Raw genomic sequence first — 106,527 nt, 5'->3', positions numbered from 1 at the left:
ATTTTTATGGATTAGGTTCTTAAAAGTGAAAATTTAATTACCCATTGAGCAGACTCTATGTCTCTATTTTTGTATTTCTTGGGAAAATTCGTGCTCAATATCTCTACCGGTACCAATTAATTATCAGTAATTGGATTTTAATATCGCTTACAAGATTAGCTTAGCTATGTAAAAAAATGCGAGTAGATTAATATATTTGGCTAGGTATTACTGAAGAACGATGCAAGCAATATATTTTGAAGCCATTTCCAATCCTGGAAGTACTAAATGGATGGATTACCCTCCCGATAACATATAGGTTTCACATTAATCCTTCGCTGAAAAAAGCGTAATCGCTAACAGCGCGATTGCTTTTTAATCAGTGGACCATTGATATTCAGGGTGGGCGTCCTAAATCGTCAAGTGGGGCTTAAATTCGGTCGCACGTGATTAATGCGAGCTCGTCCGATTTAGGGTGAAACACACGGAGTGTTACTCGCACGCATGTAAACTAAAGTTAAGCCAACGTTCATCTATGGCCTAGGTTGGCAATACAAATAAACACGAGGGGATGGTGCGAAACGGTAAACGTACCGTGAGTTAGCCGCTGACTCAATGGACTACAAATGCAATTAGGCTTTGATAGAGCCAATCAAAAGGTCAGAACAAAAGGCCTCTACAAGATGCCGTCTTAATTTGCTATCGATTTCAATTCGAAACATTACTTACCTACACTACTTACTACTTTGTAACTTTAAAAGGAGCCCGAATTAAGGAGCACAATCTTACAATTGATTAGTGGCATTTAAAAGTAATTCCTACTACGATAACAAACATCCATATTTGTTGCTGTTTCACCGCAAAGCCGAGGGCATAGCTGACGTAACATGTTTTCCAAATCGTCGCGGGTACTTGCGAAAATCACATCGTGGGTTTACCCTTACAGTCCAGCTCGGTCCAAATTACCCGTCGATTGTACCCCTTAAATTAACGAGCCCAGAATTAGCGGGCGGTCCACTAGTTTTTGTACAATTTGGTCAAAAATCACCGCTAATTGGAAAGGTGCTTAATTGATTTTCGCTAATTAAGCCCGTGATTACATTGGGTCTGGATATGTCAGCTGTTTTTAGATTTAATGACGTTGGTTGATGCTGAACAAGAGATTTTATGTCGGTCTCTACATAGTAGGTATAGTACAAGACATATGCCGACGAGGAAATAAGTAATGAATTTATTATTTTATTGTGATTCCTGCTTAATTTATATCTTATGTCTTATAGTTAATCGTACTTTATTTTTTAATAACTATACTTAGATTTAGACTAAAGTTTAGATATTTAAATAGAGTCTATTCCAATATTTACACCTGTAGATTGAAATAAAACAGAATTATTAGAACTAGGTACAATAATTAAGGCCATGTCGTAAAATGTAAATGTGATTTTCCCGACTTATTGAAAGTCTGGCTCGGGGGATTTTTCATAATAAAAATGGAATTTAATAGAAGGTTATGAACTTGAAGATCCATCGTCAAGTTGACCTTAATAAAGCACCGAAATGTCATTTCGTTGTATTCGTATAAGTTAGTATGAGTACGTACTAAATACAAAGGCTTTATCAATATTCAGATGTTATCATTTGAGTTGAATACCGCATAATTTTATTGTTTATAAATGTAAATAATATTAAAGACAAAATGAATATAATTTAAGCCTATTTTGTCTTTTTGATTTATTCATTAACTTGTCTTTGCAGACGAACGACGACGTTTGACGAACTTAATCGTTTTTAAATAAAAAATATTTAAATGTCAGCTATTAACTCAAAGCTTTTACTAGTTTTACTTTCGAGTGAAATCGCAAAAATTTCACTGCAGTTTTATGGACAGGTGTTGAATATATATTGAGTCATTAAAGCCCGTAGAGCAATGAATTGGAGTCGTTAAGCGAAATGAGCCAAAAACTCTGGCGCAATCTTCCCAAAACTAAATTATCACCGCAGAAAGAGTTTAACGATAATTTCATGAACGAGGCGGGCGCTTGATGTTCCTTTCATGACTTAAACGGCCAATCAAGACTTTTAATTAAATCTGCGTAATGCAAGGAGGATATTCAAAAAATATATTTGAACCTTTTGAAACCCCAGCAGGCTCGTTCGTAAGATTAAAAGGTGAATTTCGGACACTACCCCGCTTGTAATAGGCGTTTCCGGGGCTTAAGTCTCAAAACGACCTTTTATTGTTAATTATAGGCTAACTTTGTAACGAAGGGCTGGGACTTTTTATGTTATTTTTACAATGCAACGCGAGTTAGCATTAAAATTAAGCCATTTCAGTGTAATTATGTTTTAATGTTGGCAACACGTGATACATTGTGAGCGTAACAGTGGGCAACACATTGTAAAATTATAAAGGGTTTATTCTCAAACGAATTTAAACAAACGCTTAACCCTTTTAATAAACAAAATCATCTGTTAAATTATAAAATGGATCTAATGTAATGTAAAATTAATCTCTCAAAGGATTATGGCACATAAAGAGAAATTTTCACGAATCCCTCTTTTTGCCTGCCCAGTCGCATTATGTAGGACTCATGGAATACCAAACGTTCTTTATACGAGGACTTATGCTCTACATTTAGATTTTTTTCGATTCTGGCCTTTGTGGCTTAAGTGTTAAGAGATATTAAACGTATGTTATAGGTTCGGGGGTAGGATTCAGTGGGCAGCCTTTTGGATGGAAGGTATTTTAAGGTCCACTAACCGCTATTGTTATGTTCAATAGTTGGAAGTTCTTTCTATGTGGCTCCCTGCATTCGATTAGATGATAGTAGAGTATCTAGATCTACTGGATGAAATAATCAAATGTACATAGGGTCAGTTAATGTGTCGTTTTTCCGTCTATTTTCAGGGCTAATGTATTGTGTCTACTGCCGCTTTAACAACAAAATATAGTAACAACTATTATCACAAGATAAGCTAAGATGGAAAGACAGAGTCACAAACAAATTAAAAAGTAAAACTTGTTACAGAATTACTAATTTCTTACCATTGGTTTAAAATAAAATATAAGTACAGGTAATAGTATAGGTAGGTTGTGTCAATTGCAACAAAAATGACAATAGAGTATAACTATTTACACCAACTTACAATCGGTGTTATATAGTTAAGTAAGTAAACAGTACCTTAGTATTAAGTTTACTTTATTTGCCATCGAAGTAAGAAACTTCCCGGAAACTTCCATTGGTGAATTGTGTGTACCTTGCATGCGGGCTATATTGGGTGAGGCTATTTCACTAGCTAGAGGTTAAATTATTTTTTTATTTTCAAGCGTGATCTTAGCTATTTATCAAATCATGATGCATTGTTGGCACCAGACTATTATTTGTTGCAAAGGATCATATTATAAGGCCGTTACATGTCATTGTTCACCTTCGTATTAAGTTGCCTTTCCTATTCTATACTAGATTCTCTCATTTTTCTGGAGCCCCTAAAGTTTTATAAGAAGCTATGACTTTAGCGGCATTGGAAACTACGTTTAATAAAACGCTAAGAATCTGTTGAAACTGCGAAGTGGAAGCAGAGAGCCAAGAAAGATATTATAAAGAAAATACGCTGACAGGCCACCCCGAACGTTCGTTTTATGCTCTGCAGCACCCGTGGTTATGTCTGCTCTCTTTGGCACCATGGCTAATGCAAAACGAATGATAGACGATCCGTTTGCAGTGAAATAATAATTCAATTCCAAACTTTTACGATCGTCGAAGATCTGTGACATAATATTATCATGAATTGCCTGAAAACCAAAAATATAATCTAATAAGTGTGTAGGAATGTTTAAACAGCATTTCTGCTATTTTTCCTACATCACATAAATCTTACTAATATTATATTGAGAGGAGTAAATTACAATTATGTAAGTCTGAGTTGCACCAACTTACTTTAACCGTAATGTAATAATAACTAGTGCTTTTTGTATGGAGTTTGACAGATTTTTGACTTTTGCCAAAGTTAAAGTAAGATGGTGCAACTCAGCCTAAGTACCTAATTACTAGTTACATAATCAAGTAGATTTACTTTTGCTTTTTATTCTAGTTTATTTACTAAAATTAGTAGATCGTTTCAGTTAAATTCCTCAGCGAAACATCTCAAAACTAATTTCGTAATCATCTTACTCCGTGAACTTACACCACCGAACATCGAACCGATGCTAGTTGTGCCAAGTTTGCCAGACTGCGGCATTAAGCACCTGCGGCGAGTGCAGCGAGTTTCCTTTGCTAATCAAACAAATTATACAACTTGAACCGAAGCTGGTTCTGAAGCACATAATCTTACTTAGTATGAGTATGGAGTTTCTTAAATAAATCAAAGGCAAATGTGGGCAGCTGGAGATAACCGCTTTCCCGTTAGGTCTGCTTACACAAATGTTTGAGCATGAAAATATTACTGTTGTAAAGTTCTGAAGTAAAGCAAACCTATAAATACTTGCTCAGTAGCTACTAAGTGGTGATACAGCGCACGCTGTTGAATCCAGTAAATATTATAAAAGTTTAGGAGGAAATGTTTGATGAATAGGTATAATAGACACCGTAGCATGATGGAATTTTATTCTCTCTATATTTTTTCTTGCCTGATCTTATAAATCGGTTTAGTTAAATTATTGACGTATAAATCGGCAATCAAGACTTGTGATTGTTTTTATCACGATACACAAGATAGGGGAGAGTTCGGTATATTGTACCGCCGGGTAAATTGTACCACCCTCATATTTCGTAAAGTATTTATTGAATGTCTGTAATTGCAACACTCAGCGATACACAACTAAAATCAATTAATATCGGCCATGTGGTTTTTGAAGTGACAACAAACACGTGTGTTTTATTTTGAAAAGTATTTTTTCATTGTTTTCAAGTAACTTTTGACAATACATGATTAGTTTGTAATTTTGTTAAATTTAATCACAAGGTGTTTCTAATATATTATTTAGAAACATTTTTCGGTATTTATAAGCTATATTTTATACCGATTTTTTAAAAGCACTATCACCTAGTCGGCTAAATTGTACCACGTCAAGTTGTATAGAACTTTACCAAAGAATTTTGAATTTTTTTTTAGTAAATCATATTTTGAAGTATAACTGCATAGTTATGTTTGACTAACAATAAATGAAAGCAAAAGACTGGCAAAGTAGATTAGGTACAAGTGTGCGTTACGATAATTGGAATTACAAAACTTGTACTCAAAATCGTGATAACGTGTAAAACAATATCGATTTTCTATGTTATTAACTACTGTTCCTTTTCGTTTCCTAATTTGTTAAGAATGTATCGTATAATATTTTGCCATAGTTTTTTTATAGGATTGAAATTTATTGAAATCCAATTTAGTAACCCTGTGGTACAAATTATCGAACCGGTTGGCTAAATTGGACCGAAGCTCTGAACTCGTACTTTGTTGATTTGTACTAAATATACAACAATCATGTTAATTAATACTTATGAAATAGTAAGTTGAACAATGTATCTTTTATTATGTACCATAGACATTAGCAAAAACAAAAGAAAACTAGGTGTAAAATGGGATTGAAAAAAACTGGTCCAAATTAGCGGACTCTCCCTTAAATATTTTAATTAAGTAAAAGCTTTTTTCCCAAATCTTCAGACCTAGATACCAACCTAATAAAACAAGCATTAAATGTAATAAAAAAAAATACATATACCTAGATGATACAGACTAAATAAAGTGTGAAACAAACAAGATAGACAGAAATAAGAAATTGCGCAAGGGTAACACTCTAATAACGCCTTACAGAAGACATGTTTCATAACGTAACGCGACCTGCTGTGCGGATTCAGATTATTATAAAAGGTTCCTGGAAACGGTCGTGATCACAGCCAGGTGACGCACTCAAATTAAATTTACCCGGCCAAAAATGAACGCTTGTGTATTAAACAAAGTTACATCAGCTTACAGGGAATTGTGCAGAGATTTAATCACATTTCGGGGAACGTCGTGTTTATGAATAAAAGTTCATCTTTTGACAAAAAGTTTGTTTTTGTAGTTGTCGATAAAAAAGTTCACAGTAAATTAGAGCTATGAATAGACCTTCTTGTGAAGTATGGGAACTTTCTCACGGCCATTGTTCCTGAAATTGATGTAGAGACTGAACAAAGCCGAGATCATGTGACCTACTTTCCTTATCAACTTCCAACTTGTCTTCATTTAGGACTTCTATTCATAAATACCTTTGCATGACAATAGTTGGTGCCATCGTGCTAAATAATAAATTCTTCGGTATTAACACCCACCGCCTATAAATTCTTCACGCTGGAAATGGGTTTGCAATGTCAAAGGTTAAGGTCAATCTCACCCATTTATATTGTCTTAGAAGTTAGCTCCGATTCTTAAATAATCCATTTCAGGTCTGCGATGTTCGTATCCAGGTCAGAACCATTCGTAAAGAATGAAAGAAGGTATAATATGGATCAAAATATTATTACTTACACGTAGGATAGATAGATAGGTCGTTTTATTAGCCATCACCACTTTCTTTTTGTGCGTGGATTTTGTACCTCATATAATGGTATCTCTGTGTATGTAATACACAGATATAAATGAAACACACGCGCTATAACATTGTTAATTAATTTGGAACGTGATACCTAATGTTTATTCTGACAGGTAAATAATGTGCATCCACACGAGACCATTTCCCAGATAAACCATTACTCGAATGCATTTTAACTGCTTGTGAAGCATGAGTTTTTAATTTATTATCCTTATTACTACAGTAGTGCTGTTCGGCTGAAAATGCTGATATTAGCATACAAAGTTGAACATTTATGCGAAAACGTAACAATTTTCTATTTAGGTTAGTTTAGTTTACAATGTTAGCTCGTAGTACAAGCATATACCTACTCTAAAATTGGTAGGATGTATAGAGGTAAGGCGGTCTTTTGTAAGTTAAAGGTTGATTTGTTCACTATGTGTAACAAATTCTGCTAATCGTGTGTCAAGAACTGTGGTTTTAATCTTTAAGGTTATTCTACGAACCGTTAGGATTTTTCCACCAAGGCGGAGCAGATTTCATTATTTCCACATCTCTTCTCCGCTCCGCACCACGCTGCCGCCGCTGTCCGCCCGACTCCGCTCTTCTCCGTTCCGCTCCGCCTTGGTGAACCGGGCCTAAATGGTAACTTTTTAAATAACACAACTAAAATAATCAAAAGATTTGTGATAGGTAGGTAGGTACCTACTTACTCCCGTATTCACAAACATTACTATAAGGGTCTCACAGTGCGCGTGGACGCACTGGGTGACACAGGAACCAATCACAGAGCTCTATTCAACGCTGTGCGTTCGTTTTGCTACTTCACTTAAGCAATCATCGTTTCTGAATCGCCCGTATTAGTCATCAGTAGTTGCTTACATAATTTACCTACATATCACTCAGAAATTATCTATAGCTATAATAGGTATACCTACAATAAGTTACAACAACAATAGTTTCAAGAAAAAATGATTTGTCCACAACTGTACGAACTTCAATGCCTTCGGGAATAAGTTCAACGGAAATGAAGCGTCGGCGGCTCAATGTACTCTTTTATAAACCTTTCTCGGCCTCACATCGTTTCTTGAAAATCTCGAGGGCGAAATAGTCGGGAACACTTTTAAACTTTTTTAATCTGTGACGAAACTCCGTTGTCAGTAGGAGCTCAGAATTTTCAGAATTGGATTTGCGAAGTTCAATTTTTAACTTTTGAAATTGAAATAGAAGTTCTGTAGCAAGCGACTGGCTCATCTAGTTATCTGCTTTAAGTAGGTTGCAACTTGCACTGGAGTCGCCTATACTAATGCGAATCAAACGGAACGAGTTTAATTGGATAAAAGTTTGCGCGTCGGTTTTTCAGTTTGTTCGACGTTCATTGCTACTGCAGTAACTAATCTTAACTTTGAGATAGTTATTGGATGTGCTTTTAATGTAGGTATAGAGATACAAAAAAAATGACTGAAACTATACTTTACTACTGCTACTTACGTGTATAATATGTCACTTACGCTAGTTAAATTATAAGCTGAATTGCACCACCTAACTTTGACCGTAACTATATCGATAACCGGTGTTTTTTGTATGAAGTTTGACAGATTTTTGATGTTTGTCAAGGTTAAAGTAAGATAGTGCAACTCAGACTTAAATATCTGTTTTACATAATAATATTAGGGTGGGCCCAAAAATTTTACAAACAGCAAATACCGATTCCTGAAAAAACCTTTGTTAAAAATTACACAAAAAGCACAATGTGGTTTCGTGAAGCACTCCATCATGTCTAAAATTGCATGAAGCTAAGTATGCATTGCTACCCGCCTCCCATGCGTTCCACCCTCGAACGGTTTCCGAGAAATTAAGTTATATTTGGAAAAAGTTTTGCCCCATCCTATTTATTACTATCACTACTCATAGTATAAAACAAAGTAACTTTCCGCTGTCTGTCCTTATTTTATTTATTTATTTATTTATACTTCAATGCCAAAAATATTAACATTATTAAAATATTAACCTTATGTATGCTTAGATCTTTAAAACTACGCAACGGATTTTGCTAAGGTTTTTTTAATACGTAGATAGAGTGATTCAAGAAGAATGTTTATACATGTGTACCTATACTTAGCAACCATGCGAAGCCGGGGAGTGTCGCTAGTGGAAAATAAAAGCTAATGATTTCTACTAAATCTTCATGTTACAAGAAACGAAACAAAGTACTGTCGCATCCAAGAATTTCCGAGAATTTAAGGATATTTTGAGCCGACATCTTTTAGAATAAATACAAGGCGACCAATTAGCGCAAAACTGAACTTTATAGTGGTTCACCGGCTAATTAAAATGTTTCAGAGGTCTGCGGTTGGCTGCAGCGTCCGTAGTGGGGACGCGGACGGTTGATAAGAAGTCGACGTTCATCGGAACGTTTCCTTTGATTTTAAGGCTATTCATTTTAGTTCATTACAACTTTGAGAGGCTTATAAAATCAAAGACAGCTAAATCCAGGTCTGTCAATTATTCAGTAAGCTAAAAAAATCGATAACTTTGTTGAGGTACCTACGAAATTCTATATTTTAAAACAGATTAATTATAAAGAATGATAATATTACTAATAATCTAAATTTTAAATGATACAACTCCCTCTGCATTTCAGTACAGAGTGAAAATAAAATTGCATTTAGCTGTATTTGATTCTAACTAAAGGACATTGCTGTATTTGATTCTAATTATCTGGATTTAACTGAGTTTGATCATGACAGCCGCCATTTGCGTTCTGGGGATTAGTGATGTTCTTGTACGTTCGATAAATAAAAACAATAACAGCTATATTATTTTAAAATTTTTAATCAATTTTCAATTAAATGAAATAGTTGCACTTATTGTTTTCTCCTTATTATATTCTTAAGACTGGTGATTCTTCTGCTATCTCTTCACAAAAACTTTCTTCTACATCTTGATTTCCTTCAACAACAGGCCCTCTAATAATACTTAAGTAAAATTGTAAGTCTTCTCTTTCTTGCCATTCTAATCCAAAATGTTTTGTCAACAATTTTTCCACATCAGTTATTTTTGCCTGCGACACAGGCACTCCCTTTGGAATGGTGGTAGGTTGGAGCATACATATTTTTTTGCCAGATTTGCAGACATTAACGGCTTTAGTTGTATCTGAATTATAAAACTGTTCACCGCGGATAAGTGTGTTTCCTGAGATCTTCGATCTTTTTATAATGAATCTTTTGCATTGGGTTATTTTGAATGGCCATTTCGCTGTCGGTTTAAAGACCTCTTGAGTGGCTGTTTTAAAGTCTAACATAATAATATCCCTTAGATTCGTGATCGTCGCATTACTTGAAATGATGTCGCAATATTCTTCTGGTTGGATGATTGCTTCTCGTTTCTTTAGAACCTTTTCTACATTGCCGAAGACTCTGTCCGGGGGCATAAAACTATGCCCTGTTACGGGAAATATTATCTCAATGCGTTTGACAGAGACATTTTCTAATAACCATTTAGATAACATACTTAGCATTATGCTATTTTTGTTTTGCCCACCACATCCGTCGGCAAACAAGCGTATGATGGAGATACCTGATAAATTCGTTTTATTTAATCGATCATAGACGGCTGATGCTATTTGATTAGCCGTTTTACCAAATTCGTTTTCTGTCCAGGTGTATGCAAAGGTTGTGTTCTTATTAAGCTTGTCTTTAGAGGTTCCTTGCACAATAGTGAAATTATATAAGTAAAATTGGCGACTGTAGTAAGCACTTTGGTCTGGAATTCGAGGAAGTGGGTTGTTTTTTTGGCTGTCAAAGGAAAATGTTATCATATCGTCTTTTTGCTCCTGCAGCATTTTGAAGAACGCTTTTGCTCGTAATTTATGCACTCTCAGTGAAGTCATTAACTCATTTTTCTTGATTCGATCGTTTTCTTTTTTGATTCTCTCATTTATTTCTATACAAGTTGAGCAGACGTCAGTGTTAGGGGTACCGAAACCTAAATTAAATTCTCTGTTAAAAATATGGCAAAAGTATGACTGTTTTACAGGAGATTGAGGATTTTCGTTTTTAAACATTTTGTATAACTTGTTTATACTCAAGTCACTAGATAAGTATTTGCGTTCTTGAGAAGATGATCGACAATAATGCGATTCGATACATTTTAGTTTCATAATATATTGTCGAATGGACTCCTTCTGATCTTTAAATTTATTTATTTTACGATTACCCCCTCTTCGTTCCCTGGGAATCTGCCCCGTATAAAATAAATGTTTCAAAGCATACTCTACACGATATTTTGTTATGCCAAGTATATTCAGGAACGCTTTTTGGCAAACAGGAACACAATCATTGCGAGCTCTGAAAACGCTATACTTTATATTAAAATCTCTACCAAATCTTGTGTTTTTGGTAGGACGTCTTCTTTTTACCTTCTGCGTTTTACAGCACTTCAGTATCAAAGCATCTTGTTCACTCCGTTTATTTGAGGAATAAAACGAAGTGTGAAAATTCATAATATCAGTCATCGTCAAACTTGAACATTTTAGACGTTTATTTTTATGTGAACAGATTATTCGTTCTGGTGCTTTCTTTGGCATGTACCTGTAAAATATAAAAAATATGTAGTTTAAGAGAGCATCATGTCTTTGCAACGTTTTAATTTTCTAGTGGCCAACCTCGGCGACGAAGACAGTGATTTCAAATGTTGGGCGTACATCAGCCTAGTCTTGTGAAAGGCTTGTTATCGACTTACTACCTCTATCTATACTATAATATTTTATATGAGAAAGTAACTCTGTCTGTCTGTCTGTCTTGCTTACACACCTAAACCACTGAACCGATTTTGATTAAATTCGGCATAGAGATAGATTTTATCCCGGTTTTTAAAATAGGGACGCACACTATAAAGTTTTTCTGTGAAATACAAAATTACACGCGGGCGCAGCCGCGGGCGGAAAGCTAGTAGTGAATAACACTTTCTGCGCCCAGTCTGTTTATCAGATTTAATAAATGAATGCACGAGAAGTCCCTACGGCTAAAAAACACTAAGACTTGACTTGACTCAGTCGCGCAATATTATTAGCAAATAATCAAGTGTAATTTGTATGTACATTGTATTTATTTAATTGCAATATTAACATAACACTATATTAATAGTTGGTATTTGGAACTAAATAACGTGAAGGTACATCACTAACCTTTTTTTCTTGGCAATATTAGCTTTCCAATTCTCGGGGTTTCTTGTTCTTTTACGAGCCTTGCCCGCACTTGCTTTTGTTACATGGACCTCCATGGCTATCCAAATTCGAAGATTTGCAATGGAATTAACACGTAATTCAATATAAACACAAGATTATTGTTAAAAACTGGACGACACATTCGCATGAATTGTAAGGCAACGGCCATGTTATTTTTCTGAAATCCTGCTCTCTGATTGGTTGGCGTAACTTGTAGTTCTCACTGGTTGGCATGTAGCTGTCTTTGATACTGGTATCCATTTTTGACATGAATTTGATAGGGATTTAGCTGCATTTGTTAGTAAAATAAATACGCTAAAGCGTGTGCAACTGATTAAACTAGATGGCGCCATAGCTAACTCATTTTATGACATTATGGCGTTTAGCTGCCTTTGATTTTATAGGCCTCGTATGATCTTTAAATTCTAGACCCCGGTTATTAATCCTTTATTGAACATAGCAAGTTAAAAGATTCAAGTGTTTTTGGACCNTATGTCGGTTACTTTGGTTCTCCTACGGATCTCCTCATTTCTGTCTTCAAAATACTCATACTAAATCAAAATCGAACGATGTAAACGCCATTCCCAAGGAATACGAAGAAATACGGCGCAGACGTTTGCAATATCGCAAAACGGGGCGATTGCATATTGATTGTCGTGAATTATAGTTTTTGTCGCGTGCTCTTGCGACTAGCTTCGAAGGCTTTGCTTTTTGGTGCCAGAATGGTTAATGTACAACAACCGTTTGTTGTTTCGATACGTCATAATACCGGCAAGTGTGAGTTGGACTCGAGCACTAATAGAATCAAATACAATTATTTTAACAATCAAGCATTTCTAGCGTCAATCTAAATAGACCTATACATGTATTGTACAAATTATGTTAAAATGATGGTATTTTAAAGGATAAACAAATGAATGATTAAATTACAATAATCTAAATGTCCATGACTCCGACAAATAAACTCTTGTGCTTTTCTTTTGCTCCTAGTGAGATTCGAATCTGCAACTGTAGTCCGCGTTGTTCAATACGCTAATGCCCGTTTTCATCATCAATCCCTAATTTTTAAGTGACCCGTATGGTAGCACATAACAGGAATTTTGTTTTCACAGGGCTCACTTAAGAATTAGGGATTGATGGTGAAAACGGGCATAAGTCACATCAAGTAGTCATCGCTTTGCATTATGCAAACTTGGCTTAGTGATATAACTACGAGTATTTCTAATTCTTGAAGTTGAAAACATAGTCATTATTTTTTGTGTCTCTGATCTCTTTTTTGACTATGGACTATGTAATTATTTCAAGCTAGTTTTTTCCTAAAGTAGGTATAAGAATTTAGGCTTTTAGCATCAATTTCATGGTTGCGTAAGTTCCTTCGCCTTTTTCAATTGCTACTTAACGTAATAACTTACTAAAAACTAGTATTATGTTAGCTGTGCTAGCATTAATTCGGGATTAAACAATAATTTCTTAATGGTTTGTGAGAAACACGAATTTTGTTCATAGAGTAACCATAGTTTTTTGTCTATGTTCATAACCGTAACTAATTTTGAGTTCAACGTTCGTCGTAATTTTGTACGGTGTCATCGCATTTGATTGACTTAAAGCTGAAATTATCTTATAGTTTTGTTTTTGTTTCAGTTTAATGCACTATTTTAAATGCTATCACCGTTTCATGCCTTCGTTTTACGTATGTCTGGCAGGCAAGAGTGCATTTTCTCGAACTCTTGAGTGTAAATAGAAATATGTAATTGGTATTAAATAATTTGGTCCACGGCCCCTTGAAACTGCTTTTTTATCCACAACGAGGAAGCTCTTGGCCTGCAATCACCCAGATGAATAGTGATGATCAGGTCGAAGATGGAAGCGAACTTCACCCGGAATTCTCAACAACGGAGGAACTGACTATACCTCTAACCGACGCCGGAACACAAATAATGTGTTAACATTTTCTTATGGTGCCAGGCTTAGTTAAGCCACAGAATTAAAAGAACTAAGGTAAATGTACAAAAATGTTGTTTCTGGGGTTTAAATCTCAATTGCAATGCAATTTATAACATTCTTTCTTAAAAAAATTACAAAAAGCTCCCCTCAAACTTTTCAACCGAATGTAGATCACGAAATCACGAATCACTTTCTCCACAACCTGTGTTTAACCCTCAGAAAAAACTTACAACAGCTTTACACCACCTGAGATCAACAAAGGGATGTTTAGACCTTTTTTATCGAATTGTCAGTTAACCCTTCCATGGGGAAGTCTTCAAACACCTGCGTAGAAAGTGAATCTATTTGGGGTTAAGTTTGTACAATGCAATCTGTGTCGGGATGATTTGTGTGGGACTTTTTCTTACCTTTGAAATTGATAGGCAGACCCTTTCAAGACGTTTATTAAAGGGTTAAAAAGTAGAGAACGAACTTTTTATGGTTATGGCAGTTATTGTTATATCATCGGTCGATTCTATTGTCTAAATAAAAGTGTCTTAAAAAGACTTATCCTAATGCAAATTTTTAAAGCCTGCCTTATCATTAGATTTGCAGATTAAAATCTGCAACGGACAAAACCTAACATCAGAATAAAGAGAACCTCCTCCTTTTGTTGAAGTCGGTTAAAAAGACAAAAACCATCAAGATTGCATCTAAATACGTGCATTAAATTGAATAAGCTACGATCGCTCGGCATTGACGCATTAAATTGCAACACAATTAACTATGCAACGCAAAAATGGGACCATTAGCAAAATATGCGCTATTTAAAAAACTTTCTTAGCGCAACCCAGTAAAAAATATTCACACGCATATTAAATAGAATACTTTCGAAGCCCGTTGCCAACAATAATGAGAATCCGTTTTTTATTGTGGCCATTGTGACACACGCTCATCAGAACACCTGAGTATTACAATGCAGCATTGTGAGGCTACATGATTTATATTTGCATACGGCTTTGTATGAGTTCGTTAGCATCGTAGGGTTCGATTGAATCGAGAAGGTTGAATCGAAGATCGATTGAATTCGCATGGGTCTCATCGGCCGCCGCTCGCAGCGGAGGGTTTGAAATATATTAATTTTAATTTGGAATACTTGTCGAGAATTTGCTGGTGGACTAGTTGAAAAGACGTCTGAGAGTTGTCGAACCATTCAGAATTTTGGCTTTGTGAAAATAAACAGTACAAGTTACGAGTAATTCATAGTTTATTCTAATTTTAGGAAATACCTAATAAAGATAATAAAATTAAGTCAAGAACTTTTTTTTTATGTATAACAAACAAAGCAGGTATTTGACATTGAGATATAATGTACTACGTAGTAATATTACTTCAATGGTATTTGACCACAATCGCACCTGGTGTTAAGTGGGATGTAGTCTAGGATGACGATTTTCAAACTGAATTCCTAGAATTCAAGTGAACATAAAAAGCAACGACTTCTTAAGCTATACTATTTTAATTTTGCAGACAATTTATGACACTCAATTAGTTTGCAAATTTAAAAAAGTAATAAATTGTAAAAAACCGACTTCTTACAGTGATTATCTTACCCACGCAAAGGAATCGAAGTGTAGATACAAAGCATTTCGATTTACTAATAATGGCTAGACAATTCAATATTCGCTTTCGATTTCGCTATTTTTTACCAAAGTATTTTTTTTAAATAAAACACCCTGTATATTGTAACCCTTAAAACATCCAGGTACGAGGAGTACAATAGTTCATTCCATAATGCGCCGAAACTCAATATGCAAATTCGTTCTTTTGGCATGCTAATGTGTTTTTTACCGCTTTTTACGAATGTTCGCTGCTGCATCGATCCAATCAATACGGCTATTGATTTTTCGAGTGATTTATTGGCTTATACTCTGGTTAGAACGGGTTTGACAAATGTTTATTTTGTTAGCTTAGTAAATTGGGCTTGAAGGAAATGTGACTTATTAAAAAAAAACTTTATAGGTTACAAAAATATAGTTCAAAAGTATACATGGCAAACCAGTTATTGTGACACAAATGTAATTTTATGAATTTTTCTTCGCGACGAGTAAGTATTATTATTTTACCAAAACAGAAAACAAAATCTATTCATTTTATCAAAAACAAAATTTTCATTAAACTAAGCGGGTTAAGCAAAGCTACTTAAGAACTCGTTTCTAACTACAACTACCTACTTATTCACAAAATAGCAAAATACATCGAAATTACATTACCAACCCCAACAAAACTTTTTTTTACCCCAAAACCCCGCTCAAAACATCCCCATTCCAACCGTTTACTCCAATATCAGAAAAAAACTACTTGACCGCCCCTTTTTATTTGCCGCTGCTACCCAAAATTTGGTTCATCCCACATCCTTTGTACTGGACCCTCTATCGTGGGGGTGATTTTTTTGTCTCTCCGTACGCACCGTTTTTATGGCAGGAAAACGTTTGCTTAGGTGTATTTAGTTTTATGCTAGTTTTATTTATAGTTTGGTTATGTTGAAAAAGAAAGTGTGGATGCATAAGTTTTCATATAAGTTATATGATATGAATTTATAAAACGTGTTTTTTTCGATTGCATGAAAATGTGACACAAAGATAAGTGTGATAAAAAACGTCTTAAAAACGTAGCGAAAACAAACGAAATCATTATAGAACTATTCCTAAAGAGAAGTTACATTCGTATTAAAACCGAATCATATTTTTTTAACCCATATCATCCCAAGCATACATAGACTTTATCGATTTTAACGAAAATTTTATCATAGCACCTTATTATGTATGTGAACATAAATCAATACTAAAAATTTTTTTTTTTTTAATTACTTTTGAAGTTTTGAAACCGATCGACTAATCGATCAGTAGGAATATATATGCATGTAATGTTCTATTGTGTAGGTTGGGTGATTGAGAAATTAGAAGCGGTTTTTATTTATATTTTTATTAATTTTAAAACAAAATATATACTTTTAAACATTTAGAATTATTAGTAACAAGAAAATATTTAGTACTTTTACAAAANCACTTCATGAAACATCCGCATATCTACCCATATTCAATTTACATTCATTGTGACATAGTACAACATTGATACACACACTATAATAAGTATGAAATAATAACAATACATGAATAATAAAATAATGTGATAAAAATACTTACATTTTACGAGACATTTTTTTGGTTAAAAATTTCCGCAATTACACTCGAACTACACTGAAATTGGCGCTAATTGTTAAACGTCAAAATTATATTTTGACAGCTATTGGCATCAAGTTTACCAACATATAAAAAATAAAAATCAATGCGTTCCGTTTTACTCAGAAAAAAATAAAAAGTGAACCGATCAACTAATCGATCACTAGGAAGATATGGGTTAATAAGATAGGAAATAAAGCGTTAGTAAATATAAATTACGAATAATACCGTTAACCCCTCATGGTAAGCTTACCTAATATGCTAAGGAATATTAGTAAAAACAAGAAAGCGCAGCATGCTCACGTTAAAAAACTTTAAAAATATAATATTTTGTAACCATTACATTTTTACAAATGTAACTGTCGAGTGTTTCGTTTCCAATATTATGATTATTCCATTTTTCTGTTTGTTCCGATAAATAGCATAAATGGATAAACATTCCTATCATTCAAATATTGGGACATGAAAATATTCTCCGAGTTTCAGGAATTAACAACGGCCTGAACTAACAACGGAAAATAAATACTGATGGTTTTCTGTGTGTTTTTGTAATTGATTTCTGTTTGAATATAAGTGTTTACTAAGAACGAATGTTGCGCGGCACGAGCACTAAAAGTAAATATAAGTGTAATGCTTTCAGGATAAATAAAATATAGATTAAAAATGGAAATAATACAGATAAATATTCACAATTACAGCCATCAAGTTCTAACAGCAAAACTTTCTCACAAATGTTGACAAATACGTGGTATGACCTCAACCGGGGAACTCCCTAAAAATCCTAAGGAAAATAAACTTATAAATTACGAGATCCAAGTAAACAGGCAATAATGGCAAAAAGCGAGGGAGGCCATCAGTTTACGTAACTTCGGTATTCACCCTCAAAAACAATCCCATTAGTTTTTCATTAGCCATGTTTATTTTGTAGTGTAATTTATTTGTTTGTATTTGTTTCTATCATGTATGGTTACAACCACTGTAATTTTTTGATTGTGTTTACACATATTATTAAAAGCACACACTGATGCGCCAATCTGCATCTGAAAACTTAGTAACTAAATATTCGTTTTAAGATTTCTGGTCTAATAAATGATTGATTAATTTACTAATCTTATGATCTAACTATTTTGCGATTAAAAGTTAACATAACCAATCTCATCTACATATATTATCTAAACTGAAATTCATCAAAATTAGTTCACCGGTTTAGATTATGCGGGTCCTGTATAGCATCACAAAGTACCTACTATATCGCACCAATACTGCACCTTGCACCATTCCACTCCGCCTTATATTATTTTTATCAATGCAACTTTCTTATCCAACATTTACATTCATATTACTTATAATTTATTCAAAAGATCAAAATGCAAATTCTCTACTAGATATCTTTTAAGAAATTTATGCGCCCACTTAGTTTTATATTACGCCAGCCACTCGTCTATGTTGGTAAGACACGCTATGTCAAGAATCCAATATTGAACCTATTCTATATATTAAAATTCCAGATTCATATATCTTGCGATTAACCGATATAAGATTAAAGCTTGAGACATTTTTGATACTGTGTAGGTATTTCTTGAGTTATTACATCGTTGTTAGTGTTTGAATTAGGTTTAGAATTTTTTTATTGCCAGAAGTTGACTATTAACCTGTGAAATTACAATATAGCAAAGGTTTATTTTAGTTTATCACGAACAAAATTTAACTACAGAAACAATCTTATTAGATGAGAATAATTCATGAAAATGTGTCTGTTCTCTGAACTTCAATTTACTAAAAATAATTCACGCACAAACCTTAAAAAGGTCAAATAAATTCGTCTCCTCCCACGGCTATAGGAAAATGTTTCTATTACGGTAAAAGAGAAACAGGTACCTACTAATGGCGTTATGTGTGATATTGGGAAATTTTCATTTAGCGTTCCCGTCCATTGAAGCATTACGTGGAAGGGCTTTATTGTTCGCGTTGCCTGCCCCTTGACGAATAGGGACGGCTGATGTGATCGTCAAATATTGAATAAGGATATGTAGCCAGACGCCTAACTACCGGGCCAGATGTATTTGACATCGAACCGGGCGGATTTTTTCTCTTTTTGCGATGTGGTGATTTCAATTCAGTGTTGAGGAATCAGAGCGTAATTTTGGTTGAATTTTGATTATTTTCCTTTTTGGTGCTATGACGTTTAAAGCTAGTCACATCAAGCTTTTACAAGGATCTTTGATTTTAATTCGGTAAAAGGTATCTTTAATTTTAGTATTGTTTGAATAATTTTAGAAGAAAAATTAGACAAAAACCGCAAAGTTTGGCCCAGCCAGTTAAATTATCAAGTTGATAAATTACATATCTTTCTTAATTTAACTCAGCATTTTAAAATTTATGCTTCACTTAACAAGACCCTGGCTAATGAGCGTATCTATAACATGATTGAACTAAATATTTTTATTGCCTCTTCTAAATTGAAAGTCTCAAAAAAGCCTTTATCAAATTAAAGTAAGCATTTTTCTAGTTTCTTAAATTAAAAAAAAATATACGAGTAATATCGAATGGATTTCCAATTTGGCTTGAAGAGTTGGGAGACTGGAATACTGGAATATAACGAAATTTGCATGAATGGCGGAGTGGAATATCGGTTTTAAGTAAATGTTATTTGAATAAACTTATCGAAAAGATATAAAAATTGCTATCCGAACTTAAAATAAACTCGCCCACTTTCCTTTATGTTAGTCTTGGTTCAATTAAACCAGTGAAGCAAAATAAACTATAAAAAAGACCTACACTGATAATTTTATTCAAAAAATCTAAAAATAAAAATAAGATAGGTAAGATACCTACTGCACTTTGCAAACTAAAAATTACAAGAAATAAAATAAATGTACATGTATGTACTACGAGTACAAAGGCGGTAACATTACCTTAATTTTTAATTACTTAACTCATTTCATCAATATCTCCCGTTTTCAGTAATAATTAAGCAGCGCCCAGATCTCATTGCTGAGAATTGATGCGAAGCCACGCCGCCTCCGCACCGCAATTAGTCTATTCTTCCTAATTGTGCTAATATTTCTCCTACGCCAGTCAATAAAACAATGGGAGCTAACCATTTGTATAGGCTTTTAAGACCTAAGGTAAACATTTTAATATTTTGATACAAGTTCTTTTTCAGAAAAAAAACATATTCCTCCTTTTCAAAGTCGGTTAAAAATATAATTTGTTAATGAACATGTTGAACAGGACAATTGGGAAATCGTTGCGGATATTGCAGCCTGAAAGGCCTTTCGTTAGTATCGGCTGGAAATTTCAACACGTGCATTCTAACAATGGAGCCGAATACTCCATCACTTACACCGAACCGAATTCGTCTGAAAAAGACATGGACTGGACACAGGGCTCGTTCAAAAGCGGAGTGTTCATCCGTGGACCAGATATTGCTGGACGCTATTCATTGTAGCCAGCGGAGCGCGAAATGCCACCGATAGCGAAACACTCGCGCAATGTATGTAACAGGATAGGTATAAGATAGTGTATGACGGACTCCCGAAAACAATAAATATTTTATTTCAAAATGGCTTGTTTGGGACCTTAAATTTGAGGAAACAGTAGAGTTCTATTGTCTAATAAATAAAATAACATAGGTAGCATTAGCAGAAGGGATTCTCCAAACAGTAACTTATGCAACTAAAGGTCCAGTTTGTTGTTATTTTAACTGCCTCTTTCAGCAATTGAAATTGATCAGAATTAATGTTGAATTTTTAGATTCTAGTAATTAATTGATTGTACAAAGATGAAACCAGAAACCCTGTTTAAATTAAATTAGATCCTATGATTGGATTGATGAATATTAAAGTTCACCCTAATATTGGGGTTAATCTATGGTTAAGTTCGAATCGAGTAGGAAAATTCTATGATTCTACATTATCCTGCTTTCGCCTCCGAGATTTATTTTACCATGTAGTACCCCTGTACGACAACCCAATCCGCACACAATATTCAGCGTAGTAGTAGTAAAAAACAAAAGAGCGGGCAACCCCACNCAAAAAAATGTTATTTTGTGTGGAATACAACAGTACATTTCTGGTGCAAGGCCACATTGCACTTAGAACATTTCATGAATGTATTTTTGTGGCATAATCCACATCGGGTTGATTTGGTTTGTGTAATAATGTGATGACCTGTACCATCTAGCCTTATCGTATTAGGAACCCGTTTAATCACAGCTAATGATGATCTGGGTACCGATACGTTAGCATTGCTGTTGTTGCTAGAGGCCTCTTTTATTAGAAAATACGTACTTACTATGTACCTAGTAAATGACAAAAGATCATGACTGTTGCCGTTCTTCGATGCTGGAGATAATTTATATAATTGGAAGGCATTGTTTACGCAGGCATTGAGTGGAAACATCAACAATTGCCAGTACCACCTCTTCAGTCTTATCGATACTCGGTAGCACCCGACATTTTGGTCAAGTCGGTCGACGCCCCCCATATATTTGTTGTAATTTATAAAACATCTTGGTTGGTCAACATCTTTTTTTTGCTTGTCGCTATAGCGCTTGACCTTTCCTATTGGTTGTACGCCACACTGCGTAGACGCAACCGTAACAATATTGTTGTCATTGTACCGGACTAAAGTAATTTCAGACAACACATCCGTACATTGATCATATGAACCTCTTTGGGTCTTCTTCATCTGTTTTAGATCTTTCAAAGGCGCATTGTCAACTCTGTTCGCCTTTATAGTACCAGTAGCATCATGCCCTAACTTCTTCAGTTCATCCAACAGTGCCAGTGAGGTGAAAAAGTTGTCCATATAAAGACTATAACTGCCAGACGGTAGTTTTTTTATAAGGTCTAGTACTACAGACGCACCCACACCAAGTTCTGGGTGAGTATTCCCAGTGCTAGCCCCTTGGTACAACTCACCATAAATNTTTTGAAGTTTTGAAACCGATCGACTAATCGATCAGTAGGAATATATATGCATGTAATGTTCTATTGTGTAGGTTGGGTGATTGAGAAATTAGAAGCGGTTTTTATTTATATTTTTATTAATTTTAAAACAAAATATATACTTTTAAACATTTAGAATTATTAGTAACAAGAAAATATTTAGTACTTTTACCATATTGACCAATTTTTGTACCCAAACCTAATGGGTTTGCCATGTATGTGCTGCTTCGCTCCATGTTTGCCGTAATAAGGAATCATCGATTCATCGATGCTCAAGTTTTTTTCGCCAGGATAATATTTCAGCCATCTGTAATGAGGGCTATCGTTTTAGCGCTCACCAGTTAGCGCCACTGTAGAGTAAGGTCCTGTCACTTGGTAGTAGCGAAGACAGTGGCACCAACTGGTGAGCGCTAAAGTGGTAGGAGGACTATCGCATTTGCACTCATCAAGAAGGCGCCACTGTAGAGTAAGGTCCTGTCAATCGCCAGGGGTGCCAACTGTTAAGTATAAAAACGATAGCCCTAATTGAGAAGGTTCCAAAGTGGACGAACTTTACCGAACTTATCGTTTGGTGGTAAATTATTATCATCAGCGACATGAAAGTAACGAAGTAAGTCTTCAAATCTGTTTCTTGACATGAGCGATGCCACGGCTTGAAAGCTTCAATCAACTTGCTGTTCCCAATACATACGGTACCTTAGCACGCTGTTATACCCTGACAATAACAGTATTCCGATAAAATGTTTCATTTCAGTCAGCGACACCCTAAAACCATGCTTGCCTTTCTGAATTGCGTTTTTTTCTGTTTCTGAACGCAATAACTCAAACACCTCGTCATCAAAAAACAATTCGAAGAACTGTATTGGCGTTTCAAAATCTTCTAAAAAACTAGGTAAATTAGTATATTTTTCCTGTTTTTCTGTAATATCAATAGCCCTCCAAGCAACGTCTAGATGCAGGAGCGCGCCTTTTTTTCGTCGGCGGTGGGTTTACTGACGAGGTGCTGGGTACGGGTTCGAGAGGTTGATGGTCAAATAAACTGTCTTCAATATAAATACCGGTATTTGAAGCAACGGTAGCCCGAATTTCAGCTTCTGCCAACAGTTGGTGCCTTGACAAATTATTTATATGGGCCGACTCCTCATCACCACTGTCTTCGTCACTTTTATCATAATTTTCTGGTGGGGTGATAAAAATATCTGCCGCTAAAACGTCCGTTTCATCCTCCAGGTGCGAAATAATTTCATTTGCAGACAAACTGTAACAAAATAAATAATATATCTAAATAAAAGCAAAATCGTAATGCATAACCGTACACGGGCATATTATCCTACTGATCGAAAAATCGATCATTTCATAAAACATCCGCATATCTACCCATATTCAATTTACATTCATTGTGACATATTACAACATTGATACACACACTATAATAAGTATGAAATAATAACAATACATGAATAATAAAATAATGTGATAAAAATACTTACATTTTACGACGAGACATTTTTTTGGTTAAAAATTGCCGCAATTACACTCGAACTACACTGAAATTGGCGCCAATTGTTAAACGTCAAAAATATATTTTGACAGCTATTGGCATCAAGTTTACCAACATATAAAAAATAAAAATCAATTCGTTCCGTTTTACTCAGAAAAAAATAAAAAGTGAACCGATCAACTAATCGATCACTAGGATGATATGGGTTAAGGAAGATATTTACACTTATTTTTTGAAACAGAAAAGCGCGCGTTATACTTAGGTTGGGTTACACCATCTTACTTTAACTTTGACAAACGTCAAAATTCTGTCATAATCCATACAAAAAACACCGGTTATCGTTAAAGTTACGGCCAAAGTTAAGTGGTTCATTTCAGATTTAGTTTTTCTGTGACTGACAAAATTAAAATACGCGGACAAAACTGGTATTATTATAATCATTTTCATTGCATTCAATAAGATTGCTAAAGACTAAAAAACCAAGTGTTAGCAGATTAACTTGAACTAGTACTTCACCAATGGGTCTTAATTTATGACTTCTAAATAAGGTTAATTTGACTTTTAAATAAAGATAATTTCTAAAAATGGAAAGAGTGAGGTTTGCATAAGAAATGTCCACCATTAATTGAATAAGTTTTTATTACCTTTTAGTTTTAAAATAGGCTTTAATCAGAAGTGGACAGTATTGCCTTAAACACTTTTGAAGCCATAAAAGAGAAAACTACGAGCAGAAGGAATTCAGATAAGAAATAAATAGGAAGAAGCAATTGAAAGAAAACTTCGTATTTTATTTTATTTGTCTATTTTAGAAATTAAAACTTAAAGTTCCACGATCTCGTTTGTTAGCCCATTCCAATCCTATTCAGGTATTTCTCCTTTTAACCGACTTTAAAAAAGGAGGAGGTTTTAAATTCGACTGTATATTTTTTTTCCTTTGGCTTTATGTCGTTTACACATTACAGCCAGTGTCAAGTAAAAAAAATCATTAGTATATTTTTGTGACAACTAAAAGATATTATTATGTTACACTGTTTTATTTCATTTACTCTCAAACACATTCACGAAATTAATAATGAAGTAATAATCCACTATTAAAACACTTTTTTATTCGGTTTTACAACAAAACCACAGATTAGTAATAAGTTACTTCGACAAAACTGCTGAACATGACGTTTCACTTTCCCGCCAAGAAGTATATTTTTCTTTGCAATTCAAAATGGTGACCGTTAGATGACGTCAGAACATATGTAAATAGCATGTCACCCATCGCTTGTAATTACGTCGGGCCCGCCTGAACGATGTTGGGCCTACGTGGGTCCACGTATTAATATTTATTAACGTTTTTATTTGTGTTTTAGATGTTTAAGAATCTTTGGAGGCATTGTTTTAAGTATTAACCTTCGTATGACGTAATGTAATGTAAAAGTCATTTGTTTTTGCGATTAGTATTTTTGCATGTCTTCGTCTTTAAATCATAGAGATATAGAAGTTGATATTGCTGTAATTAATAAATAATAACATCAAAATCAAACAAAATATCATAATTAAAATTTCAAAAACACATGTTCAAATTAAACACAAAGAAATTAATAAATAATTCACAGCACGACCACTTTAAATACACACAAAAAACACACACCTATCAATAAAAACTGACCACAAACGTCCAGTGTAACAAACCGTGTAATTTCCTAAATTACTTTTAAAAATTGAAAAAATACCACCAGCTTATTACAGCGCACCCCATAATTTGATGGTGGTTGAACCCAAAAATTGACCCCCACCACGGGTACCGCCCCTTAGCAGGGTGGCCTCCCCTCGATAGTTCCCATTGATGGATCGACTCCTGTTGGATTTTAAATCCTGTTAGATTTTAAAACTTATTGGAATTTTTTGAAGACGGATTTTAGGCGAACACTAAAACTGTTAAGAAAAGGTGAAGTCCACTTCCTTTACTAAAGAGTATTATATTATTATCTGTGCTAAAGATATTTAAGATGACCCCATTTGATTTTAAGATAAAATAATTATGTTCTCTACAATTAAAAAATCCTGTTAATCTATTTGTCTCCTTTAAAGTTTCTAAACATTTAATTCTTAATTGATTAATTAATTAATTTTAAATCAGAATTAATCAGCCACCTAATCAAAAGCATTACTTCAACCCTGCTTATAAAAACAATGCTTTTAATATAAAATTCTTATAGGAGAACTTGTCTTGTTTCAGGTTCTCTCGACGTACAGCGCCATCTATTGACAACGCGTGAGTATACTACGTACGAAACCACCCCAACCCTGTTTCGACTTGTTCAACGTTCGTGGCGCCATCTTTTTTATTTTTCTGACACTGATCACGCTATTTGCAGGTTTTTTTTTTGTTTTAGGATTGGGACCAGCTGAAATATTTTAGTAGTCTATTAAGACTATTTAAAAAGCAATATTCTTATGGTAATAACAATAAATGCGCGTGTTATTGTACCAATGACGCCATTTTAATTACTGTTTAATGTAACAAACTAGGCGAGCCCTAATAATAGTTTAAGTTAATCTACAATTTATTATTAACCGTCCATAAAAAGGAGTTAATCCGCCATAAAAACATTCAATAACGAACCTCACTATTGCATTAATTTAATAGTAATTACTTGTGCAATTTTGCACATTTTCTCAATTAAATATTTGCATCATCGTTTAATATGCAGATGTTTGCTTATTCTGTTAGCCACTTCAATTTTCTTTAACAACAGAACTGTCAATCTTAAGACTAACTAAATTGACTATAAAAATGATTGCAAAATCGACTATAAAACAAAGTGAATCAACAACGAGTTAATTAATCTTCTTTGTCATAATTTAAACGTGCAATTAAAGCCTTATACGTAATCTAGAAGCAACAATTTGAATGGCATGTTTGCATTAGTATCTGTCTAGCCTAGCCAGTTTTTAGAAAAGACTGGAGAATTCCGCAGAATCTAGTCCAGTCACGGCAGCTAATGTAAACAATTATGCGCCTATTGTTTTCCTGTTCACGTATAAATCTATCGAAGGCGTTCGACCAGGTTGCTCTCGATACATTGTCGCTTTACCAACGACTGCATTAGTACTAGTGTTGCTGATCGATACTTTAATAAATTGATGCCCTATCGATAGTGTCAATAGCATCGTTACTACCGATTGGTAGAACAAAACTTTTGGCGGACTGCACTATCGTAACTATTGATATCATCAGATGTAACAATTATTTTAACCAAAAGATGTTCATTGCTGGACAAAGGCCTCCCCCAAGGATTTCCACGACGACCGACGCTGCTCTTAACCAGGCTTCCACCTTCACTAGATTGTCAGTTCACCGAGTCGGTGGCCTACCTATAGGTACAACTTCTTCCAATCCGTGGAAGTCACTTCAATACTTTTTTGTCCCAACGGTCATCAACTCTTGCTGCGTATAAATTAAATTTTAATGTTATCGATAGTTCAACAAAGAAGTTTGGCAACACTATTAGGAACTCACGTCGCAATTCACTCGGCACGTGTAGAACTTGTACCATTTTATACTGCACTAGTATCCGAATACGGCTACGCTCGTAAATCTGTCTTTATTGCACTATAACAAACACTTGATGTTTTACCAAAAGCATACGTAAGTTTTCAAATCGACGATCGAAAGTTTAAATGAGTAACCCAAAGTCTTAAACTTTGGGTTCCTCATTTAAACTTTCGTATTCTATTTCAAGCCCACTAAAAACTACTTTTACAAAAAAAAAACGTAGATTTTCTTGGGCCTTTAGATCTCTTTTCCCTAATGAAAATATTATTAAAGGTTTAGGCGTGAAAGTATAGGAGACAATCACATAGACGGACATACAATTATTTTGTCATTGTTATCATTAGTATGACATATCAACTTAAGTGATTATACCACAGAGAACTCGATCCGTAAGAGGCGTTCCGCAAGGAGCTGTTATGGGACCACATTTTTATAACCTCTTTGAATTTAAATGCAGCTAATTGCAGTAATTAACGGTGCTTTAATTTGAATTGAAAGTGACAATAAAAATATTGATAACGCTGACTTTTTGCAGCTGAAAATTGGTGAAGAAATGATAGTTTAAGTTATGCATTTCTATTAGCATACATAATAAAAATTAATTAAAGGAACATAAAATGTAGCGCCGTTTTACATATAAATTGACATTATTTTCTTAATTGGTCCTTTAAGGTTAGTTAACGATTATGCGTTCGTTGTCTTTATAACTAGGTTAATTTTCTTTCACACTTAACAAAAAAATATTATAACTACAAATTGCCTGTTACTTTAATATTGTCTTTGTAAAACTGGAAGCAATTATTTACAATTATTACACAACCAACATAATTGCTATACTTACCTAACATTTAATAAAAAAAGTTTCAAATTAACATGTTCTTTTTCAATTGTACCTACTTAATTACCTACTTATTGATAAAAAAAACTAAAAAAGCAATTTGATCTTTATTGTTCACTCTATTTACACAACAACAACTATTAAATTAAAATACTTAAGTCATTTACTTCAAGACTAAACTTACATGAAGTATTTCTGTAGGCTTTGTTTATTAATATTTACCCTATTTCTGTTTCATATTAACTCACATTGTTTTGCCTTTTAAAAAATGCTTTTTTACATCTGAAGTTACAAATCCAACATATTTATGTCATGTAGTTAAACAAAAAGAACATTCATATTCAGTAGCAGAAATTAAATTATGTACCTATGTTCTTCTAAAAATTTATGATTAACACGATTTATATCTCTTGAAATACATAATCGATATATCTCTTGAAGTAAATTTAAATTAATTTTGCGATTACATTGTAATTTAAATTAATTTCACAATTACATTGTAATTTTGCGGTGTGAAACCGCTCGATTTCAATACCATGATACGGCAAATATTAATTTGAGATCCAATGCAGCTCTTGCAACTTATTAACGAGATAATGTGTAATGTGCAGGATTCCCGACTGTACAGCAGTGTATAGTTGGCAGCATTTTTTACTCAAAATCAAAAATCTAAATCAAAAATATTTTATTTAATTTTCACCACTAGTGGCACTTATGAACGTAAAAAAAACAGTAAAAAAATGAAAGATAGCCCTTAAGGTGCACTTTACATGTCTCCTTATCTTTTGGGCCCTACCAGCGCTTCGAGACAAACATTAACTCGTTATTAACTCGTTAGCTTTATATCACACCGTAGTGGTTTTTAAAGCTAAATAAATTTAATTGTCCCAAAATCAAGGTCTGTATTTTACTTGTTAAATAAATTAAAAAATATATGGCAAGTGCTTTGAAGTTAATTTTACAATAATTATGTAACATTTTACTAATTGTGAAGGTAACATTGTTTGTCTGATTCGATTTCACATGAAGCCACTAAGTATTTTTTACGAATTTTAGTGGAAAGATAGACTTTGGTGGAAAAACAAATAAATCTTAGGGATTCAAGAGCTTTTATTGTCAAATTAAGTAGTGAAAATAAATCTGTTACGAAAATGATGAAACTTTGTAAAACCTCAACCGCAGATATTGTCCCTATTTTGTCCCCATTTTAAAGTGCAGGAAATAGCTGCCAATAGATACACCTTATAATCGGCAATTTTACTTACTGAAGGTAAATAGAGGAAGAAAAGAAAAGGAGAAAACAAAGAAAGATATTAGTATCTTTCTTATTTTCTTTTTCTCAGCTAAAAGATGTCCAATGCTGGACAAAATAAATGACTACCCCAAGGATTCCCACAATGAGTAAGTTACATAATTTTGTATCTTCATGTATGCAATTAATTTATTACTATTTTCTATGTGTGACGTTACAAGAAATCATCATCAAGGATGATTATCAGAAAAGCAGTTACTGGGCTGTATTCATTGTGCGTAAGGGTTGCCAGTTGCAAGTTCATTTAATTTTGAAACAAATTTTCACCCGTTATAATGCTGGTCAGTTGTAACGTTGTGAGGCTGTTTTCTCCCTTAAACGAATCTAAATATGGACTTGGTTCTAATTATTTTTTTATAACTTGACTCTGTTGTAGAGGTCAACGCAAGTTTGGTCATTAACAGTGGCAGCCCTGGTACCTAGGCATACCTGTGAAATTAGTAGACCCTTTGATTCTAGATTCAAAATCAAATATCAAATCAAAATCAAAAACATTTTATTCAATTTAGACCACAAGTGGTACTAATGAACGATTTGTATCGTACTCTTAAGTTGGTAGCACAATTTCACTCAGAGATGCCTATTTCTATGGTCAATTATAAGCTGCAGCCTTTTAATTTTTCAAAATAATTGGATACTTAGTTGATTTGCATGGTTATTCGGCAGTGGTAGCCCTGCCTTTGTCCCTGATTGCCCCTTCTGGAGGCGAGATCAATCCTTTATCAGGCGCATCGCGGACGCCCAGATCTCATTATAATTTAAACGCACCGAGATGCGTTTCTGTCGAATCACGGCTACAATGTGCACGCTGTTATGAGCACAGTCGGTTGCGAAAACTATTTAGTTATTTTGAAGAAGTTTGAAGAAGTAGCGAAACTGGTAGTTACGACAAATAAAGGCTGTAGGCGCTGATTTTCTGATTGTAAACGTCTTTCTGTTTGTAAAGTGACTAAGATTATTGTATTCAATCAATTTTTTTTTTAATATATCACCTGAATCGCTCATTAAAAATTAAATCATCATCATCATTTCAGCCACAATACGTCCACTGCTGAACATAGACCTCCCCCAATGACTCCACATCGCACGGTTGGTAGCGGCCTGCATTCAGATCCTTCCTGCTACTTTTATCAGGTCGTCGGTCCACCTTGTGGAAAAAATTCAATGAAATCTGGATATTAATAAGTATGTAGGTATGTACCTATTACGAAAAATATAGCTTACTCAATATCTTCTTTTTATTTTAATTGTGTGCGCAAAACCTTACTTAGCTCAAATTCAATAGGTAACTTGTTGTGGTTAAGCTAGGACAATCAAAATTAAGAAATATCTATAATCCTACTAATATCCTACTATAATATTATAAATGCGAAAGTTTGGATGTCTGGATGTCTGGATGTTTGTTACTCTTTCACGCAAAAACTACTGAACGGATTTTGATGAAACTTTACTGTATTATTGTTTATAACCTAGAACAACATATAGGCTATAATTTATGACAAATGAAACTTCACGCGGGTGAAACCGCTGGCAAAAGCTAGCTAGTATTAAATAAATTAATTGTTTGTAGATTCAATATTAGGTATAAATACTCACAAGTACAATTAATTAATTTTAATCCTAAGTACTTACAAGCGCTCAATTTTAATAAAAGCATTATAAAGATAATAAATGTAGTTAATTATTTTTAATTACTCATTGTATTGTTGGATAGACATGTTACTAAACGATGTATCTGTTGATACTTCACTAATTATTTTAATGAAAAGCTAAGTGATTATTTTTAATTATGAAATTCGCGACCTGACTCGTGCTAATATTATGAAATCATCTTAACGTTAGTAGGTAATTGATGGTAATGAACTGTGGATGATTTATTACTTTATTATCATTAGATATTAAATCCTTCCTCTAAGGTTCAATAAGTGTGCCATTAAAAGGGGCTTATTTGCAGTTATGGTACATAGTACAAAAAAGGGTTATGTTATCTTTTATAAACGCTTTTCTAAAATAATCAGTCTGGCCATTCAGCGCGGAAATGCAGCCAGGATTTTGGGCTCAATGTTGCGTTGTTTGGACAGCAATTTGGTACATATTTTTACTAGCTTTTCGTCCGCGGCTTCGCCCGCGTGGAATTTCGTCTGTCACAGAAAACTTTTTCCCTGTTTCAAAAACCGGGATAAAAACTATCTTATGTCCTTTCTCGGGACTCAAACTATCTCTATGCCAAATTTCATCAAAATCGGTTCAGTAGTTTAAGCGTGAAAGCAAGACAGACAGACAGACAGAGTTACTTTCGCATTTTTAATGAGTTCTTTATAATTATGATATGACGTAATTGATTCGTACCTGTAAGTCATTGTACATCAGTACATTCCAGCGCAACTAATTGATGTTTTACCATCTTTAGTATTCAGGGTCTTCCACCACCGTTACCATTCCTGCATGGTCGTAACGCACCCTAGACCCGCCTGGACTGCTAAGAGCCGTCATTGTGATTTTAGAAGCACTGTGATTCTTATTCAAACAATATCTTTATTAACAACGGCCTGCATGAGGAGAATGCGTAATGCGGTAGTTGATGGAAGACGGTAGGTTTGTACAGAGATGTTAATGAATAAAGGTTGTACTTTAATACCTTGCTTCCATTGTCATGACTGTCACAACACGAGTGATTTCTGTCAGTTGTCACGCACTGCGTCAGATGTCAAGTCGTATAACATGGCTCTATTGACTGCTAAAGGTTCCTCCCTCAAGCAAAACATAATTTTTCTTCTCCGAGAATCAGGTTGATTCAAGCCATTTTTAGTCAAAACAGCGTCTACTAAAACTATGACGGTGTCCTTCAAAGTTTATTAGGACGCAACTGTGAGTTACTGCCCAAGTGTCCAAGCTATTGCAGCAAAAATGTTCTCAAGTAAATACCACTCACCTGAAGACGTAATGAAGGCAGGCCTTCCCACTCGGTGAACTGACTACCTGATGAAGCTCTCGGGAAGTATCTGGAATCTGGATGCGGGCAGCGCAGTACCTACTGATCGTTGTTTAAATATTTGAGGGAATACTTTGTCCAATACTGGATGTCTTTCAGCTAAGAGTAGGAGGTGGATATCATCATCATCATCATCATCTCAGCCATAGGACGTCCATTGCTAAACATAGGCCTCCCCAATGCTTTCCATGTTGCCCAGTTGGTAGCGGCCTGCGTCCAGCGCTTTCCTGCTACCTTTATGATGTCGTCGGTCCACCTTGTGGGTAGACGTTCCACGCTGCGTTTTCCGGTACGCGGCCTCCACTCCAGATATACATATGGAGGAGGATATATGGATACTATTTATACAATACCACACCGCATTACTGATTTTCATCGCATCGCGTAACCGCAATATCCCATTCATCATTCACGACCAGACATTTGTGACTTACAATAGTGCTATTCCAGTATATGGTATTTATCAAGCCTATTCATAAATTAAGCCCTAAAATGACGGGGCTTATATCAGGAATTCGCGTTCATTTGTTGGGCCGACAGCTTATTAGCATTGTAACAACCGCGTGCCTAACTTGGGCATCGAATCTAAGATTGCTGTTAGCTCACCACCAATCAAGGCTGGTATCCATTGTGAGAGCAATTTCTGGGATAGTCGGTCTCGAAAATCCTGCTCACATATCTAATAGAGCATTTTTGGTAACAAATTTTTCGTGTAAAGGGACGTTATGTAGGGAAAGCTTAATTGTGTCTTATTATGACTCCTGATGGATTTATTTGAGTTAAAATATTTAATAATAACAAATAATTTAATGTGTTATTATGAGAGAAAATTAAGAATAATACAAATAATTAACCTACATGGACTAAATATTTACAAATATTTACAAATAAAAAATCGCTGTCCAAACAACGCGACATGGTGCCCAGAATGCTGGCTGCATTTCCGCGCTGAATGGCCAAACTGATTCGTTGGCCAAGAAATACGCCAGCTCTTCTATCACCTGTACAGTCAATCAGCCGCTTGGCTAATTCCCTGTACAGGCGATGAGCACTTGTTCCCCACGGACCTAGCGTCTCGACCCCAAATGGCTCAAACATGTAGGTACTACTAAGAGTAAGACCTACATATTTGCGCCGCTTGAGGGATGTGTTATTGATTGATAAGGAAAGAAATAGCCCAAAAAAATGTTGAAAAAACAATACAGGCTTCTGAGTAGGTAGTACCAGATTTAGAGGATGGTAGTAGAGGGCAAGTCTACGTTTCGTACTGAGTAAAAGAACTCATCAAGTTCAGTTCAGGCATTTGGCGTGATGAGTCTCTTCTTCCTCTCTCCTTAAATCCGATTGATGAAAAATGGAAATTAAGATTTTATTTCATATTTTAATGTTTTATGGTTCAAATGTAAGCTACTAATGCCCGTTTTCCCCATCAATCCTTAATTTTTAAGTGACCTCTATGTCAACAAAATTCCTATTATTTGTCACCATAGGTGTCACTTAAAAATTAGGGATTGATGGTGAAAACGGGCATAAATCAATTATTTAAATACTTACATTGCCCTGAGGCGTATGATCCTACCACAGTTCTTGCTGTCTTCTTACTGTCTGTTTTATTACAGTTGACTGTACCAACAATAGCAAGCGAAATCATGTAGCCGTAAAATGAACGTTGTTTGATATCGGAATGAGAATTGGTTTTAGATGCCAACTTGATTAAGGATGGACTAAAACTATAAATCGTGGATCCATAGGCACCTTAGTATACCTAAGTTTGAATCTTAGAAGTCGGTGGTAGACGGTTCCTGGTAGCTGTTAATTGTATCGTGGCTTCTGTAAATTTAATAAACCTGAAAGTGTGATTATGTTATTCTACAGTCAAAAACTGAACTTTGACCATAGATACNCACAATACATACAGTTTTTGCCACAAGGCAATATTTAAGCCAGTCTGCCTTTGTTTACAATAAAATTAATAAATTACTGAATATTTACCCAATGATAACTCATACTTGCAAGGAAACCTTAACTAAATGGTTATATTCACTTAATTATGAGGAGGTGGAAAACCTACTAGTACGAATTATTTAAACAAATTTCAACACAAAAACCTGACTGTAAAACTCACCATCACGATCCCTGTATGCAGTACATACATTTATACTGATCCCAAGGAACCCACTCCGTAGGGCATACAAGACAGACTCGTGACAAGACACATAGTATTTGAACATGCTCATATTATTCATGCTTTAACGAATACATATACTCCACATTCACACCTTCACACTCACATTTACACTTACACACTCACACTAACACTCCTACACACAACCACACATAACGAGCATTATCCTATTCTTTTCTTTTTTAATATTATTATACTATCATTAAGAGCCATTTCACAAANCACACCTTCACACTCACATTTACATATTCACACTTACACACTCACACTCACACTCCTACACACAACCACACATAACGAGCATTATCCTATTCTTTTCTTATTTTAATATACTATCATTAAGCGTAAATCTTTCTATGTCAATGAAAGAGAGTCAGTAATCAACCATAACTTATTACAATATACTGCTGTAATTTTCTTACATACCAAAGTAAATGCTTACTTAGTGAACTAATACTCCTAGAATTAATTAGAGATATCCTAATGGGAAGTAGCGAGTTATTCCCAATACAAGTGTCTCTGACTACTTACCGGGAAGACTCGGTAATAACTATGTATACAAGTATTTTGGATATAAATGAATTTTTATTTATATATTATAGATACTAACTACATTACTCCTACCCCGTGGAAACCTAAGCGGCCTAATGAGACCGCGGTTACAGTTTCTATTGGGTCTTGATTCGCTGGTACTTGATGGGAAAACTAATATTAGGAACTAGTAATCTAAAATGGTGGTCTGCTGGAAAAAGGTTTTTCTCAAGGATTTCCACAACGAAAAGTCCCGAGCTGCCCACATCCAGTTGCTTCCCGCGACCTTCAACATTTTCGCTCTATCACTCCACTTTAAGTGCCCCATAGTAATTGCTTCAAACTCTCCATTCAACTGAACAATTCTATTTAATCTCGCTCAATTTAACTTACCAAAAGATCCTTGATTACAACAAAACGACAGCAGCCACTCCTGCGGAGGTAGTCCACAATTGCGCTGAAATTCAATCTGATTCCTATCAGAAAACTGTCAGCAGTGAGTGGGCAGTCCGGCCAGGGAGCCGCGACCTCCCGATGTAGGAACAGATAATATCATACTGGACGAGAGGACAGTAAGAACAGCCAGTGTCAAGGACAGGATTAGAAAACAAAAAATAAAGATGTCACTTTCGAATGCAATACGGTTTTTCATTTTTGCTCTCTTCATATTATTACAAAATTGTGAAGAGAATCAGCCAGGCAATTTGATTGACTGACTGTAACAACTGGAAGGTAGCTTATTCAGAAACACTTCTTTTAAACAAAAACAATTTCCTTTAAAACAACTTTTAGGTTTTTGATGGCTCACACAGTAGCATGATTCTCGTAACTACAAGGCCTATATTTGAATGCAAGTAAGTTCATTATCCATGGATCTAATATATTTTCTAATTAGATCAAAACAAGTCGATAATATTTTTAATGGATTGAAATGATTCGTAATAGTAGATGTCAGAAGGATGAATCACATTTAATTTTGACTGAATTCAAAATTTTTCTATTTGATAATAAATAAATAATACCTATTTGTGTTTGTTTCCGTCAAAAAATCTACATCAGAATGTTTTTCTCCCACACATTGCAGTTACGATTTAATATCACGACCATTGTGTTAATCATAACATGCCATTAATAGCTCAACTGACGAAGCAGGGGATCCTAGTTATTTCCGAACTACACATGCTAATTTAATATTCCCAGCTTATTGCTAAAATAGAGTTTCGTCAAATGAACTGTCTTTTCTGCCTTCGCTATGTCAGTACCACGGCAGAGGGGTCACCGCCAACTGGTCGCCGTAACAGATTTGCTGTCAACTTTAATCAAGTTATTTGTGCCAACCGTTACAACACAGGCCCTTTCGCGGATTCGACTCCTGATTTGGTCAAAACGGAATGCTCTTAAGTTACAGATAAAACTATTTAAATGGGAATGTTTGAGATAGCCTTCTGCATGAACGGCTAAATAAAATGTGGCTAATCTTGCAGGCATATCTTTGAGTAATGGTTTGTCTTTAATTTCGCAATTTGTTGAAAATAATTAGCTCATTAATTATTGAAAATAAACATAAATTATTGCAGCTCATCTCGACCGACAAGGCTGATTCAACTACTTAAACAAATAAACATAAATCTACTTACTGAAATAGATACTAATTATAATATAGTAAACTAATATACAATTTTAAACTTTCGCGTTCCATTTCAACTAAACGACGATTATTCGCGTTTTAAGACCCGTGTCGTACTATTATAGTAAACTAATGTTCACAAAAGCTACAAATGCCTTAGATATGTAATTTGGGCTTTTTAGAAGGGAAAGGAATAAATATTACCTAGTAACTATTCAAGAATAATGTAGCAGTAACCATGGATGGGTTTTCATAGTGCCAAAAGATAAGGAGACATGAAAAGTGCCCCATAAGGGCTACCTTTTCTTTTTTTATTATTTACATTTTGACGTTATGAACGTCAAAGTGCCACTTGTGGTCTAAACTGAATAAATATTTTATGATTTTGATTTTGCTGTATCTCCATGATTTGATGTTTATGATTCCACCATCTAACACCACGTTTAGATGTGATTTAGGAGTCAATACAAAAAACAATGGATTTTAAAACTGACAATTTAATGCAGACTCTGCTAATAGGCCACCATATAGCTTATCAATATTATTATAATCTATAGCACATCACAACAAATCATTGCAAGTCCATAATGCAGTCGGAGGCACGTCGAGCGTGTCACTCCCACTCGCAACCTACAATAGACCCTAAGGACCTTGGGAAACCTCACTAACCTAAAACTAAGTAAACGCAGGGCTTGTCAACTCTGAAGTTAATGGGCCGCATTTTAAAATGACAAAGCTGACGAAATGTAGAGTTCGTTCATTTCAGCCAAATGACGTCGACTGCTGGAAAAAGGCCTCCTCCAAGGATCTCCACAACGATCGGTTCTGTGCTGCCCGCAACCAGACACCTCCGGTGACCTTCACTAGGTCGTCGGTCCATCTTGTACGCCACGTCTACCACGTCGCCATTTCAGAACTTTTCTGCCCGAGCGGCCATCATCTCTGACGGCTGCGGGAATGTAGAGGTTCTTGAATTGAGATCACATCTTGGCAAAAGTAGTTTTTTCACAGCAGCACTGTCGATCTGAGACCTCACTGTAGGTTCAACTCGATACCTCCACGCGTTCCCGAGATAAAATGTCTTGATAGACAGATAGACGGACAATGAAGACGTGATCCTATCCTTGACTGATGGATCTCAAAAAGGTAGCTAGAAGGTAGCTACCTTTTTCACTCACTTTTTTACTTGCTGCATCTGAAAGAAAAAAAAGTGGGTGATTTAAGACCTCCCCTTATTAAAAGCATGCATCCAGAAGTGGACTTTTAATGACTGAAATGTTGGTGAATTTAATGAAAGCATTTTTTTGTAATTTCTTAGAGGTCCGTCAGGTCATTCAGTCTCCATTATAGGAGGAAGAACTTCTCTAATTTACCAGAGGCAAAATGAATTTGGCCTACACTTACTACGTTGGTCAAAAAGGTTGAGGAGGCCTAATGTGGTTTAATCGTCCAAACTGATGGTATAAATTAAACCTAACAATTTACTAACAGCATGCAGCCCACAATTGACCGTCCCTGTCCTCAGATCAAATGTGGGTGGTTAATAATAATTCTTACGACCACAATTATTTAAGATTGGCAGATATTTCAAAAGCGCCGCTCGTGTGGGTCTCTACTTATTTATTTAATTATGCCACGAACTTGCAGTTATACTAATTGTGCACTAAACATTGCAATGTATTATCCTTTACACTAATCTAGCTAGTAGAGTAGAACGTATGGAAGTTTAATCACAGAATAATAATAAGTACTACGTACAGAAGTTATACTTCGCGAAGGTATTTAAAAAAAAGGGATGCTCAATGTCATTAGCAATATGGTGTAATTTAGCCTGTCTCAAGAGTCAAGCACCATTTTGTTGGCAACGTCAGTGATCGGCACTGCACCGAAGCTATAGGGCTGACTTCGGTAAAATGATGTGACGTGAGGTGCCACACTGCGTAAAATGGCGGAGGAAATACCTACATGATTTAGAATGAATTATCATGAATAATATTAACTACTTATTTACCTCTCAGTGTCTTGAGGCAACTTAAAAAAGTACATTCTGTGTTTTTATTATTTTTTAGGCAGTTAAATACTGCACAGTAGTATTTAGTATACCATTTTCTTTATTTTCTTCCATCATACACAAGAATACGCGTGCGTGAGTCAATGTTCGCTCGTATGTGAGGCCTTGTCGAATAGTATCCTGTAGGTGGGCCATCGTGCGTGTTTTGTTTTCGATGTTCAGTAGAGAGATCAAGCTACGCCTAAATATTTTCATCACTTATGGAAAGACTAGCGGTCGCCCGCGACTTCGTACGCGTGGATCCCGTTTTACCCCCTTGGGGGTGGAGTTTCGTAAAATCCTTTCTTAGGGGATGCCTACGTCATAGCATCTACCTGCATGCCAAATTTTAGCCCGATCCGTCTAGTGGTTTGGGCTGTGCGTTGATAGATCACTATGTCAGTCAGTCAGTCAGTCAGTCGAGATAGTGTTCCCCAATGTTGGTTTGACGGAGCACACCAAGCTAAACAATGCAAGATCTTATATACCTACTTAGTTGTAATAGCTACAGGTTTGCAACAAAAAATATACTCTAATGTGATGACTGTAACTATGGACTTCGAGATTTTTATCCATCCATCATCTATCAAAGCAAACATTTTCTCTTCTTGATCTTAAGCTGCGTGCTTCACAAGGTAAATGAAGGCTGGCCTACACAAAAATTGTGTACGTTATGGTCTTAACTCATTATTAAGTACCTACTAACGGCCGCCCTTTTACCCCCTTAGGGGTTGAATTTTGCAAAATCCTGTTTTAGTGAGCATCTACGTTCTAAAAGGAATCCCCATGCAAAATTTTAGACTCCCAGCACTTGTACTTAAAGCATCGATACTTTTACACAGGGTTTCAGTGATCAATATGTCTGAATAAAGGATGAGAAAAGAAGTATACAGTATACAGTCATCTCATATTTATTTTATTTATCTCATCTACTCATAAAAATATTCACAAATAAACAAAGCAATACGAATCCTTGACAAGGCATCAGCGAGTCACGCCAATAAAGCCAATATTAAGGCTGGGTTGCATCATCTTACTTTAACTTTGACAAACGTCAAAAATCTGTCAAACTCCATACAAAAAGCACCGGTTATTGTTAAAGTTCCCGTCAAAGTATGTTGGTGCAACTCAGCCTAAGACACGGGTCTTAACGTGACGTTTATTAATGAGTTACATTATGTACTCACGGCTTGACATAAAATGTAAAAGACCCGTGTCTCACTATTTTAGTTGAAATGGAACGCGAAAGTTTAAAATCTATCATCATAGTTACCGTTAAATTTAGATGGTGCAACTCACCTTAAATGCGATATGCCACTAAAAGAGTTAAAAGTATTCCTCGTATGGCTAATGGCGGTGTTCCTCGATGGTCGGCGATTAATAGTGCTTAATCAGAGTTTAAACGGCGATAATTCGCGGCGTATGCAGCCAATGCAGCGGTAATGCCTCGATCACGAACGGTGATTTGGGGGTTTTACACAATGCGGTCTTTTATAATTAACTTTAAACCTGAAAAGCTTAGGCTGAGTTGCACAAGCTTACTTTAACTTTGACAAACGTCAAAATCTGTCAAATTCCATACAAAAAACACCGGTTTTCATATTAGTTACGGTTAAAGTTAGATTGACTCCTCTGTTGATATTTTCTATTTGAAAGACTACATTAAAATACATTATACCACCATTCGATTATCTTATTAATTCTAAGTAATTTCAGCTTTTATTATCCTAATTTTATTGGTCTTAACCAATAAGAGTAACCAATACTTGGATTTAGTTTAAAGAAGTTGTCAACTGTCTTTGATTTCTTTTCGATCTTTTTGATTTCTTACAGAAAATCGTTCCGTGTAAAGGCCACATTTTAACTTCGCAAATCATTTGTAATTACAAAACCGGTGCTCACTAAAATCCAGACCCTTTTCCGATACCGTAAGATTTATAATCGATCGCATTCTTATTACAATCTTGTAATCACTCTGGCTTAAATGACATTCCAATAGTGTTGACGGGAATTCGCTGCGATCAAGGCTGTTAAAGAACTGAGCTAGCATTTAATAGAAAGAACAGCTTGTTTCATTCATCGTTTTTGCTAGATAAATAAATATTTTGGGACTTTTTGCATTGTGCCAAACTGAATTTAACGACCTAATTATTACCTACTAGTTAACAGATATCGTTCGTTTTAACTAATGCCGGTATTCACAGACATTACTATGTGGTCTCACAGTGCGCGTGGACGCACAGGGTCACACACGAACCAATTTATTTATTTATTTTAAGCTGATATGCACATAGAACGGTGTACATAAGGCGGACTTAATGCCTTTCGGCATTTTCCTCCAGTCAACCTTAGGGCCAAATCAATCACAAAGCTCTATTCAACGCTGTGCGTTCGATTTGCTGCTTCACTTAAGCAAGCATGGTTTGGGAATACGGGAGTTAATGTCGTCCACTGCTCGACAAGCTTGACCTTCGCTGGTTAGGTTTTTATTGGCGGTCAAGCTGTAAATCCTGGCTACACAGGAGTTGCAGCGGTGGGAACGAGAGGTGGGAATAGTCCTGTGCTGGCTTTCCCTTTGGATTTCCACAATGACCGACAGTTTCGCAATACCCTCATCCAGGTGCTTCCCGTGACCTTCACGAGAACGACGGACCACCGAGTGGCTACTCTGTCCATGGTCAAAATCTAGGTAGGTGTATTTTGAAAGAAAAATTATCCGAATTTTCAAAATGTTGCAAGCAGCCTGTTGTGACTACTAAAAGCTTAAAAAACCAGTCAGAGATCAGGCGGTGACTTATTAGGAATCTGTGGTTCAGGTTTATTTATTAGGAAACGAATGACAAATTATAAGACTGTGATTAATTTCTTGAAAATGATTTAATGATTCAATACCTTTCATAGCCTTCGTCCCACATCTCCATTTATTGACAGTGATGACTTGTAGTCTTCCAAGAAACATCATCTTTTTATATAAATCACTTATTATTATAGATAGACAATTAAATTCTACTTATATTACTCACCCGTTAACAGATTTCTGTACAATTGTCAGCTCTTCAGGTTTTAAGTGTTCGTTTAAAAATAACACCTATTTTAACCACATAGGACGTCGTATTGTGAGTATGTGTATCTTCATATGTTGTCGTCTGTACAACAGTTACTTTGTCATCATCACTCATGACTCACGTTACCTACTGCACTCGTGGAAAATTAATTTGTCCTTGACAACATTACAGGACAGATGATTCCATAATCCGGTAGTTTGGGTGAACTCTCTCCTCTTAGAGGTTCAATTCAAGTTCAAATTCTTCATTAGTATAAGGCCCGTTTATGGGCACTTGAACACGATCTAAATATACCTTATCTTATCAAAAGTTTGGGACAAGACATCAGCTAGTGCTAAGAAGAAGTGGCGGAAGAATTTATTATACAAAAATTTACCCCCTTATGAATGACGATGATTCAAAATTCAACATTGGATTCAAAATTTTAGCGAGAAAAGTCGCAGGCAAAAGCTAGTTCGAAATAAGCATCATAATTTTCCAAAATGCTACCCATAAGGGGATGAAACGGTGTTCCAAAGTAATAGCGAGCGAAACCGTGGGCACAAACTAGTTAGTTTATAATAAGCATAGTAATTGTCTAGTGCCGACCTCGTAACTATTCTTCAGTGTTCCTCATTAGTTATGGTATTATTCTGATGGTCCATTACAATTGAGTTGAGCTGACAATGCGCCGGAGTGGGCTGAAGTTAGTGTTATTATTCATTGAGATGTTTCGACTTCGTGTGCACATGCACATAATAATGCGGGCTTGAATTTTATTATTAAAGGTGCTCCATCATCTGGAGCGTTCGACTGTAATGTAATTATGTAACATTTCAGATTCGATTTTTATCATTACATTACAATATGGGCTTAGGCAGTCTTGCCCTGACTTTAGAAGTATTTGCTGCTGTCTTTCCCGAACACTATAATCCGACCTCTTCAAGTTAAAAAAAACCTCGATATCATTTTTGAAGACCTATCCATAGATACCCCACACGTATGTGTTTGACGAAAAAAAATTTTTGAGTTTCAGTTCTAAGTATGGGGAGCCCCCAATGTTTATTATTATTTTTTTATTTTTGCATCAAAATCTTAATGCGGTTCACAGAATACATCTACTTACCAAGTTTCAACATTATAGCTCTTATAGTTTCGGAATAAAATGGCTGTGACATACGGACGGACAGACGGACAGACGGACGGACAGACAGACAGACATGACGAATCTATATGGGTTCCGTTTTTTGCCATTTGGCTACGGAACCCTAAAAACGAATAACCATTTAGTAGGCAGCTCATCTCACTTAACATCAAACGTGATTATTCAGCCTAAAATTGCCTGTAATGTAACATTTTAGATTGAATTGTCACAGGTTGTGTCGAAATAGTATGTAAATACATTGTAAGTTATGCACTCTCTTCCCTGACCACAATGTAAGCTAATCTGTAACATTACAACAGGTTATGCACGCACTGTGATGCTCAGTTCGCTTCTGATGTGTTGCTCGACTTTGTAATGTCTAGTGGTAAGTGGTAACCGCCTCTGTGGTCTAGTGGTAAGATCACCTGCTTCAGACGCAGAGGTCCCGGGTTCGATTCCCAGTGAGGGCAGATTTTTCTGTTCGGTTTGGTTGGTGGTAGGGCTTGTTCTAAGTCCGCCTGGCTAGCTACCACTATCTTACCTAAGTCTGTCGCTATAACAACAATGTTAACTGCATTGTTGTGTTCCGGCAGTTAGAGGTAAGATAGCCAGTTCCTCCGTGGTTGAGGATGCCAAGAGCTTCCTCGTTGTGGATAAAAAAAAATGTTACGTTACAGGCAAACGCTCCAGATGTGAGAGCACCTTAATAAGTACGATGGCGGCTTCCATTACTACCCACGTCGGGACATCTCCATTGTCTGTGATGACTCACGATGTTGATGCTGATTCCTATATGGTTATTAAGAACATAAATCTATTTTATTCTAGCAGTTTTATAATGAATTGCAAGCTAGGTGCGCCAGTAAAGATCAAGCACGTAGGATCATTTTGTAGAATAGTTTCCTTGTTCATCGCAATTTATAGATATTTGTATGTACTTCATGCTGGGACAGAAAATTCTCGAGTGGCAACCAAGGGGCCGGAAGACGTAGTGTGGGCCTGCTTCCTTGGTGGACCAACGATCTGGTGAAGGTCGCGGGAAGTACCTGGATGCGGGCAACGCAAGACAGGTCATTGTGAATCCATGCGGGGAATTTGTCCAGCAGTGGACGTCATTAAGCTGAAACGAACGAACGATGTACTTCATAATTGATACCAATTAATGAAGACCCCTGGGATTCATGGGTCTACGAAGAAGAGGGGTCAGAATTAAATTAATCTGAAAGTAGTGGCGGAACAAACTCAACCAGTTTAGTCTATACTGTCAATTATTACTAGGTGATGTGTTTAATATTTACTACCTATGTATTGTGATTTTACACGTAGACCTCTGAGAGTCGAACTTTCTATCCACTAAACCACGGAGACATTCCAAAAACTAAGACTGGGTAGTACCATCTTACTTTGACAAACTTCAAAAATCTGTCAAAATCCATACAAAAAACGCCGGTTATCGATAGTTACGGTCAAAGTAACGAGGTGCAACTCAGTCTAAGTCTACATAACCAAATACAAACTATACGACTTGTTAAAACAAACACAGAACTGGCCCTAATCCTCGGTTTATATTTAGCAGGTCTCAATTAACTTGACCTCAATCAGCATTAACTACTTTAACCACTCGAGCTGCTAATGCGATGGTGATATGACCCAAATTAGCGAATTAGGCACGGAGAAGTGATGAGCAGATGCAGTTAGCAACGAACTATGCAGCAGGGTTTTGTGGTTTGAACGAGTTTCAGAAACGGTTTTATTTGAATTTTAAATTTTAAAAAAGTAAAGATTGTAAATTATTAATTTCTCTGAAATAAACAAAATGTTAGTAAGGTAAAGTGCATCATTGCAAAGAGGTAATTTTTTTTTTATGTGATAGGAGGCAAACGAAACAATTAATGTAAAAAAAACTTTTGTTTGCAAATCGAAGAAAAAGTTAACACTATGAGTTTAATGTCATAATTATATTAGCAATAATTTACATAAGAGTAATATTATTATTAATGTTAAAACTTTTTACTTAAATCTACTGCGATTTGATAAAAAAGTACCTACTTAAATTTTATGACATATATATCAAGAATTTTGCAGTAGGAATGGTATCTGCAACGCTGTGCTAAATTTTGATCATCAATGACATCTTTTATCGCAACAAATTAAATCAAAACAAATCTCAATGTGAATTCAAAAAAAAATACCATTAAGTCATCTATGGTCACAAACGTCATAGACAAAAACAATCAGCAACAAGTTCATTACCTTATCAACGTTTACCCTTTCAACATCATCACGTACGTGAGTGAATCCAACTAGTTAGTTTAAGTTCCGAAGCAAGTACAGTCAGCTTCAAATAGTTCGTGACACCTGAAGTGGTCAAAAAGTTGACAACACAACCTTATTCCAATGGAGAAGTTTCCAATTTTATTCTTTTAATAACACTTGAAAATATAAGTAAAACTAATAATAATTGTAAAAGAATCATTATCTACAAATAAAGGAGTTACAGGGCCAAAATAGTTAAGACTAACAAATATTTCGCGCATTTGATCGGTGACGTCACGGCACTCATTCGGAGTACAAACAGTGAATCACCCCTGGTCCAGTGCTGTTGACTGATCCAAGCCAGGGTCACTCAAGATTCTTTCTTATTAAAAATTTGTAACCTTTTTTTTTTAAATATCCCATACCTGACCAGATACAAAAAGAAGAAGAAGACTTTGACATTGTGTCATTCTCGACGACGTGTCATGTCAAACATTGCGCGCGAAAATAAGTAGGTAATTTAAATAATTAATTTCTCAGCCATTTCTTGATCGATTAAAAAAACACTTCACCGGCTTTTTAGTTTTGGTCTGTATTTTAATCCCATTCAGTGAAATATAATGTTAATGAAATACAAAGATGTGTTGCAAACTTTTGGGTACTATAGATAGGTGTCACGAACTACATATTTAACGCTGACTCTACAATTAGCATAAAGTGTCCACTTTGAGTTCGTTCGTTCCTTTTTTTATGTGACAGGAGGCAAACGAGCAGACGGATCACCTGATGGTAAGTGATTACCGTCGCCCATAGACACCCGCAGTCCCGGGGGCGTTAAAGGTGCGTTGTCGGCCTTTAAGGTGAAGATACGCTCTCTTCTTGAAAGCTCGCAGGAGAAGAAGTTTGAACGTTCGTTAGTTTCAGCCGAAAGACGTCCACTGTTGGACAAAGGCCTCCCGCAAGGATTTCCACAAAGACCGGTCCTGCGCCGCTCGCATCCAGGCACCTCCCGCGACCCTCACCAGATTGTCGGTCCACCTAGTGGGAGGCCTGCCCACGCTACGTCTTCCGGTTTGAGTGTCATTATCTATTTGACGCTGACTGTACAAGTACAGTCCAACTAGTTAGGTTACAGCCGCGCCCTAATTACCGATGTCGTTACAAGATAAAGGGTCATTCTGGGTACGTGTCGCTATGGGCTTGTGGCTACTTGATGGACACAGATCAGGGTAGAACAGCCAGTTCAAGAAGACATAGACGAAAACTACTGTGGCTAATTGATGGAGACAGGTCGAGGTATAACAGCCAGTTCAAGGCAGATAGCTAAAACCTACGAATATTTTAAAGGATCATTCGGGCTACGTGTCGCTATGGGCTGGCTACTTGATGGACACAGGTCGTGGTAGAACAGCCAATTCAATATAGCCAGCTAAAACATAACCCTCCTTCTGGTACAGTCAGGTAAAATCTACGAGTATTTCAGAGGTTCATTCGGGCTACGTGTCGCTATGGACTCGTGGCTACTTGATGGAGCCACAGATCGAGATAGAACAGCCACTTCAAGATGATACTTATTGACGAAAACTACAAGTATAATATGAGTATAAAATGTGAAAATTAAAAGAAATACAATAATTAAAAATTTTAAAGTTCAAAATAACTATTTGAAAAAAACAAAACTTTATCTTAAGTTTACATAGATATTTTATGTAGGAAGTAGGTGTAGGAAGTAGGTAAGGTCACCCGGGGCGAAAGCATAAAAAGCAATGATTGCTCTATGCTTCAAAAGATGACACTTTGTTGAAAATCCATCAAATTAAGAATAAAACCAATTATTCACTTTAGCCTCATATTTGCTTTCGCCCCGGGTGACCTTACCTAATCTTTTCAGTCAATGATGTTAACAATGTGGACGGAATTTACCCTTTAGGCGAGTAGGCTGTTTGTTCTTAAAGGACTACATGGTTGTGCTACGTCTTTTTGACGGGCTATGTTTAAATGCAGAAACAAAACGTCCGATCACGAAAAAAGCGAAATAATTATAATGAACAAAAATAAGTTATTTTGTGACAATAAAGTTTCATAGTAATTTTCTTACTTATAAGGACTGCAATCAAAGGTAATAACTTCTTGCATCTTGTTTTTGATGATAAAAGTAGTTGGTGGCCATGTTTTTGTTTATAATCTTGTTTTTGTTGACTCTAGATTTATTTTTAAACGAATACTGACCTTTACTTGCCAAAAACACATCCTTTATAATCATTTTCAATCAAATTGACGCCCGTATTCACAAACATCACAACCCAAGGGGTTATTCCGTATTCGACCCATGACAACTCAACCCATTTCTTCACTCATCCCAAATTAGTATTCCTAGCTCAACCCATTACATAATTTCGTTATTCTACCCAAATGCATTCCTTACTCAACCCAAAGTAAATATACCAAAAATAAGTATGGATAGCAAAACAACGTTTACTGTTTTTTCAGAAATTTAATAATTATAAATACATACTAGTATGTACATTGCTTTATAATTAAATAAAAAAAAATAACATCACCTACCTGAAAAAATTGATAGATATGAATGAATATGTTGATCAACTAAAACATATCAAATATTTTATTTTATTTTAAGGTACCTAAATACATAAACAGATTAAGAGGCTGAAAACTTCTACCGCGGGATTAGCTGTCCACATGAGTCATGACTTTCATTATTTTTCTTTTGTCATCTCATACCGCTTGAAAAAAAAAGATGAAATACATTGTATTATTTGAAATATTTGTACATTCATGAACAAGTGTCTAGGGAAAAAAATTATACGCCATCGCATCGGCATCGCTTGGTTATACTGATTTAATAAAAATGACAGTCGTTTGATTTATAGTAGATTTATAGTGGATTTATAGTAGATTCTAATTAGTCATTATTTGATTTGTGTCCTTTTGTGAAAAACGTTATTGTTGTATCTATTATTTGTTATTTATTGTATCAGAATTCCTGCAGTTTTATTTAATAGAACGATCTTAACACAAAAGTTAACCGAGCTTAAAGGGTTATGCCCACTTAGTATGGGACCTTTGGCCTGAGGTAGACAGACATTACAGCATGTAATTTGTTATTTATTAAATAGTCTATACCAGTAAGAAACAGAATATAAATATCATTTTGTATCCAAGTCCTTAAAAAAATTTTTTTTTGCTTAAGACTAGAAAGGTTAGAAGCAAAATAAAACACCATTTTTTTTTTATTATTATTATTTTAATCTGACTCATGGGTCAATAAAATATTGTCTAGGAACTAGGCAGGTGGAAATACATGTTCCTGATACCTTGCCCAGCTCAAAAACCACAAAATTGTCATAACATGAGCACAGCAACCTACTGTTATATGGCCAATATCAGGGCAAATGAATCCTCGTCCCATTATGTGTTTGTTGGGGCTCCACAGCATGTGTAGCAGCTCGATCAGCTCACTGCCACTTAAGAATTACATATTTGGTCAGATCCCCGCAGCTGAAACAAAGAAATTAATTATGGTATCATCCAAAATTCATTCTTTAAGATATCAAGATGTGATGTCAATTATTATCTATCAGTAAGAAGTATTTGTATAGAAAAAAATATACACTTTGTTCAAAGATATCAAGCCAATGTCTTTAATAAAATATAAAAAATAATTATAAAAAAACTTACTTGACGAGGTGAAATCTGTTCCATTATTACATTATTTTCGAATATGTGATTCTCTTTCAGTGTTAATATGCAGTCTATGGAACGTATTTGTAATAAAGACAATCCACGTTAACTGTGACCAGTGCTAGTGGTTGCTTCTTTATTTGAAATATTATTTGTCCTTGATTGGTGCAGAGCCACCCACACCGTGGCCACGGTCCAACATGAGTGACAACATACACTGCTGTTATCAATCTAAAAAAAAAGTTTTATTAGGATTATGGTAATCTACGGTAAAGGTAGTTGATCAAATACATTGTAAAAGGTATTCAACAAGTCCACACGCTCATTCAATAACTTACCAGCTGAGGAGTCATCCACTGACATTATAACCAACTGAACTTAATAAGCTCTAGGCTATGTCGCCTCCTCTGCATCATGTCAGCTATACAATTGATACATATCATAGGTTCCTCATGACATTGAGGAATTGCTAGTTGCATTATCCAAAATCGGGCTGGGGTTAACATTGGGGCTCGGGTCGGAGTCCATACGTAAGCCGTGGTCGCCGTTTAGGCAAGGTTCGATGTCCGAAAGTGAGCCATTGGTCATTGGTTGAGTGAGATTCGTAGTTCGAGAGTATGCCAGGGTCATCGGGAAAGGAAGCATCGAGGACCATGGTCAAAAAAATAAAGACGTCAAAAGGGAAACTTATACAACACTCTTCTGCTTTTATTTTGGCAAAGACTTGGTTTTGAGAACTAAACAACACTCACGATGAAAAATTCAAAACAAAGCGAATGACAGATAACAGCTGTGACAATATTTTCAGTGTTGCCATGCTAATAATGTGGTGATGAATAAAAATAATCGATATAAAAATCGATTATTTTTTGATGACTCGAAATAAGGTGTATAATAAGGTGTGTGTGAAATAAGGTTTCATTTAGTTATAAATATTTTTAGTAGTGTTATTAGAATATTAAAAAGGTTTTATAAATGTCATTTTAATGAATACGTATTTAAAAAAATAATAATTGTCATAGTCGAACAACAATCGATATGAATCGATTCTTACCGATAAGATTCATTTTGGCAACACTGAAATGAGTGTTAAAGACAGGAAGTTGTAATTATCACATAAAGTACTATTTAAATTGGATTTTTATAAAGGCACATTGATACAAAGTTACACTAAGTGAATACTTTAAAAATTAATTAAAAATTTTTGGCAAATTCATATTTTCATTAGCAGCTTGTCCACGCCAGGCCAGAAATGAACATTGTCCTTTCTAAAACATATATTTTTATTCTGACCGTACATAAAAATCTTATATTTTTTAAGTGGTTTAAAAATGGGTTGAGCTAGGTATGTTTTTGGGGTGAATAAGGAACATAAAATTAAAAATTTGTTGTGGGTAGAGTAAGGAACAAAATTGGGTTGAGTAAGGAAAAATAATGAGTGGGTTGAGTTATCGTGGGTCGAATACGGAATAACCCACTATGAGGTCTCACAGTGCGCGTGGACGCACAGGGTGACATATGAACCAATCACAGAGCTTCAATCAACGCTGTGCGTATGATTTGCTATGCAACCATCGTTTGTAAATACGGGCGTGGGTTAATTTCATAACTTAATTTGAGTCTTTCATCTATCTGGGATTCGAACCCGCGTCTAGTGAGGTAGCCGTAGTAATGGCAACAATACTAGTAGAAGTCTAACTAGTAACCATTGCCACTGTTTTTCTAGTCGGCCTACACTGAAGTGGGCAACTTTTTTTAAAGAAATAAAAAGGATGAAGCGCTACTGTCACACATAGTGATGTACGGTTACTGTTGGACTAAAGTACGGATATTATTTTGTTGGAAATGCATAGGTAAAATCTCTTTTTATGCATAGCAATTTTGATAACAATAGAGTTAGTTTTTAGCTTATATGGCGCTAAAAAACTTAGACTTACCATTAACAAACAATTTTCTTGTTTTTCCTAATGATGACAACTTATTTATGCTTAAGGTCAGGGATTTATTAATTTAGTTACAAAAATACAGGAATAAAGAATGTTGAAGTCGAAACATCAATTTTATTGAATGAAGCTTCGGGAATACGCATGGGTATGTTTATATGAAAACCAAAGTTTTTTTTACATGTATTACACGTAGCATCCTTACCTTTGGAAAAAGTATTTGCAATTTTTTACAGTAGTACCACATAATAATATAAGTACAAGCGGACTCGCTAGTAGCTTGCCCATCCCTACATAGCTATCTACATTAAAATTTGTTCTAAGTAACAAAGTTTCCGAGATTTGCTGGACAGAATCCGGACAGGCATGCGGCCGGTCGACCACTGCCGGACGGTCGGCAGAAAAACTCCCACTTTTTGAGTCTACGACTTCTGGTAACACTTTGAATGTTAAACAGATAGTTTGCCTAAAAGAAGGGAAGAACAGGAGATAGTTTTTGTTAGAGGACGCTTCTGGGTACGTACTATCTGGGTACAAAAAGGTGGATGGCATTAAAAAGGTTTAATTCTTGATTCCTTAACTTTCTAAGCTTATATTGAACATAAGTTGAATGAACACCATTGATAACATTACATAAAATACTAATAACACTTGTTTAAAAGTCCTAAGTTTCATGTTTTGTTTAAAAAATATTAACAGTTAAAAACTTATAAGTAATAATAAATGTAACCATTTATGAGCTTTTCTAAAAACTAAGATTTCAGAATTTGCATTTTTGTTATCAAATTAAATACAAATTGAGATTATTATGTAGTTTATTTTGCCGAACAGGAGCTGCTTTGGCATTATAAAAGTCATGTAAGAACTTGATTTCCTTTTGGCTAAATAATTGTTATAGTCATTCTAAACCTGCAAGTAAGTAATAATTGTAAATGAATCCATGGACCCAGGCTAGGGGCCACAAGGTCCGTCTTTGACGAAAATTTCTTTTTCAGACAGTAAATTTTCCTTCGGGACTATTCCCACCTCTTGTTCCCACCACTTCTACTCCTGTGTAGCCAGGATCTACAGCTTGACCGCCATAAAAACCCAACCAAGGTCAAGTTTGTCCCGGGGGAAAGTTAAACTGTCATTGGACCCGCAACGAAATTAATCAGAAGAACATAGAAGGAGTTCGAAATTTAAAGTTCGACAGTCAATTTCTACCAAAATCAATTCTGCCAACGGTCCAAAGCAACGCAATCAAGATCCGAGCCCCAATTGAGTTACGATGACTCGCGCGGTGCGCCGGCGCAGCGCGGCTGATTATTTGATTTATACAAATTGGAACTACATTGGGTAAACGAATGCCAATCGGATCAGGAACTAGTAGTTCGTACTTATCTAAAGGATTTGTTTCAATCTAAGTATGATAATGCGCATTCTAAAACAAAGTAGCCTGCCCTGTAAGTTATTGTCCTCAAGGGTGTCGAGACTCTAATAAATAGAGTCAAGTTCCGTGCGTAATAATAAGTATCGACAAAAGTAAGATCTAACGTGCGAGTCTCACGGTGCGCGTGGACGCACAGGGTGACACACGAACCAATCACAGAGCTCTATTCTGTGTGTTCGATTTGCTGCTTCACTTGAGCAAGCATTGTTTGTGAATACGGGCGTAAGTCTGCCGCCATAACAACAATGTTAACAGCATTGTTGTGTTCCGGCAGTTAGAGTAAGATAGCCAAGTATCTCTGTGGTTGAGGATTCCGGTCCGGGTGAAGCTCGCTTCCACCTTCGGCCTGATCATCACTTTTCATCAGGTAATGTGCAGGCCTATACCACCCCCAGATGATGGCTGGCAGGGGCTAAAAAAAGCAAGAGATCAATACCTTTCAATACCTTTGACTTTAGATTATGACTTACTACGTCCAACGGTGGTATGCAATCAACTGAAATAATGAAAGTGTCTAAGAATTAGGCCTGAAAAATTTTACATATTTTATTTCTCATTGTAGTAAGATAATTTATTTAAACTGTTTTTTCTTTTGTTTTAGATTTTGGATTCTGCCGCTCTACCAGTCACCTGAGATGCAATCTTCTTACGACAGGTAGGTACTGCTGTAAGTACCAGCTTCATAATTTGGTAAGTGATTTTTAATCATTTTTTTACATAAACTCCAGCCCAGTTACAAAAAAATGTATTAATCATTTCTATCGTCTCTACATTCTGACTTAAAACAACGATGACTACAAAACCAAGCCTGATTTAAAATGTTAAATTATATGACTTAAGCATAAAAAATATATGTTCCAAAGAAATCTTTATTAAACCATACTATGGGAACCCTAAACCGGTCGGCAAAGCACGGCATGACTCAATACGCCAAGACAATCGGATCTGGCCAAGACCGGTAGCTGTCCTTCATTCGCGTTCATAAACAAATAGCCAAGCTGTAGATGAAAGTGGATATAAACGTTTGAAGGAATTTGGAATTTGCGAATAAATTCGATTTCAAAGTAGTTTAATATTGAAGTTTATTGAATGCTAATTGATTTTTAAAGACCGCTAATAAGTCATTTTTATTATGTATTCATCTAGAAAATTATTGTGCCTTGAAGTCATTGGTAAATGCGTCAAAAACCTACCAATAAAAATAAATAAATAAAATATCCTTGGACATTTTACACTGCGCTTCTAGTCCAAACTAAGCAAAGCTTTTACTATGGGTACTAGACAACGGATATAAACATACTTTTTTTTTTAAATACATATTATACATTAGAAAACACCCAGTCCATCCAATACAAACAAATATGTTCATGCACACAAATGTTTGTACTGTGCGAGAATCGAACCCGCTACCTCCGGAATAGTAGTCCGTTTCGAACCACTACACCAAACGGCCGACTAAAAATGCAAGTAGAGTGAATTGTTTCTTTTAAGACCTACACCTTTTATGATCAAGAAGTCCCGTGGATCTTCTTGCATATGTAGCTTAAGTTTTGAAAGCTCTCTATCGAAATTAAATTAATAATGATAAGCTAAAATTTAAAAATTTTAATAATCCTCACTAAAATGCTTGTAGGTAATAATTCGCATTATAAATTATCTGAATCGCTAATCTATGTTTATGAATAACCATCATAAAATCATCCATAAAATATCTTAATGTGTTTAATACCTACTTACTAAATATTTTATTATTATACCAATGGTAGAGTCGGTAAATTAGAAAAATAACCAAATGTCAGAATGCATGATATTAAAAATACAGACGACTACATTTTATGGCAGTACTTATGGGGTTTATGTGGTCTAGAGAAAATATAAACCCACAGTAAGCAGGTGCAAGAGCTTAAAAAAGCTCGTTGCCGTATTTCACCACGTGACGAATCGAACTATTACTGTCTCCGCTAACGACGGTGTTTTCTTCACTACACTCATTAAGTCAGCTCTGTCGCAATTTTTCTTCGGATCCAGCCACTAATCCACTCGCCGCAGGCCCGGCCCGCGCCCCCTGCTGGCACAACGACGAAACGACCAAATAAAATGCTAATTCAACACAAATCCGTTTTTATTAAATTGTAAATAGACACGAAACATTTTTTCCTGCCAAAGCCGGTCCTGTAATTGAAACCTCTGTCGCATTAATAAACGATTTCATTAATAAAACACGCAACAGCCCAGTACCAATTAATTTTAGTGTGGTTCGAACATGAGGCAGCGCTAGCGTCGCGCGGCGAAACGCGGAACTACCACGATTTCAAAAACCACCCCTTTCACTCAGTGCTGCCACGGCGACAGGGAAAGTTTTCTCGCACACCCCACGACGCTAAAAGTTACGCTACTCCCCGCCAGATGGCGCTGTACCAACGCATCCCGAAGCATTCGCTCCCCACTTTGCATGTGTGAGTGTGAGAGAGAGACCGCACGACAAAAATAAAAAAGGAGTAAAATAGACAGCAATATGTGTGTATACCAAGGCGTGGTTACGTGCATGCAAGCGATTTTTTTATCGCAAAAATGGCCGGAACTTTACACGTCCCGCGTTAGAACGTAAAGTCGCAACTGCGATAGGCGCGTCGAGTGTGACTTTTAACGCGCGCTAATAAGGTTGAAAATTGAAATGTGTTTTGTATAAGTTGCGTTTCGACGTCGATGTATGGCGAAATAATTGGCGTCACTGGCGTCGCGGCGTCATTAGAAAGAGAGGGTGAAACTATTTCGCTTCTATGTCGGAACGAGCTTCGCCAACGACCGTTAGACGGAGGGGGATGGCGCATTGGCGTTCGCGCCCGTTAGAACGGGACGTGTGTAAAAAATGCCCGAAAAAAGCAGTTTTTCAAAAGGTGCGATAGAAATTACAGAAACATGGGCGCGGTTTAAAAAATGTCTGGAGCGCATGCGCCCTGTTCGGAAAGCCGGCTCGGAAGTAAAGGGGGAAAGAGAGGTTGTTGGTAGTTTATTGTGTCGAGGTGCAGTGCAGGCCGCGGCGCGTCGCGATCGGCCGCCCGACAAAAACAATAACTGCTAATTATTTCGACTAATAACCTCGTCTGAGGGCTGAAGCGAAAAATTTTCGAGATGTGTGTGTTCGAGTATTCGGGATGGAAAATCGAGAAGTTCGCTATCATCTGTGGTGCGGTGTTTGTTCGATACGCTGCAGTGGCGATGACTCCGCGGTTTCCCGCTAAATTTCATTTGGTCCGAATCGTGGTGTGTTCCAAAATTGTGATGCGAAATGCAAGAAACAGTGTGCGATGAAGTCGAAAATGTAAAAAAATACAAAAAGAAGAAATGGAATAGTTAATAGGTATGTAACATCATCTGAAAAAATATTAGGAGCCAAGTTGACACAAGTGTAGAGACAGCAAGAATTTGATCAATAATAAAAAAATAGAAGTTTTTCATCCTGCAAAAAGCGAAAACTATGTAACTCTACCACTGTAAGTTCTCTCACTAGTAAAATTGTTAAAACTCTACTTTGCAATAACAGTGGTGGAAGTAAAACAAATTTTCTGCACTAGCAATAAATTGATTTGGAGTCAAAATGTAGAGCCAATGAAAAAATAATACACCGTCAAATCGTGTTACATACTACATATTACGTAAATCATAGAAGAAAGTCATTATCAGTTGTCTTTGGAATAAAAATAAAATATTTATCACGAATGTCAGTTTGTACGTGTATCTCTACGATAAAATTGATAGCAGCGACAGGTGAGAGATAGTCGTTATCATTTTAAGAACACGGGCAAGGTTAAAATTTGTAGAGTTACATAAAATTGTCGCATTGTTGAAATTTTCAAGGACAAAGTCCTACAAATACAACTTATGGTAAAACATGGTTGTGACGTTGTGACTTACTATTTGTCTGTTCTGGAAAGACGTCATTGAGGTTATTAAAACTACGTCAGAAATGATCTAAAATACTCTGAAATTCAAACTTTAGCTCCTAATATCTGTATCCGAATGCGAACTAAATTCAGTATGTCGTCACCACGAAAAGTGTTTTTCAATTAACTTGTGCTATATTGTCATTGAAATGAACTCTGTTAAAGAATAAAATATTGTCGAAATTAACATGTAGAGCTCGGAAAAATATAAAAAAGATACTACGTAGAGTCAAAGTAGGAATTATTTAAAAATATGAACATGATGACGAATTTGTTTTTAAACTGTCATTGACGCTACTGCTGTCATTGGAATTAATAAACTTCCAACTGGCTAAAAAGGTAGAGAAACAACAAGTCGCAAAACCAGTTTTAATCCCAATAAAATTTATCACATTTTAAATGTTTGTCTTGCAAAACAAAATGTTCAACTGGAGGATATTGAAGTAGAATCGAAGGATCGTCCAATGGCATGTCATCACGTGCAGAGTTAAGGTAAAAAGCAATATTAACTCGATAATTTCCTGTTCGCCTAACATGGCGTGTGTTAGTTATATATCATTTGAGATATTAATATTTATAAATCAAAGGCACGAGTGCGGAGTGGCAAACAAGCTGGCACTTCTAGATAAAGAGACTCTACATTGTCGCATTTTTCTCTTATTAATTGACTATTGTGTGCCATTCAAATTGCTGGCTCAATAATCAATTTGTGACCACACTGTTGTAAAAACACGTTGTTAGTAAAAAGTTTCCAGTGATACTTTCTAAGAATAGAGCTATAGATATAGAAATTATGACTGTAGAGATAAAATTGTGAGAGTTCACTTTATGTTTTCTGAAAATTGGGTTAACTGTAAGATTTTTCTTCGACAATTAACCCTGAAATTCAATTATTTGCAGAGCTTTGTTTCAATGGTGCGTCATTTAATTCTGTATCTTCACCTCCCATAAATTGTATTGTAACACGTATATGGTCTCACCATAGAGATTTCCAATCATTCTCATTTCTGAATTCACAATAATAATATCTCTATATTATGCAACGTTAAGAATTTTTTGTAAATACCTAACTGATAAAAGATACCATTTTAGAGGTCTCAGAGAGCGATTAACTTGATGACGAATTGGTAGTCTTGACTCTACAATTATACCTTTTCCAATGTAAAGTTCTCCACAAATTGAGCATATAAATCAAAACGTTAACGTTTATTACCAACTGTTGAACCCACTCAAAACACGAGCGAGTTTAAAGAACTCGTCTGATCAACTTTCCAAAAACTCTCATCTACAACTAATTAAGTAAACGTATAAACGTGAGTCCCATCGCGGTTAAATAAATCAAAAATCTACAAATTGGCTGAAACAACACCTGTGCCAGTCGAATACTGGCCATCAAGCTTTTAAAACGACATCTAAAATTGCAGGCTTGACAGAAACGCGACAGATAAAAACTGGTCAGAAAAGTATTTAAGTTTTAAAATTTGAATTTCGAATCGAGCGCGAAGTGGGTGTGGGTACGCACATTACCAACTGTGCAAACGATCTGTACGTAGCGGGCGCACGGTCGTACGCCGCGTCATCGCTACACGAAAAAGGTCTTTACACTCCACACCTCAAAAACAAACTTGGAGGCCGCTCGCCCGCTCCGAGTCAACATTCGCGTGCCTCTAACTCGTCTCTTACTACATTTTCGTCCTCATTAAATCGTTAATTCAATACGACTTCGCTAATAATCGCTGTAGATGCTAAGCAAATTTCGGTAAAATTTATTTGCCGTTGACTCATTGTGGGTTTAGCATATTCTTGCTTATGAAATCCTCAAAAAGAGGCGTCGCCCGACTCTAAAATTCCAAATTAGAAACTCGCTTGAGCAAAGACACGTTCCGCCGAGAGGCCGTTTATGTTAACGACTTCCCAAGTTATCTGTCACAGGCCAGCAGCTTGTTTGTCAGATGTTAATTAAACATTTACAGAACGTTCACATCGATTCAGGTGGAGATGGCCACGTCAAGTAGATTAACAGTTACGTCCGATGGTCCGTGACGTTGAATATGGTTTAATTAATAATTTTGATTAACAGTAATGGGCCGAGTGTACGCCACATGTTGCGTTCTGAAGTAGCCCATTAGGCCAGAGCTGAACAGTGGCTCTTTGAGTCGAAGGCGCTACATCTCATGTACGCGCACTTACAATGTCTGACACTACGGCATTATTGCATCAAAAGAATACACATGCGTTACGCGGGCGAGGTGTAGGGCTGCGTCTCTTTCTATTTCGCAGCATAGTGTTGCGGTCTCGTTCTCCACGCACGACGTCGGTCGCGGTCGGCTCGTCACATCCCTCGGTTCGTATACCTAGCGCATAGGAGCTAGATTGGCGCGCCGCGTATTCAAAATAGGAACGTTAGTAATGGATGGGAGCTGTGCGGTGGGGTGGATGTGTGCGTGCGAGAGAGCCAGCGACCCTCCCCCGCCCGCCCCCGCGACGCCGCGGCAGCCGCGCGCGTTCACACAACCCGTTGGCCCGGACGGCGCGTCGCCCGCGTCGCGTGCGGGCCTTGTCGCGGCTGACATCGACGCGCGAACACGTATCGCTCATTGTTTTTTTATCATCTTGAAACACTTCGCGCTCTCAACCGTACGAGACTTCTTATAAGACTACGTCTACACATTTTTTTTTCGAAGTTCTTTTTCGAAGTTTTGAGATAGTGCAACATGGATAGTGAACTTCGAATTTAGAATGAAGATTTTTTTTTTTTCGAAATGAAATCACTTGTAACTTATACGAAAGCAAGGGAGCAAAGCGAATGCTAGTGGCGTAAGGTTGTACGATTATTTTTGTCGATAGTCAACTGGCTCTACATTTCTGAATGATCAACTCAAACATTTAAAATAAAAACAAAAAAATAATTAATCAAATGGAAGTGAAATATTCCAACTTCGAAATAAGTGAAGGAAGTGCCATCTAGTGTCGGGAAATGAAAAAAAATACAGAGGCGCTGAAAATAGTGTCAAGGAAAATTGAAAATAAAAAGAAAAGAGAATATGAGAAATGTTCATCATGAAGTTTTACTACTGAACTGTGAGGTGAGTACAATAAATAATTTATGGAACATTTTAACAAGGAGACGAGAAAAAATACATACGATACTGATGTAGAGCCGTCGGAATATTATTGATAACATTAACCATTTTGTTTTCATTTGTTTTTTCGGTATCAAAAAAGCCTAAGGATCCCTCTTATTAGATGCTTATAATAGTCACATCAATTACCAACAAAAAATGGCGCAAAAAAGCTATCACTTTAATCGTTGCGGCACGCAGGTTGTTTTTGTAAATAGATTTTTGGGTTGAAACGCGGCAAAAAACGTGAGTTTTTGTGGACAAAAATGTCATCGGTCGAAAAAAATGTGGCAAAAAAATTCAGAGTGAGTTGTAGGTTGAAGGGAATGATAGCTTTAAATACTTTTATAAACTCGATAAACATTTTAATATTATAAAGGGAAATGCTTCAGAAAGAAAAAATAAAGCAATAATAGCACCGTGAAATTCTTCAACTCAACATTAGTTTCAATTTAGAGATTAAAAAATACTCGTTCGTACCTACGACCCGGTTAGCAACAGCAACTTTGTGATAAAACAGTCACATGTTTTTATCTTGTTGCCATTTAACACACGGCCCTTATCACACTGAACAAACAGTCAAGGAATTTTAAATTTATTTAATTGTTTTTTCAAACATCGTAACTCACTTTTCACTGGTAGGAAAAGTTAAACCACAATTAAAAACAAAAAGAAAAAAAAAATTAAAAAGAAGCGTGTTTAAAGTTTAAAAGATTCCAAATTTAAAATTCGGAACTCTGTATCTTGCTTTATGTAACCGCTGTGCCCTCAGCTATCAGTTTCACCTTTAACTTATCACGTTGTTTTCGCTAAAAGGTGATTTTCGTACACCATTTCTGTATACTGTAGTCTTTATGTGGTTGATAATAAATGCTTATTTTACCTACCACACGTCAGCAGACACAACAACAGTGTTTTGTTAGTTGTAAGTGAGCACTATCGTGCCTTATCTCGGTTGCTATGGAATAGATGTACAGACACCCAGAAAAAAACGTGAAATAAGTAAACATATTTAACAAGCGAATATAGAAATTTCCTTTCGTACTGTAATGGCTTTGGATCGGTACTAATAAATATTGGCTTGAACTTACATTATATTCAAAATGCTGAACTTCAAAAATTTAGAGTTCCTTAACATTTGTGGATTTCTAACAAAATGGCACCAAATTTACTACAGTTACCACATGTAACCATGTACCAAAGTATCTACTAATAGTAAGTACGTATTACTATATAAATAAATAAGAATGTAGAGTCCTATAATTTTAAAACATTAACTTGCGTCTTTAAAACATTTTTTCGTTATTTTAGAGTAGGTACAAAACTAATACATAATTAATCAGGTACTAACTGAAATTTTACAAATATTTAATTCCACTCCATGTAAAAGTTTGTTCTAATAAATACGTAGTAATTATTTCCTCAATAAATCCTCTCTCAGCGCAAATAAAATACGGGCCTACCTACATATTTTCCAAATTATAAGTGGTTTGAGAATTTATTACTGTTGACAGACCGATGAAATCCACTACTTATCTGAGAATAATCTTTATTGGCTTTGAAACATCACCGATCATTAAATTAGTTCAGAAAAAAATATTAATGCTTTCAATTAAAAAAGTCTTAACGGCATCAACACATTCTCGATATAACTGGACGTCGAGAAAGACGTAAACACCTGATTGATCGAGTACTCGAAACTCGAAATTGGAATCGAATTACATTCCGTTAAAATTAAAGTCGTTCTTTTTTAAAAAAACAACATCGCGTTTGTACCCGCCAGTACTCAAGAGATATGAAATCGAACGCCCACATGCACACTTTTATCTTGAAATAATTTGGGTGTGTTACACGAAAAATAGTTTGTTATAAGAGTTTAAACGCGGAATTATTAATTTAATTTGGCCCTGGGGAACTTTTTATTTTTATACGGCCTTAAGCTTATCGTGACTTGACGTTTGTACTTATCTTCATGTTCTTTGACCAACCACAGAATTTGTGGTTCTTTTGTTTTCGTTGGAGCGATGATTAAATTATTAAATGTCGTCGCTGAATCATCGTGCAACAAAAGCTTTGCATTGACTTCACAAATGTCATTGTAATAAACCATTCCTCTTTTGGGAGGTGTGCATCGAACCAAGTTTTTGTCGGTCTCAGCTAATTAGACAATCAATCTTAGGCCCGACGTAATTTGGAGCCAGAATAGGACTCTACTTTAATATACTCGAAAATATGAAGATATAAATCAGAAGGTTGTTCAATGTTATTAATTTCAGTGCGCCTTAGGCGACAGGCAGGATCGTTAGTCTCAGAGTGCGGCCCAGGTTCGATTCCCGGTCACTAATTATTATTTATGGCCACCTCTTATCTCTAGCCCGCGGCTGTAGGAAGTATTACAAAATATCGGACTCGCCCGTATTGAGGTTTGAAGCGAGATGTTAATTGCCCGGGCTTCAAAGAGTAATTACTATAAATTGAAAACAAAAAACGGAACAAAAAAAGTTACGAGAATATTGTGCGTCGATTCATTCTTGTTCGAACGAGTTCTTTCATTTGTTATTTAGGAGGCATTCCGTTACTCGAATAACTTTTTATATAATTAGATACTACGTCCCCAATTTACTTACAATTTAATTTAATAAACCACTAATTTAGACACATGTGTACAACAATGAAAAAGCAATTAACACGTTAATCGCAAAATGGCATTTAATTTCTTTGTTTGAAATTCTAACCTAAGACCTTTTGATGCATTTAAGAATTGGATCCAGTAATTAACGCCTGTAAAGTTTTCATCACGGTGTCAGATGCAAAAATAAACTCGATGCAACAGCCAACTACAATGTAACATTTATAAATGAACCGTACGTATAAATCTAAGAAACAATATTCGACTTCACAGTATTAGTAACGGTCATTAATTCCACTAATACCTATATGGATGTTTTTTGTTTAACAAAATCAGGTTTTGCTTATTGTCGAATAACTGTTCCTGTCAGTTCTGTTTTTACTTCAGCATTGCTGCCAAATCGAGAAGACCACTTAAGTGTGTCAGTCTTGTTTACGCCAGTTTCGCCTGACCCGGCGTCGTTAACTTTAAATTTCTCTCAAAATAATTATCTGTACAATTAAACATACAGAAAAAAAAATTCACATTCGAACCTGCTTTTACTCCGTTTGTGGGATGTCACGATCTGTCACTTCATAAATCTCAGGCTATTCACAACTCAACGCGATAATTTACCCTTTTGAAAAGTTCATTAACCCTAAGTAATTTGGATTGACGCCATTTTTTACGTGTAATTACAACATGTAAAGTCGTAACATTAATTTTTACTTTTATAGCTACACTACAATATAAATGAAAGTTAGACATAGACGCTTCAACACGGAAACCAACTTTAACCAATTTTACTGGTAACATTTATATTTTCCGGAAGACTTTCAAAATAGTGTTAATTATTGTGCTGTTCTGTTAATTACATCGTCCATATTTTTCGCTAATGCTTCCTAATGCTGCTTAATTGAGTTAACACTTTTAGTGTTTTCTTTGTCTAACATACGTAAATGCTGCTTCTTATAATGTGCTTCTAAAGCGTTGGTATGAATTAAAATGTCGTCCAAATATAGCATTTACATTTCTATAGACCTATAGGTTATAGTATCGATCGCTAAAATGTGTGTACGGGCGCTCCACGTGGCCTGACGACCGAGCGACACAATCTCTAGCCTTGGGAATTATTTTAGAACGGGCTCGGAATATCTTGTTATAATGTATTCTTAAAATGCAAACTGCAGTGATGCAGACTTTGATACTTGCGCTGATCAAAATAAAAAACCAATCGATTGGACATCGATATGTTTTGCACAAGATAAAAATAGTACAAAAAGAGTTTTATGTGCGATATTTTAAACGTTTACATAGTATCTCCTTATACAGTGTGTCCGGGCATGTAGTGATCAAACTTTAAAGGCGTAATCTATGAACAATTTTATCGATGAAAATACTTCAAATTTGGGGCTTGACCCATTTCTCGAAAAATTACATCGATTTAAGTTTTTAATTTTTAGTTTACACCTCTTCTTTAAAAAACAAGTGAAAGCGTGGGTAGCTTAACATTAATAGGCAAATATTTTATATCATACGATAGCCAATAAAATTATCTATTAGTAGAAGAAGAAAACAGAAACAAATTTCATACATTTTATGGGAGTAAGAATGGATTGAATTAGAAAAATACATTACTTTTTTCACTTCTTTTTCAGCTATTTTCCAACACAAGAAAAACCAGGTCGTTAAGGTATGTTTTATTTGCATTGTATTATGAGTATTTGAGTTATTCTACAAAACGAATGTAAATTTATTAGTCTACGTCTATTAGTTTCGACGTAATTGTTGAACAAAGATACCCCTTCCCAGCGGTTTCCATAGCGCACGCGACATGCGAAAATGCACAACAATCACACAACCTATTCCGATTACTATGGAAACCGTTGGGAAGGGGTATCTTTGTTCAACAATTACGTCGAAACTAATAGACGTAGACTAATTAATTTACATTCGTTTTGTAGAATAGCTCAAATACTAAAAATAAAATGCAAATAAAACATACCTTAACGACCTGGTTTTTCTTGTGTTGGAAAATAACTGAAAAAGAAGTGAAAAAAGTAATGTACATATTTTTCTAATTTAATCCATTCTTACTCCCATAAAATGAATGAAACTTGTATTTGCTTTCTTCTTCTACTAATAGATAATTTTATTGGCTATCGCATGATATAAAATATTTGCCTATTAATGTTAAGCTACCCACGCTTTCACTTGTTTTTTAAAGAAGAGGTGTAAACTAAAAATTAAAAACTTAAATCGATGTAATTTTTCGAGAAATGGGTCAGGCCCCAAATTTGAAGTATTTTTATCGATAAAATTGTCCCTAGATTTTGCCCTTAAAGTTTGATCACTACAAGCCCGGACACACTGTATTTACAACTTATGTATTAGCGCATACCTGAGCTCGGTCTCTAGTTTTGTTTATTTTTAATTGTCAACTCTTATGTTTTTTTAAAATTCCTCTGAAATAAAACCGTTGACATTTTAAACTGTGACTATTATTAAAAGCCGAATTCCATCGCCATATAAACATTGGACTAGTTTGTCATAATGAACGGTTCATAGTAATTTGTGGTTACTGGTAAGGGAACAACAAGTGACCATAATATTTTTTCAAGAATAAAACGCAGCTCAGATGTAATGATAGCATTTGTGGATGCAGAAAATTGTATCGTGTGTTGAAATAAAAATAATAAAAGACGTTAAAGACTCGAAGCGTGCAGCAAAGGGAACAATTTTGTAAATTTTATCCCTTTGTCCTAAAAAAATCAGTTTGTATTTTGATTTTAACAAACACATGACTTTGCATATCAATGCTCATGTATGTATCTTAGGCTTAATAATTTCCTACGTTTTAATTATTCACCGAAAAAAAAAACTTTGGAGCTAACAGCTGTTAATGGGACAAAAGAAAATCAATAGACAATAGATATTTTATAGACCTTTCAAGGTTATGTTCGTTGGAGTAATCCTGTCACAATTTCAATTTAGATAGAAACAGACTTACTTAAGAACTGGACAGTCCGACAAACCATAACCAAAGTTAAGTCTCTAGTCTATCATTATTTTAATTAACGTAAACGCCAAAGAACGAGGTTCAACCGCTGTTAGCCATCATTAAAACGCACACAAAATACTTCAACTGTCAATTACTGACAGTGGAATCTTTAAATTGATATATTTTCTATGAAACCACAATTCTGAGAAGCAGTATTCATCTTGTGCAACAGTAATTTTGAGATGACTAGAAAATGGGCGTACGATGAAGTCTAAACTTTATTTACTACAAATGAATTAGAATTAATAGGCCTTTAAACTAAACTGATTATAATAATGTGATTTGAAGAAATGATCCTGGAAAAAAAAAAATTGAGTCAATAGAAATTCCGAACTTTAAGACTTACATATAGGGCACAATCCAAACTTAAAGTTATGTTCTTTGAGTGGTGAAGTCGTAAATCAGCAGCCCTCTCGCAATAGCGGTGAACAACGTCAAATGACCACAAAATATTGGCCTCCGACGACCAATAACGTCATAATAGTGCGCCGGGCCGGCATTACGGCCAGGTGGTCATTACGGCTACTGAGTACGGTCATTTCTGCACTTACGACATTCAGCTCTGAGTGTTCTAAGAACTTGTAGAGTAGATCTACAAGTTCTGTCCGATACCGTGGGTAAATACTGCAAAGGTTTTTTCGCTTCGCATGTTTCATTCGCCTCTCTCAAGTCTCGATCGACAGAGATTAAGAATACCTAAATTGTTAATTTCTTGTAAGACATGAACGGTAATTATATTAATTGAATCGACAAGATCTGTTACAGATTAAATTTTTACCACTTAATTTGAACAAGTACCATTAAATAACAGGAAATCGATCTAGTCTTTAAGCAGGCGGTTAATAATTCTAATTAAAGGCTATTAAGCTTGGATTTGCTCGAATTAAGAAAGTTATCTCATTGATTAATATTCCGAAACTGGCTGTACTCGTTTTTGAATTCACTATGTTTATAAAAAGGATAGGTAGGTATCTTGTCAGTGCTGTAATCAGCAGCGATTTGGACGATGATAATCATGTTATTAGTTTTAATGATACAAATAATTATATGAATGAAGTAGACCCGGTACTAAAGGCATGCGGTAACGAACACGGTGTCAGTAATGAGATATTAGCGCCGTAGAATATGACCGGGCTACACTTAATGATATCACTTGGCCCTACGGGCACGGTCAGTTTAATATTACTTAATTCTAGGCTATTACTCACATCTCACTGCTTATTTATACTATTCTTGACGGGCAATAAACACAATTTTAAAGGAATGTCGACGTATAAAAGAATACCTATAAAATAGAAATTATCTACACTTTCTCCAACACGTGTTTCCACTTAAACTTAGGAGCTTATCAAAATAGTCAGCACCCGAAATGCGATATTTTGTAAGATGTCGATTCTAATTCGATTGATACCGTCAACTGTCAAACCCCTATCAAACGTCAAATTCTCAACGTCAAGTCAGAATATCTGTCTTCGTAATGAGATTCTAATGAATTATTTATTTTAGCTTTGGTTGTACTTCCCTTGGGTATTCGTAATGTTTGTATATTACTTTAAGCAGTTTGACATACAGGGTGTCTCAAAAACAATGGATAACCTTGTATCTATCGATATTATTATGGTCTCTCTAACATAAAATTTTGACCAGGTAAAAGTATCATGATGAAATTTTTAAGTTTTTTAGAAAATTGCAACCTGATCTTGCTTGCTCTTGATCATAAGGAGGCCTATCGATGGTTGCAGGGTTATCCATTGTTTATGGGACACCATGTATATTTGGTGAATTAATGGCAAAGGTTGGCGCTTCGCAAATGGCCAACGTTTGTTCAATAAGCGATACCAAGTAAGCAAACATGTTTGTTGCGAGTGTCACGTGAGTCACAGTTGGTCACAGCCGAGAATAGAATAGATAGACGGTAACACAGCTAGTTTAAACGTTGAACAATAAGCATGTAGGTTTTATTAATCTATCGCGTTACTATATTCCATGACATTGTTTCCTTTTAAATAGCGCTACTGTGTTAAAATTATCTTTAATTTAATTTATTACTAAGGCCCGATTCGACCAAACTTACTTTATCCGAGAATAACTCCTGGTATAACTGGCACATTGACAGTTTCAGTATGGGAAATAATCAAAACTGACGATTTATTCCGAGATTATTATTTACTTTTGTTTGGTCGAATCTACTCTAAGACAGTAATTTACTGACTTTAGAACACTTTAGAAGAGTCTACAAAATGCCAATAATTGAAATTCAAGATCTACTTCAAAATCTGTATTTTTGAGAGAGAGCGGGGTATCCCTTTATCAATGATTTTACTCGGTAGAAATCCCTAGTCCAAAGACAGCAAGTTTCATACACATCTTCGCACATCATAAACAGAACATTTTGTGCTTAACATTTAAGATGTCAAACAATCTGAGACAATATTATTATCACAAATACCAGTCCAGTAAGTTGTACCAATGATAAACATATAAAATGCCAAAGTCTTTATTACACAAAGGAGCCATAACTTCGTTTTATGTTGCAGGAATAGATATTTAAACTTTGTTGTTTTCTCAGAATAGTCAACAGCACATCAGACTCTAAATTTTTATTGAAAAATAGATCTTATTGCAAGTACATAAGAGTTACAGTGTTTACGTTGATGTGCTGTCATTTTCGTTGCATAATCCGTGTCAATAGCTTGTGAATGCATCCTCAGGATTTTGTGTACACATTAGTTTAGCTATTATTTGTGTGTTTGATGTAGGTAAAATGCTTTATGAATATTACTATTCTACCATGTGTTTGTTAAGAACTGTTAATAATTTATTGTTTTATAGATTATATGAAAGCAATACCTAGTAAGCTGAATGTGAAATACTGCCCAAAAAATATTTAAAAAATGTTTTTTGAGTCTACTCTAGACATTGGTCATTCGTTTTAGAATCGACTTCGTGATCTATTCGCTACAAAATAGAACATGACACTTCATGAAATCATTTGATAAACAAAAGTTTCCTCAGTCATACAAATCGATTGGCATTGATATTTTGTCGTCGTCAAACTTCTCACATTCAGAACCGAAAGCGCCAAAACAATCCCGCGTCATCGCCAAAAATCCCAAGTGGAATTTGGAGTATAGTAAAGTTACTGTCGTCACAACACATCCCTAGTTTGTTTTTGTTGTGATTCACTCCGTTAGTGACGTGAGTGAGCAACAAGTTTTTCTATTGTCTCTCGATGACACGGTTACACATTGTTGTGACCGCCACTTTTCAGTCCGAAGCAACCGACCGCTTCTTCGCCCCGCCTCAAGCAAGGTGATAATTAAAATTTAATGACTACAAACAAAGACTGTCGCCAAGCGTCGTTACCGCTCTATGAAACAGTTTATAATTGGCTAATTAACAATAAAAGATTTTTTACAAATGATTAATGCCATCAATTATCGTAAATCATGCAACAATATGTTAATTCACAAAGACGCTCGCAGTTCAATTGGGTTAAGTGAAAAAATAAAAGGTTAGATATCAAAATTTTTGACAGGTAATTAAACAAAACACCCAACTTCGCCAGTGCATTGTCGGATAGACATAAATTATTATTTATTACAGCGAGAGTCTAACACGAATTCAAGGGCGTTGCATGACACTTACAAATGATTTTTAGATGTTTTTTGACCTTTTTATTTTTTTTAATACGCGATTGTTCTGTCTTTTACCGATCGTTGCAACACTGGCTGGTTAGATCACAAATTTCAAAGGTCGAAGGGACTGTTTTTTTGGATTACGTCATCGGAATTTGAATCAACCTTGCAACAGCCAAACTTACGTAGGCTGTTAAACAATGATTTTTAAATACAATTAAAGCATTACATGTATGATGTAGTGGTACTTTAAACAAATAAACGCCTTTAATTCATATGCGTTGTGTTGGCTGTCAAAACATGTTTGACATCATAAAGTAACAAGCAATTCATTACTGTCTACGTCACAAAAGAATAGAAATCTATAGAGCACCGTCTTTCAATGGGGCACAATCGAATAAAGTGCTTTGTACTTTTATTACTATTACAGCAAACTTGTAAACTATTGTGATTTAATTTCCCGCTCTTAAATTGAGTCTTCGAGTGTATTTTAGAATGTTGCGGTTCTTTTTTTGAATAATGGGGATGTTGCCTGGGTCAAAAAGCAAGAGTTTTAATTAGTCCGTCAGTTAACTTATCAAAAAATACTCTACACGTATTTTTCACTTTTTCAAACTAATGAAAATTTAAAGAGATAAAGCGCCCCAAAGTTCATAAGAAGAGGCCCGTGACGTCAACGCTTGCTTAAAAATGCCGCACGTTGTGACGTCGTGCGCAACTTCAACGCACCATAACTATGTAATTATTTGTTAGATTGACAAATAAAAATATATGTGTCCAATATTTTTTGATATTAAACATTACGGACTAAAAAAAATTTTTTAGGCAACTAGCCTATTGGCGCGTATTTTGACGTTCGATTCGGCCGCACCTATTTTCCTTTTGATTTTAAATTGGCGTACCGTCACTCGAATTCGATTAACATGCCAACAGTGTTTCAATCGATTAATTTAAGTGATTGCAGTATATTGATTGGCTTCTACATTAATTAACGTGGGTAATGCTGAATTTGTTAACATATCGGCTTACATGTTGTTGCTAGTTTTTTTAGCTTCACCGTGATCCGTTATACTCGGGCTTAGGAATTTGATACTTTCAAAGTTACAATGTTGCACTTGTAAGTTGAACTGAAACCATGCCTGGTGGTTTTATGTGTTAATCTCTTTCAATACATTGAACAAAAACTGCTGTCGTATTTAAGGTAACAAAATAGTAAAATACCCAAAATAAATAATTTTCTTAAGTATCCCGTTGAAATAGCTTACTTTAATCTACAAAATAAGAATAAAGTAAGATCCTAGAATAATGCTCATGATAAACCGTACGGTATAAGTAAATGCTGATAAGTTGCACAAACCGGTATTCTTATATCAGATAGTCTGTTTACGCTTGCCCTACGATTACACACCCTACGCCGTTAACCCTTAAAAGTCCATGCAAATTTTGCATACATAAATTATGTATGTTGACACCCAGATACCTCCGATAAGCCGGCAGACAAAGACGAATGGTTTTAAGTAAGAACCGTTGACACCTCGGAGTGATAACATTTTTGATAAATCGCACCTCGTTCGGATTTGTCGTGCCGGCTCATGACTAATATGAATTAATTTCAACCACGATTTACTCGGTTCAGTTACCTAATAAGTGGTATAACCACTGTATTTATGAATCTTTTTATTGCTTTGCAAATGGTTATATCGACTGCCATAGTCCAACGCTAATTGGCGAGTTGTCAAGTTTAATTCTTTTTTATTAAAGCAAGTAGGTAATTTAACTTACGCGTGCAGTCAGTTTTGTTATACATTTAAATTCCTGCTTTCCTTTCTTATAATCATGTATTATTACGTTTGCTTCGCTTTGTGATTTTATTAAAGCAATAAAAGTTTATGTCTTGAAAGACACCCGTCTTGTACTAAATATATCTACCTAACATTGGATACCGAAACGTTCTGTTTTTAAATTTTATTTTAAAACTCGTGCACGTTATAGCGGTTACTGGCCATAATAAAAAATATTAACACGGTAACCGCTGTGTTAGTAAAAAAGAAGAAAGGAGTAAAATAATTCTAAATTTAAATATTCAAAAACGGTTAAAGTGTGGGCAAATAGAACAGCTCGCTTAAGATTCCCATCGGGTCTAGCAGGACCCGTTGTCCCTTGCCCCAGGGAACTAGTTAGCAATAAAGTTACCGTTAAATTATTCAATTTCTTCGCTCAGTAATTGTTCGAAGACATACTCGTGGAGCGTCAAATGAAAATAAAATCGTAAGGGAATGCGTTCTTTATTTAAATCGTTCGACGTTTAGACAGTTATGAAAGCTAGTTAAATCGTTTATTTCATTTAAGACACTTAAATGCTGACTCATTTAAATATGTTTTAATATTTAAAATAAGAATGTAGTATTTTATTTGTTTTCGTTCAATTTTATGCAACTTCTAAACTTAACGATTTAATTAAATGTAATTCAATTTTTTATGCATAAAACTTCAACAATGTACCTAATTGTGCCTTCAAACCTCATTGCTACATTTCTAATAATATAATGTATTGTTTCAGATATTGGATTGAATCGCTGCACTGTCATGAGGTAAATTATTTAAATCCTATTTATATTTAGACAGTTGACGAGGAAACTCGTTATCAACATGAACTGTGTATTCAAATAACTGGCGTGTCACATATTTTGTGACTAAAATAATTATAAATTTGTTAGTTCGGTAGATGCTAGAGTTTGATACCTATAAGTTATTTAAATATTAAAACAATATCTGAAGAATATTCACGAAAAATTGGCTATAAAAAAATTTAAAAATAACTCATTTAACACTTTGCACGCCACGTTGCACATAGTAACAAACAATGTTTTTTTTATCTAGTTTTCTGTCCCTTCAAAAAATAGTCAACGAAAAAAATATTACATGAAAAATATGTATAATTCAACCTGACGCGTATTTTCGGCGATTCTCGAACGCACTTCGTGGCGCGTTAAGTCCGCCGTAAGAATCGACTCTCAACGAACGCCAGTTCGAGCCCCGACTCCTGCGCATTTTGGGCCTTTATCGAAGCTAACATTATTTCTGTAAATATGCTAGTCAAAACAAGGCCAAGACGAAATGCCCCTATACGGTCGCGGTCTAGACAACGTGTCTCTAACGTATCACCAATGGGGCATACAATTTTTATTTTATTACTGAAAATAAGTGCTATTTTATAATTTGAAATGTATGGAAAAAAATGTTTTGATCCACTCATTTTGAATGCTTCAATTTTGGTATTTTTTAATAAAAAAAAGCACAAAAATTATTGTAAAACAAAAAGGCCCCAAGTAGAGTCACTAATCTGATTACAACGTGAAATTATTATTCAACATAATGCGAAAATAGCGTGTTGTAGATAACGTCATTTTAGGATAGGTATCCCATTCATTTCATTGGTGGAAATATCACATTACTTAAAAGTATTGCTCGCTCATCGAAAAAATCCAAAACTTTATCGTTTGCAGATTGCATTATCTTTAACCTTCGAGAGAAAGTTAGATAAACATTATGATTGATGGAACAACTTAACCCTTATCGTGCCGATTAGATAATTATGTATTGTTGTGGATTTGTTGTCAGCTGAGCTGAAAGTGACCCTCGATTACGTAATCGTGCTCTGAGAGAAATCAATCTAAGCTTTTTTTTTTTAATTATTTTTTTTTTTCATTTATTATCATTTTACAAAGGAAGTTCTTAAACATATTACAATTAAATGCATTGGCATAAACCACTGAGGTTTGTTTGCAATGCTTGATGGTTACAATTACAACGTTGATAATAAATACATTGTGTATTTAAGACCTTTTTTAAAGATCAGCTACATTTAAAAAAGTTTAAAAAAAAGTCTTCATTTGTACAAAAAATGCTAAGCAGCATTTCGTAGGTAAGTTTTAAACTATTTTCGATCGTCTTTAGTCGATTGACTGCTCACTTTGCATGTCCTTTCGAAGGTTAAAATGTTCTGAAGTGGCAATTTGTTATTTTGGTTAGCAAAAAATGGCTTGTTTCACATAAATACAGTGCATTTATCATGTTTGGTAACCTTTAGATGCATTCGAATCGAAGTTTTTGCTTCACTCGCGTGTTTTGTGACTGACATTGGCATTAATCTTAGATCCTATATTGTTTTTATATTAAAAATTCTTTTGTTGCATTTTTCATATTCCGCTTTGTTGCTAACTTATTACGAGTACTTTGGCATGAATACCAAACTCCCCTAAGTAGGTATTGTCACAAAACTTATTGTTTTCTTGAGACCATCGGCCGCAGAACGCAATAATTCATTTATTAATGCAATGTTTCTTCTATTATTCCCATTTCTTTGTACACCACCCGGTTCCAACTACCCCAACCCTTCCTCGCCATACGGTGTCTTTAATGCCCCGACTTTCACATCCTTCCTGTTTTAAATGTATTCATAACACGACAAAAAACCTAATGCGTATCATTTGACGGTTTCTAGACAAAAGGTCGATGTCTATTGTGGGGTTAAAAGGATTTTTTTGGGCTTCGAAGATGCAACGGATAGTTTGCTTAGCTTCGAACGTAATTCGATGATGGTTTACTCTCGGTTTTGTTTGGGCTTTTGTTTTTTTGATGGTCCTCAACTAATAATGTTCTTGTTTTTAGAGATTTCGTCATTGAAAAAAGAAAAAAGGCTCTTTAATGACAGTCTGTCTGCTACATAGAAGTACTCGTACTTGATCGGTTCATGCTCTAATTACAACACAATTATTTTTTCAATTTAGAATAAATTTTCTTAATTATAAAATACGTTAAGCAAGAGGCTATTAATAATAGCTAAATGAATGTAGAGTAATTGTTATTGAGTATCGTATTATAAATACATATCAGCATAATAAACGACGACAAGCCAAATCAACTCCTAACTGATAAATTTCAACAAACTTAATAATTTACACAGATAATTAAAAATCTTAATTCGAATAATTTGTTTTGATATCACGAAATATGAGCTCTGAAAAGTAATATTTTTAACGATACACCAGCCAGCGATACATTAAAGCGAATGAAAAATGATATTGCATTGGCAAGATAACAATGTCGTACATCGTCATAAGTAATCGGCTCGTTAACTTCGGACTACTTGAGCCCTTTCATCGGCGTCTTACAAACCGCCGCACAAAGTGCGTCTTTGTCGTTCCCTATCTCTGTAGTCTGTACAATGGCTACCGCGCATTAAAGAATCTAACCCATTTGAATAACGCATCCCATTGTCAATATTATAAATATTATGCTAATGCGATAAAAGATATTTTTGACTCCGGTCGCTTAGACCAGGTGTAGCCAGAAAGGGTTCATGAGATTCAAATGTCTAACCCTCCTGTTCGTGCAATCATTTATTAAGATTTGCCCTTTTGTTTAGCATATGATTCCCATACATGCGTGCATGTGCATCGTAATTTATGTGAGAGCATGATATTTTTTGAAATTCGTTCACAGTTCTTAGATTTTGAATGGTGTTTGAAGACGGTCGTAAATTCGTGGATTAGTTTTATAGTAGTTGGAATAGCATGATGTGGCATTTTGATGTAAGATAAAAATGTTAAAAAAATATGTTTTATGGACGTAGATTTTACGAGTATATTTAAATAGTTAGTTTAATCTTGCTCATGTTAAGGATTATTCATTAGTGTAACAATTTTATAGCTTGCATTTTGAATAAAACATTTTAATTTAACGTTGGCTTCGACTATAAAATTATATATTCGTTAAACAAGTCTCTCTTTAGGATTTCGTTTCTCTTATTTAGATGGTTTAATGTGGAAATTTGAGTTTAATTATATTCATGCCTTAAACGATTTTAGATTTTATTGATCTGTCAATTCTGTAATTCTAACACAAAACCACTACGGTTCCAAAATGTAGACTAAAAGTTTTCCTACTTTATTAATTTGTATTTTTTATGACTTCGAATGTCAGCAATTTAATTAGGCTGACAATTACAATATTTCATGTTATTAAACCTTGTACCTGCTGACTTATCATACGATCAGACATAAAACGTAATGGTTTTGACTGTTGTAAGTATTATTTTTACTTCTGTCTTTACGACAAAAATTTAATAGTTGCTGCACACTGCACATGTATCTGTCTTAAAAAGAATGACTAATTATTAACTCCGCAGGGCGCCCAACATACCTTTATCCAGAAAACACAATTAAAACAAACTAATAGTATCACGCACTGTTAACGCCATCTGTCACTGCACAATTACAGAAATGTATTTTATTTGTTTTCTTACCTTACCTTGTTTCAACATGTCGATTTGTAATTGGAACCAATTTCTCGAGGTTCATTGTATGCCCGGGGCCTAATTATGCAATTATTGCAAACGAAAAACATCGGCCTTTTATCGGTGGTTACGACAATTTAACACTTATCCCGGTCTTCGAGACCGTGCGGCGTTTAAACGGTTAACACACTTTTCATCTATGCGTTTATTAACTGGCGTACTTCGTGAAGCTAAAAAATAAATTGAGAAAAAGATCGTTACATTTTTTGAGCGTTAATCTAAGATTAATAAATTTTTGCTCATAAAACATGGTGTTTATCGCACCTATAATTTGTTGATAAAAATAACTGTTAATAACAGTGTATTATGGTATTACATTCGTTTTTTGTTTTATAAGCCGGCTGCAATTTCCGGTTGTCATTAAGAGAAGGGTTCAGTAGAGCTTGTGACTTTTCAAAGTCAAAGTCAAAGTCAAAATTTCTTTATTTGTTTAGACTAATAAATAGTTCTTACAAATCGTCATATGCTCTTAAGGAGCCTCTACATGTCTCATAATCTTTTTACCCTACCAGCGCTTCGAGACCAACATTTGGCAAGTGCTGAGAAGAAGCGCCGCAACAAACTCAGTCACCACTGTCTGCCGGTTAATATAAATAAATAGAAATAGTAGTAGTAGGTACATTCGATTCAGGAGCAGTTCACTGAATTTACTGAATTTATTATTATTTATTATTTTCTATTAAGTCTTCTTTTATTTTTTTGACCTTAATATTAAGAGATGAAATCGAATCAATAACGGATTTCCTTTGCATAGATACTGAAACAGCAAGCTTCATAGCGTTAATGGATGACTCGACTGCGGACGTAGAGTCGTTATTATTAATAACGCCCATAATTCAATCTCATATCAACGTGCACTTAATTAACTGGCGTCGAAAACAATAGGCCTGTACACGTTTAGTTGAAAAAAAAACTAAAAATATACAGTTAAAAACATTAAAAGTTTTGGTGCACGTCGAAAATGTTATTGCTTAATTAAGACGGTGTTAAATTAAATAAAGTACGTAAATATTATAATAAAATGTTCTAACATCATTGTAAAATCATTGAAGTGTGTCCTTTTGGCTCGTGAATTCCGTAGTCGTGTCTAAAAAACGTTCTGAGTACAGTCACCCAAAGTAGCCAAAAATTCGTAACACGTCTTTGTTGGTCTTGGAGTAAGGTTTTGTTCTCAACTTTTTGACCTTTTTGGGTGTTACGAACTATTTGGCTGACTGTACTTAGATGTACAAAACGTATGGTAATAAGAAGCAGCACAGATGGCTAGTCAGCACAGCTGTTCCTCGACTATTCTTATGCAAAGCAGAATTTCATTGTGCGTTATACAGTCGCCCGTTGTACTTACCACGTACTAGCGATTCCTCGATGTAAAAGAGTTTACGGATATTTTATAAGAAGAAGAACCTTCGTGGTATTCTATTTAGATTTTTAAATTAAAAAAGAACACTTCTTTTTTCGTTGTACATTCCTGTGTTAAGTGAAACTATAATTCTTAATTTAAAATTTGAACTGCGCTTCGGAATAAGTATACCTAGTTTTTAAAATTCGAATAAGGAACTCTTTTTTTTTTGTTAAAAGTCTTGATGAAATGAAATTGGATATCATTACTTTTTAATTAAAGCAACTGGCCAGTGTAAGTGAAAATATTAACACAGAGGTACACACATTTTTATTAAGATTAAAATTTAAGATTAAAATAAACTTTTTGGTCTATATTTTTTAATGAAAATATTGCATTGTCTTAACTTTCACTGTATAATGTCATTGTTATACCTATATAACTTTTCACTTGTAATAAAATTGGTTATTTATTGTTTAATTCAAATAATGATTAATATTCTACAATCAGAAGAAAGTCTACTCTATCCAGAAACTTGTGTGAGCCATTATTATTTTTTAATGAAATCATACAAATTCTAACAAATCTTATCATCTTATCGCGTAAAGATAAGGATAGGTAAATAGAAGTTAATCCAGTCAAACTTGACAATGGAAGTAAATCGTCCCTGTTTTCGCTAAACAACGATCGCGAACATTCGTCACGGTAGGATTCGTGCGAATTCCGCTGTCACACGTCAGAAATATTTGACGCACATCGTTTCCAACGCTAAACCGTTTATCTTTTTTTAATTAGATCGATCGACTATTGTAACAATATAAATTATTTTAATCGTAACATATCTGTGCAAAGATTTATAGACAAACATGCGCTATTATTTATAGCCCGATGAACGAATAATTGCTTTTTTAATATCTTCTGCGAGTTGATAATGTATAGTTTTAAATTTATTTCAATAGAGAAAAGAAAACGTGTCATGCTATAACTGAGAATTTATTGTATTTTCTATGACTAATAAGGCGGGGCACAGTAAAATAGAGATGGCACGCCCGGACGGCACTTAACTGCTAACCAACTCGTATCCTTTATTCCTATTACCATAAGATTCACGTTAGCCCGTATATTATTTAATGATGCAATCATGAACAAACGCTTGGTTAAGAATGTGTCGTTTTATAGGCGTTGTAAATAATTTACGATCGTTACGAAAACAAACCGTGGACGATCCGATTTGGTGTGGAGACAACCGAGTAGACTACGTGATAGTTGCTGTAATAAACATGAAATATCTCGGAAATTACCTACCATCTTTCAGTAAAATTTAACCACGTACTTAAGTAATTTTTTGGCAGGTTTGACATTTTGATGTAGTTCGCTAAAGAATCGAAAGACGCGTCGTTTCGTCCCATCTCCTGAAAAATTGCTAAAAATTACTTACGTGGTGACAGAACAGACAAATCGTCGTGTCTTTATCCAAACCAAAATGATAGTTCAAACGATTACTTACTTTATTTAATAACGTACGTAGAGCCCATTTTTCCTTAGCTACACTCTCGCAAGCCATAGGAATACAGAACCTTATTTAAATGATTGGAATTCCAAAAAACGTATTTGAATTTTATTAAGCCAATTTTATTGAAACAGATTAATTATTCATAGCATAAACAAATGAAAAAGATGAAAAAAATAAGCTGATAGATTGAACAAAATTTAAAAAAATGAAATCAATCATTAAAATCGAACACTGGCCATTTTCTACTAAATAACTCAGCTAAATAAAAAAAGAATTATGAAAAATAAAATTAAATATCGAACACAGTTCCACGACCAATTTGTAACGTGCAAGATTAAAAACGTCTTAAAGTCACATTTATTCGCAATGAAATAAATATAAATACATAGGTAAGAACACGAATTTGGCATTTCTACACCAATAAGTATTTGTTGTAGCATAAATTTTCAAGTAGTACGTTAATTGGTTTCAAGAATTATTGTGATCTGGCACGATCGAAGTTGCAATTACGTACGCGAGTTTTTGCGCGCGATTCGCGATGTAATGTGACACAAGGAACAAAAATACAGAAGGGAAATGTTGACTTTGTTTTGTAAACATACCTATTAGGGTTTTGATTCTGTAACTTTTAGCAATATGATTTAATAAATATCCCAAAACACCCTTAATCCATATCCACAGAATTATATTAGGTTTTGTTGAAGTAGTTGTAGGGTTAAAATAAAATTGTTACCTACCTTGAAATTTAATGCAGTCTGCATGGTAGAGTTCGAAGATTCCCTATAATTTAAGTATAACTCTACATGTTCAAATTAAAATATCCCAAACAGCAGTTTTTGACTGAAGCCTATTGAATTTTCATAGTAAACTTTGTAACTGTATACTTGTATAGATAACAAGAATTCTTTAAGTTACACGTTACAAATGCGTTCTTGTGGATCTGGAACTTACGTAACTGTGTTAATTGCTATTAACGTTAAAGTCTAATGACTGTACACTAACTGCTAAAGTTCTCGTGCAAGCCTACCACATCACCACCATTACTCAGCCGGGTTCAGGCGTCCTACATTGTCTCATTAAGCCATGTACACATGTTCTCACACATAAATTCTCTCGGTTTCAGCGCTCCCTTAATTCGGTGGCTTCCTCAATAAAATTTTATAGGTTATAATTAACCCGAGACCACACGCAGGAGACGCGACGCGTTACTCTTTTGTTTTTCTGAAAATCTTCCGTCCCGTTTTGTCGCACGCTGTCTATGTAAGTCTATCTGTGTCTAATTGATAGTGTTTTGTTCGATAGTTAGTGCTGTTTTAGTTCGTTTGAAGACGCAAGTGCCGTTCGGTTGTTGTTTAATCTTTGATTCTATTTTTGGCTTTATCAGTTTTTATTGGCACTGTTACTGCAACAGTATCAGTGTAATGGTATGTTTAAAAATTGTTTGTTAGTAGGTACATAAAATTATGATGAATGAAAAGGATAATGACTCGTGCCTGTAGACTTTTACTCAGTTGCAGGTATTTGTTTAGTATTATAAACAATCCCATAAAAACATAATCACATTGTTTCAGTATAAAGTTTTCATATTATTTGTTAATCCGGTTAGTTTGGGGCACTGTATGGCGTTAAACAACTAAAAAAGTTAAGAAAAATTAATTCAAAAATAGTAGTAAGTAATCATAAATACAGACTGAGCAATAAATTGCAATATTAAAGTATCAAATTACTATGCAATGTATTCATACAAAAAATCCTGGCAACATTCTAGGACCTTTTAATATGGCCACCCCGTGGTTCGCAGAACCGTATTATGACAATCCTTAATTAACTGGAAGGCTATTAATTAACGGTTGGTATCTCATCTCATTAGGCTATATTTAATAAGCCAGTACTAGTATTTGTAGTATGCTGCAAGGTTTTCAAGCTAAGTATGATAAAAAGTTATATATAATAATTATGAGTAAGTTAAAATCGTGTTTAAGTTAGTTTATTACACCCATTAGTTCCTTCCTCTTCCTTTAAAATAACTTCAAAAAATAATAATGCTGTAAAGAGAAAGAAAACTTTTTGTGTTCATAACATTACATCGAAATTCATGTTGCACTTAAATTTTATTATAAAACCAGATATTTAATATTAAAAATACTTTATAACGGCCAATCGAAAAACCACAGACTAAAAATATTATAAGCGATTACCATGCAAAACAAGTTGACCCAATTTCATGTAACTGATGTCATCGACGAGCGATGCGAATTAAAAAATAAATAATGTTTATACAGGCTGTCCTTGTGGTTAATAAACTAGAGTACTAGACCAATATTATCTTTTAACGATTTACTTTTGTAATTTATAGTTTAAAATGTCTAGTAGTATCAATATAATGTTCCAAGTTTAAAATTATTTCAAAATTGGCTCATTAAGCGATGTTCCAATGCAACATCACAACGCGTACGACAGTGCAAATGGATGACCACTTATGTTTAATTCACAACACCCTGTATAAATAAAATTTAATGAATATGGTAGTCACGCCATTCTACAACCCCCCTATCCATCATGCAGGCGTGGCGAGTGACCGACGCAAACTAATCGCCCCCGTTGATAGATGCGACGCCATATTGGAATTTCCTTTTTTAAAAAACAAACTTTTCATTCACGATGCGCAAACGCAGCCAAGTAATTAACTTGCCTTGTTCGGATGCTGAAATTTAAATTTCGAATTCCAATTTCTATGGTAATTTCTTTTTAAATGTTTTCGGTTTTTGCAATGGTTTAGTGATGTCTATCATTGTTGGTGTAGGTCAAAAGGAACGATGGCTTATCGCGTTTTTATCGACTCCTGTAGAGCGTGAAGTGTAAATTGTTTTAAATTTGTTCTACTTTTAAAATCGACGTTTTTATTTCGAATTTACTTGTTTATTTGTGCCTGTATAACGATTTTCTTCGCTTTATGCGTTTGATGTAACAAAGAAGGGTTTTATGATTTTACAGCTTACATATTTATAACCGGCATCTAGTTTATTGTGTTGCTTGTAAACTTTCGCCATAATTGGAGCAATTTGAACGAACGTTAATGTAACATAGCTGTTCTCATGTAATAGGTTATTGCTAACATAGATACAAGTTTCATGTTTAGAGTAAAAAAGATTAAAATTCCTTACTTTAAGTATCCTAGGTTGATACAATGTTCAATGTAAAGTAAAAGGTACACGATATTCGCAAACAATTTTGAATTTACATCAATATTTCAGTTTGTTTTCTTAAGGTTTTATTTGTTGTTAACTGTTTTTTACAAAATCTTTGAGTGAAGATTTGGCCTGACACTGTAGACGATAATCTCGTCCACTTAATTGAACCACTTTCAGACCAGTTTGGCTTTCTTGCTGTTTGATGTAGCTCTTGATATTGACCGCCAGAACTGCAACCTGTAAAAATACATAAAACAGTTTTTATAGACAGTATTTTCTTTCTTTAACTGAAAATTCCAATTTATATCTAAGCATCGTTGATTGAAATTTAATTATTATTGTTATCTGACAAGTGTAAAAAAAATTGTTTAGCTGCTACAGAAATACAGTCTAAGGGTCATTGACCCTTTATTTATTATGTTCTAAAATGAGTCATACTTTAATTTATATTTAAGTTCAATGACATCAATCTTGTCCCTAGGCCTGCTGTCAAAGCATTTTTTTTTATTCAAAAATAGATCATTTTATACGGAACTGCCACATTTCCAGCCAGTATTTTTTATTTTATAAAACCCGAACAAGTCGTACGTGCAAGACTGCGTATCTCGGGGCGGCATCATCTCAAAGTTTACGTGAGCGGAGATTTGCTCGTATGTACGAGTTTCCACTCAAAACTTTTATTTAAAAACTTTTTTGACGCTCAACTTTTTCTACGTTGCCAGTTTGCTCGAGCAATTTATTTTTCAAAGAATTATAGTTTCGATGCGTTTATAAAATGTTAGAAAGGTTTTAATAGAGATTTCTATAAAACTTCTTGCTTATATTTCTCTCAAGTTACGACGTGCATTGTCTTATAGACAGATAATTAGCTAATTAAGTATAAGTATAAAATCCCATAACATGCATTATTCCACGACAAGGAACTAATTGACAGGCTAATTGTAAAAACATGCGCAGTTACTTGTTTATAGTCGGTAAGAAAAGTACTTGGAGTTTTACTTTCATCGATACGAGGGAAAATATATAAAAAACATGAAACATTCTGAAGTAATGTTTTATTAAAACATGCATTCGACACGTGTATAATTATTGTGACTTCTACCTGTTGTGTAACTATAATAATTAGAAGTGACTTGACTTTATCTATTAGGTATAATTTATAATGACAAATTATTCGTGTTTAATAAACTCAACAAGAAAATCGTTGAGGGTAACCGACGGTCTGTGTAGTTATTAAAATTAATGATTATATTAACTTAATAAAAAATGTTACGTGTACGTAAGTAGGTACATATTTTATGAAGTTAAGCGTCTACGTCTAATAATTAGTGTTAAAAGGCACAAAAAAGTATAATATTAAATAAAAGATATCAACGGTTTATAAAATACTTAAACCATTATTCAACCGCTACTTAATTAAAAAAATGCATTCACTGTTTGAAATTTTGGAACGCTAGTTTAAATTAGGAACTCTATATTCCCAAAATAAAATCACACGTCTTCCAAATTCAAATTGATTCGAAATTCGAAATAAAAAAGAATCAAAAAACCTAGACCGCGGTACCACCAAGCTCACATCAAACTCGAACTCGTCTCGATTAACGAAATCTTCTTACGTTTCAGATTCGAACGTGTCGGAAACTGGAAAAAAACATCGCCGCGCCCAACCTGTTGTGGTTGGGGACATTTGGTGAGCGCTCGAATTTATTCTTTACCCTTTTTTGCTCCACTTTTTAAGTTTAAAAAATGTAAATAATACGATCCTTTGAAAATGTTGAGATACAAGTGGTGTAAGGCTTGGGCACACCGCACTCAAGTGTTTAAAATTTTATTAAACTTTGAGAGAGCTATTTTCCGGAATAAAGTTATTGTTCGATACTTCCTCCATAATCCAATTAGTTATCAAAAGCAGTTTTAACATAAGTGCAGTTTATAAAAAAAATACAATCAATGATCATCATTGTATTAAAGATAAAATACTGATATCCTACATAAATACTGATTAACAGATACATTAAATGAAAAGATATGATATGTTTATCAAACACAAATGAGTTGTGACCATTCCTTTCATACCGTAATTTGGACTGCGCATGAAGACTTAAAACAAACTTCTTCTATGAATTTGCTTCCTAGGGTTACATTTAAATTATTTGGTTAACTGCACTCGGTGCATCTCCGCCCCAACATCTCACATTGGGACTGACAGGACCACTCTGGTTGAGGTTAAGTGCAGGTATCGTCTTTTACGTTTTTTATTCCTTTTTCAATCCGGCCCGGCTTGAAAATAGGTTATAACCTATTTATTTTGCCTTTGAAATTGTGTAGGATAAACTTTAATTTGGAAGGGTTAGGGTTAGTTTTTTACGCCATAGATTAGATGCACTCGTGACAGTTATAATTTAGTTTTTTACGGCTCGGAATGGGAACTTTTTATTCCTTTGCTTTTAATTAAAGTGGCCAGTATTTTTTAAAATTTGAAATTGGAATTTGTTTAAAAATTATGAGTGACTTAAAAACAAATGACAAACCTAGCTCTACAAACAAGTGCATTGCGATGCCACACATGTGTTCCGCTGCAGAAATAGCTTCTTCGAACCGCTTCAATCATTAATTTGATTCCTTTTTGTCACACATAGACAATCGCAGACTCCGTTGATATGTTTTAAATTATATATTACTTTTATAGCCCTCTATTTGTTACATCCCAACCACACTGTAGAATCGACTGTACTTTAAACTACTAAGGTTGTTTTTAGACTGGTTGAGTACCAATGGCGGTTTCACAGAATCGGGCCTGGTATGATTGTATGCAGCAAATTATCTAGGCATTCAGAAAGGTCCCACAGATTCTTAGTATTTAAGCCAAGATAAATACTAGCCTCCGCTGTGGTATTTAGATGCTTTTTGTCCGTTAATCTTTATTTGATTTAATGGCGGCTGGGAGAGCAATTTGCTTTTCGCAGGATTTGTATTTCTTGCTGGTGAGGGAAGCTAAATTAAAATTGCAAGAAATTATTTTGAATTTTTATTTGAGAAGTCACATTTGTTTTTTCTCCTAATGAAATGTTTCGTAAAGTAGCTCTACAAAATGTCCTGAAAAAGAATAAAAAAGAGGCATTTAAGTAAATTCATAAATACACTGCTTAAACTGCAGTACGTGTGATTGGGAACTTTTTTTGTCTTTCTGATTATGGCCAGCATCAAAAAAGGTTAAAAACTTTTTCCAGCAGCTGTACATCTGTGATAAGTCACTTTTAAATTTCGAATACGGTTTTTGTTCTGGAAACAATTTACCATATCCGACCGTGGGAGTTAACTGACAACTTTGTTTACAGCCAACGATAAATGTTTACAACAAATTGTTTACAGCAAGTTGTTGCGAGTTTGTAAACAAATGTCAGATGTAGGTTACTGGATGCAGATTGTGTTAAAGAAAACAAAATTAAAAATACTAAATATTCACGTCAAGTCGCATTTATTTCAAATATTCGTTTTACACTTAGTAAATCACTAGTAGGTATTGGTAGATTGATTAAACTAATTAGTAACTTAAATAATGCTATGCTTTAAAAAGCATCGTATAACGTCGGAAACGATTACCATAATCGTCGAATAAGACGGAAAAAATGTTGCCGTTTTAATACGAACACACGCTGTTTCACGTTTTTAGTAAATAGCATGTTAGCGTCAACAACTTGGAAGGTAGTACGGCATAAAGTTAAACATTGTAGAGTCTTATTTTAAGGCAATAGGTGCTACTTTGCAACGAAAATGTATGTGTTGACGACTGTACTTCGTGCCAATCATCGGGACCGGTTCGAGAACGAATTTTACTAATTCACGAAAACAGCCGTCGAGTAATCGCCAATATTTATCCTCCTTTCGTGATTATTGAAATGGACAGATACACATAGAGTATTCCTCTTCACTCGCAATCTTGAACCTTATCACCATAAAAATAAACGCGCGAGAATCCACCTTAATCAATTTACAGCTACGCCATTTAGATACTACCGTCGATGCATTGGAAGTGCCTTTACTATTAGCTTATCTGTGGTAGGCCTTTCTGCGGTCCCATTAAACGCATATTTCGAGATAAAACACCTATTTGGAAAATTCCAACGTATCTCGCATCGACATGTACGGCTCGTAGTATTTAATTAAATTGTAATTTAGATGCCTATTAAATAAATATCTAAATCGAGACTCGACTCAGTTTTTATCTCGACCGGTTTAGCGATTTTGGTGTCGTGGACGCGTTCGCGGCACAACCGTTCCATATTCAAATTTCAAATTTTGAATATTTTCTTGGTGGCCAGCGCCTAAACAGGTTTTTTATCGTCACAGTTTCGAGTTTCATTATCCTTTAGAATATCACTGGGTTTATCAAGGCGGTGTCAGCGGCGGTGCGCCCGTTCATTTATTTACATCGACCGATTTGTTACACGTAAAAAATTGATAAAGGACCGGCCTAACAAAGAGTTAGGTCACGCAGGTCACGTCGGTCGTTGCTCAGCCGCCGTAAAAAATATCGCAAAATCATCGCCGACACAAAAACAGTGTGAGTCATATTTTTAGGGTTCCGTAGCCAAAATGGCAAAAACGGAACCCTTATAGTTTCGTCATGTCCGTCTGTCCGTCTGTCCGTCTGTCCGTCTGTCCGTCTGTCCGTCTGTCCGTCTGTCCGTCTGTCCGTCTGTCACAGCCGATTTACTCGGAAACTATAAGTACTACAGTGATGAAATTTGATGGGAATATGTGTTGTATGAACCGCTACAAAATTATGACACTAAATAGTAAAAAAAAGAATTGGGGGTGGGGCCCCCCATACATGTAACTGAGGGATGAAAATTTTTTTTTCGATGTACATACCCGTGTGGGGTATCAATGGAAAGGTCTTTTAAAATGATATAAAGTTTTCTAAAAAACATTTTTCTTAAAGTGAACGGTTTTTGAGATATCAGCTCTCAAAGTCGTAAAAAGTATGTCCCCCCCCCTCTATTTTTATAACTACGGGGTATAAAATTCTAAAAAAAATAGAGGTGATGCATGCTAATTAACTCTTTCAACGATTTTTGGTTTGATCAAAGTATCTCTTATAGTTTTTGAGATAGGTTGATTTAACTGTAATTTTGGTTATATTTGCTGCTACGGAACCCTTTGTGCGCGAGCCCGACTCGCACTTGGCCGGTTTTTTATTCCTTGCAATGCGGTCTAATAAAGGAAATTTGTTCCGTACCTTGACGCTGCTGTGTAACAAGTATGTCGGTCATTCTTCGTACAATGATTGTCTGTCATTTGTCTTGACTACACGCGTTCAATGTGACACGGCGGGCATTAACGTCAACTAAAAACTAAATAAAGAGCGTAATTTGCACGTTCTTGCAAATTGTTTGCGATAAGTTATGAGATGTCATTTATTCTCAGGTGATCTTTGATCTTCAGTTCACCTTGGTGAGGAAAAGGCAAAAGGAATTCGACGGTTTACGTGACGATGTGCCAATACGTAGAGTCATTGCTCCGTGCGTGCATCTTGAACGTGTATCATTGTTACGTCGTTAGCTATGTAAATACATTTGCACGCTTTTGTAGCAAAAAGTACAATACACAAAAAACAAATATTTTAGCTAGGATAAACTGTCCGCAGTTGACCGAGGCAAGGTCGTGCGGATTTTGAACTTGGAACAAAAAATCATTCCACATTTAAATGCTGCATTATGACTGCGCTGATTGATGGGTTATCTTTTCAACGATTGATTTGCTTTTGTTTTTTTTTGTTCCACTGCATTTGCTGCCAGTGTTTTTCAGTGGGAGTCTGAAATATTTTACGGCATTCTTTCAGGCTTGATTTATTTTTATTCCTTTGATGTAGGTCGTCGACTCCTTGGAATGCGATATTTTGTCACAAGTGCTTTTTTAAATCCCATTAGTGATGTTGACGTGCAATTCATTTTTTTTTGTCGACATTTTTTACTGATTTGAATTTGGAATAAAAACGTAACCTCATAGGAGGTTCAAAAACTGAATTTAATTCACTGTTCTCGATACCCGTTATGCACACGCCTTATATGGGCTAGAGAAGCATTGTCTCTCTGTCACGAGTGACTCAGCCCATTGTTGTTGCACAATAGTCTTTGTGCATTGTACGGGACCCTGGTGTTACGTATTTTGTAATAATTAGACTACTCGGTTCTTAATGACACATATGCTAATTACAGAATAATTAGTGATTTGTTTCATTGTGCTACGGATTTCGTTGAATATCGACTGATTTACAGAATTAATTAAACATCGACTGTTTTTAATTGTAGCCATGTTACCATCGATACTCAAAAAATTGCATTAAAATGCCAGTAAATGAATAATGCTAAAATATGAGGTGTGAACACGGGGATGAATTATTTAAAAATTTAAATGAATGGCAAAATTAATGACAGCAAAACATTAAGGTATGAAATTTTATAACAACTAATACATACTTAAACGTTTTTCGTTGAATCCCAAAGTACCTAATTGCCCCATTCTTTGTTTCAGACTCTCACACGATTAAAAAAGTCATTACTTACATACTGCAGAATGCAATGACAATATTTACTGAGTATTTTTTAAGAATGCAAAGTATTAAAAAAAGTTTTTTACGTCAAATCGCTTTGCTCCAAGTTAGGAACCTATTGATCGACCGCGAAATAGGTTTTTTATGATAAAAAAAATCTCCTATGGCACGCGTAGGGGATCTCCCTTAACCATTTTAGAACACAAAAGGCCAAAACGAGTAAGGGTTTCATAATAGGAGGATTCCGTCAACTGGGACCGCAATTAACTGGGACCGCGGTCCCAGTCGCCGGATGCGTAAAAATTAAATAATTTTCTTCCGGCGACTGGGACCACTCATGGATTTTAGTACTGTACCGATTTTGGATTGAATAATATTTTCTTTAAAGTTATCTATGAGTGGTCCCAGTCGCCGGAAGAAAATTATTTAATTTTTACGCATCCGGCGACTGGGACCGCGGTCCCAGTTAATTGCGGTCCCAGTCGCCGGAAGCCTCCATAATAGATATGCGAAAACTCGATCGCTTATAGCAATAAATTCAGCTCCCGAACTTTTAGTGGGACAATCGAATTCAACCTTTCCAAACAATGTAATAAGATCAATTTTAGATTTGTCCGTTCATTCATCCCCTGACAAAACTTGTAGGCGGGAAAAAGTGGCAGTCCGTTTGGAAATGTCAAAACAAATTAGCGATATACATGTGCGAATGTGTGCGACACACCTATATTTTCCCTCTCTTTCAGCCACGTTACTAACGATAAGGACGGATACGATATTGAATCTAATTTATCGGAGTAGTTTTCCCCTTCTAGTTTGACGTGTGGGCTACAAATATGGAGGTTTCAAGCTAGTTTTTATGATTATTAGTTCTGTAGTAATAAAATACGTTGACAATCTTATTAGTATTTTTGACGTAAAAGGTGCGCTATTCATTAAAAGTTACGATAATGTTTTTGTGTAGTTGGAAGATAATAGCTGGCGGAATTGATTTAAATAAGATTTACTTATTTTGAATACAGTTTTTAGTACCATCAAAAAACTGTAATTGATCATGCGTGTCATCGACCTTGGTTGCGGTTTAAACGCGACATGTGTTGTCATTCCCACAAGAGTCGTTACGTAAATAGTTTTAATCTGTAATCCACACCGCAAATTAATATGTGTGCTCCCTTTAAACGTAAAATTGTGCGCGAGTTCGACAAACGAACGTTCGTAATTCGAAAGTTCCAAATTCAAAAACATCGAACATAATCGCGCTGACCGCACCATTCGAATTTTGAAATTACGGAATTGGTTATAAGTAATTCAAATATCGAATGATGAGTCGAGTGGGTGGCGACGAGTATGATGATGGGGTAAAAATTACCCCCGGGGGTAATCCACGGGCCACCCTATGTGAGTTGTTTGCGCGTGTGTGTTTATGTGTGTTGGAGGGTATGATAATAGCGTATTTCCGCTGTTCGCTGGTCCCTCCCGCTGCAACGTACCTACCTACTGTTTTGCCGATTGCATACTCACAGAACGGGATTCTTTATTACGGATTGCGAAATGTTATTATTTTTTATGGCTCCGCTGAACATTTAAGTTTCCAAGAATGAAATCTGATTATTTTAAAGGGAAAAGCAATCTCACTAGGCTTTGCACGTACTTATATTTACTGTGTACTGCTGTTAAACAACAAAAATAAGCCCCAAGAACGTAATTGACATCGCTAAAAAGGTACAGCGCACATAAAATTGACAACTAAAACTCAAAGCTCGTAAAGTTCGTAGTTTACCAAAATATAAAGCGTTGAAACCCATTCACATTGTACAAAAATATCAGTTAGGTACCTTTTTATTAGAAGCCATAAACGTAACATATAACGTACAAAATGGCCATTAAAATGCAGCTATTAAACGCCTCCCTGAAATAACCCGAAAACGACTGTTTGCATTCGCCCGACAAATGCCGAGTGCATTTCTCCACAAAATAGCGTCATAACTCAAAATAAAACGGGGCAAAACAGAACGGTTTAAACTGCAACTTCACACATAATTACACCGAGCGTTTAGCCGTGCCCTTCGCTTTTTAGGGTTCCCCATTAAATCTTCCGTATTGATCGAACTGGTTCTTCTAGAACCCTTATCCGGCGTTGTTAATTATCTCTAAAGACTCAGAAAAAGAGCAAATTTAAATTTAATTCAACGAAACTTTTTTTCTAGTTCTATTTACGTACGGGACTCGCTGTTGTAACCTCCTTTTTAATTGTCCCTATAAAATTTGAATATGGAACGCGCGGGAAATGTCGTCGCCATAAACGTTCACAAGCATGCATCGACTTTTGGCAAGAGACTGCTTTTTCCGCGCGCAAATGGCCCGTGGCCTCTACAGTGTAAGAAATTACAACAAATCCTTCTAGGGGAATAAAAGTTTCTAGTTTTTCAAGTTTTAGCGGCGCTGAGCGATCATTTTCACAGCCACGGTGCATGTCTATTCGGTACGTGCCGTGAATTATTTAAAACAATTAATTCAGTTGACGTGTTCGATTTGTAAGTTGGCAGCATTGGCTCCGCGTTGTTCCGCTTGGAACCAGAAAGTGGCTCGAACGTTCCCACACTGAATTTGGTATTAACAACGAGTATTCGATTTACATCTAGCTCGTTAGTGGTGTATTGAAAAGCTTGTTCTTATCGAAGACAGTTTGATATCTTATTTACCTGGTTGTCGTGTATTTCATAACTGTTCCAGTTCGTAACGAGTGTAGTACTAACACAAATTACAAGCTAAAACATTTTTTGCCCTGTGAAAATTGTAAAATGTGCTTTGATTTGGCTTACACATTTCAAAACGTGTACGAAACTAATTAAACTCGTTAAAAGCGTTCGAACGTAGAGACGGAATCACGAATGCGTTCGAAAATCGAATGCCTGCTTTTTTATGGCTTGCACTACAAGTGTTTTCTTAATTGCCAGCATTACGAAAGTGACGGGAACTCTTTGAATCCAGATTATTCGGCGTCAAATGCGTATTCGCTATTTATCAAGCGCTCGCAGCGCCAGACGCAAACTGCGTCTACACACGCGAACAACTCGAGTTTCCCCGGAATCCGTTTTCGCTACTTGAGTTATAGTAAAACGTGACCGTATTTTCTATTCTGAATGGGACAGGTGCTGTTTAGTTTAGGGTAACAATACAATGGAGTCTTAGAATGACTGTTCTTTTTGACTCTACATTTTTCTACTTATGTTAATGCATTTTTTCTTCTCTCTGGTAGTCAAGTTTTATATTTTTTTAGAACTTATGCGTTTTAATATATCAAATCAATTTTATCATGGGAATTATTTTTGTATCCTAAACTGCCGCAGGCTGTATAATGCTTACGACTGTCAAATCATGCGAAAACGTCACTGCACCTGATAACAAAGCAAAGCTTATCAATGCGTCACCCACCTTACCTACAGCTTACATATCCTTTGTCTTACCATTTCTTTAAATAACAAATTAATGCGCATAAAAATACTTAATTAAAGATAGAGTGCACACAAAGACTGTCTCGTCTAAGCAAGAAGTATGGACGCATTAGTCACACATCGTACCATGCCGTGTGTACGCGCACTTATAGTGCGTCGCGTGGTTATCAATTGAGCCGTTCATACATATTTAGTTGGAATTAGGCTCGGAAAATTGGACTAATCGCGGCAACTTTCACACACGGCGATTTGTATACACTTATCACGTCACTAGTTCGAAATTTAAATTGGTAGGCTGTTCTAAATTCGAATTAGGATTCGAACTGCATGCTACGATTTTTAAATGAGTATGCGTAACGCGGTGATTAAAATTAAACAGCCAGTACATTCTTGCAGAAAAAATAAAAAGCATACGGGGTGGTTTGGTTACTGTGTTTTACTTGTAAGTTTTTTTAATATTTTTTGTTCTTCATATAAGCAAAAAATATGTAGTTGTTTTTAAAATGTAAGTAGAAAAATGGCTGTACCTTATACAAAAAACAATAATAACCGTAGCGTGGTTATTTATCTCATCCTTTTCGTACATCTGTTAGGGCGGTAAGCCGCAGATTTGCCAACTAATTTCAACTGCAAATCCTCGAAATGAGTGGGATTTGTCGAGCCACCCTCCAGTAGACACCTTTATGTAATGCAATCGTAAGACGCTGCGTCGTTTTTTGTTAACACATAGCTATATATTTTTTAATTTAGTATAGGTTAAAAAAAACCTATTTTTACCCTAAAGGATGATGGGCACAAATGTATGGAAAGTGGTACCCGCTCCAATAGCCATAACCAATATATATTTTAAAAGGCCTTTAGATGTAGGAAAATGTCTGCTATGGGGCCAGTTCTAATTCACGTTTTGAAAGCAGTAATTCCACTAAGTATTATAATGAAAGTATAACACAATCATCCATGTATACGAGTATGTATTATGACTACAATTAATTAATATAACTAAAAGAAGCATTGAAAAGGAAAGGATTATACCTACGATGAACTACCCAAGCTATTAGCCCTTTATTCGCTTTCATCATCATCATCATGATCATTTTAGCCATAGGACGTCCAGTTGAACATAAGCCTCCCCCAATGATTTCCACAATGGCCGGTTGGTGGCGGCTGAGTTAAGGGAGGATGCTGGAGCAGTAAACCCTTCCTGACTCGCATAACCTAAGTACCATACGATGGACACGTATGATACTTCTTCTTCTTCTTCTTCTTCCTCGGTCCCTCACTGATGAGGATCGCGACCACAGATAGTGTTCCTCCACAGACTGCGGTCATAAGCTGTGTGGACCGCACGATGCAAACTCCCGCCCACCGTCTTCCTCACCGCGTCCGACCATCTCGTCGGTGCCCGCCCTGCCCCGAGCGCGTCCCCCTTCATACTGTATGATACTTAGGTTACACAAAAAGTATGTTTATCTTCGAACGCAACCAGATCTGAGGCTGGTGGCCATAGTAAATGTTGTTCGTCTTGGTAAGACCTTTCAAATGACACTACAAACATAACTATTGGAGCCGGGTACCATTCTGCAAAAAAGTATGTATATCTTCGTACACAACCAGATCTGAGGCTGGTGGTCATAGTAAAAGTTGTTCATTTTGGTAAGACCTTTCAAACGATACTAGACACATATCTATTGGAGCCGGGTACCATTTTGCCCATTGTCCTTTACTCTGAAATTTTCTCTAGTTTTAATATATTCACGTTTAAAAACTACACAAGTAATTTACCTATGAAAAAATAATGATGAAGGCAGAGGGAATAAGTCTATCATAAAACGAGTATTCATTACGTTTAGCTATCAACTCGAAAAAGATAAATATCTTTGTTTTTACAACGCATATTATCATAAAAGTAGACAACAAGGGTTTTTAAAGTTCAAAGCACTTATCACAATATCTAGAACAAAATTATAACGATCTGAAGTTTTATGCAACGGCAATTATCATGATTAAGTGCTAAAACGATGTCAAGAATCAACTTGGCGTTCATTAACCTAAAACGAAACTCATATTTATGACATCTTTAACATTCCCCATTGTATTGTTAATAATCATAATAAATACGACACTGACGGCGCTCATCAGCTCTACCAAACTACCAAGAGCTTTCAATCCTTATTATTTTAGTAGCTGTCGATTAAAATCCAAGGTTCAATTTAGTTTGGCGCTTAAACTAACTAATTACATAGGGTGAAGACGCGTCAGTTGAAAACTTGCGTTATGGCTCATTAAAATTGAACTTTAAGAACATGTGCTGTTTAAAGTGTATTGTTGGAGCCCTTTTAGCACTCTTATATTACCTATGTTTTAGGTTTACGACGTTTCGCGAATTAACGTGTAAATGGGTGTATTAAGACTGATAGCTGCTTTTTCATCATAAAAACGTTTTCAATAATGATACTGTTTTGTGATAAGCGAAAGTGATCGATTTTATTATATTTTTCAAGATAACGAATAAGGCTAACCAAAGTAATATTCTTAATAACTACTGCTGACTTAAGTTCACACAACACTCAAATAGATGTTATTGTAAACCCGCAAGCATTGTCCAAAATATTATTAATCGATCACTGAAACCCAAATCCGAAACAAATTTAAATATTTCGCCAACAATAAAAACATTTAAATCCCACGGAAGCAACTTCCTTGCTCGCTTCCTGACATTTTCATAATAATAAAACCGGCTACCGTATTAATATTTCGAATTTCTTATGCAAATCTCGAAATTCCCACGGCAAAAATTTGCATGCCTTCAAGGGTTAAGATCACTGGCACAAATCCCTTTGGTATAAGTTATGCGAAGAGCAGCTTTGAAAATTAATTAGTAGGGCCCGCGAGCAGCTGGTCGAATTCAAATGCAAATGTTACCTTTTCGGTGCGCGCGGAAACGCGTCAGTGGACGAAGACGGCGCGTTGTGCTGGCGTATTTTGTAGCGCTATTATTTATTTACTTTTTAATGCTGGTTTTGTTTTGTTTTTTAGTGCTGTAGAATCTGTTGTGGCAAAGGCATAAAAATGCTGATTCAAAAGTGAATTTAAGAACGTTCCTAAACGATGTCTTTTGTTTTCATAAAAAGTAGGAATTTATTGTAAAATCGAACCCTGTGTTGCACCATCTAACTTAAAAAAACGTCAAAAGTCTGTCAAACTCCATACAAAAACATCGGTTAAAATTATAGTTACATTTTTAAAGTTAGGTGATGCCACTCAGCCTAAATGTAATAATTTAAGTACCTATAAAAGATTTGACATTACAAAAACTGATTTTAGTCTATAAGACAAATATTGTACGTCTAATAACATGTTTCCTCTTTCTGTCTGTCTTCTGATGATTATTTCAAATGTCACTATCCACTACTAAACTGTACTAGGAAATCTCAAGAAAAGAAGAAAGAAACACCAAGAATCAAGAAGTAGAAGACAAGAAGACACCTCCAGAAGTTTCTCCGACTGGTGATTGCCACTAGCGAGGTATAGAGTTCCTACGTATGATGAACTGTAGGAACTTCATACCGTGCTCTTGGGATTGCCAATTATCTACACTATTAAGAAGAAAACAAGAAGAAATCCAGAAGATAAGAAGAACGAAGAAGATAAATGAAAAAAACTTAGGCTGAGTTGCACGAACTAACTTTAACCGTAAATATAACGATAACTGGTGTTTTTGTATGGAGTTTGACAGACTTTTGACGTTTGTTAAAGTTAAAGTAAGATGGTGCAAGCCAGCCTTATTATTTTTAATGTGTAACTATGACGTTATATCCGGATTCTACTGTATTTCACTTGTGTTGTTATTACTAATTTTATGTGTTCAAAGTTTTTTTAAGTTAACTTTTTATCAGCCTGAATGTTTTATTGTTTTCTATTCATTTTAGTAAATAGTACCTAGGTAGGTAACAATTATTACAGTAGGTACTGTAATAATTGTTAAAACCTGGTATTAATGCCATGCCATATTGGAAGAACTGCTTTCGACAGCTCATAAAACATAACCACCTTCTGGCGCAGTTGGTCAAAGTAGTGTCGTGTCGTAGCCTAATTATATAAGTACTTTTTCGTAAGTAAACTGATAATAATTCTGTGACAGATGATGACTATTTAGGTAAACAAAGCTGCAGGCAAGTCCTAGTAGTAATATCCTACTTCCTACTAATATTAGTATAAATGCGTAAGTTTGGATGTCTGGATGTTTGTTACTCTTTCACGCAAAAACTACTGAACGGATTTTGATGAAACTTTACAGTATCATTGTTTATAACCCAGAATAACATATAGGCTATAATTTATGACCACCTGGGCAAACTAAATTTCATGCGGGTGAAGCCGTGGGCAAAAGCTAGTTACAAATAATAATAATAATACGACAACAAACTTAGTAAAACTGGTAAAACACAATAACTCATTATATTATCGACTACTATATTTATAACTATTGGCATGTAATAATAACTTATTGGAGTCAAGTAATTACAACTTTGTTTAGCAAATAAGTGACAGATAACATTGTTGTTGAATCGCACTTAACCCTTTGCCAGCTGGTTGTTGAATAGTTGTCATTGTATTTAGACCTATATTACAGTTGTTAATAAAGTTCAAAACTGGTTTATAAAAGTTTTAAAAGAATCAAAATAAACTAAAGGGAAAGTGATGACAGTTTACATCATTTTCCCTTCAGTTTAGTTTGCTTCTTTTTTACTTACCCTACCTTCAGATTAAGACTATTCTTTTATACCTATAGCAATGATGGTGGTCGGCTAAAACTATCACATCATCAATTGCTTACTACATTTTTCGAAAAATAAGTGTCAATTTGAGGGTAGCCGAAGATCTTCAATCCGAACAAACGACGACGCGAGCGACCAGTCTGCTTGTGACCACGGCTGCAGCAACACAGCAGAAACGTCACGCTGTGAGTACTTATAAATCCATACTGATAAAGTGTATTTGTTTTAGATTTAATTTAGTATGCTGATAGTTTAAATCCCAGAATATGCATAATAAATGTGGCCTTTGAGATCTTTGATATTCTATGTTTTAAGGACCCATAATGGAATGCGAAAGTGTTTTATTCCCATAACTGTTGAAAGATTCCAACTCTAACTATTGGTTGCAATATTATTATGTATTCATATTAATATTATTACCCAAATGTTTGAAATAGGAGCTATTTTGCCACAAAAGTATGTAGTCTGATGTGCTGAAACTATACTTGACTAAAGAGTCATAATTTATACATAGTAAATATTAGGGTAAGTCCAGGATAGATGCCCCACTTTTTGAAACAGCTCTGTAACTCAGTCAGAAAGTTTTTATCAACAATTTGACCTTAGTATCTATAAACTTTGGTCTTTCCTCTATGATATTACTATAATGATTTTAGTTTAAGTAATACCGATTCTGAGAAAATACCATTTTAATTGACCTCTAAAAATTGGGATAGACGCCTAATGTGGGGGATAGAAGACTCACTGTATGATTGTTTCAAAGGATAGATGCCTGATGCAGGGATAGATGACTCGTTAATATAGTTTTTGAATTCTAAGGATCAAATGCATTTTGAAATCAAACAAGCCAAGTATTATTGTTTAAGATTGTTTGTTATTAAATGAATTCTAAATGAAATTTAATATTTTTTATTAAAAATAATGCTACTCCTTCTAGCGCAGTCGGGTAAAAAGGTAATTATATCAAAAGGGCACCCTATTTATTACTTTCCTAAGGTTAGCCGTACTACATTCTTTTTTTCTTCTTACTTGCTACCTGTGTCAAAAAGAGCAGGTTAGGATAGATGCCCCTAGGTGCATGGGACATGGCCCTAAGGGCATCTATACCTAAAAAAAAATAGGCAACTATCCTTTTAGTATAGGATAGGTGCCTTTTTTAATAAAAAATATAATAACACTAAAAATCTAATTAAACATAGCTATACCGTATAATTTATAAGATAGTCCATCAAATTATATAAAAATCTGCTTCATTTTACAGCTGACAAAAAAATTATCCATTTAAAGATATTTACCTATATTATTTCGACGCTCGCTAAGGTCTGGCCGCGGAAGATTTTTGCTCTCACTGGCTAAACGAATGCACTCTTTGATGGTTTGCGAGGCGAAAAGTGGTAAGGAGAGGTCCCTTTCTATTATACATACTATAACTTTAGGCTAAGTTGCTTGTAACATAGTGTACTTAAAATCGCGGCACCTATCCCACTGGGGCATGTATCCTGGAATTACCCTATTAATAATTAAAAAAATATCGACATAACCTCGCTAGCTAAGAATAAACATAATTTCAATAAGAATAAGTTTTATTTTCCAAAACTATATAGCTGCAAACCTTGCCTTGAGTTACATAAAAATAAAAACTAGCTTTCAAATCGTTCCAATATTTAATTAACTTTCAAACCAAGTTCTGGCACAAAATTTAACGGTTACAAAATATCAAAAAAACTTTTTAAAAAACGTGATGTCTTATTTGAGCAAAGAATTAGATTTATTGCTTGTAACACTCGTTTACATACATTAACTCTCAGAAAAATAAGATAAGTTAAAATATAAATTATTATTTGTAACAACGATTAATATTTAAAGTACTGAAATATGTTAATAACTGTGCGATTTTGATAATGTATTCAATAATTCTAATTTAGAATCAGTTAATTAGATGACCGGAGCCTACACAAAGGCAAGTTTTTACCAACATTATATTCAAAACTAAAAACATTTTAATAAATCACGTAATATTTTTGAACTTTTTTATTCAAATGTGCTTAGTAAATCTGCATAAAATCATCGTTGCCATCTGAAATATTCTCCACGTGTATGAAATAGAGGTAAAAACTCGATTTATTGCCGTTTTCATGCCTTATACAGTTAAAACTAATGTCTAGACTGAAAATACTTTATAATACTTATCTAAAAATAGTTTGCTTGTTTTGAGGCAACGACTTGATAATTTTGAATAAATGCCTCTACAATTCTACATCAATTTCTAAAACAGTGAACTGAAATCCGGATCATTAATTTGTAAATTTTTGTAGTACTTACTTAAAAAATATAATGAGAAAATATAAAAACAATTACGTAAAAATGCGTATATTTCCATCTGCTGACTCGGTATATTCTTGTATAATATACCGATTACTTTTTTTGCTACGCCGTAGAAAATTGAATAAAAAATACGTGAAATTTTTGAGAAGGTGACAAAACATTTAGAGTTTTTGGCACTGTTTCTTTTCAGCAGTAGGTAGTGGTAGGGTTGGGATAAGTAAAAAGTCCCTCTAAAGGCCCTAGCTGATATAATGTAATTTAGACACCCACAAGGGACAATTTGAATTACAATTTCAACAAATAGAATTAGTTTAAAATGTAGATTAATTTTGATTTTTTTAATGTGTTATAAGTCGTGTCACTGTTTAAATGCCCATGTGATTTAATAACAAGTCGTTTATAATTTTGATAAGAAATCTTGCGCCATATTTAGTGAGCCAACTTAAGACAATAAGAAAAACGATTTAGGTATCAATTTACGGCGCATTCTTGGATTTTAATGCACTGAAATGGATATTTTTGAGCGTATAATATTTCATTGTGATATATTTTCGTGTTATCCAACTCAGTGATTGTTTATTTTATGATTCATTGTGTTAAATATATAATTAATCATCGACATGTAAAAACATGAACGCAAACATAAATATTGTGCTTCGATGCATTTACGGTGTGCAGTTTGTTTATTGGTATAATTGATGATGAAAAACATGATTGATCTAATGTCTACATTGCGGTTCTAAGAATTGGTGATTAGACAATTAGACATTATTGATAACTATAAAATGTAAAATGTTTGTTAAAGAACTATGAGACTTTTTCAATCCAAGTAAAATGTTAATTAAAAACTGTGAAAGTTTTTCAATCCAAGTAGAGTTTTCTTTGGATATGTTTTGCAATGCTAGGTTTTTCAGTTGTATAAATTTTCACTATCCGTGGATGAAAAGATAAACTCTTGATTTCGTTATTATAAACTCATAATTGATCTATAGTTATCGACTGATAATTCGCATTCGATCTTGCACCAATCGCATAAAAAATAGGGTACTACTTATTATGCAAATCCGTTTCAAAAATACTACTCCAGAACTAGCACTATAATGGAGTTCAAAACTCAATTCCACCTCAAGTATGTATTCAAAACTCATTTCCAAGCAAGCCTTTGATTAATTTTCAACATTTTAGCTTGAAACAGTCTATTGTTGGACGTAAGCCTCTCCAAGGAATAGATTTGAATTTCAGCGATAAAACCAATACCTAAGAGTCATAAAACAAAATCTATGCTTGTAATTGTAATTGTGCTATGGAAAGTTGTTTCTTAACGAGATCGAATCAAAAATGAGGAGATCCGTATATGAGCTAAAGTCGCTGACACAGTTTAACGGATTAGCAAGCTGAAGTGGCAATGGGCACTTGGGCAGGGCACATAGTACGCAAACCTGACGGCCGATGGGGCAACAAGGTTCTGGAGGCCACGTACCGAAAAACGCAGCGTAGGACCTCATAAAGGTAGAAGGAAGGAAGGTGCTGTGGACGGTATGGAAATCATTGGGGGAGGCCTATGTTCAGCAGTGGACGTCCTGTGGCTGAAATGATGATTATGATGCTTGAAATTAAATGGAGTTTTAAGCCTCGTGTCACGATCTGATGACGTTAAATTCGAAAAAGTTGCGTAAGACTCAATAAACTTATTACTCTTCAACCCAAATCAATTTCGGTGTACCAAACCGGTAATTTCCTTAATCATAATATCGAAAATTCCCTTTCTCGTTATCGCGATCTTAAAACAGCGTGTAAACCAAAATAATTGATGAGTTGTCATTAAATTTTAATGTACGGACATCACATCAAGATTACACTTTGCATCTTATGGCGTTGGAATAAGGTATATTTTGCAAGTAAAATGTACAGCTTGATGTGCTGGGGACTGTTCAGCAACATTGTATGAAGCGTTTAGTCAGGCCATAAAGGTTTCCGTTCAAATCATAATTACGAGAATACTCGTCAGTCGATGACTTTTATTTAATTTTGTGCAATTTGAGTGGTCAGTTTTGGGCTTTGAAAGTTTGAACTGGTTTGTTCCTCTCTTTTTGAAGTGTTTTTGTAAGTGATAATTTGTATTAGGTACTAGATATCAAACCCTTTACATAAATGCGAGGTGTGCGATACTTTTTTCTGCATGTTTAAATCTTTCCGCCAAAAACTGAATGTCACGCCAGCCTAGTGACACAATTGATTTCACAAAAAGGTTATATGTAGACATCGAAAATAGGAAATTTTCTCTTTTTTTAGTTTCTTTAAGCATGTTTTGTCATAAAATTAATCCGAAAGAAAACATTTAAGAAAAACTGCTACTAGGCAGCATTTTTCCAAAATGGCGGCGCGAGCGGCAAACATACGAGGTCGCAAAGTTGAAATTCGTAAAGAGCACATTGAAATCTATAGATTTACCAATTTTCATTACTCCCGGAAAACTTTCCAGGTAAAGCCATTATTTTGTACCAAATGGACTAATACGAAGAAAGTCCTCTAGTGGTGGTGACCATAGGCCTGAAGACGTAGTGTGGGCAGACCTGCCTCTCTCTAGCTCAGTGGTTCTTAACCGGTGGTCCGCGGACCACCGGTGGTCCCTGGAAGTATTCCAAGTGGTCCACGAAATGCACTTACACACCTTGGTCGAAACCACTATTACCATGGTGGTCCATGACAAGACAGAAATTTGGTAAAATGGTCCCTCATGACTTAAAGGTTAAGAACCACTGCTCTAGCTGGACCGACGATCTAGTGAAGGTCGCGGGAAGTACCTGGATGTAGGCAACGCAGGACCGTTCGTTGTGGAAATCCTTTGACCTTTGTCCAGCAGTGGACGTCATTGGGCTGAAACGAACGAACACAGCATAAAAACAACAAACGGTTTTTTTTATCCACAACGAGGAAGCTCTTGGCCTGTATCTCATCTGATGGTAAGTGAAGATCAGGTCGAAGGTGAAAGCGAGCTTCACCCGGAATCCTCAACCATGGAGGAACTGGCTATCTTTCCTCTAACTGCCGGAACACAACAATGCTGTTAACATTGTTTATGGCGACTGAATTAGGTAAGATGGTGGTAGCTAGCCAGGCGGACTTAGAACAAGCCCTATCACCAACCAAACCGAACAGAAATATCTGCCCCCACTGGGAATCGAACCCGGGACCTCTGCGTTTGAAGCAGGTGGTCTTACCACTAGACCACAGAGGCTGTTAAACGGTGATGTCATACTTCGATCAAGATAATGGAGGATTACCATAAACTGATTTAGCGATATTTATTTGTAACAATCAAATGTTAATTTTATTATATAGATATGATGATCTGCTGTGGGCAGATATAGTTATATACAACGTGTCCCAAAATTCAAGGATAAGCCAACGCCACAGGACGGACATAGTCATGACTACTTTAGGAAAAATAAGGAAAAAAATCTGTCTCAATTATTTTTTTACTTACACAATAAATTATGAAATTCGACGAAAATTGACACCCCTTATGATATTTTACATTACCGCGACCACAATTTTTCAAATATTCCTGTTTTTCTGTTTATATCGACAACTTAAGTAGTGCTGCTGTTCACCCCAACTCTTAAAACCCCCAGAATCCTTGCAGTTTTTACAAAAAAGTTAATCAAAATATGTTATTTCCTTAAAATTTTCAACGATTTTTACATTCACTCCACTTTGACTCATCGTTTTGTAAAAAAAAAGTATGAACACTACTGCGGCAAGTTTTTTATAAAGTTTACGCAACTATCCAAGATTCCAAAATGGTATAATACTCTAAGAAACCTAGTCGCAAAAAAGATATGCGTACCATTTTTACAAGCACTTCGCTTGTTAGTTAGTATGGGATAAATCTTGCAACTGAATTTAAAACCAGTTCTCCTTAACCAATTGAGCTAAAATTTGGTATACTTGTGTAAGTACGATGACAATGCAATATTATGGTACCATTGAGCTGGATGGAGTCTGGAGGTGGCCATAGGAACTCTTAACGAAACGGCGGAATTGCATCTAGTTTGGGTTCGTTGGACTTGTCTTTTAGAGCACTTTAGTGCTAGATGATGTCCAGGGTCCTGATAATGAAGTCAAGAGGTGGCAGAAGCTGGCCATAGGAACTCCTAAACGAAACGTCGGAAGCTTATCGAGTTTGGGTTCGTTGGATTTGTCTTCCCGAGCACTTGGGCCATGAGATTGAGAAACAACTGAAAAGTTTAAAATAAAGTTGTAATAAAAAAAAACTTTTTTTAAAAACAAGCTTGACTTCGTTTGAAAATTAAGGAGAACTGGTTTTAAATTCAGTTGCAAGATTTAACCCATACTAACTAACAAGCGAAGTGCTTGTAAAAATGGTACGCATATCTTTTTTGGGACTAGGTTTCTTAGAGTATTATACCATTTTGGAATCTTAGATAGTTGCGTCAACTTTATAAAAAACTTGCCGCAGTAGTGTTCATACTTTTTTTTTACAAAACGATGAGTCAAAGTGGAGTGAAAGTAAAAATCGTTCAAAATTTTAAGAAAATAACATATTTTGATTAACTTTTGTGTAAAAACTGCAAGGATTCTGGGGGTTTTGAGTGTTGGGGTGGACAGCAGCACTACTTAAGTTGCCGATACAAACAAAAAAACAGAAATATTTGAAAAATGGTAGTCGTGGTAATGTAAAATATCATAAGGGGTGTCAATTTTCGAAGAATTTCGCAATTTATTGTGTAACTTGAAAAATAATTGAGATATATTTTTTTCCTTATTTTTCCTAAAGTAGTCATGACTATGTCCATCCTGCGGCGCCGGCTTATCCTTGAATTTTGGGACACGTTGTATAATCAAAATAAATATTCAAGATAAGTCTTCAAGATAACATTATCGATCCATAAAAAAGAGATTGGGAAAACTGAAGATCGAAGATTAGCGAATCTGAAGGGTTTATCCCACGTCTTATGCCCACAACTGCATCTCTTGTTGATGTTGGTTGAGAAAAAGCAGCTCTAGAAACTCAGTCACTATATAATTTTAACCTTACGACGTTCACTGCTGAACATAGGCCTCCCCCAATTTCTATCATGACTGATTTATAGTAGGTCGATTGGTAGCAGCCTGTATCCAGCGCCCTCTATCTACCTTTTTGCTACCTTTCCGTACTTTTAAACGATTTTGTGAAAAATATTATTGGCAGGTAGTTGCTAATTGCTCATAAGATAGGATAAATAAGATAATTTATTGTCCGTGGTGCATGTTTTTTCATAAAGGTTATACTAAACCTTTGTTTGTCACCTGTCATCCGCTTTGCAACGGAGGGAAGTCGAACCTTAACTTCGAACTCCTCCTATGATCTTCTGATTAATTTCGTTGCGGGTCCAATGACAGTTTAATTTTCCCCCGGGACAAACTTGACCTTCATTGGTTGGGTTTTTTTTGGCGGTTAAGCCGAAGATCCTGGCTACACAGGAGTTCCAGCGGTGGGTATGAGAGGTGGGAATAGTCCCGTACCTTTATGAAGACCTCGGTCATTGGCCATTTTCCTCCATATGAATGTTCATCTAGCCGCATCGAAAGTTCGAAGAAAATAGAATTTCCAGGTTGTGATCTCTCTACGCAAGAAAATATTATTGTGAATTTCATAGCTAAATAAAACTAGAACCTAAACTTCATCTCACTTAAAATCAGGGGGCCATTGCGATTAAATACCTGCCTTTTTAGTTTTTTTTGCACAAAAAAAATTATACGACTGTATATTTTGACACAACGTCATGACTTTTCGCATTAACCCTGGGTTACACCATTTTATTTCACCTATAACAAACGTCGAAAATCTATCAAACTTCATACAAAACACTCGGCCTAAGTAAACGCGGGTGAAGTCACGAGCAAAGACTAGTTCTACACAGCAAAAACTGTAATGAAACCTTTTACCATAATTAATAAACTCTCTAACAATCGCCGTTAATCACTTTTTTGTCAATAACTAATTGTTATCATCTATTTAGGAAAAGTCTAGCGGTTTTTCTGAGCCATTGTTCTAGTTTTTGCTAAGCAGCCCATCTCGGTATTATGACGAAAGAGTGCGAGCGATTGCAATAGATTTTATTACTGAGATGATTGTTTTCTATGGTTTTTATCCATTTGACGTAGGTATTTCTATCTGAGTAGGGTTGCCAGGTGTCCGGCTTTAGCCGGACATGTTTGGCTTTTTACGGTCTTGTCCGGCCAAATATTGGCTTGTCCGGCCTGTCCGGCTTTTGTTAGGCTTTTATGTGGCTGCCGCGCCAGGAGAAAGTCGAGCTACAGAATAATGTCAAGATCACGCATCAGGATGTTCAGGATGTTAGACCGATGATGATAGTACTGTCAAGAGCACGCATCAGGATGTTAGACCGATGATGATAGTACTCACTCGTGATGATATATGACACTAATTGGCTTTTGTGTTTTTGGGCCTGGCAACCCTATATCTGAGGAATTTTCTGGACTCAATACAACGATAGCCTTAGATTAATAAAGCTTAGATAGATTTTAAATGCAAGAAAAGTGAGGCAATTTAAGAGCACCACTGGTAATAAAATTAATTGAGAGTTAAGTTTGTAAGTTTCATGGGATTTGGAATCATGCCTTTTCCATTATTTTAAACTAGTTTCAAGATTGAATCCATAGTTTTGAGACTTATTTCAAAACTAATTCATGTTTATATTTGTCATGATCTCAATGCAATAAAATCAACAGTTTTTCTAATCTAAAATCAATAAGATTGTATCTCTCTTCACATTTCCATACAAGAGAATCCATAAAGTTTATAGCATTATAAATTATCTTTCCAATAATCAAATTATATTGCCCCTATCTTATTTTATTGAACTAATATTTTTACACGTTTTTCATTGTCTTAGCTGTATAATTTATGGGCATGAGAAATTGTTATGGAGAAAATTATAGGTTAGTTAATGTTGTCGAAGAAATTTTCTTTTCAGCGTTTAATGTGTAATTGAGTATTTATTATTATTTAGTTATTGTAATTAGTTATTTACAAGCTATCAGTTATTTAATAGTTTGAGGCAATAATTCCTTCTTATTAAGTACCTATGTGTTATGCATGTTTCTATAAATTGTATTTATTTAATGAAATTATGAAGATTCTGAATGAGTTTCCTTCGCTTTTTTATATTTTGTTCCCAAGTGGTGACATGAAAAGCTATCATTTGGGGCTTGTACGAGTAAAGGCCCTGAAAAGACTTATTAAATAATAGATAATTCAAACCTATCTCTACACACAATATACAGTACTTAATCACAAGAAATAGTTACCACAAATTTTGACAAATTTTAAGGTCCCAATTGCCTTTGCTGAACCTTTTGTCGGTGTTAGCTGAATTTTAGAGTTGAGCTTGTCTCCATAGAGTTATCTCATAGAACTAAATTTATTTTTGCAAGTAGGCTTTTAAGAAGAACTTTTCAGTATTAACCCTACCACTGCTTCGGGACAATAAATGGACCAGTGCTGAGAAGAAGCAGCGCAAGAAACTCACTCACTATTACGGGACTATTCCCACCTCTTGTTCCCACCGCTGCAACTCCTGTGTAGCCAGGATCTACAGCTTGACCGCCAATAAAAATCCAACCAGTGAAAGTCAAGTTTGTCCCGGGGGAAAGTTAAGCTGTCATTGGACCCGCAATGAAGCAAACTCAGTCCCTATTGCTAGCCTGTTTTTCAAGGGTGTACAGTCTGTCAGTTACCAGGCGAAGACCTTGCTCTATGGGCACTTTAACTAGGTAAGATACAACTAATTGTAGATTTCAAGTCCCTCGACGGATTCCCAAACTAATATACTTGGAACCAAAACTGCCGCACAATTTATAAACGCAGTAAGTACCACTTACTGCATTTATGATTGTTTTGAATATTCTGAATCCTGACATCGCGATCTATAAGAATCAAAGACCCGTTTTTTTCTATCTATCTTAGAACGGAAGATACATGTCATCATAAACGCAGTAAAGAGCAGATTGCAGGTTTCTTCACATACTATGTTAGCAGTAAGAGCACATAATAACTTAATATTACGTGAATACTCGCGCTTACTTAATTTGCTACACAGTAATAGTGCAGTATGTGCCAATTACATCATTCTTATTATGTTTCTACAATTGTTAAGTTCACCTTGCACATAGTATATGTGCAGTAATTCCACTTAAACACACACTGATATTATGTTTCCATAGGAAAAACAGATGACTTGTACTTAATATTAATGCAGTAATTACAATTATACTGCGTACATACTAAGGATTGTCAGAGTGCTGCCTAGGTGTTAACATGTTATGAACGCAGTGGCTGACTCTTACGTTATTGGAAGAAGTTGAAAACCTGTCCAAATGACAAATCTAGCCGAAGACCCAAGAGCTAGATTGACCCGACACTATACCGAAGATATCCCGGACGTGTCTGTACGAGATTAGAATGGCTCTCAAACAGCTGAAAAACAACAAGGCACCGGGCGATGATGGAATCACGGCTGAGCTTCTGAAATCAGGCGGAACGCCGGTACTAAAGGCTCTTTAGAAGCTATTCGATTCCGTCATCCTTGAGGGAAAAACGCCTACGGCATGGCACAGAAGTGTGGTGATACTCTTCTTCAAA

At 35.3% G+C, this 106,527-nt stretch overlaps 1 protein-coding gene, 2 long non-coding RNA genes and 2 other non-coding genes across 5 annotated transcripts; 2 read left to right on the top strand and 3 right to left on the bottom strand.

Annotated features, from left to right (window-relative positions):
• Positions 1 to 22,456: 22,456 nt before the first annotated feature.
• On the bottom strand, positions 22,457 to 23,525 carry LOC114355629 (uncharacterized). Its single transcript, XM_028308572.1, has 2 exons — positions 23,358 to 23,525; positions 22,457 to 23,125 (listed from the first exon to the last, which is right to left on the bottom strand). The coding sequence occupies exons 1-2, from the start codon at positions 23,372 to 23,374 to the stop codon at positions 22,795 to 22,797; spliced, it is 348 nt and encodes a 115-aa protein (XP_028164373.1). The 5' UTR covers positions 23,375 to 23,525; the 3' UTR covers positions 22,457 to 22,794.
• A 24,655-nt stretch (positions 23,526 to 48,180) lies between these two features.
• LOC114355630 (uncharacterized) lies at positions 48,181 to 49,328 on the bottom strand. Its single transcript, XR_003656124.1, has 3 exons — positions 48,935 to 49,328; positions 48,594 to 48,827; positions 48,181 to 48,413 (listed from the first exon to the last, which is right to left on the bottom strand). It is a non-coding gene; the product is annotated as an uncharacterized LOC114355630 (long non-coding RNA).
• A 7,642-nt stretch (positions 49,329 to 56,970) lies between these two features.
• LOC114355627 (uncharacterized) lies at positions 56,971 to 82,613 on the top strand. Its single transcript, XR_003656123.1, has 3 exons — positions 56,971 to 59,001; positions 70,905 to 70,935; positions 82,369 to 82,613. It is a non-coding gene; the product is annotated as an uncharacterized LOC114355627 (long non-coding RNA).
• Positions 71,397 to 71,526, top strand: LOC114355655 (small nucleolar RNA SNORA16B/SNORA16A family). Its single transcript, XR_003656128.1, has one exon. It is a non-coding gene; the product is annotated as a small nucleolar RNA SNORA16B/SNORA16A family (small nucleolar RNA).
• An 18,409-nt stretch (positions 82,614 to 101,022) lies between the features above and the next one.
• On the bottom strand, positions 101,023 to 101,094 carry TRNAL-CAA (transfer RNA leucine (anticodon CAA)). The gene has a single exon. It is a non-coding gene; the product is annotated as a tRNA-Leu (tRNA).
• Between the last annotated feature and the right edge of the window lie 5,433 nt (positions 101,095 to 106,527).

Source organism: Ostrinia furnacalis, unplaced genomic scaffold (assembly GCF_004193835.3).
Source record: "Ostrinia furnacalis isolate ACB-3 unplaced genomic scaffold, ASM419383v2 OfSCF2450, whole genome shotgun sequence".
Taxonomy (NCBI): Eukaryota; Metazoa; Arthropoda; class Insecta; order Lepidoptera; family Crambidae; genus Ostrinia; species Ostrinia furnacalis.
The sequence above is the reverse complement of the archived record's forward strand: the minus strand, read 5'-3'. Positions and strand labels throughout refer to the sequence as shown.